Source organism: Gordionus sp. m RMFG-2023, chromosome 3 (genome assembly GCF_954871325.1).
Source record: "Gordionus sp. m RMFG-2023 chromosome 3, tfGorSpeb1-WG-v2, whole genome shotgun sequence".
Classification (NCBI taxonomy): Eukaryota; Metazoa; Nematomorpha; class Gordioida; order Chordodea; family Parachordodidae; genus Gordionus; species Gordionus sp. m RMFG-2023.
Window position 1 is genome coordinate 47,488,754 of NC_088777.1, and position 119,376 is coordinate 47,608,129.

A 119,376-nucleotide genomic window follows, 5' to 3' on the forward strand; every position below is an offset into this window, starting at 1 on the left:
TTAGCCGTTTAACAACACTACCCGGAACCATGGGATAAGTAAACCAAGCTCTTGCCTACTACGCCATAGAGGCTTTCCAAAAATCACGATTTTTCAAATATATATTATAAATATATTTGGTAGTGCCTATCCAAATGAAAAATGAACAAAATTCAAATTTGATAGATGGTACCTTAAGGTACCAAGCATCATTAACCAATATAAATTAACGAAAATTACCCTTTACTAATTATTTTCTGAATTTAATCATCAAAGTAATGAACACCAAAACACGCATTAAAAAAATCCCAAATATATTAGCTTTTGCTAATGAACAACGCCCAATGGATAAAATAGTTAACAAAATCCCCTTAAGAACAAATTTGGGTTAAAGATAAATTCAAAGAAAAACTCATGTCATAAGATACAAATAATCTGACAATCGATGAAAAAATAATCGTAGAGATATTAGTTTTAAAATATTTTGGAATAAAATTAAATTAAAAAAAAATAAATAACGGAATATCTTATAGAGAATATTTTATTTTAAAAAAAAATAGCATACATTTAGAAAAACGATCATCAAACCAACTTTCAGCATACTTAAAATAATAAGACTCTTTAAACCATAAAATTAAACTATAGGATAGAAGCTTGTAATAGAAAATAAATAAACTAATTTAAAAAAAAATAAAATACATTTGAATAAAAAAAAATACGCCAGAAACTACTATTCTAACATAACCACAAAGGTAGCTCTGAGGCAAAAAAAGGTAATGCGCTAACAAAATACCAACATATCAAATGTAGAAATTTTGAGCTGGTGTATCATGAAATTCATATACAAAAAATGGAACCTGGCATATAAAATCTTAGATCATGAAAAATAAAATAAGAGTAAAGCCTTAGATTTTATAGGAGATTAATAGTAAAAATTAGGAAGACCTAGGTATTACATAACCGAAATTTAAATTTGTAAAAAAACCAACATCTAATACTAAAATATGATGCCTTATAAGAATTAAAATATTTGAATCTAATATTTAAATATGTTAATTTAACAAAAGGGTATTTATAGCTTTAACGAATTTATATAATTCAAAATGTATTGAAAAAAAAGTATGTTCTGAAGTATTCCAATGGCCAAACCTTTGTGCCATCTATGAGATCGATATTGCACAGTATTTTTGTGGATAAAATAAGGAGTTAGCCGTTTTTGAAAAATCGGTCCAAATAGAGCCATTTCACACGAAAAGCAAAGGTTTAATTAATCTTTTTATTATGAATTTACCAAACTATATTTTCACATATTCGAATAATCCTAATAAATTATTGGTATAAACAATTTTAAAAATCGCGATATATTATTTTAAAAAATTTATTCCTATTTTCCCTAATATAATAATTACTGTTCTGATAAATAAAATATTCTAATAAAAAAAAAATAAAGAATATATTTATAAATAATATAACTATAATTCTAAAGTATATAATTTTTACAATAATAGTATTTTTTTTATGTTAAAAATATTTCGCATCATTTTCGTGAAAATATTGTTTCGTTATTTTTATAAAATCGATATTAGTTGTGAAAATATTGGCAATACTCTATCGTGATTGATAAGTTTTCCTAATTACCTTGGCAATCTACTTATAATAGTCCTAACGCGATACATTTTATATATATATACCGGTATCGAAAAATCGAAATTCCGATACTTTTTATATCTTAAAAATATAGTTTTACAATAATAACCAACAAAACTTCATATAAATTTTTAAAAATTATAATTAAAATAAATATCATAGAAAATATAAAATAATATTTAAACTTTACACGGATTAAACATAATTTTAATTAAAATTAATTATATGATTTCTCCATTTTTTAATAATTTTTGGGGGGCTTTTGAGCTAAACCCTACCCAATCCGCATCTATCACTCTTTGTTAACGAAGATCAACGGTCCTATCAGTATTAGACTGGAACCGGTATTTGGTATGGATCGCATTACTAAAAAAGATCGGCCCTGAACAGGTCTTTGTTACGACTCTGTCTTAATTGGTCCTTAGCCCGGACCTCTTTATATAGGTAGGTCAGGTAAAAAGACCGGATTTTTTCTCTAATCTTTATGACTAATATTTTATACAACACGTTTTGTTTTTAAAAATTAAATCAGGTTCAAAGTATAACACATGATCCGACACCCAGATTATGTGACGTATATGTGCAATTTCTTTTGATCGAGGCAACCCTACTGACGAAAAAAATGGGTTGTGCATCTTTAATTAAAATTTAGGTCTTCGTTATTTTAAAACATAAAATTTTATAAAATAATTTATAAAAATCAAAATATCGTTCTCCATTTTTTTCTCCCTATATCTACAAAATACATTCAAATTTTTTTTTTTTAAATTTGTAACATTATATCTCTGCGCAACTATTCTAGGATAGGTCAAACAAATCAAAATCTATCCAATAAAATCAAATTATTAAGTGTTTTTGTTTTGTTTTCGAATTTTCAATTATTTTTTTTGTCCGAAATCGTACTAGATCAATAAAGAGTGGTATTACTTTGTAAACATGACATTACAATAATTAAATTAGTCATCCGCTATTAACTTGCCTGTTTCAATAACGTGGGGCCACCTAAATAAATAGGGCACAACCATAGCCAAAGCGAGTTGTAGTTTAATTTTCGTTGCATCATTAGTTTATAAAACCCAAAAAATAGTATAACTGAGAGAAATAAATTTTTTTAAAAAAATGAAGTATTTTAGCTAAAGGTAGAGCACAATTATTTTCTGATAAATGGATTAACCAAGTTAAAGAGAAAAAAAAACATTCGTTCGTGGCATAATAACTCAACTAAAATAAACACGATCCGCCATAAGAGCCTATCCACTCAGTACTCATATATTCTTAGGGCAATCGTATTTATATGAATAATAAATTTCATGAACCTTCTTAAAAGGCTTTGTAGATTAAAAACACAATGTCAAAAACACCGGATCACATTATATTTCAATTCCGAAAAAAAATTATTTTATAAAGATATAGAGTCACGGTCGAAAAAAATTGTTCCCCCCAAAAACAAAAAGCCATTATCGAAAAAGCCAGAAATTGCCATTTCCTTGCCAATTTTCGTAAATTATAAAATAAAATGATAATCAAAGCCAAAAGCATAAATTAAGTGCTAATTTTTTTTTTAATTGTTACCAAGGCCTTATGATATTATTAAAATACTTGATAGTTAAAAAATTATTTTTAAAGCTACGCATAGAAATGCGAGCAAAATAAATGCTGTGTCATTAACTATATATAAAAATTTGATATATATATTTTTAAACGGTGAAAATATTTAAACCCACCACTACTAAATCTTTGCCGTATACCGGGTTAAAATATAGCTGGAACATTGGTATGATGACTACAATTTTAAAAAGCTACCCTTAAAATATAACCAGTAATTAGGGTGTTGGTGGGTTTACTAGCCCGCCTGGTCAACCTCTAAACCGCAGGAATCGCGGGTATTTTGTTTTTTTATAAAGTCTGAAATGATATTTTTATAAATATTACCGAACATTCAATATATATTTACAACTGCTGGTTAAAGTAGTGCTATTAGAAACAGTTTAGTTATAGATTTATAATATTTTTTTTTGTATTTAAAAACGCGATACTTCTCAATTTTGCTATCGATACTAAAAATATTCATTCCTATTTTTTTAAAGGGCTAATTTTAAATAACTTTTTTTATTTTGAGCATTAATTTTTTTTTTAAATATTGTTTAGTTATAAATAATAAAGATTGTGAGATTATTAAGTTAAATTATGATCTTTGCCCTGTTTAGAATTATTACGGAATTTAATTATATTAACGATTAACGTTTTTTTTAATCTTAAAAATCCTTTAAGGTTATTTTATTTATATAACGCAACAATAATAATTAATAATTATACCATATGGATAGGATTGATTTAAAGTTTTAAAACTTTTCAAATTTTAATAAAGAGATTTTGGACATCTGAAATGGAAATTTGTATTATATGGTTTTTATCTTCTTTTTGCCTGACACTTTTCTAGATAAAAAAAACTAATAAAACAATCCGAAGAGAAATTTCGAATTCATAATTTAAATCTAGTTGGAGGTTCCACGATATCTGAAACAGACGTTCAACGCGACTGGCAGCAATTTGTAATTCAAGATGAAGGAAAAGAAAGAAAAAAAAATCTGTTCCAAATGTGTATGATGTTTTTCAGTAAGTATATATTTTTTTATATAAGTGTCGGAAGTGGCATCTGAAAAATAGTATAATTTATAGATCATCACCTTAGGATATATTTGTTTGACTTCTTATAGATTACTCCATGCATTATTATATTGTAAAAATATGTATGTATGTATATATATAAATAAAATTGTTATATGAGGTGAAGTAATAAGTAATTTTTTTTAAACTCCCTAATCACTGCTCAGATTCTATTTTTTTTATAGGGTACAACTTAAATAAATAATATTAATAAAAACACAGGGTGTGCAGGATGGTGCGGTCGGAGCTGTGTTCGACCTCCGTCAAAATCTCGTCAATGTCATTGTCCAAGTCCTCCGATTCGCGCATCAATTCGCAAATTTCGCAAAACAAAAAGGCTCCCAGGGTGGCTTCCTCTTGATTATCGGTTATGTCAATATTGACCACGTGGACAGGCTCGTAGGAATTGGTGTAATTTTCTTCTAGTTGGACATCTTTGCTATAAGAAAAAAGGTATGAACTTATAAATAACAGTTTCAAAAAATAATAATTCCTATCCCTTCCAAAATGGAATGAATTTTTTAAATGTTAGATAAAATTCTTAGAATATATATATTTTTGTTGTCCAATGAACTAACCCTTTAAGTTCGCCTTTTTTAGAATTATTAGCGCTTCCGCTCCAATCCCAATTCCGCTTCTCCAAATCTTCCACGACTTGATCGTACACCCTCTCTTCGCAGGTAAATATAATGTCGAACTTATCGATATCTTTATTTTCCTGGGCAATTACGTCGACATTGTTATCCTGAGCGGATGGGCGAGATCTTTTGGCCAAAATTTCGGTGAAGTAATCTTGAAACCTTTCCGGGCGGATCTAAGGAGGAAGGTTAAGCAAAATAGTAGGAATATGATATGCAAATAAAAATAAAAACTATCGAGGTTGACGTTACTCAAAAATATCGTTATGTAACGTTACTCCTTTAAAGGTATAGTTGTTACTTCCTTTACAGGTAAAGAAACTGTTACCATGAAAAAAAGCATATATATATATTCGCGATTAATAAAGTTTATAAAAATAACTGACATATACAACATAAATCAGATTATGCTACATTTTAAATCTGAGTTACCATCTAATTGATAGCCTTTCTCATTTTTTAAGGCTATTTAAATCATTATATAATGAACTGTTCCATCTTACAGCTATGTCTAATTTTAGTTTGAAATATTTAATAGGCGCAAATATGGCGGGCACGCGATTTTCGTAATAATTTTTATAAAAGAATCACAGATACTTAAGCTAGATGATTGTCCATCCACTTACTCTATAATTTCTTGAACCACCAAATTGAGTATGTAGGCGAAATTTCGAAAAGATTTTCTGAACGTTGCGTTAGAGCTCGCATTATGACATGTTATCGCTATAAATTACTCAAACTCAACATTATATTTGTTTATAATTTGGGAAAATTATCCATATATATATTTTTCCCGGCACGTTGGTCAATAAAGGACAGTATCTAATAACAGGTGATTTAAGCTCCCATTTTTCATTAATAAAGTTGGTAGATACATCCTAAAAATAGTGTATTTAGTAGGGCTTGACCATGTATCCGTTGTAAAATTAATTTGACTTTTTGTGTTGCTTATTATTTACTTAATTTTATTAAATTCGTTTTTATAAGGTTTAATTTATATATTGCTTAATTAAGGGTATATAAATTATTTTTATGATTGGGATTTAATTTTCTAACAAGTAGTAGCAAGAATTATGATTAAGTATATCAGATGAAATCATTTATTATGGACTGATAAGGATAGAAGTCGTTTTTTTCTTATATTCAATTTCCACCTTTACACATCTTACTGTTTGCTGTTTCTGTCCTGCATCATAAACATAATAATTCCATATGGCAGAATTTTCTCCACAAACAGCAGGTTCTGCCTCAGATTGCTCAGAGGGTATTGAGTTCGATGTGATGCATTCCATATTAGGTGTACATTATCTCCATCAAAAATCATTGTCATTATTACATATTTTTCAATATATTTAAGATTAAATTAGCTAATAAGCATAGCGTACCGTTATTTAAGAAAATTGAAGATCCAGGTTACATTCCCCGGACAAAAATTTATTTAAAAAAACTGCTGAATATAAATAAATTTGTATGGGTAATATAAAAAAAAATTAACCTTTTATAATTTCATCCGTTTTTTATCCTTTATATTTATTATTTTTGTTATTCGGATATATAATTATTATTCTTTGCAGGCTCGGCCTTAAGCCCGGTCTTTATTTCAATTTTTCGAATATAACTGACCTGGGCCTAATAAATTTCTTTAAAAAAATACCCGGCATGGGCGTATATTTTAAATCCAAATATTTTGAATCACTCTTATTATCTATTAAAATTAAAAATATATTTAAAAAAATCCGGGCCGGGACATAATTTTATGAATTATAATATTTTAACTAAGATTAAGAGGCAAACTACTTTTTTTTGTCCCTCTTTTGCTTAGCTTTATAAACACATAAAAATGAAATATAATTTTTTTAGGCCCCTTTTTTTGTTTGATTTAATTACATTAAAAAGTAAGAACATATGGTTTTTGTGTTTTCTTTTAATCAGGGGTTTATCATACTTATGGATTCTTTAATAAGGTGTTCAGTAATTATAAATTAAAGTCCCGAAGATCGTCATGAATCCGGAGGTATAATTTTAGTTCGAAAAGTATGGGGGGGGGGGGTTTATCTCAAATTATGTAAGATAATAAAACTAACAACTCCCTTGTGCAAAAAAGTTCCTTTTTATACTTTGCGTCAATTTTATTTATAATTTATAATTGCGCTTAATATTTTGGTAATATACCTTTTATGATTTATAAATTTTTATATTAAATTATTTTGTTTTTACCTAATAAAATTTTAAAAATCAAATTCAATTTTTTAAATTTATTTTATATAAGGATAGTCAATAGTTTTTGGCATTTTTTAATTTTGTTCGATGAGTACCTTTTGGATTAAATAATATTTTTTTTTTAAAAAAAGAACTGAATAGAAGAGAATAAAAAATTTATGTTATTTTATTAATATATTGAGTCAATATATCTTTATACCCTCCAAACCCTGACACCCTTTTCAAAATTTTAAACTCTGTACCTGGAACTGGTTTCTATGTCGAAGGGACATGATATTACCAAAATATGAACCAAATATTTGCATTATTCGATTCTCGAAGTCTTTATACCTTCATGATATTAAGGGCCAGCCAGGAAAATCTCTACAAGATTATTTTATAAGATGCTCAGATTTGCTAAAATATAGATAGTAGTTATATTTCTCAAAAAAATAGCACTAATAAGTTACTTTTGAAATGTAATTTAATTACCTTTTTTAAGAATGCAACTTGTAACTCTAACTAGTTACTTTACAAAATTAACTTATAACAAAACACGAGTATATATAATATAGATTTGATAATATAATTTTTATATAAAAAAATTAAGCAATTATGTTATTTTTTAAATAAATGTATACCTTGATCCTTCGATTCCTGTCCAACATATTAAGTATGCCATTTTGTGTGTAAAACGGCTCATCCAGCCTGGTTAAATCCCTGAGGATGACCTCGTAAGGGGTCGAAAAATCGTAAACATTTGGCCTGTCCTGGGCTAAACCTGGTAATTTGACATTGGTTCCTGAGCCGAATGACCGTACCCGAAATCCCCGCTTGGAGAGCAGGTGATGAGCCTCCATGCTCCGGTTCATGTTACTGCTGCACACCACCGCTATCCTTAGATCCGTCATATACGCCAAGAAAATATAGATTTGTTATTAAGGTTGAGGATTGTCTATTTACAAAACAACGGAAATATAAAAGAAAATTAAATTCGATTAGATATCGTAAAATGAATCATTCCTTTAAAAAAAAGGTCTTTACCGATCACGTTAAATCAGGGACATAGAAAAGAACGTTCCGGACATGTCCCAGGAGTGGAACTTGTTGGGAATTATAGAAGCTCCCAGTATATTCCGAAAAATAATGGTTCACATAAATATTCGTTTTATTTTTTTATTTCAGTTAATTGTGTAATTTTAAGAGTTATAAAAACATTTTGTTTAGAATTAAATTTAAAATCATTTTAACCTACAAAATTTATATTATATAATATAAAAAGTTTTGAATGCGTGTGATTTTTCACACTAAAATTTATATTAATATCGCTGCCCCAAATATACTATTTAGATCTAATAACTGATATATATTTTATTTTCTTGGACACGTTTTTATTTTATGATAAAAAAAAATATTTCTCTACTTTATTCAAGACAATTTTATTAAATTATGATAATTTAAAAAATATCGCAGGGGTGACCTAATGGGTTAGATGTTTGCTTGGAAACAGAAGGACGAACAAGGACGCAGATTCAATCCTGGTAAGGAGCATAAAAACTTTCGAGTCTTTCTTCGATGACTGATGTGTAAGATGAATTTCGGAGCTTAGAGATGACACCCCGGTCATCGAGAGGCCTGGACAGCCGGGTGCTAAGGATACCTGTCCAATAAACAAAATGAAGGAAACAAATAGAAATTTGAATATAAAAGCTAGGGCGTTCTCTCCAAGTGACGCGCAGGGTGTAGACCTCCATCCTGTGAAAAGTAAAGTAAAGGTCAAAGCAAAGAAAACAAGATTAGCAAGTTTGAATATTGGGACGCTTAAAGGTAAGACGAGAGAATTGGCATCAATGTTGAACAAGAGAAAAGTTGATATAGCGTGCATTCAAGAGACGAAATGGAAAGGTCAGAAGACTTTAATGGTTGGAGATAAGTATAAATTGTACTATAATGGAATTGTTAGCAATAGGAACGGTGTCGGCATCATCCTCAGTCAAGATCTAACCTCCTCAGTAGTAGAAGTCAACAGGATCTCTGATAGACTAATGAAGATAAAACTCTGCATTGGTCAATAAATACTACACACCCTATCAGTATATGCTCCTCAAACGGGTTGCAAGGAAGAAGAGAAAGATGACTTTAGAGCTATCCTTGATGAAGCTGTATGAAAATCCCTAAGGATGACCTAGTCATAATTGGTGGTGACTTAAATGCGCATGTGGGGAAAGCAAGAGATAGCTACAAAAGGCATCATGGTGGTTTTGGATATGAAGAAAGAAATGATGAAGGAGAGCACGTACTGAAATTTGCGCAAGCCTTCGACCTTGCCTTAACCAACACCTATTATAGGAAAAAGTCAATCATTTAATAACATACGAAAGTGGTACAAGGAAAACACAGATAGATTACATGCTAATCTCTCGCAGAAGTAAAAGATGTAATAGACTGTAAAGTCATACCAGGAGAAGATATAGCCGTACAACACAAGCTACTAGTCATGGATTTACACATCTCAAATAAATCTACTCAAAACAAGATAAAACTGGAACCATGCATCAAATGGGGCAAATTAAAAACAGTGACAGATGGCTTTGCAATCAAAGCAAACATTAAAACAATAGATTCCTCACAAGTCAGTGAAAAAATGTGGACAGACCTTTCATCCAGATTAATAGACACTGCCAAATCGACACTAGGCTTGACAAGGGGAGGCAACAAATCATCCAAAGAACTATGGTGGTGGAATGAAGAGGTACAATCTACTATAAAGGAGAAAAAAGCCCTATATAAATATGGTTCAAATCGAAAAACTCAGATGACAAGACAAATTACAAAAAATCCAAGAGAAAGGCGGTGGCTAGGGCCAAATCTATGGCATACGATGACATGTATGAAGAACTACATACCAAAGAAGGGCAAAATAAAATATACAGATTAGCCAAACAGCGAGAAAAGAACTCTAGGGATATAAACGGAGCTCCAAAAGTAATCAAAAATGAAGATGGGATTGATAATAAAGGAAAAAGAAATAATGAATAGATGGAAAGAATATTTTCAGGAGCTTCTCAACTTTAATCCTCACATACTTCATCTAGACAAACACTCCCCATGTCAAAACCTTGTACAACCTATAACAGAACAAGAAATAATCACATGCCTCAAGCATCAAGCATATGAAAAACAACAAAGCTAGGAGTCCAGACGATATTCCAATAGAAAGCCTTAAAGCACTGAAATAATGGAATACATCTCCTCACAAATCTGTAAAATAAAATACTAGGAAATGAAGAGGTTCCCCAAAAATGGAGGCAGAGCTATCTAGTTCCTATCTTCAAAAATAAAGGGGATCCACACAATTGTCAAAATTACAGGGGCATAAAACTAATGTCACACGAAAAAATAATAGAAAAAAGATTAAGAGACATAATCGAAATAGGAGAGACTCAGTTTGGCTTTATGCCTGGAAGATCAACAACTGATGCTATCCACGCAATTAGGCAAATGAGTGAAAAATACAGGGAAAAGAACAAAAAGCCATGGTCTTTCTCGATCTAGAAAAGGCCTTCAATAGAATCCCAAGAACTTATCTGGTGGGTGCTACGCCACAAAAAGGTTCCTGAAAATATATAAGAATAATACAGGATATGTATATGGGCCATACAACAATTGTCCGTAGCACAACAGGTACTTCAGCAGGCTTCACAATAGCCGAAGGAGTTCATAAAGTGTCGGCTCTCAGCCCACTTCTCTTCATCACAGTAATAGATATATTAGCACAGTCTATACCTCAAACAGTCCCGTGATATTGTGATACTTGCCGAATCCAAGGATGAAATGAAAGAAAGATTAGTGAGTTGGATAAATATCCTAGAAAAGCACGGATTAAAAGTAAATAGAGAAAAGGTGGTGTATATGGTGATAGGAGGGGATGAAACAGAGAGTATTGATATAAATGAATGGCAGATATCGACAATTGAAAGCTGCAAATATTTGGGCTCCATATATAAACAAATGGCACAATAGAAAGAGATAAAGAGTAAGATTAATCAAGGGTGGTTAAAGTGGAGATCATTATCTGGAGTACTATTTGACAAAAGAATCCCACACAAATTAAAGGGAAAAATTTACAGTTCCATAGTACAACCAACTATTCTATATAGTTCGGAAACATGGCCAACCAAAGAATCAGACGAGAGAAGTCTACAAACTATGAAGATGAGAATGCTGAGGATGATTGCTGGGGTAACAAGAAAGGATAAAGTGTGCAGTACAAGAATACTAAGTAGTTTAAAGGTAGTGCCCATTAAGACTAAGTGGTAAACAGACTTAGGTGGTATGGGCACACAATGAGAAGGCCTATGAACTACATAGGAAATAAGGTTGAGAGTTTGGAAGTGATGGGCAAACGTAAAAGGGCCAAAACTTCAATGGGGCCATAAAGTTAGAGCCAATATAAAGAAGTATAAATTAGATAAAAGAGATTGTATGAATAACATAAAGTGGAGAGAGATGTTGAAGGAGCTTACACCACAGAAAAGGTGAAAGCTAAAGAGAAAAAAAATATGATAATTTAAAAAATAAAATTAAATATGCTCATTCTATGAAATTGAAAGTGACATTAAAGTTCATAAAAAGCAAAATATATTATAAAATAATCATTTGTATTTTTTGTTTTAGGGAAAATAATTCATTGGTTTCTAATGTATTAGCTCTGATTTTGCTACCTATATTTCTATTGACTTGTTTGGTATAAAAATGTAATTGGTTCATACAGAATATTTATTTATTTTTTCTTGGAAATATCAACAGGATTTGAATTAACATTTTTTGGAATGGAAGAGATGCATGTATGTGCATAAAGATAGTAAGGTTAAACCATATGGCCTCAGGCCAAAATCCAATGATAAATTAGCAGGCTCCTAGATGTTTGATATGAAAATTTCCAGGAGTGTCATGCCTATTTATATCATATTATATTCTAATATCAAGGAAAATATGATTTTCTAAATGAATAAAAACAATTCCCTAAAATTTTAAAAATCGTTGATAATTAAAAAAAAATGTAAAATATAATAATTAAATTTTGATATAGTTGGGAAATATTTACTATTTTATTTCTATATGATCTAAAAGAATTTAAAAATAAAACTAATTATTATAAGAGAATTAATTTATTAAGTATGGTACTAAAATTTTTGCAAGATCTTTTAAAATTTATTCTATTATAAGTATAGTGTCTACATAATTGAGTTGGGGATGTAGGGCCTTAGTCACTAGGAGCATTTAGGAAGAGATCAACAAACTTTTTTAGTCTCCCTTCTTATAAAATATTGCAAAATTTGCATTTTATGTCATTTGTATAAGCTTAATTATCCTTAATTTATAAATTATGATTAACCAGTTATATATATTTGACTATAATATAATATATTGCATATTTTTATTTTTTATCTAACACATATTTCAATGTTTATTCACAATAAAAATCAAATACAAAGTGATAAAAATATGTAATTTCCCAAGAAGTATCAAATTTTTATCAAAATATGCAAAAACAACACACCTATTTGCTCTAAGAAAAATTTTCTAGCTATAAACCTAATGGCAATAATGATTTTCAGGGGATTGGGAGTAAAAATTATTTGGGGTGCTATAAGTAAATCCTTGTTGTGACTCTAAATTATTTTATTTTAATATTAGCTAATATCTAAATTAATAATTTATTCACAAGAGAAACAGCATAATAAATTTCAACCCTATACTATTTATTTTTTTGTTAAATATGAATTTATATTTTTTAAAATTACTGTATTATTGAGCTAATATATAAATAAATATATATTCTAAATTTACATTTTTTGTAGAATTAATTGGTAAAGTTATGAGAACTTTGCATAATCGTATATTGTCTAAATTTTCTAGCGAAAAAATCAATATCAGCAGTTTTCTTTTATAAATATTTTTGATTTATTATTAAAAATTAATTAGCAATTTGGCTCAATACATAAAACTAAATAAAATAATAATATAATTTATTAACAATTTCATTGTAAAATAAAACTATATATTAAGCAAAAATTAATAAAATAAAGTAAAATATTTTTGGTACTTATTATTGTAACTTACTTCAACTTACAAAGTTAAGAATTAAAAATAATAACAGATTTCGAAATTTATTTTCATATAAATTAAGAATTAGGGCAACTAATTATAGAATTACAAGTTTTTAGTTTTTAATCATTTTTTAAAATATTTTTTTAATCTACAGGTGAGTTGCTAATACAAAATCCTCTAAGCAGTATATTGCGAGTTAAGATAAGGCGGCGGTGAAGAATCTTATAACTATATTTATCTATTATTTTAGCAATAAGAATACACTAAAACTGTTTTAAAATAATAGTTTAATTACACCAACTGAGAATATTATTTTGAAGGTACTTCTTTAAAATTAAAAGTTGCATTATCATAAATAATAAATAAGATGTGTGTTGCTAAAAATAATTGGTCTCAGGACTCCTTCAAATTTCTAAACATTTTGATGAAGGAATATAATAAAGCGTTTAGTTCTCAGTCAGAATTCTAAAATTATTGGAATTTTTTTAATGGAACCAATTTGTAATAAGTATTAATTAAATTCGATTCTGAAAAAAATTCCATAAAGAAATTCTGGAGAGGTTAGGGGGGGGGGAAGACGGGGTAGGGTAGAAGGGGGGGGGGGGTTGTAAATAAATAAAAAGTATAATTTTTAATTGGTAAATTTATGCTAATTCAATAATATATATTTTTAAAATTTATTTAAAAAAAGAATATTTTTGTATGACAATGGCGTACAAATATAATAAGTTATAAATATGGAGTATATTGGGATACTTGATAAACATATATAATTTGTGTAACGAGACTCGCAGTCGCAGGTGGTTTTTAACCCTCCCCTCCCCCGTTTTGGGAATCCCTACTTAACATGTCCTATGGATCTACCTGTTACTGTAATTGAGCACCTCATTTTATGTATCTCTAGATATTTTTAATGGACTTTAGATTATAACTAAGTGGTGTATATTCTATAAAATTATTAACATTGTTATCAATTTTACTATTTTTGGAAGTTTTAGATTGTGGTTATATTTCCCAAATGAAATTTTAGAACCCTCTAACATTTTTTTGGGTTTGTTTAAGAAATTATTTAATAAGAAATACTAATAATTAAAATAAAATATGACAAATATGTTGTAAAATCAAACTTCATCCTACCCCTTACTCTTTCTACTTTTTACCTCTTACATCTTCTTCCCCTTACCCCTCCTATCTCTTATCCCTTCTATCCCTTATCATCTCCTGCCGCCCTTATTTTATTTTACATTTATTTCTATTATATTTCAATAATTATATTGTGTCACCCCCCCCCCCCCCCTTCCCAATCCCCACATTCCCTGGTGGTCCTAAGACTGCCAAATTTCAAATTTTTCTATAGTCTATTGTTAAATTAATATTATTAAATAGCCAGTTTGGTCTTTTTCGCTTTTCGTTAATTATCAAGTATGACTAGAATAAATAGAAAAGTGATCCTATCATATTAAATATATCCATTCAGAATGTACAATATTAAATTTGTGTAAGGCAATATATATACTTCTTTAAATATGGTTATTTTTGGATGTTCAGGATTTTTAATTTCCTTTATAATGATGAATATTAGTACTTAAAAAATTAATTAAATTAAAAGGCACAAAATTTGCAAAAAAAATAAGATAAATATTATAAAAAAAAACTAGGATAATTTTGTATTAAACAGATGGCAAGTAGATAATCGCAAATATAATAGAATTATAGTAGTGTGAATTTTATTCCATACTAGATGGAATAGGGAATGGGAAGTTCTCTACACCCCTTCGAAAATTTACCTTTCTTGGGTGAATATTATTTTGAGAGAAAGAAATGTAAAAAATCAAAACTATTATTAAAAAATCAATATAGCCAAAGGCTTGCGATAGGTGATTTTTAAGATCTCTAATAAAATTTGAGTAAAGCCCACTCCTAGGAAATTTCTAGCCTATGCTAACAGTGTTCAATTATAACGTAAAAACCTCCGCCTCCCCTTTAGAATTTGTTAACAAGATTCGGTAGATTTGTTTTTCTTTCCGATCTGAGAGTTTTTTTGATAATCTTACAACTTACCCCCACCCTATGGTAGAAGCAACTGATACTACCCTATGATGACTATAACTGTCGCGTAATATTTTAATCTTTAAAAATCTTTCTTCCAGATATTTTTATATGATGCTGTTGCTGGGGCAATAAAGTTTTAAATTTACTTTCTCTTTCCAAGACCATTAGATCGACAAATTATATTGAAATTAAATTTTAAAAAATAATTTAAACAAGAAGATAAAATAAGACTCTATATTTTTATTGGAAGTTTCCTGTGATTGAGTGTGATTGAAAGGTGAATGTTATAAATGTCTATATTATCAGATATTTTACAATTTTAGGCCCATCTGATTTAATTTTTACCCTATTTATAAATATATTGCTTATTCACTTCTATCGCAATTCTATTACCAAAATTGAAATTTGTAACCATTTTTAAAATTACTTATAAAATAATATTTCCTATTATTTTATTTATGATATTTAGCTATATTATAGTGTAACAAACTTTATGAATAATCCCAATTTATCAATTAGTCTAAGGTATATTTTATATTATTTATTTTATATAAATAATAAGTAATACTAAAATTAATTAATCCCCAAAAATTTCTATGATCGATTTTTTGTTTATAGCCTAAACGTTTATAATGATTAATAACAAATATTTTTTAAATAATTAAGAAACCCCTTATAAATATATATTTTTTTTTCAGTGTGACACCTATCTCTAGGCATTTAAGAAGGGTTAGCAAATCGACCTTTGAATATGATGGGGCCATCTTTATGTATGATATAATACAAAAATGGTTTATTCATTGTTATTTCCGTTGACATCATTCTGAATCCGATATTAGATTCCACAACAGCAGCACCTTCCGAGCCTTCAGCCGTGATTTCCAATTTCACTTTGTGATTTATCTTGGTGATGGTCAGTCTTGAACCCTTTACGATATTGTCGATGCCGTTCCTAATTAATTATAGAAAATTTATTTATAGAATCAATCATTTTAAACCCCTTTATTATACAAATAAATAAATATTCCAATTGTTTTAGGTGTGTAAAAAAACAAGAAAATAAATAAATAATTATACAAGATAGATAATATGTCAAAAATTTAAAAATTTTTTAGCTTACTTTTTCCAGCAATCAAGTTTTTTCGATGGCAAATCTAATAGAGAGACCTCAAATTCTTCATCAATTTTTGGCATGTAAAGGTTTGCAATAATTTCTTTAGCCTTAGAAATTCCATCAACAAGACCCTCTGGGTGATTCATTAGATTTTTCTCAACTATTGACAAAGATATTGTATCATCAATGGGTATTAGCATAACTAGCTTGAAATCTGGTTTAAAATAATCCTTGACAATTATTTGAGCATTTAGTAATTCATTCCAATCTCTTAATAGTGTCATATCCACGCCTTGTAACATATCGATATCTTTAGGGCCTGATTCAGCAAAAAATGTGCGCTTTACCATTTCTCTAAAATTTATATATTGATATATCATTTATTTATTTTAAAAAATATAGAATAGTATCATTTCAAACTTAAAGTGCACCAATTAATAGTCTTTAAGAATTGCAGCTTATCCGTTTTGAGTTTTGTTAAAAATAATGTTTAATCTTATCATGTTCATTTCTAAATGTTTTTGTGCTAAGGAAGCGCAAAATGGTTTGCGTTTTTCAAATTTCTTTTTTAAAAAAATGGGCTAATTTGTGTGACTAAAATAGAATATCTTTACAGGACTTAAATTTTTATGTTTGAAATTGAGATTTTATACTTATCTATCATGTCCTAAAATTACTATTAAACATATTTTATTTTTAGGATAAAATACTCATTGAATGGTTCTTTCCAAGTGCCTTTGAAATAAAGAGAATTCACTGATAGGAGAACTGTGTTGGAATCTACTTGGTCGGGCTTGATAAAATCTACTATCAAACCATTCGTATTATTGGATATTTTTTGGTTAATCATACTGACAACGCTTGCCAAATTATTTTTAAAGTCTACGTAGTATACAGAGGCTCTGAAAATATTATCGATCACTCTAACATAAATATCATTTAATTGAACGTCAGATTTGGCGTACAAGTCATTATTGATCTTTAAGGTCAAATTTCCGTCTTGTTCTATTTCATTTAGAAGTTTCACAATACTTCGAATTCCCAAGTAATTTGTTCTAGGTGTCAGGCCCGGTATACTCGCGTTGCAACCCAGGGTTCCTATGTTCAATACACTCAAAGCCAGTTCCAAATTAAAAGGGGAAAAAACATAATTTGGTGTTTTATTTATGGCAGGAAAGTTGGATAAATAATTAGATAATTTAACTTGTGGTAGAATTTGACTCTCGATGATATGAAATTTATTCATCAAACATAAGCACGATGTGAAAACAATTATCCAATTTAGTTCTGACCCCATCTTTGTATATTCTTAGTTATAATAAGAAATTTATTCAATTTATCTTTATTTAATTATTTTTTTTTTAGAAAAAAATAAAATCAAATGAAATTTTTTGAAGATTATTAATTTAAAAGTGTCTTTTTTAAAAAAATTCCCAATTTGGATTTATTTATATCATTAATTAATTAAAGTTTGTTTTATTAAGTGCATCATGTTTTATTGAATCTAGCGATAATCAAATAAAATAAATGTAATTTTTAAATATAACGCTTAGTTGCACATTTTTTAAAATATTTATTTAATAAAAAAAAGAACTATTACAAGATTCTATATATTCTAAATATACCTGTGATTTTATAAAATTAACTTAGACAGATAAATTTGAGCTGTTAATTAACAATTATATGTCAAGGTCGATCGGCTTTTGTCAATATTTAGATTTATTTTTAAAAATTTTGCTGAACTTTTATTGATAGGGCAATAGACCATGATTATTGATATTGCTAGAGTAGATGATCTATGCAATAATTTATAATTGTATATATTTTTGATTTGTTTTTGCCAAAGATATGAAAAGTTTTTAAAATACATAGAAGAGATCAGGATTTTCCTGGAGGAGGAGGAGGAAAACATTTATATGGCTTTCCTCTGTTATATATTATATTGAGGGGTTTCAGATTCGCTTTTGCTAGTACTTAATCCGAATTACACGTTTATTTTAGAAGTAATTTTTATATTTTTTACTTTTTTATTAAATTTTTTAAATTTTTTTTAAAGAATATTTAAAAAAAAAACATTTATCATATGATTACTGTTTAAAAAATGACTGTGTAATAATCAGAAATCTTCAGGCCCAGCCCTAAGCTCGGTCCATGTTATTTTCTTTAAAGAAAAATTTTAAATAAGGCCGGCTCAAATTTTGTTTTATAAAATAATATCCAGGTCGGGCCCTTATATTTTAAAATCTAGCTATAAAAATTAAAAATATATAAAGTATATTTTAAAAAAAAAATCCGGGTCGGGCAGTGCAAATGGTATCTAGGTCTATGATAATAATAATCATTTCCTTATTTTTTATAAAAAGGCAGTTTATCCTAAAAAAAATTTATCGCTGAGTCTAAGCCATATTGGATCGGTCAAATTTAGGGGATTACTAAGAAAATTTTTTATTAATTTAAAACGATATCTACCAAAATTTGTAAAATTTGTCCAGGGGGGCAGGCTCCTACGCAGGAATTCATGGTGGATAGGATATATTCTGAATGAAAATTAATTTTATTATATAATATTATTTAGCTGAGAAAGCAATAGATAGTTCATTACATCATGGGATCTCAGATTGATATTTTTTTTGGATCGCCTAATGTTGCTATTGATAAAGATCGATAATGAAAATTATATTTTTAACTTTAAACTTTCATTTTAACTATGATCCAACTCTTAATTTTTTCAACTCTTTTAAAAATTTTAAGTAAAAGGTCTCAGAATATAGTAATTTAGCTACCCATATTATTAGTGGCATAGCATTCCCAGATTTACTCTCTGTTGATTATGATTAGATGTCCAAACTTGCATAATTGATTATGCATTCAACTTTCCTGTCATAAACCAAACAGCAAATTACGTTTTCTCCCATTTTAGTTTTGAACTGGCTTTGAGTGTATTGAATATAGGAATCCGTTGCAACAAGAGAATACCGGGCTTGACACCTAGATCAAGTTATAGGGAAATTTGTAGTATTATGGAACTTCTAAGTGAAATAAAACAGGACGAAGATTTGACCTTAAAGATCAATAATGACTTGTACGCCAAATCTGACCTCCAATTAAATGATGTGTATGTTAGAGTTATCTATAATCTTTTCAGAGCCTCTGTAGACTACGTAGAGTTTAAAAAGTATTTGACAAGTGTTGTCAGTATGATCAACCAAAAAATATCCGATGACACATTGATAGAAGATTTTAGCCCTACCAAGTAGATTCCAAAACCCGTTTTCCTAAATGAATTCTCTTTTTTTTCTAGTGCATTTGGGGGGAACCTTTTAATATGTATTTTCCTAAAAATTAAATATGTATACTGGTAATATTAGGGTATGATAAATATAAAATCTCGATCTCAATAATAAGAAATATATTTAATGTAAAGATATTTAGGCATTTAAGGGACTTCATATCTTGGTTGGACAGATACAAACAATTGCTCCCCACAACTTTCCATATAATATTTTACCGTCACGGCTAGGCACAATGACTGAATTGAATATTGGGTCTAAAATAGTCTCATGTCGATTCGAACTATAAATGTCGAATATTTTATTTCTTACTTTACATTGTAACTTAAATAGCAATTTCCCCTAAACCGGTTACTTTATTCTATATAACTGCTGAAAATGCAGATCTCAGATAACCATCCTCAGGTTAGATCATCATACATTCAGTATTTTAAATTATATTTAGAAGTCGCTAGGGATATTAATTAAAATATATCGAGACTCATAGATATAAATATCATGTCGTTTAACTACTATCTATTAAAAAGTGATTAAATTCGATTCCGATTTATTCCGGCTTGCCTAAAAGGTATAAAGGCATGATGTAATATCTCTAACAAACAAAATATTAAAGAAATTACCGGTTAATAGAATGTATATTAGGGTCGTCTTTTCTATTATACGAAGTTTTTAGGAAAGAGGAATGTCTTATAGTAAATGTATTTCTGATTCTGTGGATAATTTATAAATCATTTTTATATTACTCTTAATAATACATTTCAATTTGGGCTTAAATGGTTTATATTAATTGTATTCTATATATGTATATAAATAAAATATTTTGAGTGTTTAACTCCAACTTTTCATTTTACTTTATTTACTCGCCTCCATTATTTTTCACAGGAATTTTCCCAAGCCTTAATGAATTTCTTATTACTAGTTCCAACTAATGACAGAACCAAATAAATTTAAATAATAATAAATATTGTAAATATTGAAGAAATCGCAGATGATGACAATGTCAAAGTTGAAGAGAAAGAGTACAACTTATTAAACTTAGATATAAACAATATGAACCAAGGTATTAAGGACACAAGAAATGGTATATATAAATTTAATATGAAAATCAGCAATACACCAACGATTATTAGTAGACATTGACACAATCTTACGATCTATCAAGAGAGATAGCCTTTAAAACTGACACCAGGGAAGCAAAGAAAACAGACTTAAGATTGTCAGGGTTTTATGATAACTTGATCAAAGTCGTAGGCATAGCTCAAGCTTAGATGGGTTATGCCAAACTTAAATTTTCATTTTTTTAAATAATGTTTTTTTTGAATATATTCTTATTCTTATTCATTTTGAATATTTTATTATTCTTGTAAAATTGAAAGTTACTTTGTAATTTTTTTTATATTACTCAACATTATGTAATCTTTTTATTTTACAAAATAATTTAGCTATAATATTATTTGAAGGAATTTTAATGAAATAAAATAAAAAGAAATTATTTATTTATTTGCTGTGAAAAAATATATAAATCAAGTTTTCATAAATATTGGGACTTGATAAATTTATAGTTTACTTATTAAAAGTTGATATAAAATGGGTGTGCTAGTTTATTTTTAAAAATATGGTTCCCTAAACTATTTTTTATAATAATTAGCTAATTTAATAACATTAAAAAATTTGATAATATTTATTTTTAATCATTTTTTTTAAATTCTTTTAAAATCTACAGGTTCTTGCTAAACAAAATCTTTCAAGCATTGAATTGCGAATAATGATTTCTTCAATTTTGAACTATATCATATTTTTTTAAACCCGAGACGGAGATGAAAAATCTTAGCTAAAAGTTTAGTCATTATTTTAGCACTCGAAAACTGTTTTAAAAAAATAGATTAATTACACATCAGAGAATATTTTTTAGATATTATTTTAAAGGTATTTCTACTAAATTAACAGTTATAATTATCATAAATCCAATATTCAACGATAATATAATATAGGATGTGTAATAAAAATTAATTGGTTCTCACGACTCCTTCACATTTTCCAAACTTATTGAGGAATAGTACTGAGTTCTCAGCCAGATTTGATCCAAATGAATTAAAATTTAAAATGTTCTAAAACTATTTGAATTTTTAGTAAGGAATCAATTTGAAAGTGTATTTATAAATATCAATTAAATTCGATTCTGAAAAAGTTCTATTGCAAAAAAAAATTATGGAGCACGAAGAGTGGAGTGGGGGGGGGGGGGGGTGTAAATAAATAAATAAAAATTATAATTTTTAATAGGCAAATTATTGCTTATACAATATTTTATATTTTAAAAAATTATATAAAAAAGAAAATAATTTATTTTTATTGACAATCGTATGTAAATATAACAAGCTATTAATATAAATGAGAATATTAGCAAACTTGATAAATATATATCATTTGCGTAATTTAGCTTTAGACTCGGAAGAGGGTTCTAACTCTCTTCCCTCAGTTTTGGGAATCCCTACCAAACATGTCCTATGGACCTGCCTGCCAGCCCATGTTGAACACCTCATTTGATGAATTATATATTTTTAATGGATTTAGATTAGAACTATATGCTGGCTATTCTATAGAATTAGTAACTGTTGCGAATAATATATTTATTATTTTACTAATATATTATTTAAATTAATTTGTTCGACAAAAATATCATTATACTAAAATTAAATTTGTTTAACGAAAACATTATTTTTTTTAGTTAAAGGCTGTTACATTTATATTACTTATTTTAATCTTGTTATTAAAATACTTTTAATTACTTTACTTAAAAAATTAGTATGATTATAACTATTTGGGTATTTTTTTTATTATTTGAAATATACTATTTATGTACAAGTTAAAAGATAAAGCAAAGTCCACCCTTTCAAAGTAACATTTTTATCTATTTTACTATTTTTGGAAGCTTTGGATTGAGGATATATCGCCTAAACAAAGGAATTTTAGAACCCTCTAACATTTTCTTAGGTTTTTTTAATTATTTTAATAAATATTTTAGTAAGAATTCTATAATTAAAATAAAATATGATAAATATGTTGTAAAACCAAACCTCCCCCTAACCATTACCCTTTCTACTCCTTACTCCTTCTACTCCTTATACCTTCTACCTCTCCTTCCCCTTACCTCTTATATCCCTTACCCATTATATCCCTTACCCTTCCTATCACCCCTATTATCTTATATCTTCCATTTCTAATTTATTTCGATAATTATCTCATGTTGCCCCCAGCCCTCCCACCCCGTCCTGTGGTGATCCTAAGACTATCAAGATTAAAATTTTTCGATAAATAGATTCGTCGTTGGTTATACCACTGTCTATTGTTAAATTAATGTGATTATATAGATAGTTTTTTCCCGCTTTTCATTAGTTGCAAAGTATGACTAGAATAAATAGATAAGTGATCCTATCATAGATCTCCATTCAGAATGGACAATACTAAATTTGAATAAGGCTGAGAATTTTATTTTTAAGATGCATACTTATTTTTTGGATGTTCAGATTTTTAATTTCCTTTTTTAAGATAAATATTAGTAATTGAAATATTTATTAATTTAAAAGAAAAATTTGCAAAAATACGTAGATATATATTCTGGAAAAACTAATATAATATTGTAGTATAAATTTGAGATGGTCAAGTAGAAAATAGCAAATGTAATATTATTATAATAGTAAAAATTTTATTCCATATTTCAATTGTCACTAAATTAATAATAAATAATTAAAATGATATATTGAAATTTTTTTAAAAAATGAAAATTTGTTTTTGGTATTTCCGAAAGACAAAGGAAGTAGGCGTAGATAGGGGAAAGAGGCATGGGGATATCCTATACTTCCAAAATTTGCCACTTTTTGCGAAAATCATTTTGAGCTAATAAAAAAAAAGAAATGTGAAAAATCAAAACTATTATTTAAAAAAAAGTAATATAGAAAACCCTGCGATAGGTGATCTTTAAGATCTCCAATAAAATTTGAGTAAATAAATCAACATAACATACTAGTGCCCACCCCCAGCAAATTCCTTCCCTATGCTAACAGTGTTCAATAAATTACCTCTGCCTCCCTTAGCTTACAAGATTCTGTATCTTTCCTTTTTCTTACCGATCTTAGAGTTTTTTTTGTTATCCCTGCAACTTATCCCCACCTTATGGTAGAATCAGATAATACTACTGTTAGGTAATATTATGATTTTTAGAAATCTTTCTTGCAGATACTTTTGTATGATGTTGGGCAATAAAGTGTCAAATTTATTTTCCTCCGCTGTTATTGCTCTTTCCAAGACCATAGACTGTTAATTTATATTGTATTGAAATTAATCAAATTTAAAAAAACGGATATTAAAGAAAATTTAATCATGAAAAGAAAAATTAATTTTATACAGCATTTTTAGGGAAAGTTTAGCTCTGATTGAGTGTAATGGAAGGGTGAATGTTTTAAATGTCTTATATTATAAATCCCAATAGCTCTTTTAATTTTTACCCGATTTATAAATATAATACTTATTCACGTTTATCGCAATTCTATTATACCAAAATTGAAATTCGTACTTTCTAATTTGAAAATCTATTTTAAAATTTCTTATAATATTTATGATATTTAACGTTAACTATAGTATTGTGCAATAATTTAATTGAATAATCCCAATTCACTTTATTTCCCAATTTTTCAATAAGTCTAAAGATATAATAAAAATATATTCCGATTTTATATAATAATAAGTAATACTAAAAACTAATTAATCACGAAAAATTAATAATTATAATCGATTTTTTTTAATAACCAAAACGTTTATAATGATTTATAATCATTTAAAAAAAATATAATTTAAGAAAAACCCCACCTCTCTCTAGGCATTTAAGAAGGGATAGTAAATCGACCTTTGAATATAATGGGGCCATCTTTATGTATGATATAATACAGGAAAGGTTTGCTCATTGTTATTTCTCTTGGCAACCTTTTGTCCATAAGATCAGATTCCACAACAGCAGCACCTTCCGAACCTTCAGCCGTGATTTCCAATTTCACTTTGTGATTTATCTTGGTGATGGCCAGTTTTGAACCCTTTAAGATGTTGTCGATGCCGTTCCTAATTAATCATAGAAAATTTATTTAGAGAATCAATCAACAATCATCTTTTAAACCACTTAATTAATTACAAATAAATAAATATTCTAATTGTTTTAGGTGTTAAAAATATGAAAAAAAAATAAATAATTATATAAGATAGATATTATGTCAAAAAATTTAAAATAATTGATCTTACCTTCTCCAGCAAACAAGTTTTTTCGATGGCAAATCTAATAGAGAGACCTCAAATTCTTCATTAATTTTCGGCATATAAAAGTTTGCATTAATTTTTTTGGCCTTAGAAATTCCAATAAAAAGTTCCTCTGGGTGATTCATTAGATTTTTCTCAACTATTGACAATGGCATTGTATCATCAATGGGTATTAGCATAACTAGCTTGAAATCTGGTTTAAAATAATCCTTGACAATTATTTTAGCGTTTAGTAACTCATTCTGATCCATTAATAGAGTCATATCCTGACCCATCAGCATATCGATATCTTTAGGGCCTGATTCAGCAAAAAATGTGCGCTTCACCATTTCTCTAAATAGTCATTATAATATTGGTATATCATTTTTTTCGAAAAAATATAAAATGTTAATAATAGCATTTTAATTTAGTATAGTATTTATTTTAATTATTACAAATTCTGTAATATGATATCAATATGGATAACGAAAATACATTCTTAGACCTTTCATAGGATTTTTACAAGAGTTGAAAAATATTTAAGACATATTTATTATTGTAAAAATTTTTTGAACCAACGTTTTATTTTAAATGTGACATATGCTTAGTAGAGTTCGATCATCGATAGTGAAAGTATCAATAAATATAATTTTCATTTTTTATCCTAATCGATAGTAACATTAGGATCTAATAAATATTAATTTGTGATCCCATGATGAAATGAACCATCTCTTGCTCTCTCAGCTAAATAAAATAGTAACATTTCTCTAAATAGTCATTATAATATTGGCGTATATATCATTTTTTAAAAAAATATTAAATGTTAATAATAGTATTTTTATTTCGTATAATAGCATTTAAAACTAGTGCACCACTTAATAGTCCTTATAAATTGCACCCATTCCGTTTAAAGCTTTATTTTTAAAAAAAGTTATTTCTAGATGTTTTTGCATTAAGGAAGCGTGAAATAAGTTTTTAACTTTTTAAAAAAATAAAAATAAAATATGGGTTAATGTAAGAAGGAGCAACCATTTATCTTTGACGAAAATAAAATAACTTTACTACATGAAATAAATTTTTATGTTTGATATTGAGATTTTATACTTATCATGCCCTAAATTTATCAGTAAACATATTTAATTTTTAGGATGAAATACTCATTGAAAGGTTCCTTCCAAGTGCCTTTGAAATAAAGAGAATTCACTGATAGGAGAACGGTGTTGGAATCAACTTGGTCGGGCTTGATAAAATCTACTATCAAACCATTCGTATTATCGGATATTTTTTGGTTTATCATACTGACGACACTTGCCAAATCATTTTTAAAGTCTACGTAGTATACAGAGGCTCTGAAAATATTATCGATCACTCTAACATACTTATCAATTAATTTAACGTCAGATGTGGCGTACAAGTCATTATTGATCTTTAAGGTCAAATTTCCGTCTTGTTTTATTTCATTTAGAAGTTCCACAATACTTCGAATTCTCAAGTAATTTGTTCTAGGTGTCAGGCCCGGTATATTCGCGTTGCAACCCCGGGTTCCTATGTTCAATACACTCAAAGCCAGTTCCAAATTAAAAGGGGAAAAAACATAATTTGGTGTTTTATTTATGGCAGGAAAGTTGGATAAATAATTAGATAATTTAACTTGGGATAACAGAATTTGACTCTCGGTGATATGAAATTGTTTCATCAAACATAAGCACGATGTGAAAACAATTATCCAATTTAGTTCTGACCCCATCTTTGTATATTCTTAGTTATAATAAGAAATTTATTCAATTTATCTTTATTTAATTATTATTATTGTTTTAGAAAAAATAAAATGAAATGAAATGAAATTTTTTGAAGATTATTAATTTAAAAGTGTCTTTTTTTAAAAAAATCCTAATTTGGATTTATTTATATCATTAATTAATTAAAGTTTGTTTTATCAAGTGCGTCATGTTATATTGAATCTAGCTATAATCAAATAAAATAAATGTAATTTTTAAATATAACGCTTAGTTGCACATTTTTTAAAATATTTATTTAGTAAAAAAAAGAACTATTACAAGATTTTATGTATTCTAAATATACCTGTGATTTTAAAAAAATTAAATTGGACAGAAAAATTTGAGCTGTTAATTAACAATTTTTATATTTCAAGGCCGATCGGCTTGTGTCAATATTTAGATTTATTTTAAAAAAATTTGTAGATCGAATAAATTAAATTATATTTTGTCTATTTGAACTTTTATTGATAGGGCTTTCCACCTTGATTATTGATATTGCTAGAGATGATAATGGATCTATGGAAAACTAATTTGTAGTTGCTCATATTTTTTATTGGTTTTTGCGAAAGACATGAAAAGTTTTAAAATTACTTAGAAGAAGTCAAGATTTTCCTGGAGGAGGAGGTGGCTAACATTTATTCAGCTTTCCTCTGTCTATTTTATGGGGGGGGGGGGGGTTTAGGATAGCTTTTGCTAGTACTTATTCGGTATTACACATTTATTTTAAAATAATTTTTGATATTTTTCACTTTCTTATAAAATAAACTTTATTTTTTTTTAAGAATATGGTTATTATTTCAAAAAAAAAATATTTATCATATAATTACTGCTTAAAAATGACTGTGTAATAATCAGAGATCTTCAGGCCCGGCCCTAAGCCCAGCACGTGTTATTTTTTTTAAGGAAAAATTTTAAATACCAAGGCCGGATTTGGCTTGAAATTTTTTATTATAAAATAATACCAGGGCTCGGGCCTTATCTTTCCAAATATATTAAAAATCCGAGACGGACCTTGCAAATGGTATCTCTGCAGGTCTCTTGATAATAATAATATTACAATAATAATTTTCCTTATTTTTATGAAACGGGTTTTTTTTTTTAAATTCACCTAACTTTTGCCAACTCCAATTCATCTCAGATTATCCTAAAAAAAAAAGTTTCATAAATAGGAGATAATTTATTTCATCATGGCGTCGGGCTAGAATTGGAGTGCTCCACTTGCGCAAATGTTTAAAATGAGAAAATCAACATTAAAGTTTAAAATCATATATAGGAATAGCTTATTGATCAATTTTGACAGAGCTATAACGGCAAATATTAATATTTTTTTAATCTAGTTTTTATTTAATATGTTAGCGGTAATGTGAAATATTCGGCAATGTATACATTGCCGGGATATTTTCGGCAATGTGAGGTAGTGGTAGGCAGGGTAATTTTGTTATTTCGGCAAAGTATACATTGACGAAATAACCTGGCAATGTGCACATTTGCCTGGTTAAATCAGGCAAAAATTTATTATTTATTTACTTTAATAAATTTTTTTAAATATATATTTTTTTAAATATATTTTAATTTGTTACAATATATTTTTTGATTGATATTTTTTTCTATTATATATTTTGATAGTTAATATATTTTATTTTTTGTGTTATATGATTCCTTTAACAAACTTTTTTAAATATATTTTTTTGATTGATATTTTTTTCTTGATATATCTTTTGATCGCTAATTTTTTTTATTTTTTGTGTTATATGTTTTTTTAATAAATTTTTTAAAATATATATTTTTTTAATTTATATTTTTTATTTTTTGTGTTTATATGATTTTTTTAAATATATTTTTTTGATTGATATTTATTTTTAATATATATTTTTTTTTAAATTTATATTTGATATATCTTTTGATCGCTAATTTTTTTAATTTTTGTGTTATGATTTTTTTATTAAATTTTTTTGATTGATATTTTTTAATCTATTTTTTTAATAAATATTTTAAATATATTTTTTTGATTGATATTTTTTAATATAAATTTTTAAAATGATTATTATATATTTATTTTACGTAATTTTATCTATTTTATATCTTTTGATAGATAATTATTAGGTAATAGTGACAAATGTCATAATCTTTATTTTTGAACTTTTTTGAGTTTGTTTAAAGCAAATAGATAAATATATGTTTTGTAAATATGTTAAATTAATATTTCAGTGAAAGTGTACTATAGAAAAGTGACAATTGTCATAATCGTTATTTTTAAACTTTTTTGAGTTTTTTTTGGGTAAAAATATGTTTTGTAAACATGTTAAATTAATATTTCAGTGAAAGTGTACTATGGAAAAGTGACAATTGTCATAATCGTTATTTTTGAACTTTTTGAGTTTTTTAAAGTAAATGGGTAAAAATATGTTTTGTAAACATGTTAAATTAATATTTCAGTGAAAGTGTACTATGGAAAAGTGACAATTGTCATAATCGTTATTTTTGAACTTTTTTAGAGTAAATGGGTAAAAATATGTTTTGTAAACATGTTAAATTAATATTTCAGTGAAAGTGTACTATAGAAAAGTGACAATTGTCATAATCGTTATTTTTAAACTTTTTGAGTTTTTTAAAGTAAATGGGTAAAAATATTTTTGTAAACATGTTAAATTAATATTTCAGTGAAAGTGTACTATGGAAAAGTGACAATTGTCAAAATCGTTATTTTTGAACTTTTTTTAGAGTAAATGGGTAAAAATATATTTTGTAAACATGTTAAATTAATATTTCAGTGAAAGTGTACTATGGAAAAGTGTCAATTGTCATAATCGTTATTTTTGAACTTTTTTAAGTTTTTTTAAAGTAAATGGGTAAAACTATGTTTTGTAAACATGTTAAATTAATATTTCAGTGAAAGTGTAATATGGGAAAGTGACAATTGTCATAATCGTTATTTTTTAACTTTTTTGAGTTTTTTTAAGTAAATGGGTAAATATATGTTTTATAAACACGTTAAATTAATATTTCAGAGTGTATTATAGAAAAGTGACAATTGTCATAATCGATATATTATGATTTTGAAGTTTTTTTAAAGTAAATGGGTAAAAATATGTTTTGTAAACATGTTAAATTAATATTTCAGTGAAAGTGTACTATGGAAAAGTGACAATTGTCATAATCGTTATTTTTAAACTTTTTTGATATTTTTTAAAGTAAATGGGTAAAAATATGTTTTGTAAACATGTTAAATTAATATTTCAGTGAAAGTGTATTATAGAAATGTGACAATTGTCATAATCGTTATTTTTAAACTTTTTTGAGTTTTTTTAGGTAAAAATATGTTTTATAAACATGTTAAATTAATATTTCAATGAAAGTGTATTATAGAAAAGTGACAATTGTCATAATCGTTATTTTAACTTTTTAAAGTTATTTTAAAGTAAATGATAAAAATATGTTTTGTAAACATGTTAAATTAATATTTCAGTGAAAGTGTACTATGGAAAAGTGACAATTGTCATAATCGTTATTTTTAAACTTTTTTGAAATTTTTTAAAGTAAATGGGTAAAATATTTTTGTAAACATGTTAAATTAATATTTCAGTGAAAGGATACTATAGAAAAGTGACTGTCATAAACGTTATTTTTAAACTTTTTTGAGTATTTTTAAAGTAAATGAGTAAAAATATGTTTTGTAAACATGTTAAATTAATATTTCAGTGAAAGTGTATTATAGAAAAGTGACAATTGTCATAATCGTTATTTTAAAATTTTTTGAGTTTTTTTAAAGTAATGGGTAAAAATATGCTTTGTAAACGTGTTAAATTAATATTTCAGTGAAAGTGTATTATGGAAAAGTGACAATTGTCATAATCGTTATTTTTGAACTTTTTTAAGTTTTTTTAAAGTAAATGGGTAAAAATATGTTTTGTAAACATGTTAAATTAATATTTCAGTGAAAGTGTACTATGGAAAATTGACAATTGTCATTAAAAATATGTTTTGTAAACATGTTAAATTAATATTTCAGTGAAAGTGTACTATAGAAAAGTGACAATTGTCATAATCCTTATTTTTGAACTTTTTTAAGTTTTTTTGTAAATATGTAAAAATATGTTTTGTAAACGTTAAATTAAAATTTCAGTTTAGATATGTTTTATGTTTTAAAGTCACCAACAGTAATATCAACGATAAAATTCCTAAATTCGCTTTTATTTATATATTCAAAATTAATGATGAGATATTTTCCTGCAAATCGTCATTCCTTGATTTGATTGAACATAAGTTTTATTAATAATACATTTATCACTTCAAATGATAATAAATTCCACTATTATGATCAAACTTTAATCTTCATAGCATCCGGAAATGTTTTTTTAACATAATTTATAATAGTAGGCCGATATAAGATTAAAATAATTGTAAGATTAATTTATTTTTTCCTAAAATGTTAACTACGAAATATATATAAATATAGAATCCTGCATTTATTTGTATATCAACTATCTATAATATCTTTGACTTATTTATTTCAATTCTGTGAGTAAATACATTTTAAATATTTATTCACTTTAGTGAACTCTAAGTTTTTTCGAGAAATAAAGGCCTTTTAAATATTTTTTTTACTATATTTTATTAAATTATGCTTGCCTCTCTCTTTGAAGGCCTTTGGCCAATTTATGTTTTAAATTTTCCTCGGGTTTATAATCTTTTTTTAAAATATTTCTCACAAATTTTATAAGGTGAATATTATTATTCATTTTATTATATTTTTGTTAGAATGTTTGGTGTATAATCTTAGTAATTGTTTAAAATAAATATAAATATGAGGGCTAACTTTGAAAATGCTAAAATTAATTTCGTAATTATATTCATTTTCGAAAAGCTATTTAATACTTTGATAGATTTAAATTTCAATAGTAGCTCTAACTTGTAATTTTAGATCGTTCACTAAAGTGAATAAATATTTAAAATGTATTTACTCACAGGATTGAAATAAATAAGTCAAAGATATTATAGTTAGTTGATATACAAATAACCGATGCAGGATTATATATTTAAATATATTTCGTAGTTAAAATTTTAGGAAAAAATAAATTATCCTTACGAAATTTTAATTATACATGTTTACAAAACATATTTTTACCCATTTAATTTAAAAAATCTCAAAAAAGTTTAAAAATAACGATTATGACAATTGTCACTTTTTTATAGTAAACTTTCACAGAAATATTAATTTAACATATTTACAAAACATATTTTTATCTATTTGCTTTAGAAAAACCCAAAAAAGTTTAAAAATAAATAATTATGACAATTTTCACTTTCCCATAGTACACTTTCACTGAAATATTAATTTAACATGTTTACAAAACATATTTTTACCCATTTACTTTAGAAAAACTTTAAAAAGTTCAAAAATAACGATTATGACAATTTTCACTTTCCCATAGTACACTTTCACTGAAATATTAATTTAACATGTTTACAAAACATATTTTTACCCATTTACTCTAAAAAAAGTTCAAAAATAACGATTATGTCAATTGTCACTTTTCTATAATACACTTTTACTGAAATATTAATTTAACATGAAACATATTTTTACCCATTTATTTTAAAAAAATCTCAAAAAAGTTTAATAAATAACAATTATGACTTTCACTTTCCCATAGTACACTTTCACTGAAATATTAATTTAACATGTTTACAAAACATATTTTTACCCATTTACTTTAAAAAAACTCAGAAAAGTTTAAAAATAACGATTATGACAATTGACACTTTTCTATAGTACACTTTCACTGAAATATTAATTTAACATATTTAAAAACATATTTTTATCTATTTGCTTTAGAAAAACCCAAAAAAGTTTAAAAATAACGATTATGACAATTTTCACTTTCCCATAGTACACTTTCACTGAAATATTAATTTAACATGTTTACAAAACATATTTTTACCCATTTACTTTAGAAAAACTTTAAAAAGTTCAAAAAAAACGATTATGACAATTGTCACTTTTCTATAATACACTTTTACTGAAATATTAATTTAACATGTTTACAAAACATATTTTTACCCATTTATTTTAAAAAATCTCAAAAAAGTTCAAAAATAACAATTATGACTGTCACTTTCCCATAGTACACTTTCACTGAAATATTAATTTAACATGTTTACAAAACATATTTTTACAGATTTACATTAAAAAAACTCAGAAAAGTTTAAAAATAACGATTATGACAATCGTCACTTTTCTATAGTACACTTTCATTGAAATATTAATTTAACATATTTACAAAACATATTTTTATCTATTTGCTTTAGAAAAATCCAAAAAAGTTTAAAAATAACGATTATGACAATTTTCACTTTCCCATAGTACACTTTCGCTGAAATATTAATTTAACATGTTTACACAACATATTTTTACCCATTTACTTTAGAAAAACTTTAAAAAGTTCAAAAATAACGATTATGACAATTGTCACTTTTCTATAATACACTTTTACTGAAATATTAATTTAACATGTTTACAAAACATATTTTTACCCATTTATTTTAAAAAATCTCAAAAAAGTTTAAAAATAACAAATATGACTGTCACTTTCCCATAGTACACTTTCACTGAAATATTAATTTAACATGTTTACAAAACATATTTTTACCCATTTACTTTAAAAAAACTCAGAAAAGTTTAAAAATAACGATTATGACAATCGTCACTTTTCTATAGTACACTTTCACTGAAATATTAATTTATCATATTTACAAAACATATTTTTATCTATTTGCTTTAAAAAACACAAAAAAGTTTAAAAATAACGATTATGACAATTGTCACTTTTCTATAGTACACTTCACTGAAATATTAATTTAACTTGTTTACAAAACATATTTTTATTACCCATTTAATTTAAAAAATCTCAAAAAAGTTTAAAAATAACGATTATGACAATTGACACTTTTTTATAGTAAACTTTCACTAAAATATTAATTTAACATATTTACAAAACATATTTTTATCTATTTGCTTTAGAAAAACACAAAAAAGTTTTAAAATAACGATTATGACAATTGTCACTTTTCTATAATACACTTTCACTGAAATATTAATTTAACTTGTTTACAAAACATATTTTTACACATTTAATTTAAGAAATCTCAAAAAAGTTTAAAAATAACGATTAAGACAATTGTCACTTTTTTATAGTAAACTTTCACTGATATATTAATTTAACATACGTACAAAACATATTTTTATCTATTTGCTTTAGAAAAACACAAAAAAGTTTAAAAATAACGATTATGATAATTGTCACTTTTCTATAGTACACTTTCACTGAAATATTAATTTAATATGTTTACAACATATTTTTATCCATTTAAATTAAAAAAACTTAAAAAAGTTTAAAAATAACGATTATGACAATTGTCACTTTTCTATAGTACACTTTTACTGAAATATTAATTTAACATGTTTACACTTTGAAAAAACTCAAAAAAGTTAAAAAAATAACGATTATGACAATTGTCACTTTTCCATAGTACACTTTCACTTAAATATTAATTTAACATGTTTACAAAACATATTTTTACCCATTTAATTTAAAAAAACTTAAAAAAGTTTAAAAATAACGATTATGACAATTGTTACTTTTCTATAATACACTTTCACTGAAATATTAATTTAACATATTTACAAAACTTATTTTTATCTATTTGCTTTAAAAAAATTCAAAAAAGTTTAAAAATAAAGATTATGACAATTGTCACTTTTACCTAAAAAATTATCCATCAAAAATATATAATAGATAAAATTACGTAAAATATAAATATATAAAAATCATTTTAAAATTATATATTAAAAAAAAATATCAATCAAAAAATATATTTAAAAAAATTTATTAAAAAAATCATATAACACAAAATTAAAAAAAATTAGCTATCAAATCAAGTAAAAAAAATATATTTAAAAAAAAATATCAATCAAAAAATTATATTGAAAAAAATATATATATTAAAAAAAAATATTAAAAAAATCATATAACACAAAAAAAAATAAAAAAAATTAGCGATCAAAAGATATATCAAGTAAAAAAAATATATTTAAAAAAAAATATCAATCAAAAAAATTGAAAAAAATATATGTATTTAAAAAAATATTAAAAAAAATCATATTATACATAAAATAAAAAAATTAGCGATCAAAAGATATATCAAGAAAAAATATGTACATTTAAAAAAATATATCAATCAAAAATATATATTGAAAAAAAAAAATATTAAATTTATGTAAAAAATAAAACAAATTAAAATATAATTAATCTTAAAAAATTATTAATAATAACGAAAAAATTATTAATAATATAATATTACAAAAATTACACATTGCCTGATTTAACCCGGCAATGTATACTTTGCCGAAATAACAAAATTACCCTGCCTACCACTACCTCACATTGCCGAATATTTCACATTGCCGCTAACATATACAGTATTAATATGATTTGTTGTAACACATGTCAACAATGTGAATAAACATTCTTATATGGTGTTCAAACTTTCCATAATTATTGAAAAAACTTGTTGAGAAAATTTAAATTTTTTTATTAATTATAAAAGTTTGAAAACTTAATGAAGACAATTTTTCAAAATTTGAACAGGAACGAATATAGCTTTTTTAATATTTTGGACATAGGTTTAAAAGAGAAAATGAGTATTTAAAAAATCTACTATAAAAATAATTTACTAATATTTTTACTTTTAAAGTATTATTCCATATTTTAATTTTATTTGTTAAGATTTTTTTATGATCAATTCGAGACGCCAAAATTAAAAAACCACTATTTATTTATTCTTACATATATATAAAATATTATACAATACAAATCAATTAATCATTTAAAGGAATGCATCGAATTCCATCTTCAATGAATTTTGTGGTGTGAGAATAAAAATTTGAAAAATTATATGTAAAATATCTCCTCAAAATACGCGTAACAGTAGCAATAACTTCTATTCTGTTAATTGGTTTAGGATAATTTGATCGGTATTGATTTTTAAGAACTTCGAAAAAATTTTCGATCGGATTTAATTGTGGAGAATAAGGTGGTAAAAATATGATATTTGGATAATTTTCACTAATTATCCTCGCTCGATGTATAGGAGCATTATCCATTATAAGAAATGATTTCGATGGTAAAATTGTATATAAGTCATCGAGGAATATTTTAAATTTTATGGCAGTGAAAGCCCCATCTATAATTGTGAATTTTTTCATTCCACTTATTCCTATTGTGCATAGGACTGATATATTTTTACCTTTAGAGGGAGGTAACTTAACAGATGGCCTTTTTCTTAAGGGTGCCCACCCATAGTGTGAAATAATGTGAGTGTTAAAGCCTACCTCGTCCAGGAAGAATATATTTTCAAAAGAAATATTTTTCATTTTTTCACAATATTCCTTTCGATTTTGAATGACATCTGGGGCGTTTCTCCTATCGGGTTCTTTTCCAACCCTTTTCCGACTCCAACCCATTAATTTTATACTTTTCGATAATGCCGACTCGCTCATTTTTAGATTGAGCGGTAATTGTTCTATAATATTTTTTATGGTGTAGCCGTTATTATTATCTAATAATTCTGCTATATTAGCTTGTAGTTCTGCGTTATCCTTCTTTTTCCGTCCTCGTTGTTTCATTATATAATCTTTTAATGGGTCGTCGTAATATTCAGGGAAGGTTTCCCGCTTGAAGCGATAAACTGAACCAAGGGATAAATTAAGGTCTTGGGCAATTGTCTTTGCTTTGGGCTGATCATCAATTGGCTTGCTCAGCCATATTTTAGCCAATTCAATTTTTTCATGACTCCAGTTACCCTTTTTTTTCCTCATAGGAATAGGATCAAGATTTGATTGTTCTTGAATATTCAAATTTTGATATCGATTAGTAATGTCAGAAAGACATCTACGGGAATTTGATGGACTAGATGAATTGCTTTGGTATCTATTTGTTATTTCAGATAACCCCCCAAGAGAATATGAAGTTTCATTAAATGTATCTAAAATTATGTATCTAAAATTATGTATATAAAGTTAGTAAATAATCGAATATTATATTAACAAACCTGAAACTAGAGAAAGATTTAAAATACTAGCGATAGTAAAATTTGACATTTAAAAGAAATAGAAATACAGATTTTAATCTGAAAAAAATTATTAGAAATTTAAAATTAAAATTGTCGAAAATTTATAAAAGTAAACATAATAAAATTTTAAATCAAGTTAAATTATAAGTTTTTAAAAATAATAATGTTTTTCGCAACATGTTCTTTGAATTAAAATTTTTTTAAAAAGGATCTATTTTTCTCAACAAGTTTTTTCAATAATTATGGAAAGTTTGAACACCATATAAGAATGTTTATTCACATTGTTGACATGTGTTACAACAAATCATATTAATACTGTATATTGGGAATAAATAAGTTTATCACTCAAAAATTTTGAAATAACATGAAATTAGATCTATATAATAAACTATATTTTAGAATGATGAAACTAGTGCACAATATATCTTGAATGATATAGTTAATACATTTAGTCCTTTAGACATGAATATGTCTGAGAATGATATAGTTAATACATTTAGTCCTATAGACATGAATATGTCTGAGAATGAAATATTTGAATTTAAATATTTATTTTATATTTTATTAATTTAATAATAGTTAGACAATTCCAACTTAAATTTTATTTTTCAATAACAGAATTTAACTAAAATAGATCCATAAGAGGGCGTTAAATGCATAAATATGAAAATTTATTCTTAGTAAACCAGAATAATTATTGGATAGCGCTTTTTTTGTATTTGGGTGTAAATACATGTGAAAAACCTAAAAAATTTTTTAAAAATATAGGTTTCTTTGACATTTAATTAATGAGTAGGTTTAGAATCGAAAAATAGTAGAAAATTTGTAAGGAACATGTTGCTGGCGTTATTGATCAATATCTCTTCATTTTTGGTTTATACTTGTATATTTAGGTGTTAAACATTATCCTAAAAAAATATTTTGAAAATATTATGATTTGACCGAATGCCGAGCTCAAGACCGACCACTTACTAAATATTCGATCGACCAAATTTGGTATTAATATTATTTGGAAAATGATCATTTTTTGGTTTATTTATCTATATATACGTGTAAATCTTTATCCCAAAAAATATTTTAAAAATATCGTAATTTGACAGATAACTGATTCGAAACCGGCCCAATGACTAAATACTGCATTGATGGCCTCCATGGAAAATTCTTCTTTTTTGGTTTATACGTGAATAATAACGTGTTAAGCATTATCCTTAATTTTTTGAACATATTATGATTTGACCGAATGGCGAGCTCAATACCGACCACTTACTAAATATTCGATCGACCAAATTTGGTAGTAATATTATTATGAAAATGTTCATTTTTGGTTTTTTTTTCTATAAATACGTGTAAAACATTATCCTAAAAAATATTTTGAAAATATTATGATTTGCGAATGCCAAGCTCAAATCCCACCACTTAATAAATAATCTTAATTATAATAAATTTATAATAAAAAAGAATTTCAATATTACAAAAAATTATTCCACCCTCCACTTTCGTCGAGATTACCTAAATGTTTGGTATTTTTAAATTTCATGAAAATTTAAAAATTTTTAAAAAATTATTTTGGCATTTTCCTAAAAGCTAAAATAAATGAGTGAAAGTACGTAAAAAAAAAATAAACAAATAAATAATAATATCAAATATTAGCCGTAAAAATTTAAAATTATTATATAATTATAATTCATATTGTTTTTAAAATGTCTGATTTCCTGCCATATTTAATTTGGTAAGCTGAGGCCGTGCTAGGCCCTTCTAATTGTCTTTATTTAAACTATATATCTACAATTTTAAAGTAAAGACGATTGATATAAACAATTATCAATATAATACAACTGGTTACAATTTGGTAAACTAAAATATGGTGGAGTTTACATTATATATTAATCATGGCTTATTACAAAATGGTCAAATTTTTAAGGGTATCCCTGGTGAGTTTAAAATGTTATTAATTCAAGTTTGATAAAAAGTAATTTTATAACCTTGTGTTTGCATTTATATGCATAGGACTTTATTTCTGCTCACCCAATGAGGGTATCCTTAATATGTTTCCGACCCTAAGACAAGGGAAGTCTATCGACTTTACAATGCTTAGCAAATAGATCTATCGATCATATATTGGGACTTATCGGCGCTTATAAAATTAAGTACCTATATTAGTGTTTTATTTACAAAAATATGTGTACTATATCAATTTATGATTGCTATATAATGTATTAGTGACAAAGGCTATCAAGTATTAAAAAGTATGTGATTGCGGGGGAGGTAAGACACGTTCCCCCAGGTCAGGGGAGCGTTCCTCATTGTCCAAGAGTTCGTTCGATCCGACCATTTTATTGCCTTCGGTTAAATTTAACGTTTCGTCAAACTAAACAAAAATGAACTTTTCAATTAATATTACAAACAAATTTGATCGAATATTTAGTAAGTGGTCGGTTTTGAGAACGGCATTAGGTCAAAATGTTATTTTCAAAATATTTTTTAGGATAATTCTTAACACCATAATATACACGTATAAACCAAAAATGAAGAATTTTCCCTGGATAACGTTAGCAATTCAGTATTTCGGTTTCAAATCGGTTATCGGTCAAATCATGATATTATAAAAATATATTTTGGTATAATGTTTTACACGTATTTATAGATAAATAAACCAAAAATAGTCATTTTCCAAATAATATTAATACCAAATTTGGTCGATCGAATACTTAGTAAGCGGTCCATTTTAAGCTCGCCATTCGGTCAAATCATAATATTTTCAAAAAATTAATTAGGATAATGCTTACGTTGTTGTTCACGTATAAACCAAAAATGAAGAATTTTCCATGGATATCGCCAGCAATGCAGTATTTAGTCATTGACCCCGTTTCAAATCGGTTAATTGTCAAATCACGATATTTTAAAAATATTTTCTCGGATAATGATTTACACGTATTTATAGAAAAATAAACCAAAAATGGTCATTTTCCAAATAATATTAATATCAAACTTGGTCGATCGAATATTTAGTAAGTGGTCGGTTTTGAGCTCGCCATTTGGTCAAATCATAATATTTTCAAAAAATTCTGACTATATAATCATATTAGTTTAATAGACAGTGGTACAACCATTTTAACGATGTACAAAGTTTATCGTAAAATTTTAATTTTGATAGTCACAGGACCACCAGAAAACGGGGGGGGGGTCGACATAAGATAATTATCGAAATAAAATAGAAATGGAAGATATAAGATAGTGTGTTGTTAAATGGCTGGCTAACTCAGTATTTTATCCAGAAAAATATTACGCAAGCCCAAAAATTTTATAGAAGGTTCAAAGGTCTAGACATATAGTATCGATATTTCGAGGCCTTTTATGGCGAAAATATTGAGTTAGCCCGTTTTTAAACGTTTAACAACATTAGTATAAGATGATAGGGGCGGGGGGGGGGAGAAGAGGTAGGGGTAAGGAGTATAACGGGTAAGGACTTGGGGGAAGTTTGGTTTTACAACATATTTATCATATTTTATTATAATTATTTGTACATATTAAAATTAAAAAACTAAACCAAGAAAATGTTAGAAGAACTCTAAAATATTTTGGGTTAGGAAATATATCCTCGATCCAAAACTTCCAAAAATAGTAAACTTGATAACAATGTTTATAATTCTACAGAATGGCCATCACTTAGTTCTAATCTAAAGTCCATTAAAGATATCTGGAGATTCATCAAATGAGGCTCTCAATTACAGAGGTGGGCAGGCGGGTCCATAGCATATGTTAAGTAGGGATTCATAAAACGGGGAAGGAGGGGGGTTAAAACCCTCTTGCGAGTCTAAAACTAAGTTACGCAAATTATATATGTTTATTAAGTATCCTAATATACTCATTTATATTTATAGCTTATTATATTTGAATGCCATTGCCATATAAAAATGTACCAATTAAAAATTATAATTTTTATTTATTTACACCCCCCCCCCTCCCCTCGTACTCCACAATGTTTTTCAGAATCAAATTTAATTACTATTTATAAATACACTTTCAAATTGATTCCTTAATAAAAAAATTCATTATAATCCTCCATAAAATGTTTAGAAAATCAGTAGGAGCCTTGAAATCCAATTTTTTTTAGTAGATATCCTATATTATATTATCGTTTTTATATCATGGATTTATGATAGTTACAGCTTTTAATTTAGAAGAAATACCTTTAAAATAATATCCAAAAAAATATTCTCAGCTGATATGTAATTAATCTATTATTTTCAAATAGTTATCGCTTATTCTTAATGCTAAAATAATGGATTTTACCTCCATTTGGGATTCGAAAAACTAATATAGTTCTAAATTCAAGAATTCATAACTTGGTAATTCAATGCTTAAAGGAATGTGTTAAGTAAATTGGAAAAATATTTTAAAAAATGATTAAAAATAAATTAAGAATTCCAAACCTTTTAATGTTTGTTAAAGTTACTTATTACAAAAATAGTTTAGGGAAGCATATTTTTAGAGATATTTCCAACTTTTAATAAGTTAAATAAAAATATTAAGTGCAAATTTTTATGAAAAATAAATAATATATTATGTGTTGATTTATATATTTCTTGAAATGCAAATAAATTTTATTCTAAATCAATTATTTTTATTTCATTAAAATTTCTATTTTATAGTAAAATTATACTAATTATTAATTATTATTAAAATAATGTTGTAACTAATAACTTTTTTTTTATAGATGTACCTTTAGCAATTTATTTTAAAAGTTAATTTAACAAAACTATACTAATATTCTTCAAAAACTATTTGAAAATTAAATAATAAAGACAAAAATAAGACATTAAAAAAGAATTTTAAAAAAATGAAAAACTTCAGTTTATATTACGGCTCAAAAACTTAATAGTTTTAGGTCCAAATTTTCTAAAATGGTCTTTACAAATATTAAATTTTCGCAATTTTGATAGTGCATTCCAGAAGATAATTGGTAGCAAATACATCGAAATATGTACAATCCCAAGCTAATTCTTTTTTTCCCTGATTGGAAAGATTATTATGCCAATTGGTATTTTTTTTGTCAGCTGCGTTGGGTCCTACGGGTGGCAGGGTAGATCATGGTTTATTCTGAATCTTACCTTATTGATTGTTTGATATAGGGAGTTTTTCCTCTCGCTGAATATGCAGGTTTGGATAGATTGGGGTTAAATTTTAAAAAAAAGCTTGGGGGGGGGGGCCTGATTTATAAGATATCGACTTGTGGTTGGGGCCAAAAATTTACCACCTAATAAAATTACACCAAAAACAACATTCATTTTGCTATTGTAATCACCTCCAATCTGGATAATTTCTGATAGGAGACTCGCTCAGGCACTTTTAAAACCTCTATAATGACGATATTATTCACCACAAAAATTTTATATTCGAACCCCCCCTAAATAGTTTTAATTAAAAAAAAGTAAAATTAAATTAGCAAAAACATGAAATCCAAAATAGAAAAAAAGTATACATCCTATGAATATTGTAATTACACACCCGGCTCCTAGCAAGAAAAAATACCCGGCAGAGCACGAAAATGTTAACGATTTAATTATTTTTTCATATTCTAGATATAAATAAAAATAAATTCTATTTTATATAACTCTTTTAAAAAAATTTTTTAATAGAACATTTTTATTTTATATATATACTTATCTATTCTTTAAAAAATATTTATATTTATACATATATTTATCCGTTCTTAGAATAAAATATTTGTATTTTCTTCATATGGTCAAGCCAGAACCGGGCAAAACAATAAAAATTTAATTTGGAGTGAGACTGGGTAAAGACGTGATAAGAAAATATATTCCTAATTAGATAAGGTAACAATACAATCTATTTTATTATCATCATTAGATTTTTTGCTAATATTTTTAATTATTAATCTTAATTTTAAGTTGGCAATCATCATTGACAAAAAATTTTAAAAACCGAGCAGGGTACCTGTAGAAAAAGATTGGAACCTGACTATAACAAATTCGAGTCGAGCCTGAAAACATGCAGACCTCTACTTTTTATCCCTATTTTTTTTAAATTACCATTTTGCGTCTTATCCTATTTCAGTGATAGAAGTAACTACGCTCTATTCCTTGAAGTAAAAAATTCAATTTCTACCCTCTCTAAAGCTAACAAATAATATTCATATCTCAGCCAAAATAGTGGGTGGGGATAGTTAAATATAAGAAAAAATTATTTTCCTTTTTTTTTACCATTGTAATTATATTTATGTTGTTAATATTATTGTCGCATAAGCTATTTTCAATGCACGTTTCGTAATATAATGTTATGTCTAATGAACATGACTACCCTTTCCATTATGATTACTCTAAAGAGCAACCAACTAGGTACAATAAATGACATAATTGGCTACCAATTATTAATTATTTTTTGGGCAATTAAATATTCAATATGGGAGCTTTAAGAAATAATTCTGAGCATTCAGAATTTTCTAAGCATTTTTAACATTTATTCTAAGGATTTAAAAAATTTGTGTTTTTCAGAATGTTACACTTTTTTTTTAAAAAAAAAAATTTTTTGATTAAATTAGAAACTTAAATATAATTTATTTATAATCAAATTGAAATGAAATAAATAATTTTCCAATTATTTAACTTCTTAGAAGAACTTTCATAATTATTACGTTTTTCTTTTCCTTTTATTTATAAAGGCATCGAAAGAAGATATTATCTCTAATTGCCAAGGCGACTTTTTAACAAAAGATCTTATACTGGGAAAGTTGAAAGTTATGTAACGAAGTTAAATACGATTATGATCATTTGATAATGAAAATTATAATATATTTTAAATATTATAAAATAATAAAATAATAAAGGACAATCTTTTCATTTGGGTAATATTTATGTGACTATAGTTATTTATGGGGTATAAATGATGTCTTATATTTTTATTGGGTGAACCAATAAATGATCTAAATAGCTTCTTAGCAATAACTTAATAGTTTTCTATTCACTTTCACTAATCAAATTTAACAATAGATAACACTTTTAATTTAAAATTATATGTATACCGAAGTGTGCTTATTTTCCCGATAAAAGGCTACGACTAGTCCATATGACATTTTCGACTTCAATCTGATTACAACCATAGGAAGAGGCATATATGGAAAGGTTTATCTAGCTGAGCTAACTCGGCAGGCCTATGCCATAAAAGTGGTAAAGCGACATATCGTTCACGATATCGAGGTTTGTACATTTATTTCATTATTTTATTTTGCAAAAAGGATTTTTTTTTACTTAATTATTAATTTGCACATACTCTACCCTCCATTTACTTTCGCATTAAATTTTAATTTTTCTAAGCTTGCCATCTCTGATCAAAATTATTCAATTTGAAATTTAAATTATATTTTTATTTTTAATGAATATCGATTCTGTTGATGCAATTCAAACAGAAAAGCGGGTCCTGGAAACCGCCACAAATCATCCATTCTTATTGGATTTCTATTCAATTTTCCAAACTCCTACCAGGTATATTTTATAATTGATTTTTATTATTATTTTATATTAAAGAAATATATATCTTAAACAATTAAATATTATAATAAATTGATATCATGTTAATATGTTAAACGTGTTTAAAATTTCCATATGTGTCTCAGTTATATATTCATGTTAGAGAACGTGAACGGAAAAGAATTTGCCTTCAACTAAAAAGACATGGTAAGCTCTACGAAGAGGGAAAGGCCTCATGTTTATGTAATTTGCTACACCCAATTTAGTTATGAATTAAGCGAAATAATAAATCTAGGAGTTGTTTTAACCTAATTTTAATACTACAAAACGAGTGAAATTTCAGGATGTATGTATATTAGCAAGAAAATTATAAAATCATACTACCTTCCTTTTTTTAAGGTTATATAATTTGGACTAAATCATATTTTTGCTACAATTATAAAATGTTACTTTGCACATCCCGCAATCTGCAAGCCTACACATATGAAAATTTTAAACACTTTTTAAAATATTATTATGATATTAATTTATAACAATATTTAGTTATATTCGATATATTTTTTTTTAAATATAAAACTGTAATAACAACCAATTATAAAGTATACCTAGTTGGAGTTTGGAAAAATGAGTGAAAATTTATTAAAAAGGGATGATCCGTGGCGGTTTGGAGGACCCGTTTTTCTGTTTGAATTGTATCAAGAGAATCGATATTCGATAAAAATAAAAATATAATACACATTTCAAATTGAATAATTTTGATCAGAGATGGAAACAAGCTTAGAAAAATTAAAATTTAATTTTGCGAAAATTAATGGAGGGTGTGGAGTAAGTGCAAATTAATAAATAGGTAAAAAATAATCTTTTAATCCAAAATAAAATAATGAAAATATACTAACCTCAATACCGTCAATGATATGTCGGTTTATGACTTTTAGGGCATATTCCTGCTGAGTCTCTTTTAACTCGGCTAGATAGACCTTCCCATATGCTCCACTTCCTATGGTTAAAATTAGAGTCGTAAATGTTATATGGCTTAGTTATGGTCTTTTATTGGGATAATAAATACATTTCAGTATATATATAATTTAAAACTTAAAAGTATTGTCTATTGTTAAATTTGGTTAGTGAATAAAAAACTATTAAGTTATTGATAAGATAATTAGATCATCTATTGGTTCGCCCAATAAAAATGAGATATCATTTATACCCCCTTAAGTAAAGTCACATAAATATTACCCCATTCAAAATAAATTATCCACTCCTATTTATATTATATTCTTACAATATTTAAAATATAATTTTTATTATCAAATGATCATACCTTTGTTACACAACTTTCAACTTTCCCAGTATAGGATATGTTATTAAAAAAATCGCCTTGGCAATCAGAGATAATTTTATTTTTTTTTCGATGTCCCTGAGGTAAATTAAAAAGAAAAAAAACCTTAATAGTAATTATGAAAGTTTTTTTAAGAAGATAAATTTTAATAGCGATAGAATTAGAAGGATAACTGTAAGATTACTATTTAAAAGAATTGCTGTGAAAATTATAATCAAAGGAAGAAAAATGAAGATAAAGTTTTATTTTAAAGTTTTTTCTTAAGATATCTCATCTCAATTTAAATAAATATAAATTATATTTATGTCTTCTATTTAATCAACTGAGAATTTTTTTAAAAAAACTGAAACGTTCGAAAAACACAAATTCTTAAATTCTCAGAATAAATATTTAAACGCTCAGACAATGCAGATCGTCACAGAATTATTTCTCAAAGCTAATTTAAAAGTCGAATTGCGCAGAAATATTAATAATTTTTGAAATATAAAATTATAATGTTATCTGAAACTCTCTGAATTCATCATTTTTTGCTATTTGTGTATGATAATAAATTTTTTTTAAAAAATCGGACCCTTCAGGTTACCCTCTAAGCAGCCTCATTTTAGAGAAGATACCAGATGAATGCTAAAAATTCAGGTTCTGATATTAGGGAATTTACAAATTTTATATTAATTTTTTTAGACTCCTAATCGATCAGTACAAATCAGAATAGATTATTATAATGGTCAGGAAAAATCTGAATGTTTAGAATTATTTCTTAATGCTCATATAACAAGCTAAATTACACAGAAAAAAAATATACTAATTGCTGAGATATATAATTAAAACACTCAAATTAAAAAAAAAATATATGACTCCCTCAGAACTAGTCACCTTATAAAAATAATGTATTAAACAATGACACATGTCATGGGATTCACTCATTCTTATTTCAATATGATGATTTAGAAAAAATTTATCAAAATTTTGCTTCATTGTTCGGAAACATTTGATTTCAAGAATTTGAATACGATTATAAATATTTAAAATAATGACAACTTCAAGTCCCCATGGACCTGCATTAGTATTGTGTAACTGATCGATTTGAGCATATTTTTAAATACGGCTAACTCAATATCTTAGCAGAAAAATATTGCTTAAGCCTCAAAATTTTGCTAAATACATGTCCAAACCTTTATCCCATCTATAAGCAAACTCTTCAGGCTTGCCCAATATATTTTGCGGTATAATATTGAGTTAACCATTTTAAAATATCGGTTCCGGTCGAGTCGTTTAACAACATTATTCTGCACCTTCTAGTTTGGATTATTATATTGTACGAGCCCCTCCCTCTCGCCGACCCAGTGTAATTGTCCTTAAAAAATGAATCTCATGATTTGTAAATATTTTATGACAAAATAAAATGGGGTAAATAAAACATTTAGGGTATTATATCTATAAAGTATCTTAAGGCCATTTCCAATACAACGTATTTTAAACGAGAAAAACAAACAATACAGCTAAATAGATTAGATCTTCCAAACACAACTTATTTTTAATGCATAAGATCTTGCGTTTATTTTAATATCAAACTAGCTTGATATTTTATAATGATTAAATGACATCTAAAGCGATTGAAGAAAATGAAATATGAATTTTATATGTTAAATTTTAAAATACTTTAAAAAAGATACACCTCACGCCTCATCCGAAATGCGAAAAATTCTCGATATCGATTAACACATGGATTTTCCATTGGCCAATAATAACAATCCGGCAAAAGAAGCTTGTTCGCATACTTCATTTTCACGTGATATAGGGGAATCCAAATCAATATAAATAATAGTTAACAATAGTTCCTCTAAAGATTTGAACATGTACTGGCAGCGTCTACAAGACAGAAAATTTTATGGAGGCAAACTCCCCTACAAAATTTATCCCTACACTAAAAATAATATTATAAATCTAACTTACCCATTAGAATTTACACTTGAGGAAGTTAGAAAAGCAATCTCAACCTTTCAAAAAGATTCTGCACATGGTTTAGAAGGCTTTAGACCGATATACCTTCAAGACCTAACCATCCCTCTTCTAAATTCTCAAACTACCCTACTCAACAGTATAACTCTCCTTTGTAACAGGATCTTACATAGTGACGTTCCTATCTTCGCCCAGTCAATTATGTTTGGAGCAAAACTAATCGCTCTTACAAAACCCAACAAAGACCTACGCCCAATTGTAGGCACCCTCTTCAGGAGATTAGCATCAAAATTAATTTCGGCTCGAATCAATGAGAAAGTCTCCACAATTCTCACTTCAACTCAGCCAAGGGTTGGTGTCAAAGGTGGCAGTGAGTCTGCCGGCCATATAACCCGCATCTATCTTCAAAATAATCCTCTAAATAAACATCTAATTAAAATTGACTTTAACAATGCATTCAACATAATAAAACGGTCTGTCCTTCTAAAATCTTCATCAATAGCTTCCCATGCTAATCCAGCTACATTTTAAATTGCTATGCGAATCCCTCCATCCTACAATATTGTGAATATAGGCTTTCATCTTCAGAAGGAATTCAACAGGGTGATCCCCTAGGATAGATATTATTCTGTCTAGGAATAGACAATCTAGTTAAAAAAATTAAAAGCAGCTGCCTGTTAGATCTTTATCTCTGGTACACAGATATGGGGATTATAAACGTTAGTCGAGAAGAGATAGACAAAGCCCTAAAAAATTTGTAAAAAGATGGGACAGACATAGGCCTCCTTTTAAATGTCGACAAAACAGAATTCTGTCAGCTCACCTCTCAATCTCTTAACTGCCACACCTTTAAAGAGGTTATGGCCTAAGAACTAACACATCTTGGCTCACCAGTTTGAGGTTATTTAGCAGTTGGAACCTTTTTCCAAGCTACTACTAATAATTTAAACAATATGGAGGAACTACTCATACAACTTCCCACACATAAATCTTTCTTTTTAATTAAAAATTTCTTCAATCTATCAAAGATCCTCTATGCTCTACGGTCAACTGCTATTCTTAAACATCCTGAACCCTTAAAGGCATATGATTTAACTCCAATATTCATAGTTATTTCAACGTGTCCGACTAGTCCATTTGAAGAATAATACATCATAGGCACAAAATTTTCGCTTTTTATTTCTTTAAGAATTTCGAGAGCCATCTCAGGTAATGGTTTCTCTATTAATCAAAAATAAAAAAAGTTTAATATAAATTTAATTATACACCTTCCCTAATTAAATATTGCAGGAAATCAGACATTTTTAAAACAAAATTATGATTTATATTATAATTTTAAATTTTAACGGCTAATATTTAAAATTATTTATTTATTTGTTTATTATTTTTTTAAGTACTTTCACTTTTGATTTATTCACTTTTTAGGAAAATATTAAAATATTTTTTAAAATTTTTTAGAATGAATATTTTGTAAGTGGTCGTTTTGTGCTCGGCATTCGGTCAAATCATAATATTTTAAAAATATTTTTTAGGATAATGCTTAACACCTAAATGTACACGTATAAACCAAAAATAAAGAAATTTTCATGGATAACGCCAGCAATGCAGTATTTCGGTTTCAAATCGGTAATCGGTCCAATCATGATATTTTTAATATACTTCTTGGCATATTGTTTTACACGTATTTATAGATATATATATATATATATAACAAAAATTAACATTTTTCAATTTAAATTAATACCAAATTAGGTCGAAATAATATTTATTAAGTGGTCGGTTTTGATCTCCACATTCGGTCAAATAATATTTTCAAAATAATTTTTAAGATAATGCTTAGCACCTAAATATACAGGTATTAACCTAAAATGAAAAGATTTCGATCAATAACGTCAGCAATATGTGCTATACAAGTTTTCTATTATTTTTCGATTCTAAACCTACTTCATAAATTAAATGTCAAAGAAACCTATTTTTTAATTTTTAGGTTTTCCACATGTATTTACACTCAAATATAAAAAAAGCGCTAACCAATAATCATTCTGGTTTCCTAAGATAATATATTCATATTTATGTATTTAACGCCCTCTTATGGATATATATATGTTAAATTTTAAAATTGAAAAATAAAATTTGAATCGTAATTAATAAGCTTGAATTATAATTATTCAATCTCAATATTTTAATTAATAAAAAAACTGATTTATGTAGATTAAAAAAAAGTATTTCTGATAATTAATTTTAAAGAAAGATTATATAATCAAATTTTGATTGATTATAATTAATTTCTTTTTAGCTATTATAATATTTAAGTTGGATTCGAAAGGGTCAAACATTCTCCATGAGAATGAGAAGATATTTGAGAATCATCTATTTAATTTTGATTTTATTGTCAAGATTATTTATAATTTTTAACTTTAATTTGAAAGAATATATTTGAGAATCATCTATTTAATTTTGAGTTTATTTTTTTATAATTATGTGATAAAATATTTTTACTTTGAAAATTTGAACTCAGTTGTTCTAATTTATTTTACTAATAATGTAATATTACTTAATTAATTTATATTATTTATTGATTTATTAAATTGAAATGAAAATATATAGTATATTCTCAAAATATTATTTACTTCCATATTTATAAATATCAGTTTTATTTTTTTATAAATAAAATTAATATAGTATATTTTCAAAATCTTATTTACACAAATTTTTTATAGTATCAATTTATAATATATATGATGATAAAGGTGAAACATCTAAAATATAATAATATATAATTGCAATTAAGTTTAAATACTTTGAATTGGTTTATAGGTGTCTAAATAACTTAGTTATACTAAAGTCACAATTAATGGTAGTTTTGTTTTGCCACCACATCTTTTGCGGCAATAGTAATATATAGCACTTTTAGCAGATTTGTGCTGTAAATACTGATATCCCAAATATTCTGTAGTCTTTATTTTTTATTGTTTTCTAAAAAAAATTTAAATGTAAATAAAATTTTCATATCTATATATTATACATACTTTAATATCTAATTTCCTAAGCTTAAGTAATTTATTTATGTTTTCTGCTACGGTTTCTTCATTTTTTTAAAATAAACATTAGTAGCTATCTTTGGGATTAATTGGAAACGTCCCCTTTTTTAGCGATTTTTTGTTTAGCGATTTAGAACCGATCCTGTCATACCCAGTATATGAAACGATGCAAAAAAAACATAAAAATAATTCTTAAAATATATGTAATTTATTTATTGAATTTTTATACACTGATTGTTTTTTTATATAGTACTCAAAAAATGTATTATTTTGCCCCGGATTTTTGTTCCTAATTAAGGGGGGGGGGGGCGGGCATGATGTAATTTTGTAATATTTTTATTTTTGGGGTTTATTGATCATTATGTATATTGTTTTGAAGGATACATTTGATATATAAATATGTGTGTGTGAAAAATAAGAAAATTATATTCGTATTAATTTTAATTTTAAAAAATAATTAATTTTAATTTTAAAAAATAATTAATTTTGATGTTTTTTTCGAAAAATATTTTTATTTTTTAAATATATTGAAGCTTATAAATAAAATTTTTGCAACGACTTTGTTATATAAATATCCATAGAAAAATAATTCTTAGTTTTTCAGTTCTTTGTGTTTCACAGTGACAGTTTCCAATAATTTATATTTCACAGTGTGTTGGTTCGCTACAGTGATAGCCTAGATAAACGCCTGAGCGTCGGTGGCTATGTCCTTATTTAATTGGGTAAAATGGAATTATTTATCACTTTTAATTATAAATTATCAATTATTTATAACTTTTATCCTCAACAAACTAATTACATTCTATTTGCTTAGCATTATATTTTATTTGTACTAATTAAGTTTTATTAAATAAATTTAAATTATAATTTTTTTTAAAAAAAAATAATACAGTAAAACACCATTGCAAAATAAAACAAAAATAATCTTTATTTTATTATAAAAATATAAGTCTTGACTAAATTTTAAATAGAATGATGGCATTTGTGATGGGTAAGTTGTGTTTAATTATAAGTTATGAAATAACCTAAATTATGATAATCAATATCAAAAAGCTACAATATCAAATGTTCTACAAATCTCTAATAATTCTAAAAATTATTTATATACAGCGTGAATAAAACACGTCCCCAAATTTTATACAACAATATTCTCGCGGATGCACCAATATTTTGGCGAAAATGTGAGAACTTCCTAGACTTGCTAATTTAAGAATTACTTTGTATACCTGCAACCAGTAACCCTGAAACAATTTTATATAAATGCTAAAAGAAAATTTTATGCTTCCCCAGTCTCTTATAAAATAATATTTACATAACAAATATTATTTACCAAATTAAGATTTCTTATTTATATAAATCTCTTATTTTTTGTTTCTTTAAGCCTTAATTATTATTACAATCAAAAAGATTTTTTAATTACATTTTATTATATGCCCATATCAAATTTTTTTACAGAAACACTAGGAAAATTTTCTCCTCTTTGGTCACAGGACTTTAAAATATTCTTACCATATCGTGATATATTAACAACTTGAGGTTGGAATATATTATTCAATTTAATTCGGCTCTTCCTAAACTATGTAATTTCATGAGTATGATTTTGATCAAATCTCTTCTCTTAGGTTAGGATCAAATATAAGGGGTAGATATGGTACATCAAATAATTAGGAATATTCATGTTTGATATATTTTCTTTGTACTAATTAAGTTTTATTAAATAAATTTAAATTATAATTTTATTAAAAAAAAATAATACAGTAAAACACCATTGCAAAATAAAACAAAAATAATCTTTATTTTATTATAAAAATATAATTCTTGACTAAATTTTAAATAGAATGATGGCATTTGTGATGGGTAAGTTGTGTTTAATTATAAGGTATGAAATAACCTAAATTATGATGATCAATATCAAAAAGCTACAATATCAAATGTTCTACAAATCACTAATAATTCTAAAAATTATTTATATACAGCGTGAATAAAACACATCCCCAAATTTTATACAACAATATCTCGGATGCACCAATATTTTGGCGAAAATTTGAGAACTTCCTAGACTTGCTAATTTAAGAATTTACTTTGTATACCTGCAACCAGTAACCCTCAAATATTTTTTTCCATAAATGCTAAAAGAAAATTTTATGCTTCCCCAGTCTCTTATAAAATAATATTTACATAACAAATATTATTTAACTAAATTAAGATTTCTTATTTATATAAATCTCTTATTTTTCGTTTCTTTAAGCCTTAATTATTATTACTACAATCAAAAAGATTTTTTAATTACATTTTATTATATGCCCATATTAAATTTTTTTACAGAAACACTAGGAAAATTTTCTTCTCTTTGGTCACAAGGCTTTAAAATATTCTTACCATATCGTGATATATTAACAACTTGAGGTTGGAATATATTAGATAATTCAATTTAATTCGGCTCTTCCTAAATTATGTAATTTCATGAGTATGATTTTGATCAAATCTCTTCTTGTAGGTTTGGATCAAATATAAGGGGTAGATATGGTACATCAAATAACTAGGAATATTCATGTTTGATATGTTTATTTGAGTCAAGTAAATATGTGAATTACATTTTATCTGCCCTCTTCTTATTTTTTATCACGCTTAATATATCATCTAAAATAATTACAATACAATGTTAATCATTTTTAGTTAGCCTTAATAAAACAAAACTATTAAGTCAATGTGTATTATAATAATGTAAGAAGAAAGAAACGATAATAAAATTTGTCCGTAGGAAATGCGTTACTTTATGTTAAAATTAAAGATTTTTTTATATTATATTTTCATTTTTATCGAAAACGCGGTTAAATTAAGATTATTATTAATTTTCGTTTTTATCGAAAACGTGATACTTTAACATCCCAATTAATAATTGAGACAGTGGCTCCTGTATCAATTAAGAATTTTAAAAGAAAAAAATAAAGTGAATCCCAAAAAAAATAATCAATCCCATTTTTCTCCCACATAGTTAATAACTACCGATCCCTTGTTAAACTTAATAGTAGCCTCCGTTTATAAAATTTTTTTTCAAATTTGTAAAGAGTTTACAACGAAAATAATAAATTTTCTTTTAGCGAGTGCAGTGACGATAAACTGATTGCTTATTTGAAATTTTTTCATATGGAGAGGAAAAATTTCTATCTCTTTGATTTAGTGGGAAATTAAAGTTGTGAATATTTTTCTACTCAAAACATTTGCAGAATATCAATTATTCACCATCTTCATTCACATATATCGTAGCAATAAAAGCTTGGCTAAGCAATATTTAAGTTGGCCAAAATTAATTTACAAAATTTTATTGAATAATAAATCTATAGGGGAAATTGACTTATATAAAGTAATTATAGAACGGTTTCTAAGATACGACTGGGATTATACATCTGAAAATTGTAAAAGCTGAGAGATAATATATTTGGATGTGAAATCAGTATACTTATATTTAGATGTGAAGTGAAATCGAAAGTCTATTTATGTTTAGATTTTGTTTGCTCATTATTTTGTGCGAATTTTATGATTATGTGTATATTTATTATATAAAATGATTATAATATTACGAGATGACTATATTAATGTTCCTTCTCAATATTGTAAATGTTTAGTCTATTTTCATTCCAAATATCCTAACCACATTTGGATCGAAGGCTCAGAAATAAAATATTTGTTCAATTTGATTTTAATTTCTAAAGCAGTTTATAATATATTATTTTTTAAATTTAAACCAATTTATTTCAAAATTCCACCTTTCTTAAAATCAAAATGGTAGAATCAGGAGATATAAATTAGTGTTTTTACTTCTGCCAAAATAAAAGGCAAGGGATTAGGCTAATTTCTTATCAAATCCCTCAATGGATATCCCCCGTATACCAAATTTTACAAATTTAACTACATATATTTAAATTTATTTATATTAATAAAAAAAATCGATTTATTACATTTATCAAGGTGATTGAATGTCAGTAATGATTCATGTCACTCATTGATATATTTCTTATAAATTTAATTAATCCATTTATAACACATGGATATTAAGGCCGCTCCCCCAAGTCCAACTCAAATTATTAAATCGCCGGGTGGACCCATCATTCCTAAACCCGTAAAATTTTTAATAGGAGGCACAGCTGGGTTTAAAATACAACTATAAATATTTTATTTAAAAATATTTACAGCATGTCAGCCACTCTTTTTGTACACCCTTTGGATTTGGTAAAAAATAGAATGCAGTTAAGCGGTATTTTATTAATAAAACAATGTTAATTTAGTACAAATCTTCATAGGAGAAGGTGGGCAAAAACGTTTATACTCATCAACATTTAATACTTTCCAACAAATTGCAAGACAGGAAGGAATTTTAAAACTATACAGTGGGTAATTTTAAATTATAGAAATATTGTGATTATATTATTATATTTAGATTATCTGCTGGATTACTTAGACAAGCAACATACACAACTGTTAGATTAGGTGTTTATACCTTATTATTTGAAAAATTTTCCAAGTTTCTATTTGATTTATAATGCTTAATTAAAATTCATTAAAAGGGATGGGAAACCTCCCAATTTTGCTGAGAAAACGGCTATAGCAATGACAGCTGGTGCAATTGGGGCCTTCTTTGGAAATCCGGCAGAAATATCTTTAATTAGAATGTGTGCTGATGGAAGATTACCAATAGCTGAAAGGAGAGGTTATAAAAGTGTCATTGATGCCTTAGTTAGAATGGCTAAAGAAGAAGGAATATTAACTTTATGGAGGGTATATTTATAAATATATAATTTGTCTATCTTAAATTTATTTTTATTACTCTCTACAATTTTTTTAAATAAATGCCCTACAATCATCTTAGAACGTTACATAAAAATATGTTTAAACTAACAAAAATAAAAATATAATAACTTTGGAGTTGTGTTCAAAACTATTTTAAATTTTTTTTTACAAGTTTAAAATGTATGCAAATTTTATTAAAATGCAAGTTAAATTTTTGAAATTTATAAAATTTTATAGAATTATGTTTTAGACATGTTTTTATTAATAGCTTATTTTTTTCATTTAAGTTTCAAAAGTTTATAAAAAATTTTATGATGTTTTGAAAACATCCTAAAAAAAATAACTGTTGTAATTAGCAAGCTGGTCAATTGACCAGTCAAAAGTTGAATCAGTAGTTTAAATAAACATACCAAATGCAGTAATGCAGTAACATCTACTTGAGTGCAATTAAATGAGGTGGGCTTATTCAATATAATGTATGCAACAAATACAAATTTGCAAAAGAGCTTTAAAAGCATCCATTGTTAAAAAAATTATTTGTGATATATGCCTAAGAGAATTAAGTTGTTCTATCAGTGGTTTTAGATTATACATTCTAAAGACTCAAAAGTGACTTTATATCAAATAAATACCATGAATATTTATATTTTTCTGGTTTTGATGTTTGTGGAAGGATGTTATATTACTATTGAAATTATTCTGGATAGTATTATTATAAAGTCATTCTTCCTAATTATAATAACATATTATTGATGTATTTAAAAAATATATTTATTATATATAGTTCTAGGACTTTTATATTATAAGAAAAACAAAGATGATTTTTGTTAAATGGGGGTCTGGGGGCGAAGATCCCCCCCCCCCCCCATAGGCTTTTATATGTATGGACCTCCTCTAAGGAAAATTCCTAGCTATGCCACTGGATCATATAGATTGGATTTAAATTTTAAAGTTTTTAAATATACTTAACTGCTAGCTATATCATTGTTGAAAATTCAAGGGGACAAATGCACTTTATCCCAAGTAAAAAATTGATATGTTCTTTGGAACAACAATTATTCAATCATGCCAAGTTCCAATTATATCTCGATCAGAAGAAAATTATTTTATAAATATGTTTTAAGAAAAAAATGATATAAATACTGTTGCGAATTCAAATTGTGAATTCAAATCTAACCTTTTATTTTTATATTACATTTTATGAATTCAAATTTATCTTTTCAATTTAACTTTTTATTTTTGTAATTCAACTTATATTACTTATTATTTTTAGTAACCTTACTTTTTGTTTTTATATATATTCTAATTTATATTTTAGAAAATGTATATATACCTTAAGAAAAGAAAAAGAAATTAGTTAATAAAATATATTTTTTATTTAATAAAGTTAATAAAACATATTTATTATTCACCGGCACATATTCATGTTATTCTACATGGTGCCCCATGCAAAGAATAAGGCAACTAACGATATAGCGCGAGGTTCGAGTCAGTAAAAATATATTTTATTAACTAATTTCTTTTTCTTTTCTTAAGGTATATATACATTTTTATAAGTCCAAATTAGAATACAAACGAAAAACAAAAAAGTAAAAATATTATAAAATATAAAAAGTAAGGTTACGCCGAAAGTTATAAAATTAAATTACAAAAAATAATAAAAATTAGATTGCAAAAAATTCAAATGCAAAAAACAAAAAGAATTAGATTATAACGTAACATTCTCTTTCTTCTGATAATTACATCGGAGAAGTCACAGAGAGTTTGTTGTCCAAGTGGTTTATCGTTTTGGTTGTCAATGTTGCATAAGTCACTAATCGTTGGCTTGTCCAATGAATATGTGCCGGTGAATAATAAATATGTTTTATTATCTTTATTAAATAAAAAATATATTTTATTAACTAATTTCTTTTTCTTTTCTTAAGGTATATATACATTTTCTAAAATATAAATTAGAATATATATAAAAACAAAAAGTAAGGTTACTAAAAATAATAAGTAATATAAGTTGAATTACAAAAATAAAAAGTTAAATTGAAAAGATAAATTTGAATTCATAAAATGTAATATAAAAATAAAAGGTTAGATTTGAATTCACAATTTGAATTCGCAACATTCTCCCTCTTCTGATAATTTCATCGGAGAAGACACAGAGAGTTTGTTGTCCAAGTGGTTTAGCTTTTTGGTAATCAAGTTGTATCACAAATCATCATAACGTTGGCTTGTCCCAATCGTTGGTTTGATCAATTCGATTTTGCACGTTGGTTTGTTTAATCACAAGCTTGATATCCATATCGTAAATTGTCTCCATTAATCATAGCTTGTTTGATAGTACTCAATTGTTATTATCATTTTTCCAAAATTGTTATTATCATAAATAAGTTGCGAATAAGAAATAATAGTTCATCATAAGAATAAATGAAGAATGATAAATCAATAAGATTGTTATATTTTTAGCGTTTTAATTTTTTGTGTTTTAATATGAGCGTTTTAATTTTTAATTTAGTTTATACAATTTAATATTTATTTTATATTTTAAGTTACATAGTCTTTTAAATAAGCAGGTTTTTTTTTAATTCGCACAGGTCTAGAGATAGGTGTTATATCGTTATTATCAGTAATTTTTATATTTTTGTCCATACTTCCCTCCTTAAAAGAATCCTTAGAGTCATAGTTAATAATTGTGTTAAAACAGTTTCTAATTCTTATTTGATCTAAATGTCTCCTCAAAATACCTTTCTCAGTCTTAATTTGGAACATCATATCACTTTCTTTATGTGTGATAATACCTTTGCACCATTTATCATCACCTTGTAATTTATACCAAACAAAATCTCCTACGTTAAAAGTTCTATTTCGTGGTAAAGTAACGTTTATCCTTCTCCTCCATCGGTTTTAATAAGTCCCGTTTAACTCTAATATCTCGATTAAACATTCTCTGTGATGGTGTAACTCCTGTAGTATCATTACGCGTATTTCTGTAATTAAGTAAAAATTTGCTAAGTGCGATATCTGGGTCTATTTTAATATTCCTTTTCATATGTGTTTTGAACGTTCTAACCATGCGTTCAACCTGGCCATTGGATTGCTGGTGATAAGCAGATGTAAGCACATGTTTAATACCAAAATTGTTGCAAAATTTTTCAAAATCGTTACTCGTAAAGTTAGTGCCGTTATCAGTAACTATAGTTTCAGGTATTCCATATAGCGAAATAGTTTTAAAGATTTCTTTTAAAGTAACATCAGTCGTAATATTTTTAACAGGAATAATAATTGGAAATTTGCTGTAGGCATCGACTATTATCAACCAATTTTTTGTGAAGAACGGACCCGCATAATCTATATGTATCCTTTCAAACGGTTTGGTTGCCGAAACCCATGGTTTTTGTATCTTTATAGGATTATCGTGATATATATTACAATCGTCACAACTTTTCACTTCCATAACGATATCATTATTTATACTAGGCCACCACATGTAATCTTTGGCTAAGGATTTGATTTTTCCTGCTCCCAAGTGACCTTCATGTAATGACTGTAGTATAGTTTTTCTCATAGAAGACGGAATTATGATTTTATTGCTTTTGTAAAGACAATCTTTAATTATACTTAATTCTAATTCAATGTTTTTATAAATATTATTCATTATAGGTCTGTTGTTATTAATATCATTTATGACTTGTTTTAATTCCGTATCTTTCAAAGTTTCATCACGAATTTGATCAAAGTTAATAGGTAAATCCTCATATTCACTTATAATGGTTACATTTTCAATAGTTTCATCACGACATTCTTGTGGTAATCTCGAAAGGCAATCAGGAACAACATTATATTTACCGGCTTTATACTTTATATTAAAATCATATCCTCCTAATGTAATATTCCACTTCTGGAGTCTTAACGACATGGTACTATTATCCTTAAGACCCTTGGTGAAGATGTGAACTAGAGGCTTATGGTCAGTAATAATTGTAAATTTTGTGCCGATTAAATATTCCTGAAATCTCTTTATGGCGAACATTATAGCGAGAGCCTCACGCTCAATATTGGTATAGTTCATTTCAGATTTTAATAAAGTTCTCGACGCGAAAGCTATAGGTTTTTCTTTACCATCTTTTTCAATATGAAATAGTACAGCTCCTAAACCACATTTTGATGCGTCAGTGGCTATCCCTATAGGTAATTCAGGGTTAAAATATGTCAAAGCAGGTGGAAGACTAATTAACTTCTTTAGATCATAAAAACTTTTAGAGTGTTCTAGATTCCAAGCCCATTTTTCTTTATTGACAATCTTATAAAGAGGATCGGCAATTTCCGCAAAATTGTTCAAAAATTTTCTATAGTAGCCAGCCATTCCCAGAAATGTTGATAATTCAGCAGCTGATTTTGGTTCTGGCATATTAATTATTGCTTCAATTTTGTCGTGATTAGCATGAATCCCCTTGGCGTCAATATCATGACCCAGGAACCTCACTTTGTTTTTAAAGAACACACTTTTATTAAAGTTAGGTATTAGCCCAAACGATGATATTCTATCAAACACTTTTTTTATGTTGTTTAGGTGGGCTTCATCGTTTTTTCCAGTTATAAGTAAATCATCAATATAAAATATAACGTCATCCATGTCCCCGAAGATTTGATCCATAATCTGTTGAAAAATTGCAGATGAGGTCTTAAGCCCAAAAGGAAGTCTAGTAAATTGGTAATATCCCTTATGCGTAGATATGGTTAAAATATTTCTGCAACTTTTATCAATTGGAATCTGTAAGAAAGCATTTTTAAAGTCAATCTTCGTAAATTTCTTTCCTTCCGAAAGTTTAGCAATTAGATCATTAATTCGTGGTAGAGGGTATCTAAAGTCTTCTAGAGCTGGGTTTACAGTATCCTTAAAATCAGCGCAAAGCCTAATGCTCCCATCTTCTTTATAGACAGCGGTAACAGGACTTGCCCATCGGACATCATTCACCGGCTCAATTATTTTATCATGTATCCATTTCTTGAGTTCTTTACTAACAAGATCAATTTTTGAATAAGGTATACGTCTAGGCGGTATAATTTTAGGTTGGGCATCATTTTTTAAATGTAACTTGACACTTGCTTTGTTAATTGGCCCATTAGTCAATTTCGATTCACACTCTTTAATCAATTTTTTTATTTCATCTTCGTAATTAGTGTCAATATTTGCTATAAATTTATTTAAAATATTTTTGAAAGCATTGATCCACATACGTCCCAACAAAGCATTTTTACTTGATTCAACCACTACCGCTTGTAAATATTTGGAAATACCATCATAAGTCACTTTAACTTGAGTAGTTCCTATGATTTTGATTAAATTCCCGTCATAAGCAGTGAGTTGTAGCTCAGATTTCTTAAGATCTCTAATACCAAGTTTTTTAGCCAGACCATGAGGTATGATAGTGTATTTGGATCCAGTGTCCACTTGCATACAAGTAACAACATCGTTCACTTTTACAGTAGTCATAAATGCGTTATCTTTGTCATTAATTACATCACCAGATAAATTGTTGACATTAAAATCATTATCAACTTTGTTCTTTGTAGAATCAACTTTCTCTTCAATAATTTCTTCAATATTCATGTTGTAATCATTATTGTATTGTATTTGCTTTCTGTTATTTTCGTCGCCACTTCTATAATTATTTGAGTTGTTGTTATATTGTATTTGATTTCTCTGATTATTATTATTACCTCTATAATTATTTGAATTGTTATAATAAGATTGGTAATTGTTACGATTTCCGTCACCGTATTGGATTTGTTTTCTTTGATTATTATCATACCATGTATTATTTCTACCATAATTCGATTGATTATTATTATTATTATAGCGATAATTGTTATAGTTATAATTGTTATAATTATCGTGGTATCGCGAATTATTATTACCATAATTGTATCTAAAATTACTATTGTAATTCCCATTTCTATATCTATTATCATAATTATTTCTAAAATTATTATCATTTCTACTGCAAAAATTTTTATCTTTATCGGATTTTTTATCATTATTTATATAACTTATATCATTATCCTCAGACTTAATATTACTAGAGTCCAGTTTCACCCCTAATTCCATCATCTGATTCAATGTATGGTCAAAATTTTTGGAGAATTTGTATTTAATTTTATCGTTTAAAGTAGATGTCCGTAATTTCTCTTTTAATCTACTATCGTCCAAAAAATTACATTTCTTATGAAGTTTCGATACTCTAATGTACCACAAAAACTCTCTGATGAGTTTTGTTGAAGAAGATTAAATTTATTAATTAAAGTATTTAGCGCTGGTAAAAGATAGGTTAACTTTTTAATCACAATTTTAAGATCTAAAATATCGGTATCAGAACAAATTGCCTTAATGTCGTCAAAAACTTCGTCTGATAAATTATTAAGCAAAGTATTAATTTTAATAGAGTCCGATAATGTACTGGTCGAAAAGTAATTTAATATTCTGTCTAAATAAATTTCAGTAAGAGGACCCACTAACTTAGGAATCTTATGTGTAAATTCTTGTTTAATTTCCATATTTAATTAATAAGACACATAAATAAGCAATTATAACATTTATTATTTTATCAATTCAAATTTTTGGTATCTATTCATGTTTTGGTAAATATACAGATTAATTCAATGAAATCATTGTCACCATAAATGTAATGTTTTCCATTTAAAAATTCGAAACAATTAATCATGTCTCTTAAGTTCATGAATTCAAACAACACGTCTTCCGTACCGTCTATCCTATAAAAGTCGACATCGGTATTATAGGTTAACTCAAACAAAATATCGTAGATGGAGATTTGGTGGGGTACATTAAGTAGTTTGAAGGCAAACATAGTTGATGAAAATAATTTTTAAATGACTTACCCTTTTTATTTTTCCATCTTATATAGAATTGTTTGTACCATTTTATAATTTTTTTTTTTTATTAACCAATTTTTACAAAGGGAAAAAAATTTTGTTTTTTAAAAAAAAATTTCCATAAGGCGAGTTTCTTTTGCTAAAACTGGAGGCACCATGTAGAATAACATCACACAATATTTTTCTAAAATAATGATGTTTAATTTTTACACCTTTTGTCTTCAAAAGCTTTATTTCAAAAACATTTTTATCATATTAAGTATTACTTTAAGGGTTATTTAAATCAATCCCTTTTAATTCATATGTTTTAATTACATGTCATCATTCAAGAAATCAAAAAATATCAATATTATCCATTATGATTTTACATTTTAGTAATTTTAAAAATTTATAACATGCCTTTATCCTGGCATAAAATTTTAATTTTTAATAACTTTTCTTCTTACGTGGATTAGAATAATAAGTAATCATCATTGGTCTCACAAAATAGAATTCATAACCTAACGTCCAACTTTCATATTGGTTCTTTCTAGGTTGCCACCTTAGGTTAGGTGCTGGCTATCATATTCCAGTCCAACATCCAGAGCCGGGACACCATAAAGAAAGAAGCTTTTTGCATGAAAAAACGTACTAAGGTTTGATTCTTGGTCATCTCAGTAGATTAGGTAGTCACAATAGATAAGGTAGTCATAATAGGTAGTCATCTCCATAGGTTAAGCAGTCTCCATAGGTTAGATAGTCATCTCAGTAGATTAGGTAGTCACAATAGATAAGGTAGTCATAATAGGTAGTCATCTCCATAAGTTAAGCACAAGGTAGAGTCATAATAGGTAGTCATCTCCATAGGTTAAGCATTCAACACAATAGGTAGTCAATAGGTAGTCATATAAATAGAGTCATCTCAATGGATTAAACAATCGTCACAATAGGTAGTCATATAAATAGAGTCATCTCAATGGATTAAACAATCGTCATAGATTAGATGGTCATCTCAGCAGATTAGGTAGTCATCTTTTTCTAGTCCACCACCCAAAGGGCACCATGCAAAGAATAAAGTTGGTGACGGGCAAGTCCTGTTACCGCTGTCTATAAAGAAGATGGGAGCATTAGGCTTTGCGCTGATTTTAAGGATACTGTAAACCCACTCCAGTTTTGGCAAAAGAAACTCGCCTTATGGAAATTTTTTTTTAAAAAACAAAATTTTTTTCCCTTTGTAAAAATTGGTTAATAAAAAAAAAAATTATAAAATGGTACAAACAATTCTATATAAGATGGAAAAATAAAAAGGGTAAGTCATTTAAAAATTATTTTCATCAACTATGTTTGCCTTCAAACTACTTAATGTACCCCACCAAATCTCCATCTACGATATTTTGTTTGAGTTAACCTATAATACCGATGTCGACTTTTATAGGATAGACGGTACGGAAGACGTGTTGTTTGAATTCATGAACTTAAGAGACATGATTAATTGTTTCGAATTTTTAAATGGAAAACATTACATTTATGGTGACAATGATTTCATTGAATTAATCTGTATATTTACCAAAACATGAATAGATACCAAAAATTTGAATTGATAAAATAATAAATGTTATAATTGCTTATTTATGTGTCTTATTAATTAAATATGGAAATTAAACAAGAATTTACACATAAGATTCCTAAGTTAGTGGGTCCTCTTACTGAAATTTATTTAGACAGAATATTAAATTACTTTTCGACCAGTACATTATCGGACTCTATTAAAATTAATACTTTGCTTAATAATTTATCAGACGAAGTTTTTGACGACATTAAGGCAATTTGTTCTGATACCGATATTTTAGATCTTAAAATTGTGATTAAAAAGTTAACCTATCTTTTACCAGCGCTAAATTTAAATACTTTAATTAATAAATTTAATCTTCTTCAACAAAACTCATCAGAGAGTTTTATGTTGTGGTACATTAGAGTATCGAAACTTCATAAGAAATGTAATTTTTTGGACGATAGTAGATTAAAAGAGAAATTACGGACATCTACTTTAAACGATAAAATTAAATACAAATTCTCCAAAAATTTTGACCTTACATTGAATCAGATGGTGGAATTAGGGGTGAAACTGGACTCTAGTAATATTAAGTCTGAGGATAATGATATAAGTTATATAAATAATGATAAAAAATCCGATAAAGATAAAAATTTTTGCAGTAGAAATGATAATAATTTTAGAAATAATTTTAGAAATAATTATTATAATAGATATAGAAATGGGAATTACAATAGTAATTTTAGATACAATTATGGTAATAATAATTCGCGATACCACGATAATTATAACAATTATAACTATAACAATTATCGCTATAATAATAATAATAATCAATCGAATTATGGTAGAAATAATACATGGTATGATAATAATCAAAGAAAACAAATCAATACGGTGACGGAAATCGTAACAATTACCAATCTTATTATAACAATTCAAATAATTATAGAGGTAATTATAATAATCAGAGAAAGCAAATACAATATAACAACAACTCAAATAATTATAGAGGTAATAATAATAATCAGAGAAATCAAATACAATATAACAACAACTCAAATAATTATAGAAGTGGCGACGAAAATAACAGAAAGCAAATACAATACAATAATGATTACAACATGAATATTGAAGAAATTATTGAAGAGAAAGTTGATTCTACAAAGAACAAAGTTGATAATGATTTTAATGTCAACAATTTATCTGGTGATGTAATTAATGACAAAGATAACGCATTTATGACTACTGTAAAAGTGAACGATGTTGTTACTTGTATGCAAGTGGACACTGGATCCAAATACACTATCATACCTCATGGTCTGGCTAAAAAACTTGGTATTAGAGATCTTAAGAAATCTGAGCTACAACTTACTGCTTATGACGGGAATTTAATCAAAATCATAGGAACTACTCAAGTTAAAGTGACTTATGATGGTATTTCCAAATATTTACAAGCGGTAGTGGTTGAATCAAGTAAAAATGCTTTGTTGGGACGTATGTGGATCAATGCTTTCAAAAATATTTTAAATAAATTTATAGCAAATATTGACACTAATTACGAAGATGAAATAAAAAAATTGATTAAAGAGTGTGAATCGAAATTGACTAATGGGCCAATTAACAAAGCAAGTGTCAAGTTACATTTAAAAAATGATGCCCAACCTAAAATTATACCGCCTAGACGTATACCTTATTCAAAAATTGATCTTGTTAGTAAAGAACTCAAGAAATGGATACATGATAAAATAATTGAGCCGGTGAATGATGTCCGATGGGCAAGTCCTGTTACCGCTGTCTATAAAGAAGATGGGAGCATTAGGCTTTGCGCTGATTTTAAGGATACTGTAAACCCAGCTCTAGAAGACTTTAGATACCCTCTACCACGAATTAATGATCTAATTGCTAAACTTTCGGAAGGAAAGAAATTTACGAAGATTGACTTTAAAAATGCTTTCTTACAGATTCCAATTGATAAAAGTTGCAGAAATATTTTAACCATATCTACGCATAAGGGATATTACCAATTTACTAGACTTCCTTTTGGGCTTAAGACCTCATCTGCAATTTTTCAACAGATTATGGATCAAATCTTCGGGGACATGGATGACGTTATATTTTATATTGATGATTTACTTATAACTGGAAAAAACGATGAAGCCCACCTAAACAACATAAAAAAAGTGTTTGATAGAATATCATCGTTTGGGCTAATACCTAACTTTAATAAAAGTGTGTTCTTTAAAAACAAAGTGAGGTTCCTGGGTCATGATATTGACGCCAAGGGGATTCATGCTAATCACGATAAAATTGAAGCAATAATTAATATGCCAGAACCAAAATCAGCTGCTGAATTATCAACATTTCTGGGAATGGCTGGCTACTATAGAAAATTTTTGAACAATTTTGCGGAAATTGCCGATCCTCTTTATAAGATTGTCAATAAAGAAAAATGGGCTTGGAATCTAGAACACTCTAAAAGTTTTTATGATCTAAAGAAGTTAATTAGTCTTCCACCTGCTTTGACATATTTTAACCCTGAATTACCTATAGGGATAGCCACTGACGCATCAAAATGTGGTTTAGGAGCTGTACTATTTCATATTGAAAAAGATGGTAAAGAAAAACCTATAGCTTTCGCGTCGAGAACTTTATTAAAATCTGAAATGAACTATACCAATATTGAGCGTGAGGCTCTCGCTATAATGTTCGCCATAAAGAGATTTCAGGAATATTTAATCGGCACAAAATTTACAATTATTACTGACCATAAGCCTCTAGTTCACATCTTCACCAAGGGTCTTAAGGATAATAGTACCATGTCGTTAAGACTCCAGAAGTGGAATATTACATTAGGAGGATATGATTTTAATATAAAGTATAAAGCCGGTAAATATAATGTTGTTCCTGATTGCCTTTCGAGATTACCACAAGAATGTCGTGATGAAACTATTGAAAATGTAACCATTATAAGTGAATATGAGGATTTACCTATTAACTTTGATCAAATTCGTGATGAAACTTTGAAAGATACGGAATTAAAACAAGTCATAAATGATATTAATAACAACAGACCTATAATGAATAATATTTATAAAAACATTGAATTAGAATTAAGTATAATTAAAGATTGTCTTTACAAAAGCAATAAAATCATAATTCCGTCTTCTATGAGAAAAACTATACTACAGTCATTACATGAAGGTCACTTGGGAGCAGGAAAAATCAAATCCTTAGCCAAAGATTACATGTGGTGGCCTAGTATAAATAATGATATCGTTATGGAAGTGAAAAGTTGTGACGATTGTAATATATATCACGATAATCCTATAAAGATACAAAAACCATGGGTTTCGGCAACCAAACCGTTTGAAAGGATACATATAGATTATGCGGGTCCGTTCTTCACAAAAAATTGGTTGATAATAGTCGATGCCTACAGCAAATTTCCAATTATTATTCCTGTTAAAAATATTACGACTGATGTTACTTTAAAAGAAATCTTTAAAACTATTTCGCTATATGGAATACCTGAAACTATAGTTACTGATAACGGCACTAACTTTACGAGTAACGATTTTGAAAAATTTTGCAACAATTTTGGTATTAAACATGTGCTTACATCTGCTTATCACCAGCAATCCAATGGCCAGGTTGAACGCATGGTTAGAACGTTCAAAACACATATGAAAAGGAATATTAAAATAGACCCAGATATCGCACTTAGCAAATTTTTACTTAATTACAGAAATACGCGTAATGATACTACAGGAGTTACACCATCACAGAGAATGTTTAATCGAGATATTAGAGTTAAACGGGACTTATTAAAACCGATGGAGGAGAAGGATAAACGTTACTTTACCACGAAATAGAACTTTTAACGTAGGAGATTTTGTTTGGTATAAATTACAAGGTGATGATAAATGGTGCAAAGGTATTATCACACATAAAGAAAGTGATATGATGTTCCAAATTAAGACTGAGAAAGGTATTTTGAGGAGACATTTAGATCAAATAAGAATTAGAAACTGTTTTAACACAATTATTAACTATGACTCTAAGGATTCTTTTAAGGAGGGAAGTATGGACAAAAATATAAAAATTACTGATAATAACGATATAACACCTATCTCTAGACCTGTGCGAATTAAAAAAAAACCTGCTTATTTAAAAGACTATGTAACTTAAAATATAAAATAAATATTAAATTGTATAAACTAAATTAAAAATTAAAACGCTCATATTAAAACACAAAAAATTAAAACGCTAAAAATATAACAATCTTATTGATTTATCATTCTTCATTTATTCTTATGATGAACTATTATTTCTTATTCGCAACTTATTTATGATAATAACAATTTTGGAAAAATGATAATAACAATTGAGTACTATCAAACAAGCTATGATTAATGGAGACAATTTACGATATGGATATCAAGCTTGTGATTAAACAAACCAACGTGCAAAATCGAATTGATCAAACCAACGATTGGGACAAGCCAACGTTATGATGATTTGTGATACAACTTGATTACCAAAAAGCTAAACCACTTGGACAACAAACTCTCTGTGTCTTCTCCGATGAAATTATCAGAAGAGGGAGAATGTTGCGAATTCAAATTGTGAATTCAAATCTAACCTTTTATTTTTATATTACATTTTATGAATTCAAATTTATCTTTTCAATTTAACTTTTTATTTTTGTAATTCAACTTATATTACTTATTATTTTTAGTAACCTTACTTTTTGTTTTTATATATATTCTAATTTATATTTTAGAAAATGTATATATACCTTAAGAAAAGAAAAAGAAATTAGTTAATAAAATATATTTTTTATTTAATAAAGTTAATAAAACATATTTATTATTCACCGGCACATATTCATGTTATTCTACAAATACAACTACTCATATTGCTGCCTACTTATTAGACTCCAATATCAAGGACACCATCTCACAAAAAATTAATACGATGAAGGATAAAAGATCTAGGAATTTTACAAAATGGTGATAATCAAGCCATCTTAAGTTAGCGTTCATTATTATTTACGATTAATTAAAAACATAGATTAATTAAAAACATAAAAGAAAATGATTAATCGATTAACCAGAAAACCACTCTGCCAAAGAAAGTGAAAACGAAACAACATTTCAAGAATGAATCTAAATATTATCAAATTTAATAATATGCATGAATATATTTTATATATGTTATTATATTATTTATATATATATACATATATACATATACATAATAAAGTCACGATATTCGACCAGTCAAATATCGACTAAAATGGTATTTGAACTCAAATACCCAACCATAGGTGTATTGATATAACAGTATTACCCTTTTGATTTTCGCTTTTTATTTCCAACACATATTCTGATAATAAGGTACCATTAACACATTTGTATAATAAAAATTTATAATACACGCATAATTTATTATCCTCATTTAAATTATAGCTCATCAAAACAAAAAAACACATCACTCAAATAAGATATTGTTTTTTTTATTTTCTCTTAGGGTGTTCGTCCAATCCAAACTCCATTTCGTAAATTTCTATATTAAATAAAAATAAATTTTTGACTTTGTTTATGTCTCTTGATTGTAATTTTGATAAATAATAGAAGGAAGAAGTAAAATCATGGCTAAATCAATTTTTATTTCCCCTTTTTGGGATTGGTGATTAAAGATTTATTTTATGAAAATTTGGTTATCCCTAAATAAAAAAATCGAGTTTGAATAGTAACTGTTGATTCCTCCTCCAAAATTTGAACGTTTATTCATCTCTGATAAAGATAATTAGGTCTATAATAGACGATTAACTAAGATCGACCCACTGCAGGTCGCGGTGATCTCTGGGCCACCACCAAATTAAAAGATAGATAAAAAATTGACCCTCAGAGTTTGGTGATTCTCTGACCTGACGTCCTATAAATTCTTTTGCTCTTTTGACGTTTTTTTAAAATAATATTAAGATTATTTGCCTATGACTAAGGTCACGCCATTACCGTGCCTGAATTCAGTTCCAGTTCATGCGTAACGTGTGAAAGTAAAATTGAGAACTGGCACTATTAAGATCACACTATTAAGAAGTATTTCTTTTTTTATACAAATAAAAAACTAATAAGTTAATTTTATTGAACAAAATTAAAATAATTGTTGATCTATATATATTTAACCATCTATATTAATACAAAATGATATTTAAGGGGTATATATAACAATATTAATTTATAAAAATTAATCACCACATAAATGTTATTTATCTCTATTTAGTATTAATGCAATAGTAAACCTATTATTAACGATAGCCAATGAAATAAATGATAATAACAAGGCTTACTAATTATTTACGTTATTACAGAATGTTGAGATTTATCAATACCTCAACATTTTCAAAATTTTTATAGTCAAAACAATCAGTAACCTTTTTTAAAATTGTTTCCTATATATATAATATTTTTTAATTATGTAATTTAACTTCTAATATTATGCAATTATATTGACCTCCATAATATAATATTAAATGTAGAAAAGTTATTATAATATAATATACAAATAACGTAACCTTTAAAATATATAACGTAACCTTTAAAATATTATAAGATATTCAAATATAACAAAAATTAAATTTGTTTTTAATTATTGCCCAATGCATTCTAATTTGTAAATAATAGTTTTTTAGCCAGCATATCGATATATTTAATTATATAAAATATGCTACTATTTCTGTGAATTATGTCATAATATTAAGAAACCTAACTTTATGATGATAAGTTATTTTGATCAGTTTTAATTTATTTAAATTAGGCATTATAAGGTGCAATTTATACAACTAAAATTTAATTTAGATTATCACATAATTGATTAGATTAGATTTACAAATTTTTTCAAAAAAAATTGATAACGAGATTTTAATCATTGTTTGTTCGCAAAATTTGGATTTAAAATTAAAATTATACATATTTTAATTTAATTTAATTGTAATCCAATTAAATTTATATATATTATATTACAATTAATTATATTCTTTACTTTATGTTTATTGATTTTGTATCTCCCCATTATTACATCTAATATTCTATAAATATAAAGATGAGCTCTTGAAATGAAACTAAATATCTCTTTCAATTAGCATTACAAATATTAGAGTTTGTAATTAAAATTACCTTGAAGTTAAGTTATATAACATTAATGTTGCCATATTTTAATATTAATAAATTTTAAGTTCATGTCACGAAAATTTTTATTATTGATTAAATTTCTTCAAATACATTAGGCCTTTTATATTAAAATGTCATAACCCATCTATCTGATTCTGATATGTGAGACAGAAATCTCGTATATCAAGATCATACTTTACACTAGTTCTGAATATTTTTTATTAAATGTCCAGTTCTTAGAAAAAAAAGAGATTTTTGATTCTTTTGACACCGTTATGATGTTCTAGATCCAGTTCTAAACTGTCAAAGCAAGTAAAAAATAATAATAAATAAACTAATCCTGTTTCCTATTTCCGGAAAATCGAAAATGGGTTCTGATTCTCAGATATTTAAAAAAAAGGAGTTAGGTAATATTTTTCTCATTTCCGGTTCCGAACTCTCCTGAAAAATCTTTTTTGAATTGAAAAATAAATAATTTGATTTAAAAAAAATATATTAATCTTTTTGGTTTATTGTAATGTTTTTACTTTGTTGATTCTCATTTTGGATTTTTTTTCTGTAGGGGGGGGGGGGGGTCTGTGCCTTGCACGTACATAAAATAATACTTTTTTTATAAAAAATATTCTATATTTATCATGTGATATTTAAAACAAATTTTTATTTACCTAGGGTGTTGGAACAACGGTGTCTCGCGCCATTGTTGTCAATGCAGCTCAATTAGCAACTTATTCTCAAGCCAAACAACTCTTAATACAAAGTTTTTTTTTTTTAAAAAAGGATTAAAACATAATGATTTAAAGATATAGAGTGTAAGTTAAATGTCTGATAGTAGCCCCTAAATTCAATCCAAAAATAATTTTCTAAGATTTTAAGGGGGGGGGGGGGGTTGAATCAGTGAATCCCCAATATTACCACTCTGAGTTCCATTGTCGAGGGTTTAAAGAATTTTTTTTATAGATTCTAAGAATATATGTATATGTATATATATATAATTTTCTTCTACACTTTATAGATGGTAAATATTTTGGCGATAATATAACAACCCATTTTGTCGCCAGCATGATAAGCGGCCTCGCCACTACACTTGCGTCCATGCCGATCGATATGGCTAAAACTAGGTATGGTTTATTATGATTATACTATTTCTTAAAATTTACACTTTTATAAAACTATTGGCCATATTTGGATGTTTTTTTTTTTTTTAGTAAGTAATAAAAATTGTTTTATCTTGAGCTTTTTAAGATTAATGATATGGGTTAATCTGAGACGACACTAAAAAAAAATCAGCTGTAAATGAAAATTATTAGACGCTTGGCGTCGTGGCAGTTTTTATTGGCATTCTATATTGAGGCCTTGATTCCCAGCGTTAACATGAAAAAATAAAATGGCTGAAATGTTAAACCCAAGCTAAGCACGTCTCATTGTCGAAAAAAAAATCTTCTTTTTTTTTAAAAAAAAATGGCGAATAATTTTTAAATTTTTAAAACGATATTATATATAACAATTAATATCATGGTTTAAAGCTGGACTGTTAGAGACAGCAATGATTGGGATAAAGCCCGCGGAAAAAAAAACTAAAGAATTATAATTCGCGAAAGAAAAAAAATATATAGAAATAAAAGACTTCGTAAAATAAATCTTGTCCTTATATTATAGATCTTAGACCGCCCAGAGTAGTGTTGTTAGACGGCCTGATTTGAGCCGATTTTTAAAAGCAGCTAACTCTATTATTCAGAAAAATATAATGCTAGCCTGAATATTTTGCTCATAGATGGTACCAAGGTTTGGAGAACTATTAGTGAAATCTCAAAGAATGGAATGGGCAATATTTTTCTGGCTAAAATATTGAGTTCGCCGTTTTTAAAAATCGGCACAAATCTAGCCGTTTAACAACACTAGGGCCTATATTTGAAAAAAAATCGGGCCTAGCAGGGTTGAGCTTGTTTTGAAATAAAAATTGATATATTTGAAAAAAATTATTTACGAGAAATGGCCGCATATTTTTTTTTTTATTTGTAGACTGATCAAAAATGTCGATTATATTTAGCTTAAATAATAAAATAAAAATGCAAAACTATAATTGAAAGCGAAGAATTAATTTCTATATTAAAATAAATTCGGGCCGGGCTTTTTGGGAGGGCTGGGCCATATAAAAATATATAAAATAATGGTTTTCGTCACTGCTTTGTGTCAAGATGGAATTCATAAATATAAATCAGGATTAGGATGCAGCGAATTTAATATTTTTATTTTTAAAATAATTTAAAAATGCCAAAATTTTTGCCATATGACCCCGGTCTTCCGAGCCCTGACAAATTGTTAAAATATATTAGAAGAAGTCTGAATTTGGAAGAAAAAAAATTTATATTTTAAAGGAAATTTTGACTACTTTCGACAAATTTTAAGTCGATAAAGAAAATAGATTATCACATAGCCTAATGGTAGGCCTTTAAAGTTATATAATGTTGAATATTGTTAATACCGGAAATGGTGGTTCAGCTCAACTTTAGGAGAAGTTAATCATTGGTCTATTGCAAATATTCTTAATAAATATTTGATATTAATCAATAATTGTAATATAAGTCAAAAACTATCAAATATTTTATTTTTAATATTTAAAAGAATAATTATTTATGATGTGGAAAAGAATATTTTGGGATGAGAAGGGGACTTTGTTTGATTTCTTTGATGAATTGAATTTCTCAAAAAAACTAAAAAAATACAAATCAATTTTTTATAATTTATTGGACAAAATTTTATTTATATTAAATGAGTATTTAGGTATTTTATATTTGATTCTCATAATGACACTGAGGGTAACTTTCTGCTAACCTTTTGATAATGGTTGCATAGGATGATAGGAAAAAATACTATTTCGCTTTGATCAAAATCAAGTTCATGATGATATGAATTTTATTCATAATATTGAGTACTACACCACCAGAAAAAAACAAACATTTTTTCTAATTTTAAGAAAACCAATCATTTTAGTTTTAAAACAAAATATGTTCTAAATCTGCAAAATTTATTAAAACTAACTTTTATATCAATATGAGTTTCTTTGAAATTATATGATATTCCTTTTATGATTGATTGCGTAGAATGAAGTATTTTCTTCAATTGGTTCTCTCTTTTAACCTTTATGTTGATTGATATAAAACCGTTTGTACTAGGAATCGTACGCCTCCTTTTATCGGATACATGGAATTTTCCAGATAATATCTAAAATACAATCTTGAAAAACGTTTCCAGTCTTTGTTATATTTGGATTGGATAAAACACCCATTTTCTTGACCAATTTTATTGCTATCCTAGAAAATTCTTTTTGTTTTTAAGGTCCAAGAATTTGGTAAAACCGTCAATATCTGAATTTATTTTCACTTTCGAGGATGTGGTTGTTTCAAATTTATCTATTCAATTGCTTAATGATTTCACATAAATTTTCAAAAAATTTTTAAAACATATTTCTTAATTTTTTTTTATGTCAGGTAAATGCAAATTTTATCGTTAAATGATTTATTCTGTATTAATCATCCAAGGAAGTTTTAGTTATTTTAACGAAGAGAGAAATTCAATTGGTCAAATAAATTAACCAAAGTTCCCTCACCCCTAATATAAAAAAAAATACTTTTTTTTCAGATCATAAATAGCTAATTTTTTAAATATTTACGATTAATATCAATATCAAATATTAAAAATATTAGCACTAGATTAATGACCGAAATGCCACATCTCCTAAACTTGAGCTTAACATTTATTCATTAATCCTATATCTGTTTGTTACGTAAAAAAAAATGTCCGATTTGATTTTATAATCATTTCCGGTTTTTGACATAAATTTTTTTAAAAACTAGTTAGCAAGCTCGATCCAAATTTTTTTTAGATATTTTGTCCGCCCAATCCGGTTCAAAGTTATTTTAAGAGTTTGGGTTAGTAGGGAGATGAGAGATTTACGCCAAATTGCCAATTCGCAAGAAATAAAAGCTATATTTTTTTCTTATTTATACGCATTTTCCGAGTCGATAGAAAGTTACGAAGGAGAAATATATTAACGAAGTTAATTTTTCGCCCAATATTTTTAATTTGAAGATTCGATGGAGGTATTAATAAAATTTTTTTATAATTTTTATTGTTTTGTTTAGATTCAAATATAATCGATTTACTTGTACGCAAAGCAGCCAAATTTAATGCAATCCTAGACTGTGCAATTCTCTTAATCATTTCTTTTTTTTATAATGTTTACCTAGGTCTACGCAATTACATGTCTATAGAACAAGGATGCCAATTCCATTTGCTAATACATTCATGAAAAACAAATTATTTGTCTGGGAGGGAAATAAATCCGAAATAAAAAAATAAACTATTTTCTGAATGAAAGTTTATAACCCTAAAGATATTTACATGATATAGACAAGAATACAAAAAAAAAACTTATGATAATGATTTAATTGCAGATAAAAAGGAAGATGATGATGCTAAGATGGAGCTATATACAGTAGATGGGAATCTAATTGGCATATATTATCGAACTCATAAAATTCAATATATTTTTTTTTCAAAATATCCTTAAGTTATATGTGTGGACGCAACGTTTTTGTTAAATAATGTCAGTCTTCATTTTAGTATCAATTGATGGAAACAATCGGTCAAATATTATATGTGTATGGGTTGTCTAATCCGAATCATTCGATGTAGCATCACAAATGCTTCAAATTTTTTTTTTTTTTAAAACTTAATCCAGCTTGGACAGTTATAAAAAAATGTCTATTGATAAATATAGATGGATTTTTAAAATAATGTTTATGCCATCTTTGATGACATAATTTTTCACTATAAAGATAACTATAATTTTTTCTCCTTTCCATAAATACGTGTCTGCATGGCAATTGCATATTTTTTTTTAAAAAAAAGGGGCAATCACAATTATACATATCTGATTGGCAAACAAGGTTACAATTATCTTCAACATTATATTATTAATGTTTTAACTCCTTTTGAATGCATATTCCTTTAACAATTTCCTATAATTGGCTAATGTTTGATCTCCCTCATTTATAAACGAGATTTTAATTTTTTTTTTCCATTAAATTATTGTGCTCCCTTTCAGCACTTAGCATCCTATTCTTAATTGACATAATTAAATCGGTAAGCATATTTGGAAGGGTAGAGTATTTGGTTATTTTTAAATATTTGTTAATGCCCTCTACCCTGTTATTTGTAAATTGTTAAAAGTTAAAATGATATTTTTTCCAAGCATCGGACCATTCATATTTGATTTGATGCCAGCGAGAAAAAATATTTATTTAATGATTCTAGATTTAAATTAATTAATTTGTGATAATTTTCAAAATATATGTCAAAAGACTGTGCATCTAGCATGCTATGCAACAGATGTTTCGCATTATTAATCATATCCTTAGGTATATTTCGTGGGTAACTTCCCTATCCCAAGCTCTGGTCACATGCTTCCTACATATTCCAATTGAACATAGGGGAATGCGCCAATGTTAGCTCTACTGCCAGCTAATCTTTTATCACTAACAATGACTTTTATATCTGTCCAAACTGGATTAAGTTTTTTTAAGTGATGCTAAATCAAATGATTCAGATTTGACAATCCATACACAAATAATATGTGATCGATTATTTCCATCAATCGCTATTAAAATGAACACAGGAATACGCCTATTATTTAACCGATACGGTTGCATCCACACATATAATTTCAGGATATTTTGAAAAAATATATTGCATTTGATGAGTTCGATAATATATGCCAATTAGATTTCCATCTACTGTATATAACTTCATATTAGCATCACCATCTTCCTTGACTTTATCTCTCATTGCAAATAAATCATTATCATAATTTTTTTTTGTAGGGTTAACACTTTCCTTCAAAAAATATTTTATTTTGGATTTATTTCCTCCTTATAGATTCAACTACAAATTTATACTGTGCTTCATTAAGCTTTATTTGTCTGGGTGATAATTGAATTTTCATCTAAAATTAGATATTATTTTTATAATCAAAAAATACATTTCATTTGTTTAAAAAAACATTATTTCATACTTTTATCTTATATATTCTATCAAAATTATCGAAATATAATTAATCTACCCTAGAACCCTATTCATATCAATCACTAAGTTAAAATATATTTATCTTAAATATAAAAACTAAATGCTTTACCATATGGATGATTGTGATTTTCATGCATATTCTTGACAAATAATTTGTTTTTCATGAATCTAAAGCAAATGATTTGTTCATGTTCTATAGAGATGTAATTGCGTAGACCTGAGGAATTTGTATGGTACATTCCATCAAATATACAAAGGAATTTTATATTTCAATATTTAAATTTTTTTCAAAAAAAGTATATTTAATTAAAATTTTTATAACGGTTTATAGCATCTTGTAAATAGGATAAAAACATATCTTTTTCTTTCATATCTAAATAAATATTATATTAAAATTTAGGTACATTATAAAAAAAGAAGAAATGATTTAGTAAATTGCACAGCGTATAAGTAGTACATTTTGGCTGCTTTGCATACAAGTAAATTGATATATTTAAATCTAAATCTTAAAAAAGTAAAATTATAAAAATATTACATGGTAAAATAATTTTTTTTAACTTCCGTCAATTCTTCAAATTAAAAATTATTGGCTGAAAATTAACTTCGTTAATATATTTCTCCTTCCTAACTTTTTATCGGCTCGGAAACTGCGTTAATTGATTTTACAATAGTAACACATGGGGGCCCTATTCAAATTTTTGAAACTTTACTAATTAAAGATTAATTTAAAAAAGATTGTTTAGTTGGGAAGAAACTAATTAACTTTCTTGAGATTTTTAAAATATCGCCAAATGGGCGTCCGGACTAGAAAATATATAAACATAAAAAAAACCTTCTTTTCTTTACAAATATTTTAAACTTTCTTTCTATTTTTGCAGAATACAAAACATGAAAGTGATTAATGGAATTCCCGAATACAAAGGAGCTATAGTTAGTTTTTGATTTTTTTAGATTTATCCATTTTTTTGGTTTATTTTTTGAATATTCAAAAATAGTTAAGAAAGAAAAGTGTTGTGATTTCGTATTTTTACATTATGTATATAATTTTATATAGCAAATGTCAATTAACTAATGCATGAATGTCGATTCATAGATTATATATTGTTTAGTTATATAATATCTTCTAATATTATGTTATACATGTCAAGCTTCAATTGGTTTCATTCATTTTACGTTTGTGGAAAATCAGAAAGACTTTTTTAAGATTTTTTTGTCATTATTTGTTTTCGGATACAATAAAATATTTAGTTATTAAATTTTTCAACCTAGATTTTTTTGATTGCTATAATTGTTTATATTTTTATTTTAGGATGTAATGAGCAAAGTGATCAAAAATGAAGGGTTATTTAGTTTGTGGAAAGGGTTTACTCCTTATTACGCCCGCGTGGGTCCTCATACCGTTTTGATGTTCGTATTCATGGAACAATTTAATCGAATGTACGCTAAATACATACTCAAGGATGATAGGAAAGTTGCCTCACTCTAAAAACAACACATTATATACTCTTCCCTAAATGCTGTTTAATAAACAATTTTTTTTATAAGGCTAAATAGTCAATTATTAATAATCTCATTTATATGATTTTAATATTATACCAAATCAACATATATATTTTTTTAGAGATATTTTGTTTTGCATTTGATAATTACTACAAAATTTCATGTATTTTAAATGATGTTTTGTGATTTTTTAAAAAAATATATATTAAATAAACCATACATCATTTGACTAATTTATGTAAAATCGATATTTTTTTTTTATTAATTTAGAAAATTTGAAAAATTATAAGGTATTTAAATAATTTGTTTTGCATTGATAATTACTACAAAACTTTATGTATTTTAAATGTTTTGTGATTTTTTTAAAAAAAATATATTAATTAACCATACATCATTTGACTAATCTATGTATAAACGACATTTTTTTTATTAATTAATTTAGAAAATTTGAAAAATTACAAGTTATTTTATTATGTAAAATATTTTTTTTTTCCTTGTTTTTTTTAACAAAAATATATAAAATATAAATGCAAATAAGTGTAATTTTTCATTGAATATTATTATTTCAAAGTCATAACTTCTCTTATATATAATTTATACAATTCTAAATAAAGAAGAAAAAAAATATAATAAAAATGACGGATTTTTTTGTTTATAAACATTTTACATTTTTGATAATGAATATAAATATTATTTTTATATATATATTTTCAAGCGACATTACATTTTTATTCAAAGTTAAGGATATTTTTGTTTGCGATAAATTAGTAATTTATAAAGAAATATTATTAGTATGATAAACGGCTCGTTCCTATTTTTTTAAAAATGGCCAACCCCAATATTTTATCCGGAAAAATATTGAGCAAGGCCTGAAGATTTTGATCTGCCATGGCACAAATGTTCGGACATCTATCCGCAAAATCTCGAGGCAATAATGTTTTTTGGCTAAAATATTGAGTTTGCCATTTTTAAGAAATCGGTTTCAAATCGAGTCGTTTAGAAAAAAAAACAATAGATAAGTTATATTATTTATAATAAGCACATTCATGATTAAAGAACTTGAAAAACGGTTAAATTATGGTACACATATTTTTATCATGAGAAAGAAAAATAATCATTGCACATTAATCATTCCCAGAATTTTCATGATCCTGTAGTCGATAAAACTCGCAAATAGCGTCGAAAGAACGTGGTGGTCAGAAAATAAATCGTCTAGTCTATTCGCAACATTGACATCGCTATTCGCGCCACGACCAATTTTTTTAAAAATAGCTGGAATCGTATTTGATTCCTCGTATCTCCCTCTCGTGGAATCGTGCGCTCGCAATAGCCTATCCTTTTCCGTTTGAATTTTATGTCTGCAAGACAAGTATAGGAAAGACGTGGAAATGGAATCGGATAAAACACTTCTGGCTAAATCGGACGCACAATTTTCGATCAATTTTATATTGTTGTTCGTGTCGAGGTCCGTTTCCATCAATTTTCCTCGGTAGCTTCTAAACGTGGCTCTATAGATAGCTTCATTGACCATAGTTCTGGAGAGGTGACAGGCGAAGAGGGTCAATCGAAACGCGTTTGGTAACCTTTTCGGGAATGTTTCTGTGGGTTCGCCCGAGTACAATGAAAGTTCCTTGTAAATAATTTCGTGAAACCTGTTGAGCTCTGACAAAGTATCGTTCTGATTGGTCCCATTTATCGCGTGTTTAGTTATAACGTTGATTTCGTTTAAGGTTCGTAACAGCTTGGGCATAAATTTGTCCCTTGGCTTCAATTCTCTCAAATTGACGTATAAGTGATATAAATTTGGGAGCTTATTGTTGGGTTTTAGCGAATTTCGAATATCGTCCAAAGATGGATTTCCTTTGAAGAGGATTAAAAAAACGTCTAAACTTACCATAAACTCTAATAACCCGATAATTATTTCTTCCTTGAGTTGTTTACTTTGATCAAAATTTTCGTTTAATTTGCAATGGTAATGCTTATCGTCGGCTTTGCTCAAGGAATAATAATGTTTAAAATGGACGCCCAATTTATCGCATTTGTCCTGCAAATATTGGCAAAAATTACCCAACTCATTTAACGTCGTGCCAGGTGAAGCACACGCTTCGTTTTTCACAAGCGGCACAGTATACTCATCGCAATGCGCAGATATAGCATTGTCAAGGATAGCGTTTCTATTTTCCAGTTTGTCGTACTCGGGCTCACCTTTACATAATTCTTTTTGCGGGAAAGGCAAGGGTATCTTACATTTTTTGAAATTAAAGGAATTGATTTTGACGTTGGAAGATGGTGAGTTGAGCGGTATGTCGTTGTATTGATGATTGCAAGTAGTCCTCAAGATTTCTTCGGCTTCCTTGAGTTTAGCGATTAGGGTATCTCGCTTTTCGGAAGATATTTGAATGCTGTTTTCAGAATGGGCTGATGTTTCCACGGAGGAATGCTTATCATTCGTATAAATATGCCCACCATTTTCGAACTGATGTTCGTTGGAAAATAATTTGTTCTTTTTCTGGTAGGGCAAGAGGGAGATATCTATTATTAAACCCCTGATCTTGGTTAGGGTCATAGAGGAAGAATTCCAATAAAACTTGGCACGATTTCGCGTATCATCGTAGACCAGTTCGCATCTACGGAGAGCGCCTTGGAGAGCCTCTATCCGCGAATTAGCATCGCTCAAAGATTGAGCCAGTTGAGAAACCTTATGATCATCCTCCTTATCCAAATCCCCTGATTTTTTGAAAGTGACAAAATCTTCCGTGTTAGGAGTTTTAGGGGCAGCATCAATTTCGTTGGATAATAAAAGGAGCCGTTCATTTAGGCCTTCGTTCTCCTTTTCCCTAGCCATCAAAGTTGCAGACAGTTCGTTTAATGAAGCCTTGGTGCGCTCGAAGTCTTCCTTGAGTTTCTTGTATTTGTGTTTCTCCTTGGAAAGTTCTTTCTTATTTGTCTTAGTGTCTTCAGTCTTGCCATTGGTCACGTGTTCCCCGGAATTGCCTAATTTACATAAAAAAAATTGGTAACTATACATATTTTTAAAATCTATATTGCTTCCACCCCTCCCACACCCTTCGTTCATTTAGACATTTATACCGACCGTCGTATAATTATTGAAACCTTTAATCAGTTTAGTCGAATCTTGATCCTTCATTTGATCTTTCAGAATTTTTATTTGAAGGGTATTGAAATCGGCGAGTTCGTTTACTTCCAGCATTTTAAATTTGTAATACTTGACTTCTTCTTGAAGTTTCTCGATCAGCTGTTTATCATTCTGATGAATATAAATTAGGTTTACGTTTTAAAAAATGAATGAATAAGATAGGAAGAGGTTAAATTACTAGGTGATGGTTATCGAATCCATTTTGCATTTCGGAGGGTGTAATAGTTTCATCTTGTAATAAATCGTTGTTGCTCTTTCCTTGATTGTTAATCCGATTTTTAAAGTTTTTCAATATAGAACTAAAGGGTTCTTTAGAATTGGCGTGTATCAAATCCTGATTTACGTGGGACAGGAAGTTTATAGATGACGTCTTTGAAACTTTTCCAATATTTTCGAAGTCTTTTATTGGAAAAAAAAATGATGAAACAATTTATAATGGCCATAACTGGGAAGCCCGCCTAGCAGATAGAAAAAGTTTCCAGACTGGCATGGTTAACTTATTATTACACACCAGGCCTCACAACTTGTACCGGGCCGGGCAATATATTACGGACCGAGCCCGAAAAAAGTTCGCAGGATAACTAATGACTAGAGATAGCAATTGATATATTTAGTCAGGCGAAATATTTAGTAAAAATCTACGCTTAAAAGTTGCACCTATTTCCTCTATATGAGGAATTATGATTGCGTAAAATTTTTTTTATCATCATGGCATCTCTGGTTAGGGTTCGCAAGATAGGTTCGATGATTGGATGAGTTTTTTCGTCTAAAACCATATAAACGGGGTTAGATAGGGCTAGGAACCAATATTAAAAAACCCAAGATTAACGAAATATTGTTCTTGGGTTTTAAATATAGATATTGGTTAAAATAGTATTTTCTATTTCTTGTATAATATTGGTGTTGGTTTAAATTCACATTTATTGATTATAAGAATAGAATACCCGCAATTTGAAGTTTTAAAATAAACATGAAAAAAAAATGAAATAGCATTACTGTTAAAAAACGGGGCTGAGAATCAACTCTCAAAATTTTACTAAATCCAAATTCTTTTTTTAAACTAGGAAATTAAGTGATGTGAACAGGCGAGTAGACAGAAATTCTCTACTAACGGGAATGGGAGTGGGGATTTTTTTTATATTGAAATGATTATTATTGGAGCATTAAAAATTTATTAGAACTAATCATAATATACAATTTATTCGAACCAATCATATTTAAAAATATGTTAATTTCTAACACAGATATTAAAATATTAGAAAAATACAGATTATTAAAAACGAATATAATAACGGTTAAAAAAATATTATAGCTATACAAATCGGTATGTAAATCACAATAAAATATAAAATAAAACATTCTATAGATTTTAAAGGTTAGTCAAAATATCGTTCATAAATGAAAATTTAATCATCTTTGCGATTGGTTCAATTTTTTAATAATTTGTTTTGTGTTAGGGTCGGGGATTAGATCTTGACGAGTAAAGCTAGTCTATTCAATCAATATTAAGATGCCATACTTTTGATATTGGTTTTTATTCTCTGTAATGAAGAAAAGGATCGTTTTCAGTATCATCATCATTATCTATAATTACTAACACTAATTGTTCTTTATGATATCAGTATCATCGTCATTATCTATAATTACTAACACTAATTGTGCATTATGATATATTTAAATGATTAGATAATAATAATAATTGATATGTAAAAAAATTTATTCATTCCACAATAAAAATAAACTTATACAATTATACACCAATATTGATATTACAGTATAAAAAAGTAAGTATTTGTACAAAAGAAATATGGATGTAAAAAGTTTAAGCAATTAAAAGAAAGTAAATAAAAAATATACCGCGATATAATGATCCATGAAAAAAAAACAAATATTTATATATATTTATCTATTTTTAATATTAGTATTGGTTTATATTGTATTTAATATATCAAACCAATATATTTCGGTAATTGTATTGATTTTAATATTTAATTTATATTGGTATATATTGGTATTGTAAATCAAGAATATATTGGTATTAGTCGCACGCCTAGGTTAGAATAAGGTTAACATATGTGTTAGCGTTACTTTTATAAATGTATTTATTTTTTTTTAAAAAAAAAGGAACGTGCGATCGTAGATTTTTACCTAACATCACCTGACTAAATCAATTATATAAAATTTGCCTAGGACTGATGCATCTATTTAATGTGTATCATATCATTATAAATCAGCTGGTTACACTCCATTTTTAGTTCCCCGTGTAAAATAGTTTATACTAAAATTTAACATAAAAACAAAATTCCGTCACGGTAATACCAAAATGGCGTGCTAACTTAGTTTATTTCTATTCAAAAAACGCTTCAAATCTCATTTTAAGGAATAAATTGTCAGTCAAGATTGGCCTAAATATAACAATTCCTATCTCTTAGTCACGGCCATTTACAAAAAAAAAATCGCAAATGATTTGAAAAATTTTTTAAAAAAATTTAAATGCCATTTTACCTTTTGAAGGATCCGTAGACTCATTGTTCATTCCGTTATTAATGCTCTTGATTTCTTTCCTCAAATCTTCGTTCTCACTTTTAGTTCTGTATAAACGAGATCTAGTTCTTTCAAGCTGAGCTTGTAGATATTCCACCTTGCAAAAAAAAGGATAGATGATTGAATTTTAAAAAGGAACAAAAAAAATTTACTTCCGCTTTCAATTTATCAGCTTGCATAGCCGATTCCGCATTCATCCGAATTTAATTTTTTATTTTTATGATAAGGTGATGTTCGAATGTTAGGCCAATAGGATTAGTGGGAGAAGGTATCCCGCGAAATATTTTACCCAATTATAAATTTCTTTTTGAAAATTTGAAATGTGAGTATATAGTTAATATTCGAATTCCCAAATTTTCTGAAGAATAATTTTTTTTTCTTCCTTTTTCAAATGGTGATAAAGAAAAATAAAATGAGTTAATTAAGTGATAGAAAAGCTAATAGATAAAAAAAAAATTATATTTATGGGCCAAATGGAAGATAAAATAATTAAGAAAATGATATTAATTTATTTTTCCTTCCCTTATCGAATCGAAATGATGGGATAAAATGATATGTGAGTGGTTGTTAAATATATATATTTTTTTGAATTTAAAATAATTGTATTTTTTTTTTGTAACAAATTATCACAATTTCTTTTTTCCTCTCTCTCTCACTCTAAATTCAATGCTATTCTCGTAAAAAAAAATATATATATTATAATAAAAAATAATTATATTACTATAATAAATAATTATTTCGAAGGCCTTCGTTGTTTATATTAATAAAAAAATATAATACCCTACAGTTACCGTTTTGCAAAACATTCATATTATAAGGTAATAAAAAATTTTTTTTTGATATTTATATTTACACATTATAATTTTTTTTTTCTTTCAAGAAGTGAGAGTGAATAATAAATACAGTGTTGTGCAGATTTAATTCAAAATATTTCCATATTTATTAATTTATTTGAAAATAAAATTAGACTGGTAAAAAATTGTGTAAAAAATAACATACTTTTTACATATATTCTTATCAATTTCAATTTTTTACGAGTTAAATAATTTTATTTACAAACAAAAACACTGTAATTTTAACATAAAAAAAAGCATTGAATTGCAGCTTTAAAAATAATCGAGCTTAAGTTATAGCTGGGTAATGGATAAATGTTGGTTTAATCTTCAGGAGCGTGCCAGAAAAAAAAATCGGTTAACATTGAGGAGTTTTAATTTATATTAGTTTCTATTTGAGCGGCTGGAAATTGGTTTAAACTGCTAAAAATGTAGTAATTACCCAAATATACTCTTAAGTTACTCATGCGGATTGAAATTTTTTTTAAACAAATAGTGAACGGACACATTTCTAATGCAGATCACTAATGTCAACGAATATTTTGCCATCAAACAGGCACGCGCTTCTACCATGGGAGAGGGTAGTTGATGCAGGATCATCCATTGAAATTGAATGGGGGGTTGTAGGAGGAAGTATAGTTTTGCTCATTTTGATACCATAGGGTGTGGGACGGGATAAAGGATAGGAGCTGATAAGGAGGCATATCGTCACGGGGCTTAGAGGGTGTAGAGGCGCCTGCCTACATGTCTCGCCGGTTAGGTTTAAAAATAAATTTGAAAAAATAAAATAAAAACCGGGGTCAGGTTGGGCCCAAATTGTTTTTTACAAAACCCGGACTCTTAGTTTTTCACTAGGCACACACTTGCGTAACCAAAACATATTTCTATAAATTTTCAAAGATTTAACATTTTCGAAAGTTTTTACAACTTTTCGAATTTTTAGCTCATATTTTCAATTTCTTTTTGAGATGATCAACAAAATAGCCAAACTTATTTTTAAAAAAAATACTAGCTAGACCATATAGGACAGCTTTATCTTAAGACATTGTTGCTTTATAAATAAAATTCTTGCCTTCTTATCGTTTTTTTTAAAAAAAGGAAGATGGCCATTTTTATAAAATGGAGGTTCGCTGGCTCTCCCAGAAAATACCATAAAATTGGAAAATGAAATGGGAGATAGAATAGTATAATAATAATTCTCGGCGGACTATGTAATTTTATTTTACTTAATTAATTGCTTAAAACTTATAAATATTTAATTAGGTTAATCAAATTGAAAAATAGGCTTTTTTAAAAAAAAATAAATTAATTTTGATTTAGTCGATCAAATTGAAATAATCGTTATTTATTGTGCATGAAATCTTTTTCAATTATTTATATTTACAAAATAAAATATAAATTTAAAAAAAGATTACTTTTTTAATATCCTTCTCTCCTTTTATCTCGAGTGGCGCATCTTTACAATTGTTTAGAAGTGGCTGACACATCGTTATTTCGGATACACCTTTAATTTCAACTTTTTTCCCGCTTAAATAATATTAGTATTTTTTTAAAAAAACTTATCCATGTAGAAAAAAACATTAAAAACAAAAAATAAATTAATGTTTTTAAGGTTCTGTTAGTTTAACAAAATTTTGAAATAGAAAAATTAAATGAATTTTCTTTATAGGCTGTGTCCAAAAACATTTTTTTAAAAATTCGAAAATTTTCAAAAATTTTGCAAATTTTGATTGAAATCGTATATTTTAAATTTTTGAAATATATAAAATTTTCTAGAATTATGCTCTGGCTGGTCCATAACTTTTGGATATGTTTATAAATTAAAAATAGCTTATTTAATTTTCATTAAGTTTAGAAAGAATTTTTTGATATTTTGGACACACAATTTAATGGTATAAGCGAATTATAAAATGATTGTGATAATGACGTGTCCAAAATATCTAAAAATTAAATTTACAAACTATTGAAACTTTAATGAAAATAAATAAATATGCTTATTTTTATTAATAATAAAATATGTCCAAAATATAATTCATTAAAATTTGCGAAAGTTTTAATCAGGATTTTAGACCCGAATTTGGGTTATTTTAAACTTTATTTAGCGGAAATTTTGATAACAGGAACTTAATCGAGAAACCGTTATGAGGTACGAAACCGTCCCTGGTCCATATTACCCCGGGTTTAATGAGGTTGCCCATAAATCGATCTGGTCTCAAAATGCCCTACCCAAACAGTTTTAAATTTTTGAACCTGAATTCGGGTCCTGAACCTTGGTTTTAATACTTTTCGATATTTTTTAAGAAAAAGATTTTAGACACCCAATGAAAAATCTCTGACATATTTTGGCAGAACGATATGATTGTGATAATGAAAAATTTGTAATGTAGATTATACATTCCTTAAGGATTTTTAATGTTTTCTCTTTTTTTTCATATCTAGTTAAAACGTTAAAATAAATTGAAAAATGGCACGTGTCTGTAATTAATATTGTAGACCATCAGATGATGTTGTAGGCTAATGATTAATACAAGGAGCCGCCATTTTAATAAAAAAATAATGATAAAATCACCCCACTAATTGGTTTTTTTTAAATGTCTAGTGGGGTATACGACGTCATTTTAAGAAAATTTTCTCCGCAAAAAAAAAGATGAGATATAGACTAACCAATCCTAAAATCGTCTGCTAAATGTCATAAATTTATTTAACGCATAACACAGTGGCATTGGCAACATTTAAACATAGTTATTTTTTTAATTACCTTTTCGCGATTTGCGTATTAGGATCTTTGTCCAAATTTTTGGAGATAGCTTTATTATTGAACGATTCTTTGGATTTCCCATCTTTATGAGGGGTAGACGCGTTCATATCGCGTTCATATTTCTTTATCAGGTCCGTGATATGCGCGAAACCTTTATTCTCCTCGTTCACCTCGTCGCGACATTTAGGGGCCTTCTCGCTATTATACGGTTTTGTTATGACGCGCGAATCCTCCTTATCGGTGTTTAAATTGGTCAACGAACGAGAATTGGTACCAGCGCCTCCCGATACTAAAATATTATTAGTCAAGTCGGCGACTAATAGAAATTCAGGAGCCATCATTTTATTCGGTAGAAGGCATTCGTTAGACTTGTCCCGATAATGTTTGATCGGATCAACGTGATTTATATCGTGAGACGAGCGACTAGTTTCTCTGTAATATCCGTTGTGAATCGAATTTTTGATCATTGCTTTGACGGGATAATCTTTTTCGATTCTCAAGGAACTGTTTGGGTATAGAATATTCGAGGGCTCAATCCTAAAATTTATCTCGGAATATTGGTTCAACAACGCGTTTTTGCCTCCTTTGGCGGAAATGGAGGAGAAAATAGAATTTCGCTTTTTCTTCCTGAATTTTTTTCTTTCCTCCGCTCCTACTCCTCCTCCACCGACGAAAGATAATATTCCCGATTTTTGTTCCTTTTGGAGGACAGATTTTTTAAATTTTTTTAACGGCGGATCGCTTTCTTCCCCCGAATCGAAGGGTTGCTGATACATCGTCACCTTGGCATTTTCATCTTTACTTTCGTTGAAAAGAATCGGCGTGCTACTGATAAGATCGAAGTTTTTGCGGCCATCAAGGGTGATGCCATTTAACGCCTCCGAAGAACGACTATTGATTTCGGTATTTTCAGTGTCGGACTTTGAATCCGCAGGAATATATTTGTTACGGTTGTCCTCCAGAATCTCGCTCGATCCACCGAATCTCCGATGAACGCGAATACCGTTGCCGATATCGTGTAATTTATAGGTATCACGGATGGGTTTAAAGGGCATGGACGATGCGGTGTCGTCCGAAGAGTTATTCAAAGATTTGGTTTGAATGATTAAATTTTGAGGTCTGGATGCCAGTATTTTTTCGTACTCCAAATCGTCCCGCCTGATGGCTTCCAAAATTTCGGAGTTTATGGCGTGGCCTATGCGACTAGGGGAGGATTTCCTAACATTATTCGCCATTTTATTCCCGCATCGTTCATATTTGGGCGGAGAATCCACGCTGGATGTCATGGAAAAAACGCCGGAATCTAAAGAGGTTGAAACAAACAAAAAATGCATATTAAATTTTTTTATACAGTCCTGAACTTTCCTATCCACTAGAAGCCTAGTTTGGTTCAGAGGTCCCTGGACCCCTTTAAATCTATGATGATCCTGAAGCTCACCCCCCCCCCCAGATGGTGCTATAAATATAAAATGGATGCTGAATATGTGACTAAAATATTATATTGACGCAAGTGCATCATATCTCCCGTGTTGGAGATCTATTGGCTGGCTTAAGATACCCATTTCAATTAGTTATCAAGCTATTTTTAACCAGTGCACGTATAGGACTTTTATTATTTTTTTTTTATTGAACCCACCATGATTTCTATTTTTCATATCTTCCAGCGGATACTTGTACCTCATTTCGGCTATGTTGAATTCTTCGTTGGCTATTTTCGCATTGTATAATTCTAGACAAAGTATTTTTAAATGTAAGTATATTCAAAGATTGGTAATTAAGTGCAGCCCGGTTTAGAGCGCACCCAACCCGGACTGATTAGTTTTGATAGGTCGGCAAGACTTTATTGAAAATCGGTCCAACTCCTGGTCCACGCTACGATTTAAACCGGACCGTTGACACCTATATTAATTAGTAACATAGCGAATAAAATAGAGATAATTTATACAAGAGCTGAAATTGTACGCACATACAACAGATGCGTTGCCACGAAAATCTAGGAGCCTCTCGCAATAAAGGCAAAAAATTCTTAATGACCCCTTCCTTATAATTTGCTCTATATATCCGTAAAAGTAAATAAAAGACTAGCCATTACACTTCAGGTGTATTAGTTATATAGGTTTAAACAGAGAGATAGTATCAAAAATCTTAGTTTTGTAAATTATAAGTAGTATTTATGAATAATAACTTTTTTTTTAGCGTTTACCTTTATCATTAAACTGTGTTCCATTAAATGAATGATTTGCCAAAGAAGCTTGATTTCCGTTTACATCATTATTATTGGTAGACTTCTTTTTGTTATTCTGTTATACCAAGAAGAAAATATGAATGCAAAATTTATATAATATTTATGTAATGAAAATAAATTTTTATATTTTTAAAATTACAATATTATAAAAATGTAGCAAAAAAAAATAAACATAAATTTCATGGAAAATATAAAAATTATAATTATTACTATATTAGTACCACATTATATAATTTTTGTGTTTTGGGCAAATTCAAAAAACACTTGTAAAAAAATAAAATTATAAAAATATACTAAAAATATGGTAATTCATCAGATGTTATTTATCAAAATTATACAGGAACAATAAAGTACGGAAGATTTATACAGCAAAATTTTTTAGATTCCTATCTATTTCCTTTGATTAATTTATAATTTAAAATATTCTTAAAATAATTCATCTTTTTTTTGGATTTAATACGAAGAAACTTTAAAAAATTAAACCATATCTTTCTCTAAAAGTAATTGTTATTCAAAGAAGATAAATTTTTTTGAATTATTTATGACTTATGAGTAGGTTATTATATTATAAAAGTCTTTATTTTCTCTCAAAAATTATCATATTATATTTTAGCTGTTAGAATATTTTATTACTAAAACGTTCTTCTTAATAGCCTTGGAGTTAGATTTCAAAAAAACAAATTAAATTGAAATTTAAAACTTTTATTTCTCTCTTTTTCTGAATTAACCTGGAAATTTTTTTCGCAAAAAATTTTGAAAAATAAGTGCCTTTTTTTTAATGATCTTTTTTGAGGAAAAAATTTTTTCAAAATAAATATATTATGGCAATAAATTAAAAAATGCATAATTTTTTAGATAATTATAAAAGGTGATTTGAGTTGATTATTTAATATTATAATATCATAATTATCTTCTCTCATTTTTTTTTACATATTGGGGCGGTCTTCAAAGCTTTTGAGATAGAAAATCAACAAACTTCAAAAAACTTTCATAAAAAAAATTAAGGAAATAAGGGGGCCTACATTTATAGTAAGCGCGAAATACAGAGATATCGCTCAAGGTATACGTAATTAATGACTAAAATAGAGACTAACTATATATTCGAAATACGGCTATATCGCCCAAGGGATCCATAATTTAAGGCTAAAACGATAGCATATCTTCAGAATTATGCATTTTAAAAATTCCTCATTGCTCGATCAACATGGCGAAATTGTGCTCTTGCGCTTACCATAAAAGAAGCCCAAAGCTTCTTCTTTTTTTTCTATCTCAAAAAAATAAAAACGTGTCCAAAACATTTTTTTTTGTCAATGTTTCAAAATATTAATGGGGTTTTATATGAACTGGGGTACACCGGTTTCATTCTTCTTTAGTATTAATGTATATATTTATTTTAATAATTTGAATTTACCATTTTTTCAATGGGTCTCTGGTCGTAATTTTCTTTAATCCTTGCTGGCATATCCCTCGTGGAAGATTCGAGAATACCCGAATTCTTAACGACCGGAGATACCCTCTGCACGACTGGGCTCAACGCCTTTTCTCCTGTTATATGAATCAGCGGATTGTTAGGAAATTTGTTCAGCCCGTCTTTCCGCTTGTATTTGAAGTACGCGCTACTATGTGGAACCGGTTCCTGCGAATATAATTGCGATTCTTTTCTGGCTCTATGATTCGATTCCCGATCGTTAATGTCGCCCATTAGGGTCGATAAAATTTCGATCCACCTGGAAGTGAATGTAAGATTAAAATAATAAATAATCTAGCGCATGAATTCATGATTTTAAGAGTTCTGAACTTAATTCTCTCTTTTAGGGAATTTCATCAACACAAACCCAATATAGTGATCGTCGATTTTCAAAAATGGGTCCGAATTAACCCCTGTCCGAAAATATCTTGGCTTTAAGTAGTTTCCCAAAAATCGATATATATTTGGTCCATGTTCTCAAAATGTCCAAAAATAAACAATTTACAATGTTTGAACCCCCGACATAATGTAGAAAAAATAAATTTCGGAATCTCTTTGGGGGGCCACTTTTTAAATTTGAAAAATATCTGATTTGATAGGAATTTTCCGGAATAAAACTTTTCCGACATGTCCGAAATACTAAAATCAAAATTTTTCGAATTTAAAAAATTTTCCTCAAATGATATAATATTAAGAGATACGAATTCTTCACGGACCCTATATCCCTGTTAAGATGTTATATAAAAATATATACTTTAAATATTCTTGTAGATTGTGAGTTTTGAGGTAAAACGTGTCCAATAAATCATCTAAATCCGAATTAAAATCCCGAGGTTTCTTATCTTGTGATAATATGTCGGGACCGATCGAGAATATGTATTCCCTTTTTCTTTGATTGGAATCGTTAACGTCCAGATATCTCGAGGACAAGGATATGTAACTTGGAGGGGGAGAATTTTCTAGCTTGAAGTTTTATATATAACATTTGATGTAAGAAATAACTTTATCTGGCTGGAAAATGAAATTTTAATTTATTAACCCGTCATGATAATTAATGCCAATCATTATGAAATAACTGGGTGATAATTATTTGTTAGAATCTCTAAAAGCTGATTATCGAATATAGCAACTTACTAAAACTAACATATGATAGATAACTTCCATAATTTAATATAATTTTAAAAAAAATTTACATAAAAAAACGCTACCCTTCTTCAATTAATTATTCATAAAAAAAAATTTCGACTCGGCTAGGATTTTTTTAAAAAGTTATAGGGCCGACCCGGGTATAATTGGCCCGAACCGGCATATCTAATGAGGTAAATACAATATAAAGATAATTTTTTATTACATTTTCGTCAAAAGTATACGCTAACTGTCCATTGTCGAATAAGGTGAAAAATCTTCTTTGCCATTTCTAAATTTGTCACCAAATTTTAAAATAAATTATAAATCAATTTAGTTATTTATTATTATTGTTTTTTTTAAAAAAAAATATATATATTATAAATTTTAATTTTCTGTTTTAAAAAATAGAGATATAAATTGTGAAATCAATGCTTTTTTGCGACAAAATTCGTAAAAAAAACAAACAAATAAATAAAAAATATATGTATATATATAAAAGTAAGACAAAAAATCTTTTATTTATAACTTTAAAAAATAAGAAAAAATGTGATTGCAATTCGATTTGAATTATGAAATTTTTTTTTTTTAAAAAATTAGATCTTATATTTTAATATATTGTCTTTTTTGATATTTAGGTTATATCAATATTTCAGTGAAAATTTTTATAATGAAATAAAATATTATAAAGTGTGATATGGGGGGTAATGTATAATAATTATTATTTTTTATTAGAAATACTTTATGATTTAAAAATTATTTTAAAAAAAAATAGTTATAAACTCCAAAAAAAGATTATTTATTAGAAGAATATTATGAAATGTTAGATTTTATTATTTTAACCAGGAAAAGTATTATGTTTATTCAAAAAAATTTGCACAAAATAAGTGGCCATGGTTTATGAATTACACATTAGAATATATAATGAGAAAAAGGTGAGTCTCAATTGAACACTATATAGTTTGGCATGGCTATGTGCTTTACCTCTCTCAAATCTTTAAAAACTTTGTAAGACTTGATTTTATCGTAATCGTATTTTAGCATCTATTAGAGTTAATCTACCATGGGAATTTCAGATAATTTCCCCCATTCATTTTGGTGATTTTTTTTAGTTTAAAAATTGATATAAATCAAGAGAAGTTGCTAAATTTCCTGAAATTCATTGGGTAAAGGTAGGCACCTACTCTGCGCATGCTCAAATATCGAAATTTAAAAAAACGCACGCTATAAATAATTTATTTTTAAAAAAGATTTGGTAAACCCTATAATTATATATATCGTGCAGGATAAGCCCTGAAATTTCCAGAGTTATATCAGTAATGCAATTCGTGATAAAATGTAGTTGCAATAATAAAGAGGGGTATACGAAGCTGAGGATACAGCCAAAAATCACACGGGATCTAAGTTCTCTAGAACTATCTATAGTAGACACAACCAAGATAGGTGGGACATCACGTGAGATAATCATGGAAATTGAAGGGAGGGGCTAGAGAAGAGGAGATATGATTTTAATAATTTAGTTTCCTTTCTTTGTTTTTGCTTATTTTGATTTGGTATGGGAGGGGGGGAGTGGAGGTAGGGAAATAAATTTTCATTGGCTTAAGGAATAGAAGAGTCCTTAGTAAACCGCGCCAACTTTTAATTTTTAATCAAAAAAAATAATAGATCCATTCGTTTTTGAAGAATAAATTTAGATCAAATCAAATATTCAATTATAATTAAAAATATAGAAAATTGAAAATAATAAAATTAAAAGACAATGTTAAATTGAATCTTCTTACCTTCCCCCATGGTTATAATTTTGTAGTAGTTTTGAGCCGATTTTTAAAAACGGCTAACTCAATATTTTAGCCAGAAAAATATTGCCTAAGCCTCGAGATTTCGCTAAAAGATGTCCAAACCATTGTTCCTTCTACAAACAAAATCTTCAGGCTTGCGTAATAGTATTCTGGATGAAATATTGAGTTAGCCGTTTTTAAAATTCGGCTCAAAAATGAACCATTTAACAACACTAGTTAAAAGTCACATCCTTAAAAAATAGAAGAATATTGCAAATTACTACTTTATAAAATTTATAATCATTTAATACACCATAATAGTTACGCTATTTATAAATTTTAATCAAAAGGATTTTATTTTAATAATAAAAAAATACAATTTAAATACAAAGAAATAATTGCAATAATAATTTTCATAAAAAATTTTGGCTAAACATTTATTGGAGACTTTAAGCAATAAAATTATTTCCAAATAATTTAATTAGTTTAAGAGCTTTTTTTTTAGTTTTGCTTATTGAAATGTAGAAAATAGAAACGACGACAAATGATGAAATATGAAAATACGTCCTTGCTAGCCATTTCGGAGGAAAATAAAATTTAGGTTATCATGCGACATAAAATGATATAAATCATGATTAATAAAACAACAAGATTTCAAATTGTCTAATATCACGACAAATATTCAAGAGCTTATACAATTATTCTAATAAATACGGCTAAAATATTTATGGGTCTTTTTTTCCCCATTTAAATGATCTTTCAGTGCACATAAATTCTAACACAATTTTAATCCATTTTTAAATTTTCAATAAATTTCACATGATTTTTTTATAATTATTTTCCATTATATTATTTTCAATAAATTTCACATGATTTTTTTATAATTGTTTTCCATTATATTATTTTCAAAGTATATATGGCGAAATTCCATGACAAATCAACATGAGTTTCAATTAACCCGATCCCCTCAGATTTTCCTAAAACTTTTTACTGGAGTTTGTATATAAGAATAATTAAGAAAAAAAATAACATTTTAGCCTCCAACTCCCAACAGCGACTGAGATACGGCCTTCTAAAGGTCTAAAAAATGGGACCTTTCGGGGAAAAATTCTCTCCCTTTAATTTTAAATATCTATAATTGAACTAAAAGTATCATTTAAATTCCTTCATATAGCTTTAATTTAATCGTAGGCCTTTAAAAATACTTAATGTTAGTTAAATATTGTTTAAAAAATTTTAAATGTCGAAAACCGGAAATGGTCATAAAATCAAATCGTTATTTTTTTTATTTCTCTCAATTTTTTTCCCCTCATGAATAGTTACAGAATTAATTAATAAAACTATGCAAAATTTTAAGTTGGGCCGAGTACAGGTTTAGGAGATATGGCATTTTAATTATTAATCAGTTGTAAAAAATTCGTATAATAAATATTTGATAAATCATTAATTGTGAAAATCATATTTTTTCCCCTCTTCAAAGTCAAATATTGTTTAATTAGTGAAGTTTGTCATCCGATCTTAGGTCTAGACCGGAGTCTCGGGTCAAATCGGACTAGGATCCTCAAATAAAAGACCGGTTTAGACGGTGGTTCTAAAAAAACGTCAAGGACCGATCTTTAATTTTTTTATTGAACTATTTTAAGTATTTTCGTTTTTTTCCCCAAATTTAATTTCTTTGTTTTATCATTATATTTAATAATAAAAGTAAATATCAAATCAAATATAAATAATAAATAATTTTTGACACACTTTATTATAGTCACCAAAATAATGAAATAATAAAATATAGAAATTTCTAAATATAATGATATCATATTTAAAATTTATAACCCAACCCGGCCCGAAATGTTATTTGCAGATCTCTTAGTATACAATACATATCTGCATTCGTTTTCTACTTTTTTTAGCGTTTAACGTTATTCTAAAGTCAAATAAATTTTTTTATAATATAAAACCAAAAGAGAAGCTGAATAATTAATATTTTTTATGAAATATTTAAGTTTTTCATCCCCTATTCTTTTGATTACGAGAATATATATATAATATATGTTAACATTTTTTTTAAATTAAATTTTAAAACTTTAAAAAATTTTATTTAAAAATATATATTAAAACAGAAAATTTAATCATGTTATTATAATTAAATTTATATATAAAAAAAATTTTAAAAATATAAATAAAATATCTTATGAGAACATTCCTTCAACCCATCTCAGCAAATCTAATTAACAAAGGAAAACCACAATGCTTTTGAATCTCCCTAAATTTCTATAATATATACTTGGTAATAATTAAGATGCCGGTTTATAAAATAAAAAAATGTAATTAATACTTTTATCCTGATTAAAAATATATAATAGTGGTTTGTATTAAGAAATGCAATGTTTTAAGCAAAAATGTGCAATCAGTGTATTAGAGCCCATTTCTCCATCATTATATATTTATTTTTTCTTTCTTTCTTTCTTTCTTCCTTCCTTTCTTTCTTTCTTTCTTTCTTTCTTTCTTTCTTTCTTTCTTTCTTTCTTTCTTTCTTTCTTTCTTTCTTTCTTTCTTTCTTTCTTTCTTTCTTTCTTTCTTTCTTTCTTTCTTTCTTTCTTTCTTTCTTTCTTTCTTTCTTTCTTTTTTATCAATGAAAGGTAAGTGTGGTCAACTTTAGAAAGCATCTAAATTTGGGAAGATTGTAATATTTTTTTGAGCAAATTTGACTTTAATTTTCTTAAAATGAATTTGATTGTAATGGTAAGTAAAAATCAGACTGCCAACCTCAAGGAAAAGATTTTTTTTTTTAAATGTTTTATTATAATTATACTATTAAGTAGAGTATAGTAGGGGTAATGGCTACTAAAATTGGATAATTTGCCTCAATATTCAAGTTCTTATAGAAAAAAAAATCTGCTAAGCATTGAGGTCTCAGTTAACTTATTTCGCAGCTAAAAATATTATGATTTATTGCCTAACGAACGTATATAAATAAAAATTATATGGCCTAATCTTATAATTATTCAAACGCGTGAACGATGTTCTCGATGCCCCTATTATAAACTGTCTATTCGTAATTAAAAATGTTGGTGTATTTTGTCAGCCAAATTAAATGTCTATAAATATATTTTCGAAAATATTTTCCGATTATGAATTGTTCATTTTTTATATTAAATAATTAAACAAAAAATTCTATCCTCCCCTCCCCCTCCAAAAAAATATTCTGTTCCTTGGATAATTTATCCTTCAAAGATTCTGTTTCCCCTTGACAAATTTATCCTTCGAACAGGTTTTTTTTAATAAAAAATAAAAGAAATTTAAAATACAATTTAAAACTTACGTTTCTACGGTTTTGATTGAATAAGCTTTTATCATGCGTGATAAAAAGATAGCCGGATATTAAAATCTTTCCTTGAGATTCCTTGTAAAATGAAATAATAAAATATATGCCTAATTTATATGAAAAAAATGAAAGAAAATTCGAGTTATAGTAAATATTTGATTTCCATTTAGAAAAATATCATTGAAATTGTTATTTTTTTAAAAAAAAATTTAAATTCGATAATAAAAAATTTAAAATATTTTTAAAACTCATTAAAAAATATATATTTAGATAGATATGCAATCTCCATTTATTCTATCTAGTATATATTATAAATATGAAACATTCTTAGAAAATATGAAAATAAAGTAAAATTTGAAAGCAATTTTAACTAGTTATTTAAAAATAATTAGTTTAAAGTGATTCCTTAAATTAGCGTCTAAAGCAACTGAACTACATACATTACTATAAAAACATCGATTTTATTTGTATTGTTAGTTTAAGTTATAACTATATGTGGTTACTGGCAAATATAAACAATAAAAATGTCAAAAAAACGTCTTCGTTTAAAATCGTCAACACCAAACGTTTAAATTCTAACGCTATTCTAATAATTATTTCTGTTAGGTTAACAATAAAACTATGTTTAAAAAAATTAAAAGTAGGAGGAAGAAGAATATTCTATAACAAGTACAATGATAATATATATATATAATATGAAAAAAATTTAACTAAAAATATATTGAAATCAAATTTTAAATTAATATTTTAAAATTTAAATCTTTTCAAACAATTTCATTTCTTCTAAGCAACCTCTCGAAAATAAATTTAATGTCATAATTCTAATTCTTTTTGTTTAATTGTCAAATTTTCGTATTTTAGAAATTCTATAAGACAAATGGCTAAAATTTGTGTTTATTTATATCTACTTAGAAACAATAGACAATTCATCTTGATGATAGAATATATCAAATTCTTTTTTTTAAAAAATTCGAAAAATTTTAAAACTTCTTCGCAAATTTTAAAATTTTAAATCGGGTATTAAATTTTTAAAATTTACAAAATTTTCTAGAATTATATTTTGTTTGGGACACGTTTTTATTTTCATATTTAAAATGGCTTATTTATTTATTTTCAAATTAAAGTTTCAAAAGTTTGTGAATTTAATATTTTTTTTGATATTTTTGGGACACAGTCTTAGGAAATAAATTGAAAGAGTTAATTTTTAATTTTTTTAAAATTGTGGATGAAATATATTTAAAAATTAAAAATAGATAAAACTGATGTATAGGGAGTTAGAATTAAAGGTTTAGAGAGAGAGGGATTTTTGGTAAATTTGAAGGTTTGAGAAGATATCGGTTAAGGTTAATTCAGTCGAAAAATCATGCGTTGGATCTTTGAAATTCCATTAGCTTATCGTATCCACAATTCCCTCTTCGAAACCATTTACAAAATATACAGCAAATGTTATTCTAAAAAAAATGGCCAAATTTTACCCGGATATGGTCATAGATCTTAGAAATCCGTGATCGACCTTTTAAAAAACTGGGGTAGTTTAATGTTGAGCATTATTTATTATCACCTTGAGATAGTTTTAAAAAAATGATTATCTGACAAGAAGGGTAAATATTCTGGCCAACACCGAAGATATCCTATTGAAAGTTTACAGAATATCCTTTTATAAATTCACCCTACTACTAGTAGGAAAACATCAAGAAAATTATAGAAGATATTTATATATGGAATTCCAGGGATGTGAACCCGAACCCTGGTTCAAAAATTTCATTTAATGAAAATTTTGATAACAGGAACTTAACCGATTTCCTAAGAGGGGTCCGACCCTGCTAGGTCCATTTTACCCAGGGTTTAAACCTTAAATCCGTCTCTGTTTGTTCTGTGGTTTCAAAATGCCCAACCAAATAATTTTAAATTTCCTGAACCAGGGTTCGGGCTCACATCCCTGTGGAATTCTATTATCCCGGAATTTCATAAATTCAATGCCCGATATAAAATAAACGCCATTTATAAAAATTGAAAGGGCGATGTAACCAAATATTAAATTCAAAAAGACAATTTATTTGCGAATTGATAAATGAAAATGACCCTAATTTATAAAACGCCTTTACAATTTAATTTTTTATCGTAAACATGCAGAGGTACCTTTTCGACCCGGTCCGGGTTTCATATATTTTTTAAAAAAATTAAAATATGGCCCCGGCCCTATAATTTTATATTCTTAAATATAATTATATAATAATAAATAAATATAATTATTTAAAAATGATTTAATATATTGAGTATATATTACTATTAATTTTTTCGAAAATTAAAAATGCGTAAATTATTTTAAAAAAATGGCCAATAAATATATATGAAATGCATACCTTTCAACCGACGCTAGGTCGGGTCGGACAACAGAATCCCTAGTTAACGTTTAAGATAAAAAAATTATTAATTTTATTTAAATGCTTTACTCTTGATTCATATTATACCATATATATATTTTTTTTATCGTATTATTAGTCTTCTACTCTACTCCTCTCGTCCCACCTCCTACTTATATACTTATTATTTTTGCCTTTATTAATTCACTTTGTCACCATGTAAATTGCATTATTCTCATTCTTCGCTCACCTTTACTTAAATAGACAAATCTTATATTTTTATAATAATGACAAACCACATTTTATTAAGGTGAAACATTAGTAATAACAGTAGTTTAAAAAAAAATTATTTTTTTTCAAATGAAACGATGATTTAAACAAAAAAAAAATCTTGGCTATCTTCTTTTACAATTTGACTTATAATATAAAATGTGACATTAATTTTTATTTATATATTATTTTTAAATGATATTCGTTATGCGGTATTTATTAGCCAATGCGTTAAGGTTAACGACATAGTAAAACATTTTAACTCCTCTTTCCTTTTTTTTACGATGTTTTGTCATATAAGTATTATAACATGGAAAAGAAGAAAAAGAAATGGTATATTAACAATTATGTAAAGAAAAAAAAGGTTTAATATAATATCTTAATAATTTAACTTAACATGAGTGCGATTTGAGTCGATTTTTAATAACGGCCAATATTTTGTATCAAAATATATTACGCAAGCCTAAAGATTCTGCTCAAAGATGGAACAAAGGTTTGGACATCTATCGGCGAAATCGCAAGGTATTTCTGGCCAAAATTATTGAGTTGTTTTTAAAATCGGCTCAAATCGAGCTGTTTAACAAAACCAAATTCTTATAAATAATAGAATTTTACTATTTCTAATTCGGTTTGTATAATTAGGAATAGTAAAACTAATTATGAATAATTCATTATTCGATCGAATAGGCCTAACTTTCTATTCACAGTTTTGACGAAGGCTAAGGGAACCAGTAGCAGTAAATTTAAAAAATTGTTCTAACTTTGCATAGGTCGGGATGGGTTGAAATGTCGTGCTTTTCCAGGTTCCGGAAACAATTTTGACATTTTTTGGTGCTGAAAACGTTGGGCGAGAATTCCCGGCAAATCAAAGCGCTGGGCATTAATGGCTCAAATAATTTATCTTCTAGAATCTAATCTTCGTTCGTTTTCGTAATATCTGGAAAATCGAAAAAGTGATTCCTATTATAAAATTAATTAATCGATTATTATTATAAAATAATTTTTTTTAAAAAAAATATTATAAAATGTTGGTTTCTGTACTAATAAAGAGTGTTATTTATTTATGTTATACATCATTTCGGGATATGAAATCCATTGGGATTATCAGTGTTAAGCTACTAAGTAGCACGCTATTTCAGAAAAGTAGCGCGCATAGTCTTGAAGAAATTATAAGCTTATTAAACGGTTCGATTTGAGCCGATTTAAAAAACGGCGAATCAATATTTTCGCAATGCACCATTAAATTTAATATATATATATAAATCAACAAATATATTAATTTAAGTATTTTTAGATTTAATCTAAAGGATTTTCAATAGTATTATTAATTATTCCATAAAAATATCCATAGTAGGTGGCGTTTTTGATCTAGCTAGGGTTAGTCTAAAATTATAATAGTAATAGTTAGAATAAAAATATAACAAGAAATAAGTGAATGTACATGTTTGCCAACTATCCAGACCATCACCCTTTAACATTTTATCTATTGAATCAATTTCTCTCAAAATTGGTGAAAGGATTGAAATAACTATTTTTTTAGCATGTTTTGATAAAATTTATATATATATAAATAGATGAGTAGTTACTTTTAAGCAAGTTTAACATCTAGATTATAATTTATAAATATCCTCATTAAATAGATGAGTCTGATGATAAAAAGTAAATTTTAATTTTTAAACATATAATATAATTCTTGAATAATATTTTATGGCCAGTTGAAACATGCCACGTTTATACTAAGCTAAGAAAATCAACTTTCTCATAACTCAATCTAACTCAAAAACTATTATAGATTGAACTTTAATTCTAATTTCATTTTAATGATTAAGGATTGGACTATACATTGATATTAAATTTGTTTGATATATAACTTTCAAATATATCCTCGATGAAGCTACTAGTCTTGCTTGACGATAAATACTTCCGGAAAATCTTACAGTGAAATTTATACCCCTATTAATTTTTTTTTATCGAGATTAAAATATTTTGCAAAGGAAATTCTATTTAATCATCAATTTTCAGAGGAATCGGTATGATATTATCTTCAATATCAATCTCTTAATCGTTGACATTTCAATGCAAATTTTTAAATATAAATTTCAATATTAAATTAAATAAAAATATTATGATTTAAATAATATTTTATAAATTTTTTAGGTGTATTTATTATATAAAATTGGCGCTAATTCGTTACTTTTCTAAATTAGTAGCGAGCTACCTCTATCGTTATTTTTTAAAGTAGCGCGCTAAAGCTACCACTAGTTTTACAACACTGGTGGGTTATACCTATTAAAATATGAATCGAATAATTGGTTTATACGTATTCGTAATAAACCAAATCGATTTAATTTGTCTAATATTCGATTTAAAAAATTAAATTATTTTAAAAAATATTTTTCAAAAATTGAAAATAGGAATTGTTTTTAATATTTAAATAAGTTGAATTATAAGAAGTGGAAATAAAGTTTAAAAAAGAATAAAAAGTTTTTTTTAAAGTAACATGTTAAATAATTAAAGAAAATAATTAATGAATAATTTTGAATATTGACAAATTATTTCGAATAATTCGATCGAAAAAAATATTCGACAGATGACACATTTTCCCTATTAGTATCCGGTTCAAATTTTTAAATAGAATACGAATCGGATAATATCGAATATCGAATACCGAATATCAAATAATTTGTTTTTTAGTTTAGAAATGCATTTTTTTGAATTAATTACTATAAATAATATGACAAAATATTATTTTATATTTATTTATGCATTTTTTGAATTAATTATTATAAATAAATATGACAAAATATTTTTTTATTTTATTTTTTTATTATAAAATTTTTCATTTTAGTTTTAAATGATAATTGGAAAACTAATTAAATATATTCTTTATAATTCATAAAAAAAAAATAAAAGAAAGAAGTAATATAAGTTGTCTTGTCTCTAAATATAAGATTTGATGACATGACAACAATACAATTATTCAATTTCTTGTCTAGGTCAAAAATCTTCGAAAATTTTTTTGAATGGCATAAGGTCGAAATGATTAATAACTAAAGCCAAACTTTATACGATATTATTATTAATTATTTTAAGCGCCACTTATAACTTCAAAAATAGTTTTGTTATCTCTTTTCTGTCATCTTCTTTATTTTATAATTCTTTTGACTAAATGAATGAATGAATGGATAAATGGATAAATGAATGAACGAATGAATGAATGCTAATTATTTGAAACAAAACTTACAGGTCAAATATACGAGGAATGATTTATATAAGAGATAAAAAATCATTTGAAATAATAAATTTAAAAAATTTAATTTTCCTTTGATAACTTTTTTAAAAAAAACCGTTTGTAATTTTTGTAAATTATAATAATCTGTGAGAGGAGGTCAAACGTCGTTCCCCGTCCCATCATCGTATTAAGGACATGTCGCATCAAAGACGGAAAAGAAGATGTGTCTATTAAAGTAAGACGACATTTAACCTTCTCCCCATTCGTGTCTTTTCTATCCACTGAAAAAATACTATAATTTTGTAGAATTATAAGAAAAAATAATCTATAAAAAATAGCAAAAAATTTATTTTTTAAAAATATAAAATTTTTAAGTGTTCACCTTGTTATTTATATAAATTTTAAAATTTTACAAATATATTAGCTTGTAAAAATCAAAATAAAACAAAATAAGTTTATTACTTTTATATATTGTGTATATGTATATAAAATTGAATATTTTTTTAATTCAACCTTTCCTTCCTTCCTATCGTAATAGTGGAAAACGTCTATTTCTTTTAATATATAAAATAGTTAAATACAGTTTTTAAAGCCCTCGTTACACCTAAAGGTACAAAAATTTCGTATCCGATCATACCTTTGCGAATGATATTACCATGAGAGAAGTATTAACAGCTGATTCAACAAATAGTAATTTCTTCTGAGTCTCGTTGGCCCCTACCACAAATATCATTAAATTATGGTGAGGAGAGAGATACATCCATATTTGGTGAAATGTTTCAATCTAGAGTATTCCATAATAGTAACCCTCCCCCCCCCCAATCCCATAGGTATTTTGTAAATTATTTTAAATTCAATTTTTTCATTATAATTTACTAATTTAATATATGCCTTGTCAAACAAAAAACATAAATGCGTTGTAACAATCATTGCAAGAAGAGACAAATGGCTGAATTAGACAGTAATCGTAGATATTTGTATCGAAGACATAAAATAATTTTTTATCTTGTACCTTTTTTAAACTATTCGAAAAGATCTTATCTTAGTATCTTAAAGTATCCGTATCTTTATCAACTTTGTAGTCAAAAAGATACAGATACTTTAAAAATAAAATAAATTAATTATTTTAAATACTTTTAAAATAATATCATTTTAAAATTTAAATTAAAAAATTTAATCCGAATTTAAATATTTTAAGATAGTGTAATGATATATGACTTTGGTCGTCATGTAGCAATTTGTTAAATAACTACCATATTTTAATTACTCCAAAAATTATGAACCAAGTTATATAGAAGATATAATTATCTGAAAGTGAAAACAATGTACACAAGGAAAAAATACAATTGTAAATATAAATTAAGCATATTATGGGGATTTTTTTTAAAAGTCAACCCAACATAAACATGCCAGTACCAATAATATAATTACTGCAGATTGTAAGTGACCCTACAGACTCGTTTATCTAATTTCTTCAAGCATTTAAAAGTATAATATATTATTCTATTAAAAATCACATTTATAATGATATTCAATATCATATCATTTCATTTGTTAAATGTAGAAGTTTTTTTATAATAAATTTCTATATTAATGATTGATAATGAAGTGATAATGAATGACAATGATATGTAAAAAAAAAAATTATCTAGAATTGAAAAGAATAAGGGAAAAAAGAATATTGATAAAATATATTAAAAATAAAAGAATAAATACTAAAAAAAAATTTCTAATTTAAAATATTTTAATTAATTTTGTTTCACTGATAAAGATATCATCTTAGAATCATATAAAAATTTCACGAATCATCATAATTTATTACACAAACAGAAGAAACCAAAGGAAAACTGACAAAAACTTTAACTCAAAAAACCCTAGAGTAATGTTGAAAAACGACTAACTCAATATTTTCGCCAGAAAAATATTCACTAAGCCTCGAAATTTTGACACTATATGTCTAGACCTTGGCTACTTCTATGAGTAAAATTTTCAGGCTTGCATAATATTTTTCCGGATAAAAAATGAGTTAGCCGTTTTTAAAAATCGGCTCAAAACGAGCCTTTTAACAACACTATCCTAGAGTCTTCAAAAATAAAAAAAAGAAGAAAACACTATCTCAGGGAAAATTTAATAATCTATTAACTTTGTTCGTTGTTATAAGAAATGTATCTATTATCTATAATTAAACCTACATTTTTGGCTTTGATTATTTAAAGTTTTTTTTTAAAAAAGTATCTTATACCTTAAATACTTTCTTTTTTCTTTTAAAATAGATGAAGATTTCATCAAAACACCTCTGCCATATGATTATATTCCCCTTTAAAAAGTCATAAAATTTAGGGGGAGAAAAAATGTTTTAACCACGTTTTTAATTTTTCTTATTTAAAAAAAGGTTTATTTCGCGTTTGCTATTAAAATAAAATTAATTTATTGATATTTTAGAAATGCAGTCAAAAACTCTTAAACAAATATTAAAAGAAGAAACATAAGTTCAATGTAATATTAAAATAATTTTTTTATATTTTAAAAATATACTGAAAAAAATATATATTAAAATCAAATAAAAATAATGGTTTTTATTTATTTTGCGGGTAAAATAAAACTCATACACTTATAAGATATATGGGTTTAGTGCTGTTAAACGGCTCGTTTTGAGCCGATTTTTAAAAACGGCTAACTTAATATTTCATCCAGAAAAATATTAAGCAAGCCCGAAGATTTCATTTAGTAAAAAAAATTAATTCTCATGCATGCTGGACCATTCAATTAGTAGCTTCATTATAGGGGAGGGGGCCGCACAGGGGCTCTATTTCCTTGAAAAATATTAAGGCCCTTTGGGAAAAAATTTTAACGCCCTAAAAAAGGTCATTTATAAGAAAATGCTAACTAAAAAAATTTTTTTGAGCCCCTTAGTTTGTGATACCCCTTGTTCTCAGTCGTTTTTGACCATGATAGTAACATATGTATTTATAAGTTTTAAGTAGGAAAATGAGTTAATAATGTTATTTGTTAAACAGATAGGAGATATAATTTTTATATAATCTATTCATAAAGATTTGAGCCGATTTTTTAAAAACGGCTAATTCAATAATTTATTTCCTAGAGATTTCGTTGATAGCTGTCCAAGCCTTTGTGTCATCTATAAACAAAATCTTCAGGCTTGAGTAATTCTTTTCTGATAAAATATTGAGATAGTCGTTTTTAAGAATCGAATCGAACCGTTTAACAACACTAGGTAAAGTGCGCATGTATAATAATTTATTTTACATCAACACAACCACACCACCCTCTTCAACTCCATTATAAATACTCTAATGGATGGTAATTAGATACAAAAATTATAAATAACATAAATCGTCCAGGTCTTCATAAAGGCAAACATACTTTCAGCTCTAGAACCAACAGGGATAAACCTAAGGAATAATAAATGCCCTAATAACCCTAATTACTTGGTAGTTGGGCCAGCCCATTCTCTTGAAACTACTCATAAGTAAATTTATTCTCAACATCTAATAATAACAAACCATTTTATAGAAATTGCTGAATCTATTAAATATTAAAATAACTCTTTTCTTTCAAACCATAATTTTATTCCTTTAAATTATAACTATTCTGTGGATAATTTTTGAACGCCTTCCTCAAAATTATTAAAATATAATCGATAGCAAAAAATTATTTCCCACAACACCGGGAACAGTAAAGCTTTTATATTCGACAGAAATCTTAGAGTATGCCGGACAAATGTAATCCCAACCACGCCCATTAGATAATTTTTTTTTTAAACTTATTAAATCTTTTTTAAAGATCTCTTTGTTCAGGGGAAGAAGGAGAAACTATATTGCCCACTTGAACATTTTGTTTAATAGAAAAAAAAGGATCGTTTTGACTGAGTAAAAATGATATTCATTATGATAATAGGGATTATTTAAATCAGGCAAAAAATTTATAAAATGGGATGGAAATATAAAATAAGTATTTTTTAAGGGACAAAATTGATGATATTTCAAAATTTTAACAACAAAAAACTTTAAAAACTAAAATAATTAATAAAAATTCTTTATTATACTTTTTTTCCCTCATTTTCCTATTCCTAATATACAGTATAATTTACCGCATTTTAATTTCAGAATTTACAAAATTTATAAATTAATGATAAAGTTTCTTTTTTATTATTTCTTTATGAAGTAGTATCTTTATCTTACCTTTTTTACACAAAAAAATATAGATAAATATCAATAATAAAATAAAAATTATTTATTATTAATTATAAATTTTGAAAGTTATTAAAGAAAGAAAAGGTGTAATACTAATATCTGATAAAATAAAGTAATAAAAATAATAATTTATACAAAAAAGAAATTCAATATATATTTTTTTGCTACCTTTAATAATTTTGAATAGAAATAAAAATGATTATTAAAAGTCTCCCCTAAAGTGTCATGTGAAGATTTATTTCGATATAGTGTCAAAATTAATTAATAATAAATATTAAAATTTTATTGAGATCTTATTAAAAGATTATTAATTATCTCTCACTTAAGAGAGTTAATTTAACTGTAAAAACAAAAATGAGAAATATATATATTTTATATAAAGTAAAAAAAAAATTTTTTTTTGTAAAATGATAATTTTATAATAATTTATATTATAAAAAAAGTTATCTAGCTTCTTTGAAGGACATTTGATATTTTTTTTCTTATTTAAGTTTATTATATATAATTTTTTTATTAAAAAAAAAAATTTAATAATAATAATAATAATATTTTTTTTTATACATAAATGATTATAAATGAAGTAATGCATTATAATTGTGAATTTTTTTGTTTCAAATATAAATTAATTAGGTAATGTTTTAGGGAAACCATTTTTTTGATTTGCTGTGTCGTGTTCGGACGACAATTCGAAAATATTTTAATATTCATTTTAAGTTCGCGTGAAAAAAAATGTATGCGCCTCTTGTACGTTTAGACATATCTAAGTTTGTTTTATAGGGGGTGTCAGGGGAAGGAGACACTATTAGGTGCGGTTTTCTGCCATAAATTTTATTGGAGAAAGGAGGGTAGTCATAACGACTATAGTTCAAAATTTTTAGAAAATAATGCTTCTTTCTTTCTGGGGTATAGAGAAATTTTTTATTAGATTTTAAAATGATATTTACGGAAACTGCACAATTTCTGATGGGATAGGAAATTTAGCACTTTCTCATCCCTTGCTTAACTAGTATGCTCTAAGTATATTGTTAATTAACCATACTCGATCATAAACCCACATTCATTTGGAAGATTTTGTCGTAAAAATTCAGTCTAAAACATAGAATATTGAAATTAAGGTGCTACTTCGAGGTTAAATCTCATAAAATTAATTGCACTACAAAATCGTTTTATTAGGTAAAAACACCTTTTTATTAGTAATTTGTTAAATATAAAATAGTGCAAGGGGCCAAAAATAATTATCATTATTTAATATAGCCGCATGTTATAAACGCCCCATTTATCTCACAATATATAGAGTAGCCAAGGTGCGGCTTTGTATCGTTAATACATATTTTAAGAAATTTCAAATGCCATCGTCTAGTAATTTTCAATAACTTTATAATGAATTTCTGACCATTTGTTTTGGTAAGATATTTTGATATTAATTGTTTTTTTTTCTAAATGGGAAGTTTTATTCTTTTCTTATTTACCTTGAGAATTTAAATAAATTGTTTTGTTCTAATCACACAGAAATGATTAGAACATCCTGAGAACTAGTGTTGTAACGGCTCGTTTTGAGCCGCTTTCGAAAACGGCCAACTATATATTTAAGCCAGAAATTTTTTTAGTAAGACCTCCATTCGCTAATAGTTGACTAGACTTTTGTACGACCTATGAGCAAAATCTTTGGGCTTGCGTAATTCTTTCCGGTTAAAATACTGAAAGCCGTTTTTAAAAATCGGCTCAAAATACGTTTAACAACACTGCTGAGAACACTGACCCTCCAAAAAAATGTTTAATGGAGAGCTCTTTAAAATAAAAAAACTTATTTATATGATCAAAATTCTCGCTCCTTGGAGTAAACATTATTTTTTATTTTATTTTTTTTCGGAATTTGTTTAAGACCGAACCTTCCCGGTCACCCAAGACTGGTATCGGGTAAGGCTTCGGGCCTGCCTGTAAGACTATAACCTTAGCCCCAATATTTAATTTTTTGAATGTTCTAATTGCGCAACGGTGCCCTACTTGCAATTTTAATAGAGTATATTTATATAGCTAAAATCTTAAATTTTTTTTCAAAATAATAATAATAATGAATCTACTCTTTTAACGCGATAAGCTCAGATCTTGAATAATGGGAAAAGGTGATAATAACTCTGTATTCATTTTATTCATCATCGCATAAACTTAACTTGATATTTTTAAATTTTTGTGGTAAATTACCTTCGTGTTGCATGCTAACAATTTTATTTTATTATTATAATATATGAACTTTTTTGGTATTAATAAAAAAAATAGAAGGATTTATTTTATAGATTTAATTATAAATTATCATTGCAGTATTTAAAATTTTCTTCTTCTTCCCCCCATTCCCCTTCCATATATTCTACCTTTTGAATTTGTTCATTATTATTTTATTAATTTTTTTTTGTTTAAAAAAATGAGATATATTTAATATAATTTAATATTTCATTTGGATTATTTTTTAAAATATTTTTAAGTTCACATACTTATTAAATATAAATTGTTATAAACGAAAATTTTGAGAGAACATGAATTAGCGCTTATAAATATTTTTTTCTTAAAGTTATATGCCACCGCCAATCTGGGTAATCAATCAGGTAATAATGTGTAAATCCTATAAGATCTTTTGAAATTCTTAGAGTAGTTATTTACGCGCTCCGACAAAATCAAATTTATATATATATAGTATAAACGTGACCGATTTTATACAAAAAAATCAGACTAAAATAAGCCTTAATTTTCTATTGGTAGATCATATCCAAATTATTTGCGGTATAAATAACAATATCATTTAACACAAATGACTTTGGGTTTTATGCTCAAGGTTTACTTTTGTGCATATATATGAGCCAAAAAATTCAAATTGAAATTTTTAGACATAATTATGGGTCCTTTTTGGGGAACTTTTTATTAATTACATAGTTTTTTTAATTTTTATTTTTTACAGTGTTTTATAGGAAACAAATTAGCAAAATACGAGAATGAGGTTAATTATTTTAAAATTGTGTCAAGTGGTATTGTAGCCTGATCACCGATGGGAGAAATCGGTTAATATTAATAATTCAAGAATTAGGCAAGGCTAAGGAGTTTGACAAATCGTTTAATCAGCTGTACTATAACGTTATGGTAATAAATATAAATAAAATATGTAAATAATTTTATTAATATAAATATATAATCATTAAGGCTAGGTTTAGTGCTGAGTAACTCACCACTCGGACTATTAGCCGAACTCTTTAACCGATGTATAATTTTTTTCCTAATAATCTTAAATGATTTTTTCGACCAAGCCTAATGAGGCGTAGTCCAAGTTATTACCCGCCCGCCAAACTGGATTCGGGCTGGAGTGGAAGGGGACACTCTCTACCCTTGAAAATAGGCTTCTTGTGCCCTTTCCTGTAAAATTTCCGACTGTCTATTTATTTTAACTTTAATTATTATAATATAAATAAAATAAAAATTTTAAAATATTAAAGTTTTATATAAAAACAAACTTCATATATTATTATTTTTTAAATGAACCATATATAGTTATTTTATTCCGAATATTTAACTTTAATAATAAAATTCAATGCTGTCCCATTTACATTGCCTTAAAATTGAGAACTTAAAAGGGTAGTACGGTATATAAATATAATATATAAGGATAGATAGATTATGGCAGAGAATTAAAGAATATAGTTAGGTAATGGTTAAATTTCGTCAAATTCGCCTCAATGTTCAAGCGCCTGCCGGAGAAAATCCGTTAATATTAAGGACGTTTTAATTTATATTAGTTTCTTCCAAATTTGAGCTGCTATCTTTTTAAGATAACCACCCCGAGGCCAAAGTAATAGTTTTTTCAGCTAGAAACCTGGTATAACCGATTTTTTAACGGGCTAAAAATATAGTATAATGCCCATATGTATAAAAGAATTTTAAAAAAATTCCTCCAAATTTTGGGCAAAACTGTTCAAAAAATCTAAAGAATACGGTTCGGTTTATGATTATCAAAAAGTTCATTTAGGATTTATAAAATCTTCCCCTATAAATAGTTACTTATCTTTCTTGTTTAGGCTAATAAAAATTGTATATTTTTAAAATTGTACCTATTTCTGCCGAACATTAACATCAGTTTATACCCCAAACCCCTCAGAACTAATCTGTCTCCCGAGGAAGGTCTAAGATCGAATGGCCTTACTACAATCCCATGGGGAGTCAGGAAAATATTTTAATATGTGGATTACGCCATTCCTTTCAAATATCAGCCCTTCTTTTAGCCAAACTCCCCCAAAAATTAACAAATATAACAATATTAATTTTAAAAAAAATTCAGCTCTATAGTAATAACAAGCAACAAATGACTATTTTAATCCTGTTTATTTTAATAAATAATGATCTCAAAATTAAACACTTTTCATATAAGACTATGGTTCCTTTTTGGGAACATAATTACCAATTCTTACTATTTTTCTTTTTATCCTTTAGATATTCCTATAGTTTATAATGATTATATATATTATTATTTTTAAAAAAAATATATAGATATTTATTTTATAAAAATATTGCTATCGTAAAAAAGATTACAATCTTATTAAAATAAAATAACTTGTTTCGGCATATGCCAACGAGATAATAAACGAAATTCAAAAAAACGAACGAAAGAAATCACCACCCAAAAGAATTGTGAAAATCTACAAAAACCCTCATAGAGTGTAAACCGCCTTAAAAAAAATTGTAAGTATAAGTTTTTCTACAACCCGGCCCGAAATCTTCAAAGATCAATCACCCAAGCCGACCTAGTCTGGCACACCAAGTCTGGCACACCAATTTTAAAGGTTAAAGTTAAATAAATTAATATATATTTATATATAATTTTTTTATTTTAAAATAGTAAATAATAATAAAATAGCAGTAGTTAGATTTCTGAAAAGTTTGGCCCATAGATATGATTGAGCGAAAAACGAAAAGATTCATCATCAAATAATTTTTTTTACCTTTATATTTTCCAAATAATATATCGAATCATAATTTGAATTTCACGTATATAATATATTTTTTTTTAAATTTTATTAAAATGTTTTTCAATTTATAATAAAAAATTATATTAAATTTTATATATTAATTTATAATTTATATCCTTTATTATTATACTATTTTATTGATAATTTTTTTAATACCCTTTTAAAATTATTTTATAAACTTCTTTTGATATAAAATGTAAATATTTTTTAAGATTAAAGTAAATACAAATATACCTAACCTACACCTTTATAATATAATATAAATAAATACAAAATCCAAATTTATTTTTTTTTGTAAATTTGAGAAGATATCTAATATCATTCATAAAATAAATACAATATTTATCATTTTATAACTACTATATTAAAATAAATACAATTTGGAAAAATAAAAAAATAGAATAAAAAAGAATATAAAAAAAAATAAAAGATAAAATTTTGATTTTGATTTTAAAATGAATATAATAGTTTTTTATTTAAATATTATAGTAATCATTTTTGACTTATCCCGCATATATGTGTATCCTTTTCACATATTATAAACTTAACTGGGTTACCTGCGTGTTTGTGTGTAAATATTATATAATTGTTCTCTCTCAAAATTATTTTTTTGAATGTTATATAAACCTCAATAATTTTTTTTTATTCTTTCTTCACCAAATTAACAAATATTATAGAAATAATATTTTTTATAATGCTACATTTTTTTTATTTAAAAAAGAAAACCGATTTTAAAGTAGATGCTAAATGCATTAGCACATGTAGAATAGAGGTTTTCAATTGGCGAGGTTTTAGCCGGCCCGCGCCTGCGTAACCCTCTCCTCCCGCCCATTTATTTGGAAAATTTGTTTAGCTTCCCCCATCTTCCCAATGTTTACAAATATTTAAATGGTTTTTTTTTATCTCTTTTATTTTTTATTTTTTTTTAATTTCGATATTATTTTACTTTAAACTTATTAAAATATGATGGTAAATAATAAATATTATAAAATAAATACATTTTGCCCGAAAAATATTTCAAATTCGCTCTTCACCCAGCCTTTGGTTTTTAAAAATATTTTTAACTTACCTGTCTAGTGTTGGGATTTTAAATCCCCCCGTTGATGACCCTTTAGGTTAGTTTTGTCAAACGCCAATTTTAAAATTAAGATTTTAGTTAAAATTATATTACGCTAACCTAGAGATTTCTTTAAACAGATGTCCAAGCCTTTCTTCCATTCTATAAACAAACCTTAAGGCTTGCGAAATGTTAGCCCTTTTTTTAAAAAATCTAGTCTTTTAACAACACTATATACCTTTAGTGTTGAGCATTACTCTATAAATTTTAGACAGTCACCAACTTTTGAACCTCTTTACCGGCAATATATGTAACCCTACTTGATTAATATTTCAGGAAATGGGTGAGTTAGAAAAATATGGTTAAATTTAATTAAAATTTTTTTTTATAAATTTGGAAACAGTGGAGGCATCGGTTGGTTATCTATTTCTTTCAATAATAACCGTTTTATAAATCAATCGTGGTTAATATCCGTTATTTCGTGGTAATTGTTATTAGATCATATTATAAATAAAGTTGTTTAATTTTTTTTTGTTGTGAATTTCTATATTATTTCTTTGATTTAGTCTCTTAAGTTAGGCAGCTTTAAGATACAAAAAAAATAAACATATCGCAATCAATTTTCAAATAGTATTGATCAAAATCACAAATATTATCCTGGATTTTTTTTAAGAACATTGTCTGATCCCACCTTGAAACGATTTTATGTAGGGCCCTGCTTGGCCGGACTAGTCATAATTTTTTGCCCGAGGCTGGGCTTTACAGATCTTTAAAACAAGTGTCAATAATCGATAATGTAAAAATATTATTTTATTTACTATTCCTATGTTTAGGGAATTTTATCGAGTTTCAATTTATTTGTTTCTAAAAATTAAAAATCACTTTTATTTTACAAACATAGATAGAATAAATTTTGGAACAAGGGCCTTTCTTTCTTTAACATTGTTGCAGATTCTGGCAAGATTTTGGAACCAAACACTGCCAAAAAAAAAATCAAACATATTCAACAAATGTATAAATGTTAAATAAACCCTCAAAAATGCATCACATAACATTTTATATAATTTATTTAATTCTGTCTCAACAAAAAAAAAATGACAACCTTCTTTTCTTCGTGACACAAGAACCAATGTAAAATTTATAAATTATGAAACATTTTGTAAAGTTTTATAATTTAAATATGTCATCATTTGCTAAAAAGGTTAATTGACTCTTGACAGGTCTCTTGATGCTATTTTATGCGACATTTTTCTTTTGTTATAAGAGCTATGCTTACGTAGCACTCTCATCATAATTCCCCACATATTATCTATTTGATTAAAGGCGAGACTTGGTAAAGGCTTATTCCGATAACTTTATTTTAGTATCTAACAATCATTTTTATGCAATGACATGGTGGCCCTATCCTTTTGAAACGCGTATTCTACTGCCGAAAATAGCATTTTTTTTGATAGGTTAATTACTAAAATGGGCATTTCATCGAAGTTTAATGGTATAACAATACCATCAGTAAAGCACATCCCTCCTAACCCTTTTCCCTTCCTATAATCCCTGATAATTAGAAACTTATAATTTTTTAAGCCCCGTAAATCACGTTTATTATAATATTGTATTCTTTCTCAAATCAGGTTCAATTGATAAATAGATTTCATTTCCATTTCATGGAACTTTTATTTCCTTTGTTTGATCAAGTTTTACTTGTTTTTTTTTAAACCTAATATAACGGGAAAACCTATTTTTACGAATCCTCCTATTATAAGAATATTTGAGGCAACTATCTTGAAGAGTTTAAATCACATTCTAGAATATTCCCGAGTCTTCTGAGCCTTATTTATTTTAAACTATTATTACTAGAACCGGATCATATTTTTTACAACATTTTCCCAGATGTGCAATTTATGCTATTTGATCTTCGGATGATATCTCGAACCCCTTATCTATAAATTTTTAGGTAGAATATTTTTTATTTGCGATCTCCCTAATTTTTACACATCAAAAGCTGAAGGAGTAAAAGCTTTTTCAAAGCCTTAGGCGCGTCATTAGAGACCTAGAAAATTAACAAATTCAAAATAAGTTAGAGATTTATATTATAAAAATATTATTATCACAGTAAATAATTTTTTAAAACTAAAAAAAACCCGGAGAGAGATTTAGTAGAAATATCATTAGAACACTCGATTTCTTGTGTGAAAGGAAAGGAAAGAAAGAAAGAAAAGAAAGAAAGAAAGAAAGAAAGAAAGAAAGAAAGAAAGAAAGAAAGAAAGAAAGAAAGAAAGAAAGAAAGAAAGAAAGAAAGAAAGAAAGAAAGAAAGAAAGAAAGAAAGAAAAAGAAAAGAAAGAAAGAAAAGAAAGAAAAAGAAGAAGAAAGATTCCATTAAAAATATGACTGGAGACATCTATTAAAGAAATTTCGAGGCCTGCTCAATATTATTTTAATTTAAAATAAGCGAAATAGGTTCTATGTCTAACTCTCTCAAATTCATCAATATACCATATAAAGTAACCTTGAAATGTTAAATGTACATAAATATTTGTTTTGTGAAAGTTTTCATTTGCTTGTTTAAAAAACCTGTAGTTGTGAATTTTTTTTTTTGATTTACTAATTTTCTTCGTTGCACATATATCTTTAAGATTATTAATAATCTAATTCCCATATTTAATGTTGTTAAACGGTTCGTTTTGAGCCGATTTTTAAAAACAACTCACTCATTAATTTTATCTAGAAAAAGTACTACCTAAGTCTGAAGATTCTGCTCATAGAAAGAACAAAGGTCAGGACATATATTATCGAAATCTCGAAGTTTAGGCAATATTTTTCTGGCTAAAATATTGACTTAGCCGTTTTTAAAATCGGTTCAAAACGAGCCGTTTAACAACACTACCCATATTCATTAAAAAGGAAATTTTATGATGAACCTTTACTATTTTTTTTTAAAAATAATTTACTATAATAAATTATATATTTGTAATTATAGTGATGGTACTACTTATAATCAGGGTTGGCAAGTGAGGAGTATTTGACCTGTCAAATACTCTAAAAAATTTAAAGGAAAAATAAATTAAAAATATGTTTAAAAAAGGGAAAAAAGATGTAAATACATGTGATCACAATGTTTGCTTATTTTTCGGGTCCACAATATCAAGAGGAGAACTCACTAGTAGTGTAATTAATGAAGTATGTGATATAATTCAAGAATTAGCTATTTTACAAGGTAGTGATGACCAAAATATTTTAAGTGATATAATTAATTTCAGAAGCAAAAACAGCATGTTTAATATAGCAAAATATGTGGAAAGTAGTAATTTCCAGAAACAATCAATTCCGACCTCAAGTTAATAGATTAAACTTTGTCTACCCTGCCCATTAAGAGACTAACAATTCCTAGTTCTACTTCTTCTTTAGAAAGAAATAGGTCGATTTGGGTTAATATTCTTATGAAAATAGAAATCGATTTAAGATCTAAGATATCAGGAAAATTGTTTAAAAAATATTAAAGAAAATGATAATATTGAATATGAATCAGAACAAGACTCTGATACAGATAGCTACACGTTAGTTATTGAATGAATTTAAAAAATTAATATTATAGATTCATTTTACTATTATATTCAAAATAAAGTTAATATTAACTTTAAAAAAATATATTTGAATTTGACCACATTTGACCGTATTTGACCATATTTGGCCGGTCAAATATCGGTCAATTGACCGAAACGTATTTGACCGGTCAAATGCACAACCCTGCTTATAATCCGGCTGAAATCTAACAATTCGAAGCGTGTATTGGTCAAAATAATCTAATCCTTTATACGTTGATTTTGGTTATAGGTATAAACCTATATTTTTTTGAACTAAAAACTAGGTTTATTAGTGTCTAAATTTTGCATAAAATATGAATGCGTTTGATCAAAACACTAATTTTGTATAAGGCTTATGAATCTAATATCCTTTTTCTTTTTTTTCATATAAATTATATGAAAAATGAGAGTTTATATATAAATAATAATTTGTTACGATATTACAAGAAAGATAACGTTTAGTTTTAGACTATGACTATCAAATTAAATTTTTATCGGATCAAAATCCTTTTGTGTTAAATTATCTTTTTTGAAAATGTGAACAAAATTAACATATAAACCCATTCAATCATAATAATTACCAATAAAAAACTTTTCTCTTTTTTTTATGGTTCGGTTTCGGTTAAAATACACATTTTATATATTTATATATTATTTCATTTCAACCAATTTTAACAAAAGATAAAAAAAAAAATTTTTTTAAAAAAGATTTATATAAAAATATCGATAAAAAATTGGATCGATACAAAAGTCAAAGATATTTTGGTTAAAAAGAATCGGATAAAATAATCATCTTATTTAATTTTATCCAGAATAAATTATATCAAATTTATGATTAATAAATCCATTAAATTGTATCTGATTTTTCTTCTTCTTTTTTTTTTACTTCACATAAAACGAACATTGAAAGTTAATAATCTTTAATTAACGTCTATTATGCCTCATTCGTAATTGACACGAATTCGCGGCAAAGTATACAAAATGCCGCTGTATTTTTGTAAAACTTTGCCGTGAATTCTCCTTAACTGCGAATGCAGAATTTGATGGGAGAAGGATATCATATTCAGCTTGCAGATATTTAATTTCGGTGTAAGCTTAAAATAACATATCAATCAAAAATATCCCAAAATAAATTTTAAAAAAAACTTCCTGATCTTCCCTTAGATTATGAATATTCTAAATATAATATCTACTTTGAGCAGTTCAATAGGATAATTATTTATAATTTATAGTAATGAACTTCCATTTTTGCTAGTATTAAAATTTAATAGTACAGATGCGGTATAACTATGGTTTTAATTAACCCTTAAATGTATTTGGGGTCATATTCATAATACAGTATATCCGGCAGGTTTTTGAAATTGTTTTTTTGTAACTTTAACATTTCGGATATTATTACCAAAATTATCACTTAAAAGTTACAATTTTTTTTGTAAAAACAGTTGATAAAGTATCCGAATCCAATATCCATTGTAAAAGTGACTGAATAAACCTTTTTATGTAACGTAAGCATTTCAGAGATTATTACCACGCTTAAAAAATACAAATTTTTTTTGTAAAAACAGCTGATAAAGATATAGATATTCATAAATACCATTTTTTATAGAAAAAAGGATCTAACCGAATCTAATGTCCATTGTAAAAGTAACCGAAAAATACTTTTTCTCATTAAATCACCAAACCCGAAACCAGGGACGAGAACCCTCCTTCTAAAAAAATGGGTTGGGGTTTGGGTTGAGTGAAAAAT

The 119,376-nt window shown here is 26.7% G+C and overlaps 5 protein-coding genes across 7 annotated transcripts; 1 reads left to right on the plus strand and 4 right to left on the minus strand.

Annotated features, from left to right (window-relative positions):
• Positions 1-3,900: 3,900 nt before the first annotated feature.
• On the minus strand, positions 3,901-13,121 carry LOC135927277 (RNA polymerase II subunit A C-terminal domain phosphatase SSU72-like). Of its 2 annotated transcripts, XM_065463233.1 has the most exons (4): positions 12,984-13,121; positions 7,772-8,085; positions 4,872-5,107; positions 3,928-4,732 (listed from the first exon to the last, which is right to left on the minus strand). In XM_065463233.1, exons 2-4 carry the CDS (start codon positions 8,039-8,041, stop codon positions 4,501-4,503), a joined length of 738 nt encoding a protein of 245 aa, XP_065319305.1. In that variant the 5' UTR covers positions 8,042-8,085; positions 12,984-13,121; the 3' UTR covers positions 3,928-4,500. The 2 variants fall into 2 exon arrangements, with proteins under 2 accessions (XP_065319306.1, XP_065319305.1); XM_065463234.1 differs by lacking the exon at positions 12,984-13,121 and having other exon boundaries at positions 3,901-4,732; positions 7,772-8,059.
• Positions 13,122-16,016: 2,895 nt separating this feature from the next.
• LOC135927061 (serine protease inhibitor-like) lies at positions 16,017-17,707 on the minus strand. Its single transcript, XM_065462997.1, has 3 exons — positions 17,121-17,707; positions 16,417-16,764; positions 16,017-16,248 (listed from the first exon to the last, which is right to left on the minus strand). Exons 1-3 carry the CDS (start codon positions 17,705-17,707, stop codon positions 16,017-16,019), a joined length of 1,167 nt encoding a protein of 388 aa, XP_065319069.1.
• Positions 17,708-26,103: 8,396 nt separating this feature from the next.
• Positions 26,104-26,727, minus strand: LOC135927062 (neuroserpin-like). Its single transcript, XM_065462998.1, has one exon. It carries the CDS (start codon positions 26,725-26,727, stop codon positions 26,104-26,106), a length of 624 nt encoding a protein of 207 aa, XP_065319070.1.
• A 28,004-nt stretch (positions 26,728-54,731) lies between these two features.
• On the plus strand, positions 54,732-78,906 carry LOC135926512 (mitochondrial 2-oxoglutarate/malate carrier protein-like). The gene is made up of 9 exons (XM_065462418.1): positions 54,732-54,864; positions 54,909-54,970; positions 55,017-55,107; positions 55,154-55,237; positions 55,281-55,491; positions 71,764-71,851; positions 72,107-72,212; positions 78,057-78,108; positions 78,488-78,906. Exons 1-9 carry the CDS (start codon positions 54,761-54,763, stop codon positions 78,662-78,664), a joined length of 975 nt encoding a protein of 324 aa, XP_065318490.1. The 5' UTR covers positions 54,732-54,760; the 3' UTR covers positions 78,665-78,906.
• Positions 78,907-79,302: 396 nt separating this feature from the next.
• Positions 79,303-108,310, minus strand: LOC135926511 (uncharacterized). 2 transcript variants are annotated; one of them, XM_065462417.1, is made up of 14 exons: positions 108,156-108,310; positions 101,303-101,501; positions 97,906-97,986; positions 93,035-93,100; positions 92,438-92,646; positions 91,627-91,942; positions 90,174-90,270; positions 89,607-89,699; positions 87,971-89,273; positions 86,628-86,739; positions 84,341-84,476; positions 82,014-82,213; positions 81,793-81,946; positions 79,303-81,672 (listed from the first exon to the last, which is right to left on the minus strand). In XM_065462417.1, exons 2-14 carry the CDS (start codon positions 101,420-101,422, stop codon positions 79,793-79,795), a joined length of 4,767 nt encoding a protein of 1,588 aa, XP_065318489.1. In that variant the 5' UTR covers positions 101,423-101,501; positions 108,156-108,310; the 3' UTR covers positions 79,303-79,792. The 2 variants fall into 2 exon arrangements, with proteins under 2 accessions (XP_065318489.1, XP_065318488.1); XM_065462416.1 differs by having other exon boundaries at positions 82,014-82,234.
• Between the last annotated feature and the right edge of the window lie 11,066 nt (positions 108,311-119,376).

Coding starts and splice junctions, on each gene's coding strand:
- LOC135926512 (XM_065462418.1), top strand. CDS start 54,761: ATGGATATTAAGGCCGCTCCCCCAAGTCCAACTCAAATTATTAAATCG. Junction 55,108..55,153: donor ATTTTAAAACTATACAGTGG/GTAATTTTAAAT, acceptor TATTATATTTAG/ATTATCTGCTGGATTACTTA. Junction 78,109..78,487: donor CCGAATACAAAGGAGCTATA/GTTAGTTTTTGA, acceptor TTTTTATTTTAG/GATGTAATGAGCAAAGTGAT.
- LOC135926511 (XM_065462416.1), bottom strand. CDS start 101,422: ATGCCCAGCGCTTTGATTTGCCGGGAATTCTCGCCCAACGTTTTCAGC. Junction 89,274..89,606: donor TATGAAAAATAGAAATCATG/GTGGGTTCAATA, acceptor CAACCTCTTTAG/ATTCCGGCGTTTTTTCCATG. Junction 81,673..81,792: donor TTCGACTAAACTGATTAAAG/GTTTCAATAATT, acceptor TATGTAAATTAG/GCAATTCCGGGGAACACGTG.
- LOC135927277 (XM_065463234.1), bottom strand. CDS start 8,041: ATGACGGATCTAAGGATAGCGGTGGTGTGCAGCAGTAACATGAACCGG. Junction 5,108..7,771: donor ACAGGAATCGAAGGATCAAG/GTATACATTTAT, acceptor CTTCCTCCTTAG/ATCCGCCCGGAAAGGTTTCA. Junction 4,733..4,871: donor AAAAAAGGCGAACTTAAAGG/GTTAGTTCATTG, acceptor TTTTTCTTATAG/CAAAGATGTCCAACTAGAAG.
- LOC135927062 (XM_065462998.1), bottom strand. CDS start 26,727: ATGGGGTCAGAACTAAATTGGATAATTGTTTTCACATCGTGCTTATGT.
- LOC135927061 (XM_065462997.1), bottom strand. CDS start 17,707: ATGGGGTCAGAACTAAATTGGATAATTGTTTTCACATCGTGCTTATGT. Junction 16,765..17,120: donor TGGAAAGAACCATTCAATGA/GTATTTTATCCT, acceptor TATAAATTTTAG/AGAAATGGTAAAGCGCACAT. Junction 16,249..16,416: donor AAACTTGATTGCTGGAAAAA/GTAAGCTAAAAA, acceptor ATAATTAATTAG/GAACGGCATCGACAATATCG.